Source organism: Salvelinus fontinalis, chromosome 16 (genome assembly GCF_029448725.1).
Source record: "Salvelinus fontinalis isolate EN_2023a chromosome 16, ASM2944872v1, whole genome shotgun sequence".
Classification (NCBI taxonomy): Eukaryota; Metazoa; Chordata; class Actinopteri; order Salmoniformes; family Salmonidae; genus Salvelinus; species Salvelinus fontinalis.
In genome coordinates, this window is record NC_074680.1 from 11864116 (window position 1) to 11984433 (window position 120318).

Sequence of the window (120318 nt, forward strand, 5' to 3'; positions counted from 1 at the left end):
CAAGGTTGGGATGATGTTCTTCAGCTTGCAAGCCTCCCCCTTTTTCCTCCAAACATAACAATGGTCATTATGGCCAAACAGTTCTATTTTTGTTTCATCAGACCAGAGGACATTTCTCCAAAAAGTACGATCTTTGTCCCCATGTGCAGTTGCAAACCGTAGTCTGGCTTTTTTATGGCGGTTTTGGAGCAGCGGCTTCTTCCTTGCTGAGCAGCCTTTCAGGTTATGTCGATATAGGACTCGTTTTACTATGGATATAGATACTTTTGTACCTTTTTCCTCCAGCATCTTCAAAAGGTCCTTTGCTGTTGTTCTGGGATTGATTTGCACTTTTCGCACCAAAGTACGTTCATCTCTAGGAGACAGAATGCGTCTCCTTCCTGAGCGGCATGACGGCTGCGTGGTTCCGTGGTGTTTATACTTGCGTACTATTGTTTGTACAGATGAACGTGGTACCTTCAGGTGTTTGGAAATTGTTCCCAAGGATGAACCAGACTTGTGGAGGTCTACAATCTTTTTCTGAGGTCTTGGCTGATTTCTTTTGATTTTCCCATGATGTCAAGCAAAGAGGCACTGAGGTTGAAGGTAGGCCTTGAAATACATCCACAGGTACACCTCCAATTGACTCAAATGATTTTAATTAGACTATCAGAAGCTTCTAAAGCCATGACATAATTTTCTGGAATTTTCCAAGCTGTTTAAAGGCACAGTCAACTTAGTGTATGAAAACTTCTGACCAACTGGAATTGTGATACAGTGAATAATAAGTGAAATAATCTGTCTGTGAATAATTGTTGGAAAAATTACTTGTTTCATGCACAAAGTAGATGTCCTAACCAACTTGCCAGAACTATAGTTTGTTAACAAGAAATTTGTGGTGTGGTTGAAAAACACGTTTTAATGACTCCAACCTAAGTGTATGTAAACTTCCGACTTAAACTGCAATACACAATTAAACAACAGTTGGATAGATCCTATAGCCTTCTTAGACTCAACAACTCTGAAGCAATTATCAGCAGACAGGGATCACCCAATAATAAATATTAGATACTGTTAAAGCATTCGCACGGAGAGAAGCACCAGTAATGGATGGCTTTCCCATAGAATCCTATTCAACATTATGGGACAAAGTATCACCCCTATTTACATAAATGACAACACACGTCACTCAATTCAGTACTTCCTAGTTCCATGTATCAAACAGTTATTTCAGTTATATTAAAACCAGTAAAATCTGGAGAGTCCCCTACTGATTCTAGACCCATAAGTTTAATTATTTGTGACAATAAAATAATAACAAAGCTTATAAACAATGGAAAGGCAAAAGTCTTACCAGACTTGATACATATCAATCAAATGGGGTTTATTAAAAATAGACACTTAAAAAACAAATACAAGAACATGTTTCAGTTTAATACAATACTCAAAAAACAAGTTATAAATGTATCAATAATGACTGTTGATGACGAAAAGCCCTTGACCATCTTGAATGGCCTTTTCTATTTAAAACTTTGGAAGCTTTCAACTTTCCAGCTGAAATAATACATGTAATAAAAATATCATATAAATGTCCTAAAGCAAATATATACACAAATAATACATTATCTGATGAAATGGCTTTAGAAAGGGGCACAAGACAGGGATGTCCCCTCTCCCCCTCCTGTTTGCACTGGCAATTGAACCCCTTGCAGAAAGAATTAGACAGGACCCAAATGTAACAGGTGTCAGTATTGGTAAACATGAATGTAAACTAAACATATTTGCGGATGATCTCGTGATATAACTGACCAATATTGAAAACTAAATGCCTCCTCTGCTAAAAATAATTTCAGAACACTCTAAAATCCCAGTATATAAAATTTACATGGGGGCCTCCCGGGTGGCGCAGTGGTCTAGGGCACTGCATCGCAGTGCTAACTGCGCCACCAGAGTCTCTGGGTTCGCCCCCAGGCTCTGTCGCAGCCGGCCGCGACCGGGAGGTCCGTGGGGCGACGCACAATTGGGCTAGCGTCGTCCGGGTTAGGGAGGGTTTGGCCGGTAGGGATTTCCTTGTCTCATCGCGCTCCAGCAACTCCTGTGGCGGGCTGGGCACAGTGCCCGCTAGCCAAGGGGGCCAGGTGCACGGTGTTTCCTCCGACACATTGGTGCAGCTGGCTTCCGGGTTGGAGGCGCGCTGTGTTAAAGAAGCAGTGCGGCTTGGTTGGGTTGTGCCTCGGAGGACGCATGGCTTTCGACCTTCGTCTCTCCCGAGCCCGTACGGGAGTTGTAGCGATGAGACAAGATAGTAATTACTAGCGATTGGATACCACGAAAAATTGGGGAGAAAAGGGGATTAAAAAACATTTCTAAAAGAAAGAAAAAAAAGAAAGAAAAAAAGATTTACATGGGGGAAAAATTAAATAATGGCAATAGGAAAAATACAAATAATAACTCACAATATACAGCAATCCTTTAAGTGGACCACAACCAAAATAGAGAGAAACAAAATGGTGCAGTTTGAACCCATGTTGTGGAAAGTGATGCATAAATTCGAGCACACAGCCATGCACTCTCTATAGACAAACATTAGCAGTAGAATGGCCATACTGAAGAGCTCAGTGACTTCTAACGTGGCATCGTCATAGGATGTCACCTTTCCAACAAGTCAGTTCGTCAAATTTAATCCCCTGCTAGAGGTGCCCCGGTAAACTGTAAGTGCTGTTATTGTGAAGTGGAAACATCTAGAAGCAACAATGGCTCAGCCATGAATTGGTAGGCCACACAAGCTCACAGAATGGGACCTTGTGTGGTGTGATGTTGGACTCTGGAGCAGTGGAAATGCGTTCTCTGGAGTGATGAATCACGCTTCACAATCTGGCAGTCTTGAAGGACAAATCTGGGTTTGGCGGATGCCAGGAGAATGCTACCTTCCTCAATGCATAGTGCCAACTGTAAGTTTGGTGGAGGAGGAATAATGGTCTGGGGCTGTTTTTCATGGTTCGGGCTAGGCCTCTTAGTTCCAGTGAAGGAAAATTTTAACGCTACAGAATACAATGACGTTCTAGACGATTCTGTGCTTTCCAACTTTGTGGCAACAGTTTGGGGAAGGCACTTTCCTGTTTCAGCATGACAATTCCCCCGTGCACAAAGCGAGGTACATAAAGAAATAGTTTGTCGAGATCGGTGTGGAAGAACGTGACTGGCCTACACAGAGCCCTGACCTCAACTCCACCGAACACCTTTGGGATGAATTGGGACGCTGACTGTGAGGCAAGCGAGTCGCCCAATGGAAGCAAGTCCCCGCAACAATGTTCCAACATCTAGTGGAAAGCCTTCCCAGAAGATGGGAGGCTGTTATAGCAGCAAAGGGGGTGATTAATGCAATGGCATAACACTGTTACATCTGTTACGCCACAGCCTGACGTTTTATTTGGAGATTGGGTTGCAAGATCAATACATTTTCTTTGCAGTCACAAAATCATGATGATCAAAATTGGAGTACGCAAAGGTGCAGAATTATGGGCAATTACTCCTTTTATGCATATTTCACAAAACAATTTCATACGCATCCAATCAATTATTATTCCTGATTTTTTTTTAAATAAGCACATTGTGTGCATGAATGATTTATACATTCAATAAATATACTGGTTTGTCATAGTTTTGTAGACTTTCATTGGCGCACAGAAACACAGTCCACAATTGAAATAATGAAAGGTGAATACAACTGGACGTGGATATGAACGTATTGGCCTACCAAGAAGTAACCCAACTTCATTCTCTGTATCTCTACATGTCCGCAATATTGTAAAAAAATCGTAAACATTAGACAGTCCCTATTGCTTAAATATTTCCCTATATTGTACATGGTATGACACTGATGGGGTGATTTTGACTTTTGTGCAGTGGTGTTTACTGATGGCTGGACACAGTGAAGACATTTGAGTACATTTCCCTTCTAATGAAACAATGTTAATATTCTGTGAACAAAACATTTAGCAGTGAATTTTGTATTCACTGATGACACTTGTATTTACATTTTTTGCAAAGGTGGTCTAAGATATGCAAGTCAGGTACAAAGGTAAGAAAATGATCTGAACTTCTGTACATGTATTTGAGCATTTGATCATTGCTGTTCTGTTATAGATACATTTCAACACAGATCCCAAAAATTGTTTGTACGTGATCGAGAAGAAATGTATAATACTCAAGCTAGCAGAGAGAGCACATACTGGTTAGCTGCTGTGGTGACAAACACTGTGGCAGGAAGCACCACAACCTGTGATCTCTGCAAACGCTAATGGAAAAATTCACTAAGATAGAACAACCAGTGTGTGTGTGTGTGTGTGTGTGTGTGTGTGTGTGTGTGTGTGTGTGTGTGTGTGTGTGTGTGTGTGTGCGCCTATGTGTGTGCGCCTGTGTGTGTGCCTGTGTGTGTGTGTGTGCGCTTGTGTGTGTGAGAGAGAGAGAGAGAGAAAAAGAAACAGAGCATGAGAGAGAGAGATAAAGAGCGAGGTCCTCTAGAAACATTTTTAGAGACCCCACTTTGACACATTTGCTCTCCTGCTCTCGAAGATAAGAAATCCGGTGTTTTTATAAAAAGACCAAGAGAGCACAGAGAGTTAAAAACACACAGAAAATAAGATATCAGCTATAATCTTTAGACATTTCTGAGTTCTATGTGTATCTTCTTCTCCTTTTAGGATGTCTTGAGCCATATCTGATCTAACAGTGTGATAGGACAGAACAGATCATATGAAGAGGAAGTTGCAAAACTGCTCTCTGTTCTACTTCTGCCCTACATTTCAGGTGCAATGGGACACTGTAATGTACAGTGGCAGTGTTTCTATTGGTGCTCCTCTATAGACCTTTTTTTTTATTGAACCTTATTGTAACTAGGCAAGTCAGTTAACAACCAATTCTTATTTACAATGACGGCCTACCCCGGCCAAACCCGGACGATGCTGGGCCAATCACGGCCGGATGTGATACAGCCTGGATTATCACCTGGGTTCTATTCATTAGTGCCAACCATAACAAGCGGAAAACAAAAATGTGCGTTTCTTATTGGACCAATGCAGGTAGTGCCTAATGAACACAACCCTGGCTTCTTCACCTCTGTGTTGATTATTAGTTGGAGGAATGCAATTCAGCACTTTGTAAGGAAGCGCCGCTCGCTAATCTTAAATTATGATTTGTTGAATCAGGTAATTCACTTAGTGGTCACACTGAGAGAGTAGACAATTTGGCAGACACTGAGTGTGTGTGTGTGTGTGTGTGTGTGTGTGTGTGTGTGTGTGTGTGTGTGTGTGTGTGTGTGTGTGTGTGTGTGTGTGTGTGTGCGCACGTGTGGCCTACCAGACCAGAGTTGACCGGCAAATAAATTGATTAATCATGTAAAAGTTTCATGTTTCTTTTTCCAATGCGGAGCGTTGCTTGAAATCTGATCTGAGAACAGAGTAGCATCTTCAACCTCAAAAATAAATCTTAAAAGATCATCAATCAGCTGTAAAATATTGATGATTCAAACATCCCCCCCCTGACCAGTTGATTAATTTGACCAATCAGTCATTGACAGAATCATCATGTTGAAATGTCACTTCTCCCGCCAGTCATTTAGGTTAAAGGGCGAGGTGATCCTGATCTAAGGGTAGTTTCTTAGGGTAGTTGTGGGTTGTTCTCCCTATTGGGGGAGGGTAAACTGATCCTAGATCTGTATGAAAGGAGAGGAGCAGAAAGGAAAGGAGATGTTCCTGACTGTGGTATCTCTACCAGCTGTTTCCCTGTACCCCTATCCCCCACTTCCCTCCCCTCATCCCCCCATCTCGCCCATCTCTTCACAATGAAACCAATACAAAAGAACAGGAAGTGCCTCTCGTTTACTAGGGGTCCAATCAAAGCCGTCATTATTCCCGTGTCACAATTTTTACAGGAAATAGCAGCTCAAAATATGCCAGCTGTGTGCAAGCGACAGGCGTGGGGGTATTCTTCTTTTTATTTTTTCCTTCTGTTTTCTAAAAGTAGCGCGTGACATAAAGGAGACTAGGAGGCATAGAACCAGCATCACCCACCGCCACCGTGCGCACAGTGTCGCTGTGTGGAGTGAGAAAAAAAAGACCCACATTCTCTCTGGGGTTATTATTGTGCGCGACGTGAAAAGGATGGTTCCCATCATGAACTGGGTGCATTGTGTTAACCCCTTGGAGCAGGCATCCACTGCGTAGCCCCTTCCGTTCTGCATCTGTAAGTCCTCTGCTCGGATTACAGCATAAACAGGGATCCAGGTGAAGCCTAATGTTTTCCAGATGTTGCCGTGATGTCACCGGGAGGTTAGCGCAACGTTGTGTGTTGTTGTTCGTTGAGGAAGGCGAATAATCTGCTATTTGGACAAGGGCTTACATCTGGCAACTAGAGAACAGGGAGTGTTGCACACACACACACACACAAAATAACGCACACACGCATGCACGCACCCACGTTAACACAAACAGAACCCTTATTTACCACTTACTTACTTACTTGCCAAGCCACAACATAACACAATGTCAACTGATGCATATTTGTAACTTTAGGCCTCACATAAAAAGTTGGTGGGAGGTGGAGGTTGTTAACACGTGGGTTGCCATACGCAAGGTACCTAGTTAGATTCCCACCCCTAAACTCAACCAATAACATTTCTTCCCTTAGAACAAGATGGAATAAGGAAAACTCAAATCTGCTGTGTTGATTTCTGCTAGTTATTTTCAAACTTTTGTATCTACTTTTTAAAAAGATAATTCAAAAGACGGCAGCAAAGGCAACATCGTCCTAGCCTGTTTAGCGTTTGACCTTCGACCTTTCCTTAACTAACCCACTAGCATTGAGTCACGACGATGGATGAACTCTCAGTGTAAATGAATACTGGGCCAGCTCCAGGCATAAGTTACATAAGTGGTCTCATAGGGCCCTAGCTTTTTGGGGTGTTCTCAACAGTCGTGTTCTCAATGTACTGTTGAGAGTTAGAAAAGTAGAATACACAAGGTGCAATTTCAAAATTTGGTTGGTCATGTCAGTCACTCAATTAGCCATGTCAGCTAACAATCTTAAATTGGTAAGTTAGTCTAGCTAGCTATCTAAACTTGTAGTAATAATGTCTGAAAACCGACCAGGTACGCAGGGCATGTGCCCAGGGGCCCTGACCTCCAAGGGGCCCCCATTGATTTTGTTAGTCATTCTCACTTGGCAAAATCTTTGTAATTGCAGGAAATTAGCTTTAAAACTGCAGACATTTCTCGCCACGCCATGGCAAAATGTGTAGAATTTAGGGAAATTTGCTGTAAAACTGCAAAAAATCTCTGCCCCTTGGCAAGATTTGGAGAATTGCATGAAATTTGTAATAAAATCACTAAACTTTTCTATCCCATGGCAAATTGTGAAGAATTGTAGAAGGCTTGCTTTAAACTGCAAAATGTTCTATACTCCCCATGGCAAAATGTGTAGAATTGCAGGAAATTTACTTTAAAACATACATTTTTCTCTCTACCAAAAGAGGGCCAATAAACGGTTTTCCCCGCAAGGTGGTGGGCCCCCCCCAAAACAAATCTCACTTTGGGCCCCCAAATGGCTAGGGCCGGCCCTGTTGTAGGAGGTTTGTATGAGATGTAGTTGTGAGGATGCCTATCTTGTCATGTGTGTCTCTTCTTTCTCTCATTCTCTCTCTACCTCTGTTTCTTTTTGTTTCTCTCTCTCTCTGGTCTCTCTCTCTCTCTCTGGTCTCTCTCTTGTTCTCTCTCTCCCTGATTTCCGTAATTATCTCGAAGCCTGTAGCCATGCTGCAGAAGTCTGCCATGCAGACAATCATTAACTGGAATTAATTTATTTATTTATTTATTTTATTTTTGTGTCAAATTGCCAGTTGGCAACCCATATCTTATGGGATCAATTGACACATAAACAAACATTAGAATAATTCACAGTGATAATTCAGTGATAATTCTTCCGGTGTTCTGTGCCGTGCGTACTGCGTAAAGAATGAAAACCAAATCAATAAATAATAAGGTTACCCAAGCAATAATAATAACTCTAGAGCAGTTTAAATAATTTTTCTTAATCTATAAATACAGATAAATAAAGACAGAAAAATTAAGCGGAAGGCGTTTGAACACGGTCTGGCACAAAGAGAAAATTCAAGTGTGAGACAGGCCTACACACAATCTACAGTATATATGTGCCCTTTGCTATATAGGAGCTAAAGATTTTATTTATTTAATTATAGGTCGCCCCTTTTATTTTATTTCAGGCTTTCTCTAAAAATTCTGGAAAAACAGAAATACACAATGGACAGAAAAACATTTCAGTTTTTGCTCATTACTCAGCCACATATCTGGTGGGCTTTCTGGAATAAATAAGGACAAGCGTATATTTTGGTAGAAAGGGCAATGGAGGATAACATGAATTTCATCTCTTTGAGGTCACAATAGTTACATAGTCTTTCCTCTACCATTTCACCATTATACCGACCTGTTTCAATACGCAAAGGCAATATCCATGATCTTATCTGTGCACATAGCGATCTCTTGCTTTTAGGTAGGTTGTACAGAATATATCTGTCACACACAAATTCACCCTTAATCAAATAAAAGGTTCTCAATGTGGGTTTATGATTCATCTCCTCCACACATTTATCTTCATATTGCATCGTCAGTTCTTTTTTAATAGCGTCTATGTCTTCCTTCTTTTGGTTGTCGTACAAATGTTCACAGTCAGACTGTTGGAAAAGGTCAGACATTTCGGTTTCCCTGCCTCCCCCTCTGGAGAGATCCCATTGAAAAACTTTGCTGTCTATTCCAAAGTCTCACCATACACACCTTCCACTCACAGGATTCTCAGCCCATGTTCCCAGTTATTGCCAGTATAGGCGCAAACTTGTGGACACTTCAACAAGATTGTACTGCTCCGTTATGGGCATGTTTGTGTCACGATCGTGTGGTGGATTGACGGACCAATACGCAGCACTTGGAAAATAAGCCATCTTCTTTTATTTTAAAAGATGACGAAAAATAAACACGAAACACTTAATACAAAAACAAAACAAGAAAACAATCGTGAAGCTAAAACAACGATGTGCACACACTGGCTACAAACGTATCACATAGACAATTACCCACAACCAATGAGAGCCTATGGCTACCCTAAATAAGGCTCCCAATCAGAGACAACCGAAATCAGCTGTCTCTAATTGGGAACTCATTCAGGTAACCATAGACTCTCCTAGACAACTAAACATACATAGACAACGCTAGACACCTGAACTCCACACAAACCCATATACTACACAACAACCCCTTTACCATAAAAAACACCCAAAACCAACAAAACACAAACATTCCCCATGTCACACCCTGACCTAACTAAAATAATAAAGAAAACAAAGAATACTAAGGCCAGGGCGTGACATAACCCCCCCCTTAAGGTGCGAACTCCGGGCGCACCATTACACAGTCTAGGGGAGGGTCTGGGTGGGCTTCCATCCATGGTGGCGGCTCCGGCTCTGGTCGTGGTCCCCACGTCACCACAGTCCCTAACCGCCTCCTTAGCTTCCTCCAGATGACCCCCCTCCACATTAACCACACTGCATTAAGGGGCAGTTCCGGACTAAGGGGCAGTACCAGGGTAAGGGGCAGTACCAGGGTAAGGGGCAGCACCAGGGTAAGGGGCAGTACCAGGGTAAGGGGCAGCACCAGGGTAAGGGGCAGCACCAGGGTAAGGGGCAGCACCAGGGTAAGGGGCAGCACCAGGGTAAGGGGCAGCTCCGGACTGAGGAATGGCAGCTCCGGACTGAGGAATGGCAGCTCCGGACTGAGGGACTGCAGCTCCGGACTGAGGGACGGCCCATGGCTAGCTGACGGATCTGGCTGCTCATGGCTGGCTGACGGATCTGGCTGCTCATGGCTGGATGACGGATCTGGCTGCTCATGGCTAGCTGACGGATCTGGCTGCTCATGGCTAGCTGACGGATCTGGCTGCTCATGGCTGGCTGACGGATCTGGCTGCTCATGGCTGGCTGACGGATCTGGCTGCTCATGGCTAGCTGACGGATCTGGCTGCTCATGGCTAGCTGACGGATCTGGCTGCTCATGGCTAGCTGACGGATCTGGCTGCTCATGGCTAGCTGACGGATCTGGCTGCTCATGGCTAGCTGACGGATCTGGCTGCTCATGGCTAGCTGACGGATCTGGCTGCTCATGGCTGGCTGACGGATCTGGCTGCTCATGGCTAGCTGACGGATCTGGCTGCTCATGGCTGGCTGACGGATCTGGCTGCTCATGGCTGGCTGACGGATCTGGCTGCTCATGGCTGGCTGACTGATCTGGCTGCTCCTGTCTGATTGGCGGCTCTGGCAGATCCTGTCTGGTTGGCGGCTCTGGCAGATCCTGTCTGGTTGGCGGCTCTGGCAGATCCTGTCTGGTTGGCGGCTCTGGCAGATCCTGTCTGACGGACGGCTCTAGCGGCTCCTGTCTGGCTGGCGGCTCTAGCGGCTCCTGTCTGGCGGACGGCTCAGTAGGCTCATGGCAGACGGGCGGCTTTGCAGGCTCATGGCAGACGGGCGGCTTTGCAGGCTCATTGCAGACGGATGGCTCAGATGGCGCTGGGGAGACGGATGGCTCAGATGGCGCTGGGGAGACGGATGGCTCAGATGGCGCTGGGGAGACGGATGGCTCAGATGGCGCTTGGCAGACGGGCAGTTCAGTCATCGCTGTGCAGACGGCAGACTCCTGCCGGCTGAGGCGCACTGTAGGCCTGGTGCGTGGTGCCGGGACTGGTGGCACCGGGCTGGGGACACGCATCTCAGGGCTAGTGCGGGGAGCAGCAACAGGACGCACAGGACTCTGGGGACACACAGGAGGCTTGGTGCGTGGTTTAGACACTGGTGGTAAAGGGCTGGAGACACGCACCATATAGCTAGTGCGTGGAGGAGGCACTGGTGGTACTGGGTTGGGGCGGGGAGGTGGCGCCGGAAATACCGGACCGTGCAGGCGTACTGGCTCCCTTGAACGCCGAGCCTGCCCAACCTTACCTGGTTGTATGCTCCCCGTCGCCTGACCAGTGCGGGGAGGTGGAATAACCCGCACCGGCCTATGTAGGCGAACCGGGGACACCATGCGTAAGGCTGGTGCCATGTACGCCGGCCCGAGGAGACGCACTGGTGACCAGATGCGTTGGGCCGGCTTCATGACATACGGCTCAACGCTCAGTCTAGCCCGGCCGATACGTGGAGCTGAAATGTACCGAACCGGGCTATGCACGCGTACAGGAGACACCGTGCGCTCTACTGCGTAACACTGTGTCTGCCCGTACTCTCGCTCTCCACAGTAAGTACAGGGAGTAGGCGCAGGTTTCCTACCTGACTTCGCCACACTCCCTTTAAGGCCCCCCCCAAGAAATTTTTGGGTTGTACTCACGGGTTTCCAGCCTTGTCTCCGTGCTGCCTCCTCATATCGCCTCCTCTCGGATTTAGCTGCCTCCAGCTCTTCACGAGGAAGGCGATATTCTCCCGGTTGAGCCCACGGCCCCTTACCATCCAGTATCTCCTCCCATGTCCATGAATCCTGTGTAGGTAGGTCCTGTTGCCGCTTTCCATGCCGCTTGGTCCTATGGTGGGTAATTCTGTCACGATCGTGTGGTGGATTGACGGACCAATACGCAGCACTTGGAAAATAAGCCATCTTCTTTTATTTTAAAAGATGACGAAAAATAAACACGAAACACTTAATACAAAAACAAAACAAGAAAACAATCGTGAAGCTAAAACAACGATGTGCACACACTTGCTACAAACGTATCACATAGACAATTACCCACAACCAATGAGAGCCTATGGCTACCCTAAATAAGGCTCCCAATCAGAGACAACCGAAATCAGCTGTCTCTAATTGGGAACTCATTCAGGTAACCATAGACTCTCCTAGACAACTAAACATACATAGACAACGCTAGACACCTGAACTCCACACAAACCCATATACTACACAACAACCCCTTTACCATAAAAAACACCCAAAACCAACAAAACACAAACATTCCCCATGTCACACCCTGACCTAACTAAAATAATAAAGAAAACAAAGAATACTAAGGCCAGGGCGTGACAGTTTGTTTTAATGCATTGACACGGGTGAGGTGAGCACCAATGGAGTTATTTAACCTCTAATAGTCTAAGCCATTCTACTAAGCTAACATATGGAATTGTTTTAAGATGGTCATTGATAATTTAGCTATTTGATTTAGAATTTTTGGAATAATAAAAATAAAAATTACATATTTGAATTTGGCCTTTACTACTATTGCCTATAGCGACGCATTGTGTTACACATTTGTAAATGGCAAAAAAAGACAGTCAAAAAATAAATCATTAGGAATAAGGTTTTGAAGTGTCTGTCATATATCTAGAGGATATTTGAAAGCTCAGGGAATATATTTTTTGACACATATTTTTGTTGACACAAACCTACCTCCATACTTCAATTCATTTGTATGGGTTACCTTCGTACAAGTCCAATGATACTTGTGGGGGTCGTAGATTAAAACAGAGAACACCATTGTATTCGTGAGAGTCATTTTAGTTTGTAGCCCAAACAGTTCGGACGCTACAGACAAAAGTTGGCACATCAGTATTACCAACTGTAGACGAGTCCCGTGGGGCTTGCCAAACCATTCAGACGCTACAGACGTTTTTGTGAGAAGACCGGTTTTCGTGATGTCTCATGGTCTGACGAACACCGCTGTAGCTTGTCCACCTTCCGCCACACATCCGTAAGGCCGACATAGACGGAGGTGGTGGATTGAGACGCAGCCAATGCAAAAAATCTCATATCACTAGCTTAAACTGATTTTGATGGGAATTTGTTTTACTATGTTACTTAGATTGACACATGGCTCTTAATTAACAGCCATTAGAGGGTCGTCACAAAGAGGATAAACACACACACACTAGCAGATAACCAGACACAAATATACACAAATGTGTGCATATACACACACACACACTCAATGTTAACGACTGTCTCCTATACTGTAAATAACCATTGGCACATGGCTAGGTGTCAGTGCAAATTAAAATGTGTGTACTCTGATTAGACATACAGTACCAGTCAAAAGTTTGGACACACCTACTCATTTAAGGATTTTTCTTTATTTTACAATTTTCTACATTGTAGAATAATAATGAAGACATCAAAACTATGAAATAACACATATGGAATCATGTAGTAACCAAAAAAAGTGTTAAACAAATCAACATGTATTTTATATTTGAGATTCATCATAGTAGGGGGGGTGCTTTGCTGGTGACAATCTCAGTGATTTATTTAGAATTCAAGGGACACTTAAGCAGCATGGCTACCACAGCATTCTGCAGCAATACGCCATCCCATCTGGTTTGAGCTTAGTGAGACTATCATTTGTTTTTCAACAGGACAATGACCCAAAACACACCTCCAGGCTGTGTGAGGGCTATTTGACCAAGAATGAGAGTGATGGGGTGCTGCACCTGGCTTCCACAATCACACGACCTCAACCCAATTGAGTTGGTTTGGGATGAGTTGGAGAGCAGAGTGAAGGAAAAGCAGCCAACAAGTGCTCAGCATATGTGGGAACTCCTTCAAGACTGTTGGAAAAGCATTCCAGGTGAAGCTGGTTGAGAAAATGCCAAGACTGTGCAAAGCTGTCATCGAGGCAAAGGGTGGCTACTCTGAAGAATCTCAAATATAAAATATATTTTGATTTTTTAACACTTTTTTGGTTACTACATGATTCCATATGTGTTATTTTATAGTTATGAAGTCTTCACAATTATTCTACAATGTAGAATATATATATGTATATATCTATATATATATATATATATATATGTATATATATTTATTTATTTATTTTTTACTTGAATGAGTAGGTCTGTCCAAACTTTTGACTGATGTACATAACAACACACCCAATACACACTCATACACACTAATGAATATACACAGCCTACAACAACATGTACTATGAATACTCTGCAGAGACATTAACACCTCATGATTTGGACCATCCTCTATCTCTAATAGCTGTCTTTGTGAGTCTGTGAGGGTTTAGTTCTTTAGGGCCTTTCACCGTTTTTCGCAGTTTCAAAGGAGCTACTCTCGTCCTTCACTGTGTGAATCTTATCTCTCCCTGTTTGAAGCATTTGTCTTCATCTGAGCTCTGTATGTTAAGTTCATCGACCTATTATCTGTCTGTTCTCCTTCTTACTTTATTTCCTTCTTTCTTTTTTTATCTTTCTTTCTTTCTCTCACCTTTCTTCTTTTATTTCTTCCTTTCTCTCACTTTCTTTCTCTCTCTCACTCGCTCTTGCTCCCTCTCTTAGCTCTGTGTGTCTGTAGTTTGTCCTCTCTGAAAAGGAAGTGATGTCACTGATGTCACTTAATGTGCTTTACTGTTCAATTAAACGTAGCCCTGTCTCAGCGCATTCTTCAGACTCCAAGATTGCCTAGCTTACATGAGCAACACTCTAGCAATGTCAATGCTAAAGGCCTTGGTGACTTAATACCAATTGCTTCGTTTTTATTTCAGAGATGCAAACATTGTAGTTGCTTCTGTTACAGTACATATCATGCACTCAGTAGATGAGCCCCCAATATATTTTGGATTGCCACTGTGGGATTAATAAAGTTGTATTGAATTGAATACAGTCGTCTTGCAATAGCTGGTCTATAGTGTACGTGAGTGCATAGCCACGAGACTTCTCTAAAATGCTAGCTGCTCACATTCTTCTACCAGCTGTACCAATTGAACATCACTCTCACGAATATATTTTTGTATCATTATTAATGACAATGTTATTTTAAGTATAAGAGCTATACTGGTTTGTGAGAACTTTGTTTTCAGGGCCGTGCCTCTTTTGGCCATGTGAAGAGAAGAGATGAGAACATACCATTTGAGGAATCTTGAGAGCAAATGATCCTTGGCCACACTGGAAGGTCTAACCTAGTGGTGAGGAGATATTTTGAGCCAATTACAGAGTGAAGAAAGTATGCTAGGCTAGCAGGAAATGAGCACACACAGGACAATACACAGATCGAAGACTAGGAATGCATCCCAAATGACACCCTATTCCCTATATAGTGCACTACTTTTGGTCAAAAGTAATGTACTATATGGAATAGGGTGCCATTTGGGACACGATACCTATGCATTTCCAATTAACGTCTATAGCTCTTACACTGAGTCCTGTCTGGCCTTAGCCCAGCATTCAACACAATAAACAATAGGCCTACACCGTAATGGTTGACATATTTCACACACAAGACTTTCAGTGATATCTTACATCACCATCCACAATGCATCTGTTACACTGACCCTGAGTTAAGTATACGAAACCCCCACATACCTTCAGCTATACGTAATAAAATCAATACCATTTGTGTATGAATAATAAGATGAATTTCCATGTTTAGACATATGTCCCAGACTAAGCCTGTTTCATTGATATTGTCCCACCATTCAGACTGACTCGTTAGAGCGTGTGGAAGAGAGAGGGGCAGGGGCTGGACGGACAATACGAATGGATGACGGACAGACACACAGGCGGGCAGAGAGACACATAAACAGAGATAAAGACAAGACGGACCAATCGACCGACCAACCGTTCCACTGTACGAAAGACGAGACAGACAGACAGACAGACTGACCGACCTACAGACAGACATGGTTTCTGTTCTGATTAGCTTACTTTCTCACTAATTTGTGCAAGACTCTCACCTAATCAGGTCACCCTGTGTCCCAGACCCCTCCTTGTGTGCAACCATCTGGAAGGGGTAAGGGTTGGTCGGAGGGGGGTAAGGGAGTGGCGGGGAGGGGGGTAAGGGGGTAAGGGGGAGATCAGTGACCCAGATTGGCAGAGGGTGAGTGGAGGAGGAGAGCAGGGGGAGGAGGAGGAGGGAGGGGAGGGGGATCAGCTGTGTGTCACCTCTCAATCCCATTGTTTCACTTCATTAGAGGTGTGTGGAGGAGATGGAGTGATGAGGAGAAGAGGGGGAAGGGGGGATGGGGGAGAAGATGGAAGGAGTGGAGCTGAAGATGGCTTAAGAAAGAGAGTGAGCGAAGGGAGAGGGGGATGGAGAAAGTAACTGCTGTGACCCGTCTTATTTCTCAGGGACCCTCTTGACCCAGAAACTCACACTAGCGCACACAGGTGCAGAGATACCCACCAGGGAGCTCTTGTCCTCCCACTTTGTGTCTCTCAGAGACCTGACCAGCTGAACCCACAGCAGTAGCAGGGCCCTTTTCTTCTCCCTCACTATCTACCTTTCTCTTTTTCACCTCTACCTCGATCTACCTCTCTTTCTGGCTCCCTCTTTAACTCCCTCCATCTGTCTATCTATACCCCTCTTCCCAACTGTCTGACTCCCTCTTCATCCCCCTCTCTCTCAGACACACACAAGAACTGGGTCCTCAAATGGCTTTTGCCTAAAGAGGGAATCAGATTCAGAATCCCTTTATTCGCTAAGTACATTTACACATACCTGGAATTTTACTTAGTGAGAAGGTGCTGCCAGCAATATGCAATGTAGAATCCAGACACAAGTCAACATGGTCATCATACAATTTAAATACAGTGAACATAAAACATACAACTCTGGAGAGAAGCAACACTATCACTATGACTGCCAGACTCTCCTTCAAGTTCTCTGTTCACCCAGGGCGTTAGATGTAACTTCGCAACATAGTAAATGTTGGTAACTGGCGGTTGGAGGAGGCAGCCGGAGGGCTCTTAGATTGGGGGGGTTGGAGGGATACCATGGCTACTACGGACACAGACGTTCAGCCATGTTCCTCAGGCTGTAGCAGACTGGCAGGGTGACTGACTGACCGACCGGCTGCCTGGTTGACTGACTGACTGGCTGGGTCTGTTGTGCTCATCGGTCCTACCATGGTCCTATCCAAAGAGACTGACATTGTTTTGCAATTTTAAACAGAGAGTTTTTTGTTGTTGTTGTTAGAGGCTGTTAGGTTTCCATTCATGTTAATCCAATATTCAAATTGTTCCAGATGGGGCTGGTTTAGCTTAACCTTAGTTTACCTTGGTCCAAGGAACATCCCAATTGGCAGCACCCAATTGGCCCAGCGTCGTCCGGGTTTGGCCGTCATTGTAAAAAAGAATTTGTCCTTAACTGACTTGCCTAGTTAAATAAAGGTTAAATAAAAAATAAAAATACAAAAAATCACATGGGTCTGATGGATGCCAGAAGATTCGTATGGGATCGGCATTTATTAGATTTATCAGCTGAACCAAAGTTACGTTTTCCATATGAGATGGCAGAGACATTTTCCAACTATGCAGACTAATATAAGGCATTGTGCATCGTAAACTGATTACCGGTATAAAAAAAAGTTCTGGTCTAGATGGGTCTAAATTTGTAACATGTCTAGTCTACCACAGGATCATAATGACATACCTTATGTCTGTCTGTCTGTCTGTCCGTCCGTCCATCCGTCTGTCTACCTTGTCTGTCTGTCTAAGTGTCTACAGACCCAAAACATGACTTCTCACGTGACTATGGCATCATACTGGCATTGTGTTCATCTACAAGGTCCCTCCCGCCTCCAAATGTACCTCAGGTGCGGCAGACACTAGCCTAAGCAAAGGTATGTGACATTGGACTCAGCCACCTTTTTCTGTGTTTACGCCAAAGAAAAGGGGCATGTCTGAAACAAATGGCTACTCCGGCAGGTCTCTTCTTGAAAGGCACAAACAGTTTGTTCTCCGATAAAGAGATAAAAACAGGGGGCGGCTAGGCACACTATGAGCAGGCCACGTTTGGCCTTCTGTTAGCTTGTTTCAGCTTGTCTTCCTCCCTTGTCATTCCCAGTGCCCATCCCAATATTGTATTTATGCAACAACAACAAAAAGAGAAAACCTTGTGCGCAGCACCGCGTCTAGATCAAGGTGCTGGTTTTGGTATTGGCATTGTGCAGTTCACAGGGACATTTCTAGCTGAGAACATGATAGTGGTGATTATTAATGTTCCCATGGTGTGGAGGTCATTACATGGTTACTGTAAACCTACATGGGTGGCAAAATTCTGGTAACTTTCACAAAAATTCCCAGGTTTTTCAGGATATCAGGATTTCCTGCTTATTCTCTTCTGATTCTGGGAATCTCCCAACCGGGATTTTAGGCCAGGGATCATCAAATAGATTCAGCTGCGGGATAATTTTTTCTTGAGTGGATGGTCAGGGGGCCGGAACATAATTACAAATCATTTGTAGACTGCAAACTGACCGCAACAAGCCCAAACGGATATAATTGACTGAAACATCATAATTTCAAACCTTGCTTACATTTGTATACGATCATGTCTCTTATGTGTGGGAATACTTTGGAACAGATTCCAAAATTAAAATCACTTGGAGCTGATTTGCTGGTGTTTTTATCATATTTTATGTCCAACAATAAAAATATGAAAAAGCTTTTCTTTTTATCAGAAACCTTGGGGGGACAAATAAAATTGACGCCAATTGGGGAACCCTACCTTAGGCTCTATAGAATTGGCCTGAAGAACATTGTCTCAATGAAGATATACTATAAATACTCATATAGCAAAACGAAATTAAATTAAGTTATTATGTGTTGTTATTTAGTTACTATTCAGTTACTATAGGCCTTAGTTATTGTACATATCATAGTTTATGTTCAAAAGTAAAAAGAGATTTCAGTAATGCCAGCTATGCTGCATGGTCAACTAATGCAGTTCTGCTGTATATGGCCATTTGTTCATGCTGTTGTGATAATGTGACATTCTCAAATGCTGTGAATGAATATGATATTAGCTACTATTATCAGATAGATTTTTATCAGAGTAAAATATTATCAGACTTAGCATACATTGTTTGGGAGTTGGACACAGTGGCATGAGAGAGCGCATTGGAATTTCTAAGCCCCTCAAAGCCTCAAAGAAAACTCAAGGGTCTTCTTTGATGCCAGACAGAGGGGGAGAGGAGTTGGATGACACTACAGATAACACAAATGATGTTTCATTCTGTAAATGACCCTGTGATACTTGTGGGAAAAGGTGCCCTTCCCACTGGGCACACACTAGTTGAATCAACGTTGTTTCCACGTCATTTCTTTGAAATTACATTAAACCAATGTGGAATAGATGTTGAATTGACTTCTATGCACAGTGGGTTTTGTCTTCAATTGCCTGCCTTTCCAACCGCCTGTGTGTGAGTGTGGGGCTAGCTCTCAGCGAGATGACACGGGACTTCTAGCTACTCTCTCCTCTTTTGTTACCAGGAGAAGAAATAGAGAGTCTTTGTTGACAGCGGATTAAAAAACGAACGCCTTGAAAGGTTTTCTTTGGGTAGAGGCGAGGGGGAGGCGACAGGGGTTACGAGGGGGGAGGTGGGGTGGGGAGGGCGATGCTAATTATGCATGGCGATTGTTGATAGCTTGATTGTCTGCGTCCAGCTGCACGGAGGACCGGGGGAGAGAGAGAGGGCGGGGATGCGGAGCGAGGCAGACTCACTGACGCCAGTCTCGAAATTCTCCCATCCATTGAAAGAGAGCCTCGTTTGTGTCGGGGCCTTTCCAACAGCGCAGCGCGAGGGCACCTGATCCCTGCCCAGACGCACCAGTGTCACATGGATTCAGAGCTCTGGAATCTGCAAATGGGAAATTAAAAAAATCTGGGTGCGGAGGGAATCAACTTGCAGGCCACTGCGTAGGCTATGCCATTTTTGACCATCCAGAATTATAACATTGTAGCCTACCAAAGCGAAAAAAGTGTTCAGAATGTTGCAGTATGCTGTTATAACTATAATAACAACATAACTGTATTATATAACTTTTTCTTATTCTTATAATTTCATATAGCCCAACTTTGTTCATCACCATATTCTTCCAATTTGTATTGATTTAATGTTTACACATATGCAATAATATGCAGTTGCTTGTACAGATAACACATACAGTACCAGTCAAAAGTTTGGACACACCTACACATTGAAGGGTTTTTCTTTATTTTTACTATGTTCTACATTGTAGAATAATAGTGAAGACATCAAAACTATGAAGTAACACATATGGAATCATGTAGTAACCAAAAATTATTAAACAAATGTTCATATATTTTATATTTGAGATTCTTCAGAGTAGCCACCCTTTGCCTTGACGGCTTTGCACACTCTTGGCATTCTCTCAACCAGCTTCACCTGGAATGCTTTTCCAACAGTCTTGAAGGAGTTCCCACATATGCTGAACACTTGTTGGCTGCTTTTCCTTCACTCTGCGGTCCAACTCATCCCAAACCATCTCAATTGAATTGATGTCGGGTGTAGGCTGTTATTGTAAACAAGAATTTGTTCTTAACTGACTTGCCTAGTTAAATAAAGGTTCAATTTAAAAATATATATTAAACAAATTGTGGAGGCCAGGTAATCTGATGCAGCACTCTAGTAGTTTTTTGTTGTTGCAGCAATTCGACCATGAAGGCATAATTCACGCAGTCTCCACTGAACAGTTGATGTTGAGATGTGTCTGTTACTCTGAAGCTTTTATTTGGGCTGCAATTTTTGAGGCTGGTAACACTAATGAACGTATCCTCTGCAGCAGAGGTAACTCTGGGTCTTCCTTTTCTGTGTCGGTACTCATGAGAGCCAGTTTCATCATAGCGCTTGATGTTTTTTGCGACTGCCCTTGAAGAAACTTTAAAAGTTCTTGAAATTTTCTGGATTGACTGACCTTCATGTCTTTAAGTAATGATGGACTGTCATTTCTCTTTGCTTATTTGAGCTGTTCTTGCCATAATATGGACTTGCTCTTTTACCAAATAGGGCTATCTTCTGTATACCAGACACAACACATTTGCTCAAACGCATTAAGAAGGAAAGAAATTGCACAAATTCACCTTGAACAAGACACACCGGTTAATTCAAATGCATTCCAAGTGGCTACCTTATGGAGCTGGTTGAGAGAATGTCAAGAGTTTGCAAAGCTGTCATCAAGGCAAAGGGTGGCTACTTTGAAGAATCTCAAATATATTTTGGTTTGTAATTTAACAAGGCAAGTCAGTTAAGAACAAATTCTTATTTACAATGACAGCCTAGGAACAGCAGGTTAACTGCCTTGTTCAGGGGCAGAACACTAGATTTTTACCTTGTCAGCTCAGGGATTCGATCTAACAACCTTTCAGTTACTAGTCCAACACTCTAACCACAAGGCTACCTGCCGTTCAGCACTTTTTTAATTACTACATGATTCCGTATGTGTTATTTCATAGTTTTCATGTCTTCACTATTATTCTACAATGTAGAAAATAGTAAAAAATAAAGATAAACCCTTGAATGAGTAGGTGTGTCCAAACTTTTGACTGGTACTGTATAAATAGTTATTTTCCCACCAGGCCAGAGATTTTAGGAAAATATTTGTCCACCCTCCTACCCTTGACATATTTAAGAGGTCGAAGTCTTGTTGGGACAACAAATAACGTTCACAAATTGTATTTTTAATATAGCAATGGACCGAAGACTGGTCACACCACACGTTATAACATGAGTGGTTCGCTCTTGAATGAGGTCATTCAATTACTTGTAGTCATTAGGGGTCAAGGCAGTGGATAGCAGCCTACCCGCTGACATTAACATCTGTGCAACCACTGCAAAGGGGCGGGCTATTGGGCCAACTTCACCGGTAGTGTTTATCCATCAGAAAACAATTAAGCTACCTTTTTATTTGTTCATAATATAAAAATACTGAGCGTGAAAACTCCTTCCTAAATCTATATTTTTCTATGTTTGTGTGTTTTAATTGAATCTTTAACACATCCTGGGTTTTACCAACTGATGACAAATATGCACTTCCTCTTTCTTCAGATGATGCATACACCAACATAAATGTTATCTACTACTATTATTATTGACTCTAACAAGGATTGGTTGCGCTGTCAGAGGAGAGGAACCAAATGGGTTATTTTTAGAGAGTCAGCGTATTGTCAATCTCATGCATTATAGGTCGGGAGTTGGGACAAATCTCAGTGGGCTGCGGCAACAGAAACAGAGAAAAGGGGGCAGGTCCACGACTTTGAGTGAAGGGCCCAGTAAGCGAGCTCCACGAAGAGGTTCTGGTGAGGGCGGGCGTTTGCCATGAGGGGCGCGTTGGAGCGGGTGAATGGATGACGTCGGGAGACTGGCGCCAGGCTGTCTGGGACTGGCGCGTTAGATCAACACAGCTGGGGTGGAATAGGACACACAGCTGGCGCAAGGGTGCATTCCTCCACAAAACAGGATTGTGAGAAAAGGGAAAATTAGACCAAAAAGGAACAGAGGGACACACTTTGATTTAAACAAAAAAATGCATGGGTTAAAAAGAAAGAGAACAATTTATAACTTATTTTCAGTATTCATCCCGAATTGTATTCACATCACCCAAAGCATGTTTTCGTCTGCCGTGACTAACTAGATTTCATATTTGTTTGGATTTGGTTCTTATCTTTTATCTTTATTTTAATTGAGAGGAAAATGATCAAAGAAAATCCTTGAGAATGGTGGGGAGATATAGACACTGTTCACAATTTAGCTATAAAACAGAGAGGGTTGCTGGGGCTATAATAAAACAAAGATAATAATATGATAGCTAATAATAACAAATTAAAAACTGTAATTCACAATGAAGGTAGTTTGAACTTTCAAGCACTCATGTATGATAAGGTTTATAACTGTTTGGATAAGTTATCTAATTTCTTGTGAATGGAAAGGATTGTTATTCCTATAAAGCGAGTGAAAGGTGTGAAATCCATCACCTTTCATACCGCTTATAATTATAGGATTTTCAAGCTGTCTGTCTGCTCTCTGTCTTGTCTCTTGACATCTTTTATAACCATGTGACGCCAAGAGAGGTGAAAAAAGAAGATTCCAGACACCGAGATGTCTGTAAAGTCATGACAGGAACAAACTGCAGTTAAAGATGTAAAGGTAACGTGTGGCTTCAATTTGATAAAGAAAGAAGATCCAGAGTGGGCCCTAAGCCTATATTTGTCTTGGCACAAACTATGTCAGTGAGCAGAATAGTAGCCTAGTCATATTTAGGCCTATTAATCTAGCAGAATAGCCTATCAGAATAGCCTATCATATGCCTATCATATGTTGTCATCCGTATTCAGTGCTCACCAAAATATGCTTTGTTGATTGTAGCCAAATAGGCCTACCTGAAATTATGTGTCTAATTGTTGGTCAATCCAACAACATCCAATCAGAAACCCTATGCTCCTCAGAACCACCAGGAAGTCTCTACACTGGCTAATCAGAGTTCGAGGGTTTATTTATTTGTGAGAAGGGGGCGGCGACTGGTTGACAATGGTGTATAAAGCCATCCTCACACTAACAGAATTACTGTAGCTGGTTGTTGCCTGAGTGAGAATATTGGATCCTTATCCGAATCGGAACGTCATTTCGAATTGAAATAATTAATTATAGCCTACTCACAAACATGAAAGCCATCAGTCCAATGAGATCTGTCAGAAGCTGCTACGAATCTGTCCGCTGCATTTCGGATCAGAGTCTCTCCATCACCCGGAATAAGCCATCTATGGAGGAACCCGTGGGCGCGTTGTGCGATATGAATGACTGCTACTCGAAACTCAAGGAGCTGGTACCGAGTATCCCACAGAACAAGTCTGTCAGCCAAGTGGAAATTCTGCAGCACGTTATCGACTACATCTTCGACCTGCAAATCGCGCTAGAAGACGAGTCTTCAGCGACAACCACGCCTGACTTGGTGCTGTCACTAAAGGTGAAGATGGTTGCCCCGCGCCCGCCCACGCTATGCTGAATTTTATTGCATGTGTCTTTAATTCCTATTGTATGAAATGGAGGAATGGACGTGCATGTAACGGAAGACATGTTTTTCGCTATGTTTTACCTATGAACAATGTGATGTTGTTGAAAAGAGATTCTGTAACACTGTAACATGGTGAACGGTCAAAATGTATTCATCAAGTATGCGTGTTGCACTATATATAACCAGTGTATCCACTCCATGCGTCATTGTTTATATCTTGTTGTCAAGTCTGGCTAAGAATTTCGCTTTCAGTGGCTATAATATTTCTAATTTTTCTTTTCCATGAAGACTGCAGACCTTGCACGCAATTTCTCCCAAGAAGATGGACGATTGTGCCATTAAACAGGAGGAATGTGACTTCCAGAAATGGTAGGTATCTATACATCTGTTTACATCTATTCATGTGTTATTACTGTTGCATTACATGTATATATATAATCTCCAATTTGCTGTGAATAGGCTGGCAATGGCATTGGACTGCTTCAGGAAAAAAGTGTGTGAACAAACTCCATACTTCTTCAAATTATTAACAACAATAAATATCAGGCACTGGTTTTGGAGATGAAGGGGGCATTGCTATGCAGGGAAAGAGTCTAGTCCCCTTTACCCTCTTTTTCTTACCCCCCTCTCACCATGGTTGCCAATTAGCCAAGCCAGCGAATGTGTAGGGGATTCATTGCTATCAGCCTGGGGTTAGTGAAAGTTCCACACTAGGCGCCAGTCTGTCTGCTCCCTTTCTCCAGTGGAGGGAGGGAGAGAGGGAGGGAGCGTGAGAGAGGCAGAGAGAGAGTACTGACTTAACTTTTTCTTCCCTTTCTCTCTGTGTGCAGGTGCAGAGAAACACATGTCTCCACTTCACTCTGGGTTAGAGGATAAGAGGGGCAGGAAGAAGGGGTAGTATTTGGAGTGGGGGGGGGGAAGAGGATCAACAGCTTCTCTACACTCCTCCAGTCACTTCTCACCAGACGTGGCGTAAACAAACACCAAAGCAGAAAAATATTTGAATGGATATACTCTCTACTTGTTCCTCTCAGTAGTTTTTTGTGTATGTGTGTGTACCCCCCTCCCCTTGTTATCTTATCGTTTGAAGGTTTTTCCAACTAGGTCAAATTGTGTACATATCTAATTTGTGAAAGCTATGAGGGAGATAGTTCAGAAGAATGTGGTCTGGGGGGGGGGGGGGGGGGGGGGGGTCCTTGGATAGGATCACAACTCTATACTAGAGTTGATTGTAAATGTTTGTAGGGATTGTGTATTTCTACTGACAATGTCAAATAATTGCTGAGTTTTATCAACTTTTTATAAAAGTGTGTTTTGTATGTACGTTCTTATGTAATAAAATGACTAAATGTTCCGAACGTTCTGTGAAGTACTGTAGCATTTTTTTTCTTGGATAGTAATAGGGACGCGTCCCAAAAATGGCACCTTGTTCCCTTGGCAGTGCACACTTTTAGTCAAGGCCCATAGCAGTGCCCTATCTAGGGAATATGGTGCTATTTGGGACATATTCTATATATATATATATATATATATATACACACACAGTATATATATAGTATGGTGGCTGATTAGCTTGAAGAACTCTTATGATTTCATAAAATACTTTGAGATGACAGGATGTATTCAGCAGGCGATTGAGGTCTTGTGGTTGGAAATCACATGACGGGTGTTTCCTGTATCTATCTCAGTTTTTCCATGAGCATAGGCCCTAACGCAAGCAGCATGCTCTCTAGGTGCTAATCATGATGGTATTCAGAGGAGTTGACACCTAGTTACAAATAACATTACTCTTATTATATCCAATCAACACAACTTAATAGATCAAAACTGGGTTGATCGCCTATAATTGTGTTTGTAGCCTAATGATTTTCACCTATCCTAACAGAAGTCAACAGCTTTCCCACTGGGCACAGACATTTCATTTTGATTTACATTTAATTTACATTTCGTTGAGTTGTCAACTAACGTGAATTCTTAGTAAAATCAACAACACAAATCACCATGTCATTGGATTTAGTTTAAAAGTCAGGTGGGGGAAAAAAGACAATTCCCTTACGTTGATGACTTTTGCAAATTCAATCAGTTTTTCACGTTGATTTAACGTCATCACATTGCATTTTTGGGTTGCAATTACGTGTAAACAACATTGATTCAACCAGTTTTTGCCCAGTGGGTTGTCACAATGAATCTCAACGTCAGCCCTACGCTTTTTTGGAGACTATTGCCATGTATCCATGATTTGTTTATTTTGTGATGTAGGTAAATGATTACTTCTAAGTAGTCAAGCTCGCTTTCAAGGTCTAGTTGACCAGCTGATCCAGAGACAGTACATAGATCAATATTCAAATCAAATTTTATTTGTCACATGCGCTGAATACAACAGGTATAGATAGACCTTACCGTCAAATGCTTACTTACAAGTCCATAACCAACAAGGCAGTTAAAAAAATGTAGTTAAGAAAATATTTACTAAATTAACTAAAGTAAAAATTTCAAAAAAGTAACACAATAAAATAACAATAATGAGGCTATATACAGGGAGTACCGGTACCATGTCAATGTGCGGTGGTACTGGTTAGTCGAGGTAATTTGTACATGTAGGTAGGGGTAAAGTGACAATGCATAGATAATAAACAGCGGGTAGCAGCAGTGTAAAAACAAAGGGGGGGGGGGTGTCAATGCAAGTAGTCCGGGTGGCCATTTTATTAATTGTTCAGCAGTCTTATGACATGAGGGTAGAAGGTGTTAAGGAGCCTTTTGGACCTAGACTTGGCACTCCGGTACCGCTTGCCGTGCAGAAGCAGAGAGAACATGACTTGGGTGACTGTTTTGACAATTCTTTGGGCCTTCCTCTGACACCACCTATTATATACACTACTGTTCAAAAGATTCTCGTCACTTAGAAATGTCCTTGTTTTTGAAAGAAAAGCACATTTTTCATCCATGAAAATAACATCAAATTGATCAGAAATACAGTGTAGACATTGTTAATGTTGTAAATGACTATTGTAGCTGGAAACGGCAGATTTTTAATGGAATATCTACAAGGCGTGCAGAGGCCCATTATCAGCAACCATCACTCCTGCGTTCCAATGGCACGTTGAGTTAGCTAATCCAAGTTGATCATTTTAAAAAGGGGAATTGTTCATTAGAAAACCCTTTTGCAATTATGTTAGCATAGCTGAAAACTGTTGTGCTAATTGAAGAAGCAATACAACTGGCCTTCTTAGTTGAGTATCTGGAGCATCAGCATTTGTGGGTTCGATTACAGGCTCAAAATGGCCAGAAACAAAGAGCTTTCTCCTGAAACTCGTCAGTCTAATCTTGTTCTGAGAAATGAAGGCTATTCTAAGCGAGAAATTGCCAAGAAACTGAAGTTGTAGCTGGAAACTATTGTAGCTGGAAACGGCTGGAAGTCAGCAGTGAAGAGGCGACTCCGGGATGCTGGCCTTCTAAGCAGAGTTTCTCTGTCCAGTGTCTGTGTTCTTTTGCCCATCTTAATCTTTTTTTTTTGGCCAGTCTGAGATATGGCTTTTTCTTTGTAACTCTGCCTAGAAGGCCAGCATTCCGGAGTCGCCTCTTCACTGTTGACGTTGAGACTGGTGTTTTGCGGGTACTATTTAATGAAGCTGCCATTTGAGGACTTGTGAGGCGTCTGTTTCTCAAACTAGACACTCTAATGTACTTGTCATCTTGCTCAGGTGTGCACCGGGGCCTCCCACTCCTCTTTCTATTCTGGTTAGAGCCAGTTTGCGCTGTTCTGTGAAGGGAGTAGTACACAGCGTTGCACGAGATCTTCAGTTTCTGTACGCCTATGTAGATATTCCATAAAAAATCTGCCGTTTCCAGCTACAATAGTCATTTACAACATTAACAATGTCTACACTGTATTTCTGATCAATTTGATGTTATTTTCATGGATGAAAAATGTGCTTTTCTTTCAAAAACAAGGACATTTCTAAGTGACCCCAAACTTTTGAACAGTTGTGTAGATCCTGGATGGCAGGAAGCTTGGCCCCCGTGATGTACTTGGCCGTACGCACTACCCTCTTCCGGTTGGATGCCAAGCATTTGCCATACCAGGTGGTGATGCAACCAGTCAGGATGCTCTCGATGGTACAGCTGTAGAACCTTTTGAGGATCTGAGGTCCCATGCCAAATATTTTCAGTCTCCTGAAGATGAAAAGGCATTGTTGTACACTCTTCACGACTTTCTTGGTGTGTTTGGACCATGATAGCTTGTTGGTGATGTGGACACCAAGGAACTTGAAACTCTCGACCCGCTCAACTACAGCCCCATCGATGTGAGCAAACTTAATGATGGTATTGGAGTCGTGCTTGGCCACGCAGTCATGGGTGAACAGGGAGTATAGAAGGGGACAAAGCACGCACCCCTGAGGGGCACCTGTGTTGAGGATCAGCGTGGCAGATGTGCTGTTGCCTACCTTTACCACCTGGGGGCGGCCCATTAGGAAGTCCAGGATCCAGTTGCAGAGGGAGGTGTTTAGTCCCAGGGTCCTCAGCTTAGTGATGAGCTTTGTGGGCACAATGGTGTTGAATGCTGAACTGTAATCAATGAACAGCATACTCACATAGGTGTTCCTTTTGTCCAGGTGGGAAAGGGCGGTGTGAAGTGCAATTCAGATTGCGTCATCTGTGTATCTATTGGGTCGGTTTGCGAATTGGAGTGGGTCTAGGGTTTCCAGGAGGATGGTATTTATGTGAGCCATGACCAGCCTTTCAAAGCACTTCATGGATACCGAAGTGAGTGCTATGGGCCGGTAGTCATTTAGGCAGGTTACCTTCGTTTTCTTGGGCACAGGGACTCTGCTGGTCTGCTTGAAACATGTAGGTATTACAGACTGGGTCAGGGAGAGGTTAAAAATGGCAGTGAAGACACTTGCTAGTTGGTCTGCGCATGCTCTGAGTACACGTCCTGGTAATCCGTCTGGCCCCGAGGCCTGGTGAATGTTGACCTGTCTTGTTCACATCTGCTACGCAGAGCGTCCGGAACAGCTGGTGCTCTAATGCATGCTTCAGTGTTGCTTGCCTCGAAGCGAGCATAAAAGGCATTTAGCCCGTCTGGTAGGCTCGCGTCACTGGGCAGCATGCGGCTGGATTTCCCTTTGTAGTAGTTTGCAAGCCCTGCCACATCCGACGACCGTCAAAGCCGGTGTAGTAGGATTACATTTTAGTCCTGTATTGACGCTTTGCCTATATGATGGTTAGTCTGAGGGCATAGCAGGATTTCTTATAAGCGTCTGGATTAGTGGCACACTCCTTGAAAGTGGAAGCTCTAGCTTTTAGCTTGGTGCGGATGTTGCCTGTAATCCATAGCTTCTGGTTGGGATATGTGCGTGCGGTCACTGTGGGGACGACATTGTCGATGCACTTGTTGATGAAGCCAGTGACTGAGGTGGTATACTCCTCAATGCCATTGGATTAATCCCGGGAACATATTCCAATCTGTGCTAGTGAAACAGTCTTGTAGTGTAGCATCTGCATCATCTGACCACTTCCGTATTGAGCGAGTCACTTGTACTTCCTGCTTTAGTTTTTGCTTGTAAGCAGGAATCAGGAGAATATAATTATGGTCAGATTTGCCAAATGGAGGGCAAGGGAGAGCTTTGAACGCATCTCTGTGTGTGGAGTAAAGGTGGTCGACAGTTTTTTTCCCTCCGGTTGCACATGTGACATGCTGGTAGAAATGAGGTCAAACGGATTTAAGTTTGGCTGCGTTAATGTCCCTGGCCACTAAGAGCGCCGCTTCTGGATTAGCATTTTCTTGTTTGCTTATGGCCTTATACAGCTGGCTTAGTGCGGTTTTAGTGCCAGTTTGTGGTGGTAAATAGACGGCTACGAAAAATATAGATAAACTCTCTTGATAGATAGTGTGGTCTACAGCTTATCATGAGGTAGTCTACCTCAGGTGAGCAATACCTCGAGACTACCTTAACTTTAGACATTATAGCTGTTATTGACAAACAGACACACAACCCCACGCCTCATCTTACTGGACGAAGCTGTTCTGCCGATGCATGGAAAACCCAGCCAGCTGTATATTATCCGTGTCGTCGTTCAGCAACGACTCGGTGAAGCATACAATATTACAGTTTTTAATGTCCCGTTGGCAGGATTGTCTCAAACGGAGCTCATCCAGTTTATTCTCCAGTGATTGCCCCTTGGCCAATAGAACGGATGGTAGAGGCGGGTTACCCACTTGCCAACCAATTCTCACAAGGTATCCTGATCTCCGCCCCCTGTATTTCCTTATTTTCTTCTTGCGAATGACGGGGATTTGGGCCTTATCTGGGAGCAACATTATATCCTTCGCGTCAGACTCATTAAAGAAAAATCTTCATTCAGTTCAAGGTGAATAATCACTGTTCTGATATCCAGAAGCTCTTTTCGGTCATAAGAGACGGTAGCATAAACATTATGTACAAAACAAGTTACAAACAATGCGAAAAAACACACAAAATAGCACAATTGTTTAGGAGCACGTAAAACGGCAGCCATCTCCTCCGGCGCCATTCTTTATTGCAATAGAACTTTGAAGAAAATTAAAGCCTGCTTCACCTTTTAACCTTTTTATGCCTAGAGGTTGGGGATTTAGGTAGCCCACCTTTATTTTGCAATAGGTAGTTCTCATTATTGCACAAAACATTAGGAAATAATATCATAAAATTGCTATTTCTACTATTTCAAACTCCATGTGTTGTGTGCCAAAAGTGTGCAATGGATCTTTGAACTGTATGAGAATTAACATGCTATTGATACCTGTACCTATTTGGTTTGTAAATGCTTTTAGAAGACATAAGAATGTCACAAGTATTTATATTTGTATTTATTATGGATCCTCATTAGGGGGTCCAGCAAAATTAAGGCAGTTTATACAAGTACTCAGACCTCTGAGACTACCCTTGCCAATGAAATAAAAGCACTGGCCTCTCTTGCCCTACTTGACTTAATTTGTGAATATGTGCTGACACATAGTGGTTAAACTTAAAATTGCATGCGGCAAGTCAGTATGGCAAAGACCATAGAGCCCCACAGTGGAAGTGTCATAATACCCATAAAACCTAGCGGTCAAACAGGCTAATGGTTCAAATAATTAGTGGTGTAAAAATTTTCCAATAGCGGATTTTAGAAACACTTAACATAAGGGCTGTGTTTCGTGTAGGCTTACCCTGGCATGACGTTTTGATAACCATATAAACTCTGTCGGACAAGGTGACTTTTATCAATATATTCAGCTCTATTTACTCTCAGATTCGAGGACGCCAACTAGCATCAAAGTAGAAATCATGCAAAACTACAAATCCCTGCAAGCTCCTGCATGACACCTTTGCTAAGAGGCATTGTGTCAATGTAAAACTTGCACAAGACAGTTTAAAGAATTGTCAGTTTAAAAAATGTTGCCAATTTATTCATTACTACATTTAGTTAACATGATATAGTTAATTCAAAGAATCTTATATTTGCCTCGATTCGGCAGTCTCGTCCAGATCATCATGGAATTTGTAGTTCTTTATCATAGCCACATTAGCAGCTAATTAAGATTTCATTATTTGGGGGGTAAATACAGGCGAATGTATTGATAAAAGTCACCGTGTCCTTGAGAGATTTACACGTTTATCAAAACTCCACGCCAGGGTGGGTCTACACGAAACACAGCCCTTATTTTAAGGGTTTCTAAAATCCCCTATGTGAAACATTTATGGTGGAAAAACTATTGGAACCATTTACCTGTTTAGCCGCTAGATTTTATGGGTATTATGACCTATATAGTTGTACTCTATTGACACATTGCACATATTGCAAGATGATGATCCTAGGATATATCGATTGAAGTCTATTGAAAATTCGAGATTTTACCATTTTTGATTACCATTAATTTGTTTTTCACCCTATATGACTTGAAGGTTGAATGAAATTGTGTTGGCCGCTGGCGTCAATGCCCTATGATTACCATAGATAGCATACAGTCAGGTTCTTTATACAAAAACATTTGTATAAAACATTCACCTGATGTTGAACGTTCCTATAACACATCATCTGTTTTTATTAAGGTTCCAAGCATGTTTCTTTAGGTTCTGGGTACAGTCTGGTGGGATCATTCTGGAGACATCACAAAAGATATGTTCCCAAAACACAAAAACTGTCCAGTTTTGCAAATGATTCTACAATGTTTCTTTTATGGTGTAAAAAAACATTCACCTGATGTTACAACGACATTCCCAGAACACATTTAGTCTGTTCTTTAAAAGTTCCCTGAATATTTAATTCAGTTGTGGTAACATTGTAGGGACATGACAAGAGATATGTTCCCAAAACACAAAAACTGTCCAGTGTTGCTGACATTCAGATAATGTTTGTATCAGGGTGAACAAAACATTTCTTTGATGTTGCAAGAATGTTGACAAAACAGCCTTTCTGAGTACTTTAGCCTGCTAACGTTAGCTAGCTAGCTACTCTCCCAATGTCTCTCACTCGTCCGTTCCAGGAATATGGGCCGGTGCTCACATGAAAATAAATCTCAGCGGTGCCTCCAAATTTGTTACCCTTCCAATGAGCTTATCATATAAACTACAACGCAAAATGTACGGTTTACTTCACTTTTAATCATGTCATCACAGGTAACAACCGTTTACAGTCTTTCTTTAGTGTTTCATTCTTACTCTTCCCAATTCACTTAAACTATATTTCTTTATTTCCCATGGGCTTCACCAGAGTGACTAGGGTAATAGACGTCCCCGTTTTTAGTGGCCTGTCCCAGGAGCTGTCCACGGAAATGTCCGCGTTTTTAACTGTGCGTTAAAAACAGACTTCAAAGTGAAATAATATTTCATGTGGCAAGAAAGACCGGGCATCAGAGTCTATCGGTTCACGTCTCAATCGCGTTGTGCTTGTTTTGTCCAGCAGAGGGGGCTGCTAGCTATATCAGCTTCATTCACTCTTCTTCTACTTCTAACTACTTGCTCGCGCTAGTTTTAGAGAAAACTGCTGTGGAAATCTCATCCAGAAGCTAGCAAGTGTCAAGTGAATGCCTGGATGTGTATGTTGAAACAGCATGTTCCGGTATGTTTGTGAGCAGTGAATGTGACAATGTGTAAACACCTATTGTGTTTATTGAGATGTACACTGAGATCTTCAGTTGGTCAATATTCCCCAACATCTTGTCAACATGGGCCTCAAACACGAAAGAGAGGTTGAACAGGCTAGTAATAGGGGTGGCAACAATTTCAGCAGATCATTTTAGAAAGAAAGGGTCCAGATTATCTAGCCCGGCTGATTTGTAGGTGTCCAGATTTTGCAGCTCTTTCAGAACATCAGCTGACTGGATTTGGGAGAAGGAGAAATGGGGAAGGCTTGGGCGAGTAGCTGTGGGGGGTGCAGTGCTGTTGACCGGGGTAGGGGTAGCCAGGTGGAAAGCATGGCCAGCCGTAGAAAAATGCTTATTGAAATTCTCAATTATAGTGGATTTATCGGTGGTGACAGTGTTTCCTATCTTCAGTGCAGTGGGCAGCTGGGGGGAGGTGTTCTTATTCTCCATGGACTTTACAGTGTCCCAGAACTTTTTTGAGTTATGTTGCAGGAAGCAAATTTCTGCTTGAAAAAGCTAGCCTTGGCTTTTCTAACTGCCTATGTATATTGGTTTCTAGCTTCCCTGAAGGGTTGAATATCACGGGGGCTGTTCGATGCTAATGCAGAACGCCATAGGATGTTTTTGTGTTGGTTAAGGGCAGTCAGGTCTGGAGAGAACCAAGGGCTATATATGTTCCTGGTTCTACATTTCTTGAATGGGGCATGCTTATTCAAGATGGTGAGGAAGGCATTTAAAAAAAAAAAAATAACCAGGCATCCTCTACTGACGGGATGAGATCAATATCTTTCCAGGATACCCCGGCCAGGTCGATTAGAAAGGCCTGCTCACTGAAGTGTTTCAGGGAGCGTTTGACAGTGATGGGTGGAGGCCGTTTGACCGCTGACCCATTACAGATGCAGGCAGTGAGGCAGTGATCGCTGAGATCTTGGTTGAAAACAGCAGAGGTGTATTTAGAGGGCAAGTTGGTTAGGATGATATCTATGAGGGTGCCCGTGTTTACGGCTATGGGGTGGTACCTGGTAGGTTCATTGATAATTTGTGTGAGATTGAGGGCATCAAGCTTAGATTGTAGGATGGCCGGGGTGTTAAGCATGTTCCAGTTTAGGTCGCCTAGCAGCACGAGCTCTGAAGATAGATGGGGGGCAATCAGTTCACATATGGTGTCCAGAGCACAGCTGGGGGCAGAGGGTGGTCTATAGCAGGCGGCAACGGTGAGAGACTTGTTTTTAGAGAGGTGGCTTTTTAAAAGTAGAAGTTCAAATTGTTTGGGTACAGACCTGGATAGTAGGACAGAACTCTGCAGGCTATCTTTGCAGTAGATTGCAACACCGCCCCCTTTGGCCGTTCTATCTTGTCTGAAAATGTTGTAGTTAGGGATGAAAATGTGGTGGTCTTCCTAAGCCAGGATTCAGACACGGCTAAAACATCCGGGTTGGCAGAATGTGCTAAAGCAGTGAATATAACAAAATTAGGGAGGAGGCTTCTAATGTTAACATGCATGAAACCAAGGCTATTATGGTTACAGAAGTCATCAAAAGAGAGCGCCTGGGGAATAGGCGTGGAGCTAGGCACTGCAGGGCCTGGATTCACCTCTACATCACCAGAGGAACAGAGGAGGAGTAGGATAAGGGTACGGCTAAAAGCTATGAGAATTGGTAATCTAGAACAGAGAGTAAAATGAGGTTTCTGGGGCCGATAAAATAGATTCAAGGAATAATGTACAGACAAAGGTATGGCAGGATGTGAATACAGTGGAGGTAAACCTAGGTATTGAGTGATGATGAGAGAGATATTGTCTCTAGAAACATCATTGAAACCAGGTGATGTCATCGCATGTGTGGGTGGTGGAACTGAAAGGTTGGATAAGGTATAGTGAGCAGGGCTGGAGGCTCTACAGTGAAATAAGCCAATAAACACTAACCAGAACAGCAATGGACAAGGCATATTGACATTAACGAGAGGCATGCTCAGTCGAGTGATCATAAGGGTCCAGTGAGTAGAGGTTGGTTGGGGTCACGGCGATTCAGACAGCTAGCCGGGCCATCGGTAGCAAGCTAGCATAGGATGGGAGGTCTGTTTTTAGCCACCTCGTGCTTTTCCGTCTGTAGATTAGTGGGGTTCCGTGTGGTAGAGGGGATCAATCCAATTGGCAAAATAGATCTAGTTATAGTGACCCAAGAAAATTTGTCCGATAGACTTATTCAGATAGCAGCCGATAAGACAGCTAACGATTAGCGGGCCGCAGATGGGTGTTCAGGTAATGTCGCGACGGAGGGGCCAGTTGGATAACTCCCTCGGGCAGATAACGTCGGTAGTCCAGTCGTGAAGGCCCGGTGGGGCTCCGCATTGGCAGTAAAACGGGTCCGGATAGGGGATTGTAGCCCAGGAGTGGCTGATGGAACTCTTCAGCTGACTAGCTCCGGAATAATTGATGATTGCTCCGGGATCAACATAAGCCAATAGTCACACAGATAGCAGCTAGCTAGCTGCGAAATCCAGGTGTAAATGTCCAGAGCTGAAATCCGGGGATATTTATATCCGGGGATATGGAGAGAAAAATAGATCCTGTATGTTCTGGTCTGAGTCGCGTTGTACAAAACTGGCAATAGATTTTCGAGCTAAAGGACTAGCTGATGACCACAAACCGTGGTTAGCTGAATACTAACGTTAGCCAGTAAACTGGCTAGGCTTCTGAATAGCTTCTGGTTAGCTTCTGGTTAGCTTCTGCTTAGCTTCTGGCTAGCTTCTGGCCCGGCTGATACGGGACACGACAAGACGAGGACAAAGGACCTCTGACTGCTATGCCATCTTGGGACAAGATGCATACAGTAAAGATGCTTAGAAATGCACTTAAGCAAGGACAGGGAAAGGCAAAGACTCTACTCCATCTGCTTCAGCACTCAGAATACACGGAGAAATGCTTGCTTACAGCAGGCAGACGTGACGTTGTCATTCCAGGTGGACAAACAAAAATGGATTTATCCCTGTATCCCAAGAGGGGCTCCCTTCAATGATGAAATGGTGTTATTTGAACCGGACGTGAGAGTGATCTGGGGCCTGGACCTACAAAGTCAGGTCGTGAAAACATCAAAACGGCCATCTCGAAAAGTTGACATTGCAGTAGTGAATACTACCAAACATGACATTACCTTACCAAGACAAACAGTGATAGGGACATTACAGAGATTAGTAGCGTGTCACCCGGTTCCTGTGCCCAGTGGAGAAAAGGTTACTGTAGCACAGGTTCAGGACAGATCCCCACCGGAGCCTGGCCCTGACAACGGTCAAATAGAGTGGTGGGACCCACCTGTAGAGGTTCAGCACTTGAGCCAAGAACAACATGAATTAGTCAAACGGATGCTCAGAGAGGAATCAGCTGTTTTCGCCAAAGATGACATGGACATAGGGTGTATTGAAAATCTCAGAATGGAGATAACATTGACTGATAACATACCAGTGTCAAAGAGATAGAACGGTGTGCAACGCCCTTTTGTATGCTGTGGTGAAAAGCCACCTTCAGGGGCTCCTGAACAAAAACCGCACCCTGACTCAAGCAGAGAGAAACTATGACCTTCGCTCAGGGAAACTGGAATTCTTGGTCCTCAAATGGGCAGTGACTGAGCGGTTCCGAGATTACCTATTTTATGCTCCCTCTGTGACAGTGTACAGTGATAATAATCCCTTGACAGATGTACCAACTACAGAAAGACTGAATGCCACCGGTTATCGCTGGGTGGCAGAGCTGTCTGACTTTAATCTCACACTGAAGTATCGTCCTGGAAAGGTAAACACTGACGCAGACTTTCTGTCACGCTCTCCTTTGCATGCTGAACATTACATGGAAGAATGCACAGAGAAACACTCACTTGAAATGGTAAAAGCAACACTCAATAATGTTCAGACAACAGAATGACTGTGTAATGTGGATATCCAAGGTCACACTAAGGCCATCAGTGCAAGATGAGCTGTCATGGTGGGGTGGAACAGTTCCAGACCGACTGTCTCCACATGATATCATGCAGGCTCAGTCAAAGGAAGCGGCTGTATCGAGAATCTTGGAACTGAAAGGTCAAAGGACTAAGCCTAAACTAACAGAATGTCAACAAGAGTCATACAAAGTCAAACAGTTACTGCAAGAGTGGATCAGGCTCCATGTCTCACCAGATGGATTATTACAAAGGAAAACAGCAAAAAGGACACAAGTTGTGGTACCAAGTCAGTATAGAACACTGATTTACAAGTACTTACACACTGAAAGGGCCCATCTAGGAACAGTGTTGAACTTATGACAACATGACATTGAACACTTTATCACCAAAGTGTGTAAGTGTATCAAACAAAAGAAACTCAGTGTAATAACTAGGGCCCCAATGCAACATGTACGAGCTACAGCTCCCTTCCAGATGATTTCAATTGACTATGTGCATTTGGAGAAAAGCAGAGGGGGCTACGAGGACATTTGAGTTATTTTAGATAACTTTACAAAACTTGCACAAGCCTACCCCACCAGAAATAAGTCAGGGAAAACTGCAGTAAAAAAGCTTTGATGATTTTTTCCCAAAGTTTGGCTTTGTGTCAAAAATCCATCATGATCAGGGAAGAGAGTTTGAATATCAGTTATTCAGAGCCTGGCAGAACTGTACGGGAATAGCCAATTCCAGAACCTCTCCATATCATCCACAGGGGAATCCGGTGGAGAGATTTAACCGTTCACTGTTGTCAATGTCGCGCACACTAGATGAAGAGAAAAAGGCCAACTGGGGGGATTATCTGAACAAGGTCATTCATGCATATAATTGTACCACCAGTGATGCTACTGGGTTCTCACTGTATTTCCTGCTATTTGGAAGGACTCCACTGCTACCTGTTGACCTTGTCTTTGGGTTACAGATAAAGGAACAGGAGAAATCATACCAGGATTATGCTAAGAAGTGGCAGCAACAGATGGCTGAAGCCTACTACGATCGGAAGAAAATGAGTTTGGTTCTGGTCTCAGGGGATCGTGAACTGGTGAGGAACATGTCAGAACGTGGGGGGCCGGGAAAGCTAAGATCACACTGGGGGGACCAAATACATGTGGTGGTAACCAGGAAAGGTGATGACAGCCCTGTCTATGAGGTCAAACCCGAGAGCGGTACAGGCAGGGCCCGGGTTCTGCACCGCAATATGCTCATGTCATGTAATTCCCTACCATTTGAGGAACCTATTGAAACTCCCAGTAGAGGTCTGTGGAGAAGGGATCCACCCCAGCAAAATCAGCAAAATGGGGAGAGCGCTGAGTCTGAGATCTCAGATGAGGATTCTTATCCAGTATTCATCAATAGGCCACGTAGGGATGAAGAGAGCAGACAGAGTAGCACACAACTAGTATCAGATAATAGTGAGGAACGGGGTCAGACTGATACAAACTTCACTGTGAAGGAGTGCCAGCCAGTCCTCAGAGAGAGCCCGGAAGGACAGGGGTAAATATGGAAACAGCTGAGGGCTCAGAGACTCAATCATCTCATGATGAAGTGGACACTGATTCATTGGGGTCACCCATGACCTTGCCCCGCCGTTCAGCCCGGCAGAGGAGGCCCAGAGACATTCTAACAGATAACACTTTAGGGCTGCCAATCTCTTATCAGGATACCAACTAGAGATGTTCTGATGTGTATATATTTTCTCATTTACCTTTACAAATTTCAGTGTGATAATGTTTAGTGGGGGTTGCGTCTTTGCCCATGAAGGCAGACTGGACATGTCTATAGTTATATGGCTGTTGGGCCAGTTTTCTCCATTGTTCTCATGACCAGTACTTAGATCTTCTGTTTTGAGGCCAGTGAAATGTTTGGGACAACATTTCATTTTTGTAGGGAGGTGTTGTAAGGGGCTTAATACAGTTGTATTCCAGCCACTAGGGGGTACTCTGGTGAAGCCCATGGGAAATAAAGAAATATAGTTGAAGTGAATTGGGAAGAGTAAGCTTGAAAAACTAAAGAAATAATTTAAACGGCTGTTACCTGTGCTGACATGATTAAAAGTGAAGTAAACCGTACTTTTCGCATTGTAGTTTATATGATAAGCTCATTGGAAGGGTAACATACAGGATGTACATCAATGGGCGTAAACACGTGACACAGAAAATAAAAATATTGACATTTAGGAATTCAAAATGCATTTAAATATTTTTTGTTCTGTCTATGGAATACATAAAACAATATTTTTTTTAAACATATGTGTATAAATTATACTTGTCTGTACAATAAGTAAATGTAGGAAATCCAAAATGCACAAAAATGTTGTTGTAATGTCTAAAATAAAATATATTTGTATAATATATACTGTATAATGAACATGAGGACACAAAGAAGTGATTTAATTAAAAGATAATCTTTTAATACATTTTTTTTTTGATTTATTTTTGATTTATTTTTTATTTTTTTCTTCCCATTTTCTCCCCAATTTCCGTGGTATCCAATCGCTAGTAATTACTACCTTGTCTCATCGCTACAACTCCCGTACGGGCTCGGGAGAGACGAAGGTTGAAAGCCATGCGTCCTCCGAAGCACAACCCAACCAGCCGTACTGCTTCTTTAACACAGCGCGCCTCCAACCCGGAAGCCAGCCGCACCAATGTGTCGGAGGAAACACCGTGTACCTGGCCCCCCTTGGCTGGCGCGCACTGCGCCCGGCCCGCCACAGGAGTCGCTGGAGCGCGATGAGACAAGGATATCCCTACCGGCCAAACCCTCCCTACCCCGGACGACGCTATGCCAATTGTGCGTCGCCCCACGGACCTCCCGGTCGCGGCCGGCTGCGACAGAGCCTGGGCGCGAACCCAGAGACTCTGGTGGTGCAGTTAGCACTGCGATGCATTAATACATTTTTAATGCTGAAAAAATCTTTGTATGGCAAATCCACTCTGAGAAAATGGCCTGTTGGACAAAAATAGTTAACATTCTTGCTACTTCAGCCATTTGCTATGTTAAAGTAAAATCTTAGTTAATGATGAATGGATACAATTTGAAAGGATTTTCCAGAGTCATACCTCAGTAAGTTAGAGTGTCAGGTGGCACAACCATTGGTGCCTTGAGGTCAAAGTGTGAAGGAGGGAGCAAGCCAGAGAGCTGTCTAGGAAGCAGTCCAGGCCCATAGCTTGGAGGCTTTGAGTTGGTCCCATCATTGTAGGGTATCTGTTGCCCCATAGACCTGCTGGTAGTGGGAAAGGCGTTAGCAGGAGACCACCAGGGACATATATGATTGGCTGACAGTCTTGGTTAAACCACATGTATTCCAAAGCAATATTCACCTGCTTTCATAGAGTAAGGATTCACTCCTTTGGGGACACTGCCAGTGTTCCCCTGATATCCATATGTCCCCATCGGTGGAGGTGGTTGTACACACTTGTTCTGTAAAACACATCAACACATTTTCCAAATTGTTAGTAATATTATCACAGTTCAAATACAATGGTTGTTTACTGTTTTTAATTTAATTGAATTTAAGTGTCTACCTCAGCCTTTGGCTCAGTTTTGTTAACCCATCTGTGCAGAGTTGGATCCCAGACAATCTGAGGAAGAAGATTATTAGCAATGTGAAGCAAGCCACACTTTTTTTTTTTTTTAAATCCACTCAATTGTCTCTACATAGAATATAGTGTTAAGAAGCAGTTCCTTACAGATCTGTCTTTGTCCTCAGGTAGATGAACCTCCTTAGCTCTTCCACTCCCAAAGACCCAGCTGAGCCAGCCTCCACTGTTATTGTGAACAGCAGGGGTCTCGGGCTCAGCCACCGGCCGGCTGCCAGTCTGGCACTGAGGGTTGGCCTCGGAGTGTTCCGGCTTGGTGATGGACATCATATCAGGATGCTCAACATATCCAAGTCGGACATCTGTAATAAGTGGGAGAAGTCAGGCCACTCTGCTCATGTCACCATACAGAACAATTACTAGCTGACAGGTAGGAACGTCTCGCTCTGATACTCTGTTACAACCCAATCTTAACCTACACGCAGTCACAGGGATTACTGGGAGGTTACTCCAGGACTCTGCAATCGCATTGTTTTGGTTGCAAAATCAACAATTCCCTGCATATTATGCGAGGGCTTACAAATTTGACCAATCACCAAACTATTTCTGCATAAAATAGTCACATCACAATATTATCGCATAGAACTGACCCATTACCACGGTACAAAAAGAGGGCTCGCAATTTCAACCAATCACCGCACATTTACTGCATAACATGGTTCAATCAAGCCACAAGTCACAGTTTTCCCCCTTGTCAGTACATTCTTGCAACAAATTGGACAAAACTATTTCATATTGCTATGCAAAATGTCATAATTGTCGCTGCAAAATCTAGCATATTTATCCGCAAATATCAAAAAAATGCATGCGAAATCCTGGAGAGATTCACCGGAGTATGAAAATGTATACACTCACTACTGTAAGTCGCTCTGGATAAGAGCGTATGCTAAATGACTAAAATATAAAAGTCAAATGGAGCTAAACCTGTTTTATGTAGAAAATGTATGAAAGTATTACAGCTATACACTCACATGAGCCAAACATTTAATCTGTCACTGTCACGATTGTCGTAAAGATGAGACCAAGGCGCAGCGTGAGTAGAGTTCCACATCATTTTAAATCAACTGAACTAAACTAAACTAAACTAAACTAAACTAAACTAAACTAAACTAAACTAAACTAAACTAAACTAAACTAAACTAAACTAAACTAAACTAAACTAAACTAAACTAAACTAAACGTGACGCTACATGTGTGCACTCAGGCAACTCAATGTAGACAAGATCCCACAACACAAACGAGAAAAATGGCTACCTAAATATGATCCCCAATCAGAGACAACAATAAACAGCTGTCTCTGATTGGGAACCATATCAGGCCAACATAGACATACAACACCCCTAGACATACAACACCCCTAGACATACAACACCCCTAGACATACAAAAACCCTAGACATACAAAAACCCTAGACATAGAAAACTAGCGTACCCACCCTAGTCACACCCTGACCTAACCAAAATATATAGAAAAACAGAGATATCTAAGGTCAGGGCGTGACAATCACAAATTATTCTCACGCTATCACAATGGTCATTTCTTTACTAATTAGGTAAGGTTAAGTGACCTCTTCTCTTGGAATAGAAATCCACAGGTGGAGTACATGCTCCACCATCCTATTTCCACATTGGTGCCACCATGGGGATGATAGGAGGTGGTTGTGGATGATTGTTTCCATTCTTCACAGGGACACTGGCTGTGAGGAGGATCTCCTCCCTCTCTGCAGGGACACTAGCCTTTGGGACGATCCACTCACTGTGCGCAGGGACGCTGGCCTTTGGGAAGATTACCTCCCTCTCAGCAGGGACACTAGCCTTTGGGACAATCCCCTCCCTGTGTGCAGGGACGCTGGCCATCAGGAGGATCAACTCTTTTTGTGCAGGGATGAGGCCTGATGCTCTGAGGATCTTCTTCTTCTGCACAGTGATAGAAGCTGCTGGAAGAATCCCCTCCCTCTGTGCAGTGATGATGGCTGCTGGGAGAATCCCATCCCTCTGTGACGGCTGTGAGGAGGATGTCCTCCCTCTCTTCAGGGATGAGGCCTGATGCTCGGAGGATCTCCTCCCTCTGCACAGCAACTTTGGCTGCTATGATGATCTGCAGGTATAATATAGAGCATATAGTCATTCCCTAAAAAATTAACCACTTGGAATCTGTAACATCATTGACACATACACTGCGTGTATTAAACATTAAGAACACCTTCTCTTTCTGTGACATAGACTAATCAGGTAAAAGCTATAATCCCTTATTGATGTCAATTGTTAAATCTTCTTCTCAGTGTAGATGAATGGGAGGAGACAGGTTAAATAATGCTTTTTAGACAATTGAGACATGAATTGTGTATGAGTGTCATTCAGAGGGTGAATAAGCAAGACAAAAGATTTAAGTCCCTTTTAACAGAGTATGGTAGTAGGTGCCCGGTGCACCGGTTTGTGTCAAGAACTGCAATGCTGTTGTGTTTTTCACGATCAACAGTTTTCCCTGAGTATCAAGAATGGTACACCACCAAGGGGGGTAACTCAATAGGACGGTGTTCTTAATGTTTTGTTCACTCAGTGTACATCAATCCATAGCATATACTTTCATTTGTATGTGTGCTGATACTGTAAATACACAAATTATATTAATGTTATCTACAATATATTATAATACCGTAAGCCTCCCTGCTGCAGGGGCATTTCCTCCTACAATTTTGAGTTGATTTTCTTCACTTTAGCAATATTTTGATTCTTTGTTAATTTTCACATTTATTGTGTTTGGAATGACACTGTTACTACAGCATTTGATGTAAGTATGTAGGACAATTACCCATAATGCTCACTGACTGAACATTCAAAATTACCATGGCAATTATTGACGCATTCACATGCCATCGGAAACATGGAATCTCAGAGTTAAATGAATGTAAGTTATTAGCGTAGATCTTCCTACTGGTTGATTCTGATACTTCACAAGTGGGAAACTTGAAATCATCATTCCATAACGAGTTAGCGAGTCAGAAATGTCTGAATTTCCTAGTTCCGACTTGAAGGGCCTTCTATGATGTAGGGCAGGTCAGTAACCAAATGATTTAACTGTGCCCAGTCGCACACAGACTTTTATGGTCACACAAGTTGCCACCGGTGGATTCAAAATGAGTAGCCTAACAATTATTTACATGGTACCAGGTACATTTGCAACCAAATAATTTTTCTGTGATAAATCAATAATAGTTGCACACATAGGGTAACAGTGAGCAATGAGCAAGATAACCATAGACGGGAAGTTGACAATAGCTTATTATTAGTGTAAATAAATTGTATTTCTATGGTTGCAGTCCTCAAAGATTGAATTGCATTGAATTGAATTAATCAGATCCAATGATTTACTGCCAGTAGGGTGGGGTACCGCTAGTCATCATTATTATAATCACCATCTCAATCCATATCACCATACCATCATAGACCTATTCTTCTGTATCTGAGACTCATCTGACACTACCTTAGATATGGCAGTCTGCAACTCAATACACTGCCCCTGCATGGTGTTCAGCGTCCCCTGCATGTGGTTAATCGACTGCTTAACATCGTTCAGCAGGATCTGAATGTCAAGCCTGCAAGAAATCAGGCGGTTCAACATACTGAGATGACGAGAGGCTTCAGACCATGCCCATTGGACCATCTCTAGGATTCTTTCTCACTTAACACCAATCTTATTAGTAACTTTGTGCAGAAGATGTTACTATAGGGTTATTTAGAAGGAAAAAAGTGTACTTTGTCAGGCGCCAAAAGGATGACGGGATGTCTCCCTACTCCAGTGAGCTCTGCTGGCAGGTCTTGCTCACTGTTGGAGGAACGGGAGCCAAATTAGAGGAAACATATCTATGGTTGTTCAGCAATGAACCATTCATGGCATAATGGGGATTGTCCTTCCCTGTGAAAAGAATAACAACAGCTGGGGTTTACTTTCTCAAATGTAGATAATGTAATACAGTCTTTAAACCCATCAGAAACGTAGTGCTTACCTCCATGAAAATATTGGCCCCTGTTATTTTGGGCAGCACTGTCCCAATGTTGACAACTAGTTCCAACTCGTGATGAGAAGGTCTTGATGAAACGATCAAGTCAACATTTTGTTAGACATTTCAGAGATAGCATTAACAATTGTACATAAAACAGTGCTTCCAGATATTGAGGTATCTTTCCTTCTGAGGTATGTCAAAAAAATCTGGTGTGTGAGTACTCACATGAAAGGTATCCATGATTCTTGATTAAGCCAATCATGTATGTGATTACCATCCTATGGGTCAGGAGCTGGAATTATTGCTACACAGCTTTCAGGTGACTATGTCTTGGGCCTGGATGAATCATTGAAATACAAGTAATATTGTGAATTTGTGATGCATAATTGCCATTGTAATTTGGAATATTCCATCGAAGTTATTTGTTCTGACAGTCAAAACAACAAACTTTTACGATTAATCACTTGACTGGAGTAACTTGAGTTCGGAACTAAAAGATTAAAAGTAGGCTATAGCTTGACGCATATCCTTACCTTGGACAAGCGTATCCAAAAGGCCTATCCAGTCCTGCGTGAAGATACCTTTAGGCAGATAAAAGCGCGGGACGGTTTGAGACACGCTCGGTATTGTGAATCTGTCACACTGATATAAAAGCACGTTTTCATGTATCATTTACACTGTAGTTTTAAACAATACCGTGGTTTCCATTGAACTCACAAACATATTCGGCCACTTGCGTCACAGATTACAGTCACTGAACATGGGTTTAATAGCTATATTAGCTACATGTACCGTATATGCACATCGTATTGAATTGAGTTTACATTTACTGCACCACTGAAACTATTTAGCCTAATCCTATGAGGATCATATGTCAAATGTCAGGATCATGGCACATGAAAACATAATGAAATTGACCGCAGATTATAAAATTCACTGTGACACAATATCCATGCAATTTCAATTAAATTACGTTGAACCAACGTGGAATAAACATTGAATTGATTTATGTGCCAATTGGGAAGTGATCAATTCGAAATGATTGAATACATACAGTATTACAAAGAAAGAGATACAAAAATTGCTTCGAAAAGCTCTAAAAAGTCTCATTTCCCTGGGCCACACAAAAGTAAAATGTATGTACGCATTACAGTAATTCGCTTTGGATGAAAGCGTCTGCCTTCAAATCTCTAACTCTCACACATATTTACAATCTCGCGATGTTTATTTCTGGCGCTTTCACGTTTGCGGGATTTTGTGAAGTAAATGATGCGCAGGAGAGCTCCTTGAAATCAGCGACATTAATGGGTCCAAATCGAGCAAAAAGCTTCAAATTAAAAGTCCATCGTTTACTTGAACACATCACAAATTGTGGTATATTTCCCTGTTTCAAGATGCGTTCTGTTTCGTTTCTCTGATCTCTGAAAAGTAATTTAGGTTTTCAATATTCTTTATTAAATAATATCTGGAATAATAGTTTAATTTCCATTCCACTAGATGGCACTATCCCCTATGCTACTCCCTGTCAGGGGTCTGAGGATTCTGAAACAAAATAGTCTAGGCTCTTGAAACGCATCGGTGCGTTGGTAGATGTGCTGTACATTGTTATAAACACCTATTACACTGCTATAGACGTATCAACGTCATGCACTGTTATAAACACATATTACATTATAAATGATGACCCTGTGTAGAGCATGCCGATCCCACCATTTTACATTCGTAAAATGTATGTGCAAATGACTGTAAGTCGCTTTGGATGAAAGCATCTGCTAAATGGCATATATTATGATTACATTGTTTAAACAACAGGCCTACAATGTGAAAGTCTATTGCTTTTTCAAATGAATATTTGTGTTGGAACTTTACATCCGTTGGAAAGGCAGCACATGTATCTGTTTAATTACTACCTGATTAAAAAGTTGTGGACAGAAATGTGGGTATACTATAATACAAGTTAAAATAATGACAAGCACATCTTGTTCTTTTTGAATTCAGGTTTAATTAAGTCAGGGTAGCTTGGTTATCATGGCTACGTGTAACAATATTGAGATCCCCCCTGGGACCAGAACTGGAATGAGTATTACTAAACCAATATACCCTCAACTATACAGACACACAAGAATGTAGTGCTGCTGACCTGGGTTCCAGAACCACTAGGCGAGTCACCCTGCAGACCCACTAAGGGGCGGCACGTAGCCTCAAGGTTAGATCATTGGGCCAGTTACCGAAAGGTTGCTGGCTCAAATACCGGAGCCGACAAAGTGGGAAAATAAGGCACTTGTGGGTGTCTCAGAGGGAGTTGGGATATGAAAAAAAAGTCCATTGCACAATTGTGTGTAAGTTAAAATGCTCCATCATTCTTGCCAATGCAGGTTTGTAGTGTTGTAATACTGCTGTAATACTGTAGCTAATCTTTGACTAGAGTTGGGTCTTGATAGGAGAGACTGAGTAAGGAGTAGTAAAGCCCCTGCCAACCAGGACCTCTCAACCCTCCTGTTCTAAGTCCTCTGTGAACTTCCTGACCTTGAACAAGACCTCCATGTTGACTGTGGGTTGCGTGGTATATAGTGAGGGCAGCATGTCGGACTGGAGGGCAGAGGGACACACACAGAAGAGAAACAAAATCATGAGCATGGTTCAGTAATTACACAAATGTGAGAGTCAGTTTGCAATGCCTGGATGTGCATGTTGAAACAGCATGTTCCAGTATGTTTGTGAGCAGTGAATGTGAGTACGTCTGTGCTGTGAATGTGTGTTTCTCACCATGCAGATGATGGGCTACAGCAGCTTGTCGCTAGGCACATCCATCCAGGTCAATTCTATGGCAGCCGGGTCACCTGGCGAGCACGGGGTCAGAAGGTCATCCACCATCAATTGACTGGTGGCACAGGATGGCCCTCGCACCTAGAGTACCATCACAAACAACAAAATATCTTAAAATCTCCTAAATTGTAGAGAAAGAGATACACCTTTAGTGTTCTGTACAAGAGTCGACTTCAATAGAGTTACCATACAGTATTAGCAGAAACTTTTTTAATAAATCACAAATGACTGAAATTACAGTATAGACAGAGAGATAATCCTATATGTTCATCTTACTATATTTCTACAATGCCAAAACAGTGTGTATTATTTGCAATGAAACTGTCCCTGTTTGTAAATAATTAAATCTGAGACGTCAATAGGGATCTGAGCACGGTACTTTCAAGTTAGGCCTACCTTTCCACCCCAGACCGAGTAGGCCTACTGACGCAGAATAATGTAAGCTTCAACTGATGGCTAATCTTCTTCCTTGGCTTAACCCAACGAGAGGTCACAAGTGTTTCCCTAAAAGCTGTCTGGGTTTAAATGTATTTTATTGTACAGAAAGTGAATAGCTTAATCAATTGATAGTGACAGAATTAGATTATTTCCAAATTAAACAACGATATCCCCATATGCATCAGAGTCACGTCTTTCCCGGGTATTCCTATTTTACAGCTTGTTTCTAGCATTAAGTATCGCGGACCAAAGTGCTGTTATAGATAACTGTATATAATCACATCCGTTTAATTTTCTTCAAAATCTTAAACTAACAGTGTACTTTTTGCCCTTTTCTTTAACAAGAGGTAACAAGAGCTATGGCATACTTTAACAAGAGCTATGGCATACCCTCTCATACAAACTAACTTCAAGTTTTAACAGCCCTTCCTTGACACAGAGGTGGGCTATTTAAAGAGTGCATGGTGGTTGGAGGAATTGACTAACAAATCTATGGATATAGCAGCCTATAGCCTAATTTCATCTGTCAAACAGGCAGGCCTACCTCTTATTTCTTAAATAGGAAGAAATAGGCTCCAACACATAACCCTAATTAAAATTGAGACGTTTAAAATGAATAATGTTTACTCAAATGTGCATACTTTCAGCACCATGAGCTGTCCATTTCCGGTTGATTGTGCCGTGGCTGCTGCTTCAAGTTTCAGCACCACAATGTAAGTTACTCGAATCTGACTTCTTGTGAGGTCAATAACTCTGATAAACATTTTTTTGATATACTCAGAGCACCGTTATTAGCATGTCTTAACCACTCCTTCATTATTACTGAAACAGGATTCAAAGTGGTAAATATAAAGATCCAGTCCATAAAAAATTGGAGTGTAACTTCAGTGTTGTGATGCAAAAATGCTAGCAAAATGTATAGCGCATAGAATTAAAAAGGTATTGTCAGACATTATTAATTCTAATCAGACAGGTTTTTTACATGGACAATATATTGGAGATAATATAAAGCAGGTACGGCAAACAATAGAACACTATGAGCAATCTGGGAAACCAGGCCTGCTATTCATAGCTGACTTTGAAAAGGCTTTTGATAAAGTACGACTGGAGTTTATATATTAATGCCTGGAAAATTTCGATTTTGGACAATCTCTTATAAAATGGATTATAATCATGTATAGTAACCCTAGGTGTAAAATAGTTGTAAGGATGTACGCTGAGAGTCGGGAAGCAAGTTCAGGGAATGAATACATTTAATTAATTAATAAATGAACAAAACAAGAAACACAAACAGCAACAATGACTAATGGGGTAGAAACCAAAGGGAGTGACATATAAAGGGCAGATAATCAAGGAGGTGATGGAGTCCAGGTGAGTGTCATTATGCGTGTAACGCTGGTGACAGGTGTGCGCCATAACGAACAGCCTGGTGACCTAGAGGCCAGAGAGGGACACATGTGACAATAGTAAATAATGGCTACTTCTCAGAAAGCTTTAAACTGTCAAGAGGAGTAAAACAAGGTTGTCCACTATCGGCATATCTATTTATTATGGCCATCGAAATGTTAGCTATTAAAATCAGATCCTACAATAATATCAAGGGATTAGAAATCCATGGCTTTAAAACAAAGATGTCATTGTACGCTGATGATTCATGTTTTCTTTTAAATTCACAACTTGGATCCCTCCACAGCCTCATAGAGGATCTAGATATTTTTTTCTTAACTGTGGATTACAACCAAATTATGATAATTGTACCATATTACTTATTGGATCACAGAAAATACAACTTTTACATTACCTTGTAATTTACCAATAAAATGGTCTGATCCGGGATGTGGACATACTCTGTATACATATCCCAAAAGAAAGAAATTATCTCACTCCAATACATTTTAATAGAAAGTTAACAAAAATAGATAAGATCTTGCGACCATGGAAAGGTAAATACAGCACCTGTCTATTTGTGTAAAAATCACCTTGATTAACTCTTTAGTCATATCCCAGTTTACCTATTCGCTTATGGTCTTGCCTACACCTAGCAAACAGTTTTTTAAAATTAATGTCAATCAATGTCATATAATGATCGCTATGTTGCACATCGCCATGATATAATTCGTCCACGAAGACGTAAGACGTGCAAACTGTTTAGCCTACCGGCCGTTGTGTCACTATTATTAGCTAGGCTACTTAACTAGCCAAGCTGGGTGTTGTGTGTGTGTCAGTATGTGTTTTAGCTAGTGGTTTTGACTGACCTAGTCCCTTACTGGCGAACATGTCGCTTATTTTGCAGCATTTAGCTGTGTTTGTGGCAAGGGCCTTAATCTTTTTTATTCTCTCCCTCTCTGCTCCACCTTTCCTTTTCTGACCGTCCATTTCGCCGTGCAACTTGTCTAAAATGTTATCGGTAGAGAAGCAGGTAGACGGTTGCTATGTGTGTCGCAGAGAGACTTGATGTCATTTTTGGTGCGGGGACACTACAGCGAGAACGTGAGAGTCGCACCTGAAGAGTAGATTCTCCGTCAACTCAATCCTGCATGCTATATTATCGCTGGTCAAGTTGACTATTCACGGCAGGACAAAACGACCCTCAGGTCACCGGGAAATGTCCCGGTGCTCCCGACGGCCAGTCCGCCACTGCCAGTGTCTGTGTTCTTTTGCCCATCTTAATCTTTTATTTTTATTGGCCAGTCTGAGATATGGCTTTTTCTTTCCAACTCTGCCTAAAAGGCCAGCATCCCGGAGTCGCCTCTTCACTATTGACTTTGAGACTGGTGTTTTGCGGGTACTATTTAATGAAGCTGTCAGTTGAGGACTTGTGAGGCATCTGTTTCTCAAACTAGACACTCTAATGTACTTGTCCTCTTGCTCAGTTGTGCACCGGGGCCTCACACTCCACTTTCTATTCTGGTGAGAGCCAGTTTGCGCATTTCTGTGAAGGGAGTAGTACCCAGCGTTGTATGAGATCTTCAGTTTCTTGGCAATTTCCTCACATGGAATAGCCTTCATTTCTCAGAACAAGACTAGACTTACGAGTTTCAGAAGAAAGTTCGTTGTTTCTGGCCATTTTGAGCCTGTAATCGAACCCACAAATGCTGATGCGCCAGATACTCAACTAGTCTAAAGAAGGCCAGTTGTATTGCTTCTTTAAATCAGGACAACAGTTTTCAGCTGTGCTAATATAATTGCAAAAGTGTTTCCTAATGATCAATTAGCCTTTTAAATGAGCCAGCTGAAAACCTAGAACACACTGGAAGGGTGTCAGCCCATTGGAGGAGTGGCATAATGAATTCTGGGTGTACTTTGCCCATGAAAGGAATTGGGCCCACTCACCATGCCAGTTCTGGCAGTGACTCCTCAGGAACCTCCCCAGCTGTCACGCCCTGGCCTTAGTATTCTTTGTTTTCTTTATTATTTTAGTTAGGTCAGGGTGTGACATGGGGAATGTTTGTGTTTTGTTGGTTTTGGGTGATTCTATGGTAAAGGGGTTGTTGGTGTAGAATATGGGTTTGTGTTGAGTACATGTGTCTAGCGTTGTCTATGTATGTTTAGTTGTCTAGTAGAGTCTATGGTTACCTGAATGAGTTCCCAATTAGAGACAGCTGATTTCGGTTGTCTCTGATTGTGAGCCTTATTTAGGGTAGCCATAGGCTTTCATTTGTGGTGAGTAGTTGTCTATGTGATACGTTTGTAGCCTGTGTGTGCACATCGTTGTTTAGCTTCACGATCGTTTTCTTGTTTTGTTTAGTTCATAAGTGTGTTTGTTTCGTTTGCCTTCTTCAAATAAAAAGGAGATGGCTTATTTTCCTAAAGCTGCGTTTTGGTCCGTCAATCCACCACACGATCGTGACAGAACTACTCACCATTACAGGACCAAGCGGCATGGAAAGCGGCAACAGGACCCACCTACACAGGATTCGTGGACATGGGAGGAGATACTGGATGGTAAGGGGCCGTGGGCACAACCGGGAGAATATCGCCTTCCTCGTGAAGAGCTGGAGGCAGCTAAAGCCGAGAGGAGGCGATATGAGGAGGCAGCACGGAGACAAGGCTGGAAGCCCGTGAGTACAACCCAAAAATTTCTTGGGGGGGGCCTTAAAGGGAGTGTGGCGAAGTCAGGTAGGAAACCTGCGCCTACTCCCTGTACTTACCGTGGAGAGCGAGAGTACGGGCAGACACCGTGTTACGCAGTAGAGCGCACGGTGTCTCCTGTACGCGTGCATAGCCCGGTTCGGTACATTTCAGCTCCACGTATCGGCCGGGCTAGACTGAGCGTTGAGCCGTATGTCATGAAGCCGGCCCAACGCATCTGGTCACCAGTGCGTCTCCTCGGGCCGGCGTACATGGCACCAGCCTTACGCATGGTGTCCCCGGTTCGCCTACATAGGCCGGTGCGGGTTATTCCACCTCCCCGCACTGGTCAGGCGACGGGGAGCATACAACCAGGTAAGGTTGGGCAGGCTCGGCGTTCAAGGGAGCCAGTACGCCTGCACGGTCCGGTATTTCCGGCGCCACCTCCCCGCCCCAACCCAGTACCACCAGTGCCTCCTCCACGCACTAGCTATATGGTGCGTGTCTCCAGCCCTTTACCACCAGTGCCTAAACCACGCACCAAGCCTCCTGTGTGTCCCCAGAGTCCTGTGCGTCCTGTTGCTGCTCCCCGCACTAGCCCTGAGATGCGTGTCCCCAGCCCGGTACCACCAGTCCTGGCACCACGCACCAGGCCTACAGTGCGCCTCAGCCGGCAGGAGTCTGCCGTCTGCACAGCGATGCCTGAACTGCCCGTCTGCCAAGCGCCATCTGAGCCATCCGTCTCCCCAGCGCCATCTGAGCCATCCGTCTCCCCAGCGCCATCTGAGCCATCCGTCTCCCCAGCGCCATCTGAGCCATCCGTCTGCCATGAGCCTGCAAAGCCGCCCGTCTGCCATGAGCCTACTGAGCCGTCCGCCAGACAGGAGCCGCTAGAGCCGCCAGCCAGACAGGAGCCGCTAGAGCCGTCCGTCAGACAGGATCTGCCAGAGCCGCCAACCAGACAGGATCTGCCAGAGCCGCCAACCAGACAGGATCTGCCAGAGCCGCCAACCAGACAGGATCTGCCAGAGCCGCCAACCAGACAGGATCTGCCAGAGCCGCCAATCAGACAGGATCTGCCAGATCAGTCAGCCAGCCATGAGCAGCCAGATCCGTCAGCTAGCCATGAGCAGCCAGATCCGTCAGCTAGCCTTGAGCAGCCAGATCCGTCAGCTAGCCATGAGCAGCCAGATCCGTCAGCTAGCCATGAGCAGCCAGATCCGTCAGCTAGCCATGAGCAGCCAGATCCGTCAGCTAGCCATGAGCAGCCAGATCCGTCAGCTAGCCATGAGCAGCCAGATCCGTCAGCTAGCCATGAGCAGCCAGATCCGTCAGCCAGCCATGAGCAGCCAGATCCGTCAGCCAGCCATGAGCAGCCAGATCCGTCAGCCAGCCATGAGCAGCCAGATCTGTCAGCCAGCCATGAGCAGCCAGATCCGTCAGCCAGCCATGAGCAGCCAGATCTGTCAGCCAGCCATGGGCCGTCCCTCAGTCTGGAGTTGCAGTCCCTCAGTCCGGAGCTGCCATTCCTCAGTCCGGAGCTGCCATTCCTCAGTCCGGAGCTGCCATTCCTCAGTCCGGAGCTGCCCCTTATCCTGGTGCTGCCCCTTATCCTGGTGCTGCCCCTTACCCTGGTGCTGCCCCTTACCCTGGTGCTGCCCCTTACCCTGGTGCTGCCCCTTACCCTGGTACTGCCCCTGACCCTGGTACTGCCCCTTACCCTGGTACTGCCCCTTACCCTGGTACTGCCCCTTAGTCCGGAGCTGCCCCTTAGTCCGGAACTGCCCCTTAATGCAATGGGGTTAATGTGGAGGGGGGTCATTTGGAGGAAGCTAAGGAGGCGGTTAGGGACTGTGGTGACGTGGGGACCACAACCAGAGCCGGAGCCGCCACCGTGGATGGAAGCCCACCCAGACCCTCCCCTAGACTGTGTAATGGTGCGCCCGGAGTTCGCACCTTAAGGGGGGGGTTATGTCACGCCCTGGCCTTAGTATTCTTTGTTTTCTTTATTATTTTAGTTAGGTCAGGGTGTGACATGGGGAATGTTTGTGTTTTGTTGGTTTTGGGTGATTCTATGGTAACGGGGTTGTTGGTGTAGAATATGGGTTTGTGTTGAGTACATGTGTCTAGCGTTGTCTATGTATGTTTAGTTGTCTAGTAGAGTCTATGGTTACCTGAATGAGTTCCCAATTAGAGACAGCTGATTTCGGTTGTCTCTGATTGTGAGCCTTATTTAGGGTAGCCATAGGCTTTCATTTGTGGTGAGTAGTTGTCTATGTGATACGTTTGTAGCCTGTGTGTGCACATCGTTGTTTAGCTTCACGATCGTTTTCTTGTTTTGTTTAGTTCATAAGTGTGTTTGTTTCGTTTGCCTTCTTCAAATAAAAAGGAGATGGCTTATTTTCCTAAAGCTGCGTTTTGGTCCGTCAATCCACCACACGATCGTGACACCAGCTCCTGGTTCATCCTCTCCACCTGCCCGTTAGACTGAGGCCTATACCCGGAAGTGAGACTGACTGCAACCATGAGCTTCTCCATAAAGGCTCTCCATACCTATGATGTGAATTGGGGGCTACGGTCGGAGACGATGTCTTCCATAGGGCCATAATGCCTGGAAGACCTGCTGGAATAGTGCCTCAGCGACCTGGAGAGCAGTAGGGAGACCAGAGAGAGGGATGAAACGACAGGATTTAGAAAATCTATCCACAACCACCAAAATGGTGGTGAAACCGTCAGAGGAGGGGAGATCAGTGAAAAAATAAATGGATAGATGAGACCAGGGACGCTGAGGCACCGGAAGGAGTTTCCCTGCTGGAGCATGCCGGGGAGATTTGGTCTGAGCACACACAGGACAGGAGTTGACGTAGCGACTAACGTCATGCGCCAAAGTAGGCCACCAATACTTCTCGGAGATGGATTGGGTAGTGCGAGAAATACCTTGATGTCAATCGACGACAGCTGTGTGCTCTCAGGTCAGCAGCCAATCCCTTATCCCTGTGGGAATGTAGATGCGCTCAGGAGGACAGGTAGTGGGTGTGGGCTCACTCTCCAGAGCCTGGCGGATGTCCACATCTACGTCCCAGACCACAGGAGCTACAACTCGAGAGGAAGGGATTGTGGGTGCATTCTGGACAGGATCCTCTCCCAAATTGTAGAGATGGGACAGGGCACCGGCTATGGTATTCTTTGAACCTGGGCAAGTCAAATCTTGTAAAGAACATGGCCCACCTTGCTTGAAGTGGATTCAGCCTCCTCGCTGTCCGTATGTTCTCCAGGTTCCAATGGTCGGTGAGGATGACGAATGGGTCCTTGGCGCCCTCCTGCCAGTGTCTCCACTCCTCTAATGCCAACTTCACCGCCGGGATCTCTCGATCACAACGCCGTAATTTCTCTCTGCAGGGGATAGTTTCTTAGGGTAATCCACACACCGATACAATTTCTGTGGATTACCTTTTCGTTGAGACAGAACTGCCCCCACGCTCACCTCTGACGAGTCCCCCTCCACCACAAAGGTTATCATGGGATCTGGGTGTTTGAGCAATGCGGCGGAGGGGAAACGTCCCTTTAGTAGGTGGAAGCCCTCGTCAGCTGCTGGACTCCACTCCAACCTTCGGGTACCCCCCTTGACGAGAGAGGTGAGAGGAGTGGCGATGGAGAGGAAGTTCTTGATGAAACGGCGGTAGAAGTTGGTAATCCTCAAAAACCGTTGTAACCCCTTTATGGTGGTTGGGACTGGCCATGACTTGACTGCATCTACCTTCTTGAGGTTGATCTTCTCTCCTTGCGGGCTGATTTGCTAAGGAAGGAGACAGACTCCTGATAAAACTGACACTTCTCAGCCTTGACAAACAGGTGGTTTGCCAGGAGGCGTTCCAGGACTACTCGGACGTAAGCGATGTGATCCTCCAAGGCGGCCGAGTAGACCAGGATGTCGTCGATATACATGACCAAATACATTTTCATCCGCGACCATGAGATGGTGGGGTTGTGGCGTTAAAGCCAAGGGTGGCGTCGGATGAATGGCACGACAATAGCCCTCAGGATCTCGTCACAGAATCGCTGTTCATTCAAATTGCCATCGATTAAATGCAATTGTGTTTGTTGTCTAAAGCTTATGCCTGCCAATACCATAACCACACCGCTACCATGGGGCACTCTATTCACAACATTGACATCAGGAAACTGCTTACCCACACGATGCCATACACGTGGTCTGCGGTTGTGAGGCCGTTTGGACATATTGCCAAATTCTCTAAAACTATGTTGGAGGCAGCTTATGGTTGAGAAATTAACCTTTAATTATCGGGCAACAGCTCTGGTTAACATAACTGCAGTCAGCATACCAATTGCACGCTCACTCAAAATACATCTGTGGCATTGTGTTGTGTGACAAAACTGCACATTTTAGAGTGGCCTTTTATTGTCCCCAGCACAAGGTGCACCTGCGTAATGATCCTGCTGTTTCAAATAAAATTTTATTTGTCAAATGCGGCAAATACAACCTTACAGTGAAATGCTTACTTACAAGCCCTTAACCAACAATGCTTTAAGAAGTATTAAGAAAAAATACATGTTAAGTAATAAATTGATAAGTGAAAAATGTAAAATAAAGGAACAAATAATTAAAGAGTAGCAGTAAAATAACAATAGCGAGGCTCTATACTGGGGTTACCGGTACAGAGTCAATGTGCGGGGGCACTGGTTTGTCGAGGTAATATGTACATATAGGTAGAGTCAGAGAGTAGCAGCAGCGTAAAAGAGGGGTTTGGGTAGCCCTTTCATTAGCTGTTCAGGAGTCTTATGGCTTGGGGGTAGAAGCTGTTAAGAAGCCTTTTGGACCTAGACTTGGTGCTCCGGTACCACTTGTCATGAGTCTATGACTAGGGTGACTGGAGTCTTTGACAATTTTTAGGGCCTTGCTCTGACACCGCCTGCTTTAGAGGTCCTAGATGGCAGGAAGCTTGGCCCCAGTGATGTTCTGGGCCGTACGCACTACCTTCTGTCGTGCCTTGCGGTCGAAGGCTGGGTAGTTGCCATACCAGACAGTGATGCAACCAGTTAGGATGCTCTCGATGGTGCAGCTGTAGAACCTTTTGAGGATCTGAGGACCCATGACACATTTTCAGTCTCCTGAGAGGGAATAGGCTTTGTCATGCCCTCTTCACGACTGTTTAATCAGCTTCTTGACATGCCACACCTGTCAGGTGTTGGATTATCTTGGCAAAGGAGAAATGCTCACTAACAGGTATATAAACAAATTTGTGCGCACATTGAGAGAAATAAGCTTTTTGTGTGTATGGAAAATTTCTGAGGTCTTTTATTTCAGCTCATGAAACATTGGACCAGCACTTTACATGTTGTATTTATTATTTAAATACTGTTCTGTTACCAGTTAAAAAACACTAATACCTCCAGCAACAGTGTTAGTATTGTGTTGTTGCTGTTTTGTACAGGGGACTATAACAAAAAACCTCATTATCATTATAGTATGCAAAATCAAACAGTAAATCGATCTTTTTTAATTGATTTCTATAATATCTTGTTTATATTTTCAATAAATGTATGTTTAGTAATTTAAAACACTTTTTTTGGTGGTTTTAAATCATAAAAACGTCCTGTTAACATCCAAGTAAGATTTTTTCAGGGACTTTAATTTTGAAAAAAATATCAAGCGTGATCACGTGACCTTAATGTCGCTAGTTTCACAATGCTGCGCAGTAGCTAGCTTTTCATGGAAATGGCGCCCGCGTTGAACTCTAGCAAGAAGACAGTTCTGTAGATAGCTAATCTAGTTCAGAAGATTTGTTAAAGACACGGTCCTTCGTACTAGAATATCTGTGGGTTATCGACATTTGTCTTCAAAAACAAAAGGGATTCGGAAGAAAATCGTATTATTATGACAGGGCCGAAGAAGAGTCGCAACCGAAAAGACATTACCGCATTTTAGTACGTCGACAACATCAGACAGGTAACGTTAACGTCTTGCTAGTTACGGTTGTTGTACAGTTACCGGTAGGTAGAATACAAAACCTGTTCTAGTTGGCTAACTACGCTGCCAGTTGGTAGAATGTGGGGATTAGCTGTCAAGCACAAGTGAGTAGTACATTTAGCTAAATCGGCATGTACCTATCGTTAGCTAGCTATTTTAGTTAGATTGCAAACGTTAGATGGTTAGTTAGGCAGCTAATGTTAGCATAATGCTACCTCATGCGAGGTTTTGATTCACCCGCCTCACAATCATAACGTCAACGTAAGACATATAGAAGTGTCATCAGTGACCTAGTTAGTGTGGTGTGCAAGTTAGTTAGATAATCCCCCCCACATTTTCCACCAAACAATTTACCTGAACAACATTATTTTACTTTAAGATGTGCTGCAACTAACGTGATGTCTGTGCTTTGGTAGTCTCGCGTTGCCATACCTCCAAAATATGTCGTTGTCACGCCTCCGTTTTAGGGAACGCCTCGATCGTACCGATTATTCAATTTCAGTACACCAGAAGGACATTCATTTCCAACGTAACGCTGCGTTTGCTTTGAAGTATTGTGTTTCGACCACACCGATAGTGTTTTCTTGCGCAAAATGTGACGCAGCATCATCTGGATAAATTTACCCAAATCGGAAACCGTGGATAGATGGCAGCATTTGCGCAAAACTGAAAGAGCGAACCACCGCATTTAACTATGGCAAGGTGACTGGGAATATGGTTGAATACAAACAGTGTAGTTCAACGACTCAAACACAAGACCTATCAAATCAAATGTTATTGATCACATACACATGGTTAGCAGATGTTAATGCGAGTGTAGCGAAATGCTTGTGCTTCTAGTTCCGACCATTCAGTAATATCTTAACAAGTAATCTAACAATTTCACAACAACTACCTTTTACACACAAGTGTAAAGGAATGAATAAGAATATGTACATAAAAATATATGGATGAGCGATGGCTGAACTTCGTAGGCAAGATGCAGTAGATGGTATAGAGTACAGTATATACATATGAGATTATTAATGTAGGTTATGTAAGCATTATATAAAGTGGCATTGTTTAAAGTGACTAGTGATACATTTATGACATCCAATTTTTTATTATTAAAGTGGCTGGAGATTTGAGTCAGTATGTTGGCAGCAGCCACTCAATGTTAGTGATGGCTGTTTAACAGTCTGATGGCCTTGAGATAGAAGCTGTTTTTCAGTCTCTCGGTCCCAGCTTTGATGCACCTCTACTGACCTCGCCTTCTGGATGATAGCGGGGTGAACAGGCAGTGGTTCGGGTGGTTGTTGTCCTTTGATCTTTTTGGCCTTCCTCTGACATCGGGTGGTTTAGGTGTCCTGGAGGGCAGGTAGTTTGCCCTCGGTGATGCAGGTAGTTTGCCCCCGGTGATGCGTTGTGCAGACCTCACTACCCTCTGGAGAGCCTTACGGTTGTGGGCGGAGCAGGTGCCGTACCAGGCGGTGATACAGTCCGATGGGATGCTCTCGTGTGTGCATCTGTAAAGTTTTTGGTGACAAGCCAAATTTCTTCAGCCACCTGAGGTTGAAGAGGCTCTTTTGCGCCTTCTTCACCACGCTGTCTGTGTGGGTGGACCATTTCAGTTTGTCCGTGATGTGTACGCCGAGGAACTTAGAACTTTCCCCCTTTTCCACTACTGTCCCATCGATGTGGATAGGGGGGTGCTCCCTCTGCTGTTTCCTGATGTCCACGATCCTCTCCTTTGTTTTGTTGATGTTCAGTGTGAGGTTATTTTCCTGACACCACACTCCGAGGGCCCTCACCTCCTCCCTGTATGCCGTCTCGTCGTTGTTGGTAATAAAGCCTACCACTGTAGTGTCGTCTGCAAACCTGATGATTGAGTTGGAGGCGTGCATGGCCATGCAGTCGTGGGTGAACAGGGAGTACAGGAGAGGACTGAGAACGCACCCTTGTGGGGCCCCAGTGTTGAGGATCAGCGGGGTGGAGATGTTGTCTCCTACTCTCACCACCTGGGGGCGTCCCGTCAAAGTCCAGGATCCAGTTGCACAGGGCGGGGTCGAGACCCAGGGACCAATAGGTATTCCTCTTGTCCAGATGGGTTAGGGCAGTGGGATTGCGTCGTCTGTGGACCCATTGGGGCGGTAAGCAAATTGGAGTGGGTCTAGGGTGTCAGGTAGGGTGGAGGTTATATGATCCTTGACTAGTCTCTCAAAGCACTTCACGATGACGGAAGTGAATGCTACCGGGCGATAGTCGTTTAGCTCAGTTACCTTAGCTTTCTTGTGAACAGGAACAATGGTGGCCCTCTTGAAGCATTTGGGAACTGCAGACTGGGATAGGGATTGATTGAATATGTCCATAAACACACCAGCCAGCTGGTCTGCGCATGCTCGGAGGTCGCGGCTAGGGATGCCGTCTGTGCCGGCAGCCTTGCGAGGGTTAACACGTTTACTTTAACGTGCTAGGTATCTAAGTAAGTGGATGAATTAATAAGGTCACGGGGGATCATATTGTGTTAGATTTAGGGCTGACCACAACTAGTCGACTGGTTAATTGTTAGGAGTAACAAATACAATACTTACACAGTGCATTTAGAAAGTATTCAGACCTCTTGACTTGTGTAGACTTTGTGGATCTGAGGCTCTTTCCCCTGTTGCCTCCATCCTCCAAATCCCACCAACATCAGCCGCATCAGAGCGTAACTGGTCCTTGTTTGGGAACACACACACTAAAGCACGCAACAGGCTGACCAATACGAGGGTTGAAAAATTGGTGGCCATCCGGGCAAATTTGAGACTTTTTGAGCCTATGAGCCATCCTCAGCAAGGTTGGAAAGGGACCGTGAAGATGAGGCCTCAGTCTGATGTTCAAGAGGTGGACATTGAGGAGGTCCAGGGAGAGGACATGGAAGCCCGAGAGGAAGACAACCAAAGCTTTAGTCTAGAAACTATCATTTTACACATGTATGGTCAAAACGTTTTTGGGAGATGCGAAGGACCACGCAGTATTCCCTTTCCACTGAATATTCCCCAAAATGTGCAACCCTACTCAGCATCAAACGCATTTTGTGCTTTAGTTGCTCTTCTCCACTCAGGATGCCCGTTCGTGAATTGTCATCTAGCAAAAGACAGTACTCTGACTGATGTGTAGCTACTTTTCTTCAGTACCTTGTGCAGCCAGCCTACTTTCTTCCGGTAAAATACAAAATGAACTTGAAGCTAAACATTAGGAAATACCGCTGGTTACATTCGTTCTATAATAAACATTAGAAATATGATGGCCGTGCATTGTTTTCTGCAGAAAGACTGCTTTTTCATTTTAAGCTCATTTATGTGGCTGCCAGCTAAACAGTGTTGCCATCTGATGAAAATGTAAGCTGTTTTCTGCCAAATGTTTTGCACTAATGTATTTTCTGTCAAGGATAGCTGTAGTTGCATGTCCCTGATCACTCTAGTAAAGCAAAAAAATACACTTGACTTTCAATGTAAAACGCTACCCCTCTCAATACACAGCTGGACTCACCTGCTCCCGCTTTCTCCTGTTGTGGTATTGACAAACAAACACGTGACTGGCTCGACTGTTCTGGAAACTACGTAAGCTTCATAATGTTAAATGATGTGACCGGTGAAATGAAGAACGCAATCTGCTTCATCTCCTAACATTGCACAGGTTGACTAAAGGCATTTACTTAAAAAGCAGCTACAAATATTAAAATGTAGGTATTGTAAAACCACCCTGTGGCTATTTCCAAATACCCCTGTATACGGTATATCGCCGATGCCTAGTGGTATTCGCAATGGTGCCTTGACCTTTGCATGACACATGACCCATGTTATGAAATTCCAAGGCTAGTCTTGTAATTCTTTGGTGAAAGATGCTGTTTTGCTCTAGGCCAGACTCATACTTGAATAGAGTTTGGTCAAACTTTGCACTACCGTGGCACAGAAAGCTGTGCTTGCTCTGACAATTGTTGAATAGTTACCCTTGAATGTACATCTATACAAGGCTCTCTACGATAGGTCCCCAAGAGAAAATTTTCTGTCATGGGGAATGAAGTGGGTAAACAGTTAACCATGGTGAAAAGTTAACACAGAGCAACATGCCATGTAGGAGCGTTTGAATCCTCCTCGAAGCTCAAACTTGTATATGATACTGGATGGCAATGGGCTACTAGATTCACATCTGTCAACATGTTACTCAGCACCAAGACAAGGACATGTGCACAGACACTCGTGCTGGCTGCAGCTGTTACTCCAGCAGGCCCAGAGCCCAAACCGTTGACAACTGGGAACCATAACTCCGCTGAAAGACCTCTCTTGTCCCCCCTCCCCGAGTCCCCTCCAATAGCCCCAAAGATAAAAAAAAAAAAAAAACCTAGTGTAGGCTTACAGAGAAACAGTTTTCACTCTCTTATTGTCTGATTTGAGTTTAGTTGCTCAACCTTGGAGCGTGGTGCTACTGTAGAAGCAACGAGAACCCTGTAGGTTTCGACACCCGTATGTATCACATCCACAAAGTTTGGACGATACGAAGCACCGTACTTTCTAAAGATTTGCGAAAGTAAAGTTTCATGTTTTGTTTGTTTGTGTACGTAACACTGTCATGTTTTGTTTTTGTGTACGTAACACTGTCATGTTTTGTGTGCAGTGAGTGAACATGCGTGACCTGGCTGCCCAGGTCACCAGCAGCCTGCTGCGTTTCCCGAGGGTGACTGTAGATGCTCTGGGGGAGGATGAGATCACCCTGGACTCTGTGCTGCGCGGGAAGTTCACCATCGGTAAGTCGGCGTGTGTCTGCACGGCGGCCATCGCTCACCATCTGACCCTGCTGGAGAGGATGGAAGTATGGCATAGTCACGAATTAGGCCTGTACCGTTGGCACCCTCAATTCCCAAACTTCACAACAACCCAAAAAAGTTTGGGTTTCCTGTCTACGCTTTAGCCATCTCCTTTTGCATTCCTGCATTCTTCAGTCTTCATATCATACAAATGAAACCAAGCATGCAGTATCATGTTTATAAATGGAGGGGTTCTATAATAAACTGTCAACCAGCCTGTCTGCTTCCTCACTGACGTGCCCCCCTCTCCCTGGGAGCAGGTCGCAGCGGGCTGGCCTGGCTGGCATGTGGGCCCCAGCTGGAGGTGGTCCATGCGGTGACGGGTGAGCGTCTGTCCGCCTACTGCTTTAGCGGCGAGGGGGAGCACCCCCCAGGCGTGCTGGCGGCCAGGGACTTCTCCTGGCTGAAGAGGACGGGGCTGCTGGTGTGCCTGGAGGAGGCCCAGGGTAGCATGCTGTGTCTCTACGACCTGGGCATCTCCCGAGTGGTCAAGGCCGTGGTCGTACCGGGCAGGGTGAGTGCTCTCATCTTCCTGTCTCTTTCATTTTCTCTCTCACCCTCCACTCCTTTCGCTTTCATCAACCGGTTGATTTGATTGATTGTGACGTCGACTGACTAACTGCTAATGTGTTGATTGGCAGATCACGGCCATCGAGCCCCTGGTGAGTTATGGCGGGGCCAGTGCCAGCACACAGCACCTCCACCAAAGCCTGCGCTGGTTCTTTGGTGTGGCAGCTGTGGTCACGGACCTGGGACACGTCCTCCTGGTGGACCTGTGTCTGGATGACCTGTCCTGCAGCCAGAGCGAGCTGGAGGCCTCAGGTCAGCCTTTGCGTGTGTGTGTGTGTGTGTGTGTGCTTAACTTTACATAACCTAAACTGTACTGGACAGCAGTCCCTCTGAAGATTGTGTGAGAGTGTTCAATGTGTCTTAGTTTTTTTTTTCTCCATCTCTAACATCCATCCTCTCCAGACCTGGAGGTAGTGACTAAGTCCCCGGCTGAAATCCCCCGGCTGCGTGAGCAGGAGACGCGCCAGGGGAGACACCTCTGTCTGCAGCTGAGCAGCCCCACGGGCACGGGGGCCACGGCCCTGCAGTACATCCCTCGCACCAACCAGCTGGCCGTGGGCTTCTCCGACGGATACCTGCAACTCTGGAACATGAAGACGCTCAAGAAGGAGTGAGTTGACGACCCAGTGATGACGTGATGGGAAAGCCACAGATGTAGCTGTGTGGGTTGGTCTGATGGCCTCTGTGTTCTCCCCCAGGTATCACTCTCAGCTGGAGGGCGGAAGGGTGCCAGTGTACGCCTTCACCTTCCAGGAGCCAGAGAACGACCCCCGTAACTGCTGCTACCTGTGGGCTGTCCAGTCTGCCCAGGACCAGTAAGTTCTCCTTCCCTCTCCACCTGCCGGTGTGCCTGCCTGCCTGGGCCGCAAAGCTCGAGGCCTCTAGGAAGGGGTCGTAGTGTGTACTGCACACACCAGATCTGCGTGCAATGTGTATTTCAAAAAAGGTGTGCTTGTTTTCACTTGCCCGGCACAATGGAGCTGATGGAACAGTTTCAACTCCAATCAGCTGGGCTTGACAATCTGGACCCTCTCTTTCTAAAATTATCAGCCGCAATTGTTGCAACCCCTATTACTTACCTGTTTAACCTCTCTTTCATATCATCTGAGATCCCCAAAGATTGGAAAGCTGCCCCGGTCATCCCCCTCTTCAATGGGGGAGACACTCTAGATCCAAACTGTTATAGACCTATATCTATCCTACCCTGCCTTTCTAAAGTCTTCGAAAGCAAAGTTAACAAACAGATCACCGACCATTTCAAATCCCACCGTACCTTCTCCGCTATGCAATCTGGTTTCAGAGCTGGTCATGGGTGCACCTCAGCCACGCTCAAGGTCCTAAACGATATCATAACCGCCATCGACAAAAGACAATACTGTGCATCGGCCTGGCTAAGGCTTTCGACTCTGTCAATTACCACACTCTTATCAGCAGACTCAACAGCCTTGGTTTCTCAAATGACTGCCTCGCCTGGTTCACCAACTTCTTCTCTGATAGAGTTCAGTGTGTCAAATCGGAAGGCCTGTTGTCCGGACCTCTGGTAGTCTCTATGGGGGTGCCAATGGGTTCAATTCTCGGGCCAACTCTTTTCTTTGTATATGTCAATGATGTTGCTCTTGCTGCTGGTGATTCTCTGATCCACCTTTACGCAGACGACACCATTCTGTATACTTCTGGCACTTCCTTGGACACCTTGTTAACTAACCTCCAGACGAGCTTCAATGCCATACAACTCTCCTTCGGTGGCCTCCAACTGCTCTTAAATGCAAGTAAAACTAAATGCATGCTCTTCAACTGATCGCTGCCCGCACCTGCCCGCCCGTCCAGCATCACTACTCTGGACATTTCTGACTTAGAATATGTGGACAACTACAAATAACTAGGTGTCTGGTTAGACTGTAAACTCCTTCCAGACTCACATTTAGCATCTCCAATCCAAAAATGTAATCTAGAATCGGCTTCCTATTTCGCAACAAAGCATCCTTCACTTATGCTGCCAAACATACCCTCGTAAAACTGACTATCCTACCGAACCTTCACTTCGGCGATGTCGTTTACAAAATAGCCTCCAACATTCTACTCAACAAATTGGATGTAGTCTATCACAGTGCCATCCGTTTTGTCACCAAAGCCCCATATACGACCTGTTGGCCGGCCCTCGCTTCATATTCGTCGCCAAACCCACTGGCTCCAGGTCATCTATAAGTCTTTTCTAGGTAAAGCCCCGCCTTATCTCAGCTCACTGGTCACCATAGCAGCACCCACCCGTAGCACGTGCTCCAGCAGGTATATTTTACTGGTCACCCCCAAAGCCTCATTTGGCCACCTTTCTTTCCAGTTCTCTGCTGCCAATGACTGGAACGAATTGCAAAAATCACTGAAGCTGGAGACTCATCTCCCTCACTAACTTAAAGCATCAGCTGTCAGAGCAGCTCACAGATCATTGCACCTGTACGTAGCTCATCTGTAAATAGCCCATCCAACTACCTCATCCCCATATTATTATTATTATTATTATTATTATTATTATTATTTATTTGTTTTTGCTCCTTTGCACCCCAGCATCTCGACTTGCACATTCATCTTCTGCACACCTATCACTCCGGTGTAAATTGCTAAATTGTAATTACTTCGCCACTCCGGCCTATTTATTGCCTTACCTCCCTAATCTTACCTCATTTGCACACACTGTATATAGATTTTTTCCTATTGTATTATTGACTGTACGTTTGTTTATCCCATGTGTAACTCTGTTGTTGTTTTTGTCGCACTGCTTTGCTTTATCTTGGCCAGGTCACAGTTGTAAATGAGAACTTGTTCTCAACTGGCCTACCTGGTTAAATAAAGGTGAACTAAAAATGTGGGTTCCCAGCCCCTTTGGTGTTCACATGTCTGAGAGTACTAGATCAGTTGAAGCAGTATAGTGGAAGCTCCGCATTTCACAGCTTGTATGCAAACTTAGCCTCAGTCCGGTAAATGCAGCCGTGGTACACTGCGGTCACATCACACTGTTCAACTCAGGATTTGCCTTTATTTTTGCGTTAATACCCATGCAGTATTAACCACCTCTTGCAAATACATGACTTGGTGTATTTGCTGCCTTTTAATACACCCTCTCTCTCAATTAGCTTTATTGGCATTACATAAAATGTACACTACCAATCAAAAGGTTGGGGTCACTTAGAAATGTCCTTGTTGGGCCTCCCGGGTGGTGCAGTGGTCTAGGGCACTGCATCGCAGCGCCAGCTGCGCCACCAGAGTCTCTGGGTTCGCGCCCAGGCTCTGTCGCAGCCGGCCGCGACCGTGAGGTCTGTGGGGCGACGCACAATTGGCCTAGCGTCGTCCGGGTTAGGGAGGGTTTGGCCGGTAGGGATATCCTTGTCTCATCGCGCTCCAGCGACTCCTGTGGCGGGCCGGGCGCAGTGCGCGCTAACCGAGGGTGCCAGGTGCACAGTGTTTCCTCCGACACATTGGTGCGGCTGGCTTCCGGGTTGGAGGTGCGCTGTGTTAAGAAGCAGTGTGGTTGGGTTGTGTTTCGGAGAACGCATGGCTCTCGACCTTAGCCTCTCCCAAGTCTGTACGGGAGTTGCAGCGACGACACAAGACTGTAACTACTACCAATTGGATACCACGAAATTACGCTAATTCTTTTATTTTCAATTTTTGTACATTTTGTTTCTCTCTAGTGAGGGGGACGGGGTCAGCCTCCACCTGCTCCAGCTGGCCTTCAGTGAGAGGAAGTGTCTGGCCTCAGGGAAGATATTCTATGAGGTAACCGTAATATCAACCGTCTTCTAGGTTTTTACTTAGCTACCTTCTTAGGCTGAGTTTATTCAAGCAACCCAAGTTTGTTATTTTGCCCAATTACAGGGAAACGATCAGAATTGGGCTGCCTGTGTAAACACAGCCTTATTGTCTAGATCTATTCTGTGTAATTGGTAAATGGCCCATCTGTTCTGGTCTCTTTCGAGCCCCCAATGGATACAGAATTGTTCACCTCAAGGATCTTATTCTTTCTAAATGAAATAAGGAGCTATTCCTGCGTCCACTTCTGTTCAATGCCCCCTTTGTTTGGGAAAGACTGTGTGGGCTGTCAACCGAATGCTTTGGGTCAAGTATTTGGACTGGTAACATGCTTTTAAAGCCCAAAAGCGTGACTGTTTCAAAGTCTCTCTGGAGCTTTCTCAGTCCTAAAGATTTAATTTAGTCACCTGTTATTCCTAATCACAACCATACTCCTTTTTTACTTGGACATATTAAAATGCACTACTTTGAGACCTTTTAAACGTTCCATCGTTACCTCTCCCTCCCTCCTCCTAGGGTCTGGAGTACTGTGAGGAGCGGTACAGTCAGGAGCTGAGCAGCACCGCCTTCCCCCTGAGGGCTCAGGCCACCAACACCCGCCTGCTCAGCTGCCAGACCATTGAGAAGTTCCGACACCACCCAGATCGAGACGAAAGTATGAATGAAGGTACCCCTGCCTTCATTTTATCTCAACTCATCCCATCTCTTTCTGTTTAGGATTAGATTGGTGTCTTATTTACCAGAAAATACTCTCAGTAACCTACCTGGGTGGTATTGACTTACTAGACACCAAACGGACCGAAACGGGGACCTGAACTTGTCCGTTGCGTAACAATTTTCTACGGTGTGCACTAATTCATCTGACCGTAAGGGGGAAAGAATGAATGTGGTTTTTGCTTTTTCATTGTGGTCTTTGCTAGTCCTAAGGCTTCCTTCTCTCCTCGTTAGTTGCATCTCCAGACACTAGCGTGTCCATCTTCAGCTGGCAGGTGAAGGCCTATGGACAGGGAAACCCCTCCACCTACATCGGCGTCTTTGACATAAACCGATGGTACCACGCACAGATGCCCGACTCTCTAAGGTAGCATTCTGCCATCGAAATATCCCATCAACAGTCCACATGTAAATGTGACCACGGTTTCCGCCTCAAATTTCGTGTTGTGCCCAACTGCCCATAATGCCAGGCGTTTATGAATCAGATTATTTGTTATTAGTTCTCACTTGTGTTTTCTGCATGTATTTTCACATATATTGTAGATGAGATTTTTACAAACAAGTCTACGTTGTTTGATGTCAATGTGAAATTATTTGCAAATCAGCAATGGTTGATTTTGTGTGTGTGTGTGTCAGAACGGGGGAGTCTCTGCGCAGCTGTCCCTACCTTGCCGTGTGGTCTTTGGACACGGTGGTGGAGATGACGTCGCCCTGCCCCGTGCTGGACATCCTGGTTCACGAGCGCAGCCTGAGCCGTGGCCTGCCCTACACCTGCCCCCCGCCAGAACAGTTCTTCAAACCCACCACATACAACTTTGGCAAGTTACACACACACACGCATAAATACCCACACGCTGCAAGAGCCTTTAGACCAGGGGTAGGCAACTAGATTCAGGGCTGATTTTGTTGGAGCGGATCATAATTATAATAATGTGAACACTGCAAATTGACTAAAACTAAACCCCCCAAAATATTTTTTAAATATATTTTTTAAGCAATTTCATACCTTGATTACATTTTTATATTGTGGGAATTCTTGCGAACAGATTTCTTAAACAATTTTTTTGCTGGATTCCTGGTGGTTTTAGTCTTATTTATTTATTATTATTTAAATTGCCGGAAAATGAAAATCCTACACTAAAGAGCTTTTGCGGGGGGCCAAAATAAATCACTCGTTGGAAGGTTTTGGGCCGCTTGTTGCCGACCCCTGCTTTAAACACCCTCACAGTAAAAGGTTTTATAAAAGATGAGGCTTCAGTTGAGAAGAGGACTATGTTCAGATACATTTGTTGCACTAATTGTAATTGGAGTAATTGGAAATACTTGTAGCTCTTTGGAGCCATTGATCAGTTTTGTAAATGTCTTAAACGTGCTAATTTGTTTTTTTCCTTTGGAACAGACGCAACCTGTTTGCTCAACACTGGCCTCGTGCACCTAACTTGTTCTGGCTATCAGAAAGAAGTGAGTTAACCCTAGTTGTCAGGTACAATGGATGTTATAATCGTGTGTCATAACAAATTGGCTAAACATCCTATTGTCATCCGTAGTCCGTACAGTATCATTTTATCTTAGCAAAAACAGTTAATGTGATTCCTGTCTCAGACTCTGAGCTTCCTGAAGAAGGCTGCTCCCTGCTCCAGTGAAGTCATCTCAAACGGCTACTCCCGCTGCCTGATGTCCGGCCTGCTCTCCTCTCGCCTGGTCGACGTGCAGCCCTCCAGCCTCTCTCAGGTACACACACCGCCTCTTTTCACAGGTCGCTCCTGTTTGTCCGACCAACTTTCTAGAGTCTAAAAGTTTAGGAACGATGTAATTCCACGTGGATGCATTACGAGGTCATGGATAAAGCTCTGCGGTGAAGTGTGTTTTGTAAATGGGCCAAACTCTCTAACCTCCTCTCTCTGCTCAGGAGGAGCAGTTAAACGCCATCTTGTCCACGGCGGTAGAGACCAGCTCCCTGGGTCTGATCACTGGCTGTATCAAACAGTGGACCGCCGAAGGTGAGACAACACACACCGACACACTGTTAGTTAGATCAACCCTGGCTGTGTCTCATTACTGCACGGTGGCCTCCTTTCCTCATCTCCTCTACTAAATATACACTGATCGTTAGACACAGGACTGGTGAAATCAATAATGGTGGAAGCCGGCCCAGAATTTGCTTGCCAAGCCCAGTTCACTCACATCCGTGCAGATGGAGATGAGGAGAGGGAGTCCGTTTAGGTTATTGATGTACCACTAGATTGGATTTCTCTGAAGTAACATTGTTGGCCTTCACAGAGCAACCAGGCTCTGCGGTGAACCTGCGCTACATTCTGGAGTGGGCCTGGGACAAGGTGGTTCACACCAAGGAAGAGCTGGACGGCATATGTGAGTTTTTCTTTCCCTGCTACATTGATCCGTATGACACTGGCTGTCAACACAGCTCTTGTGGAATTGGTTTACATTAGATTATTTAATACTCGCAGCTGCGTATTTGCTTGGTAACTGTAGCAACTTGTGGCTGTGTTTTAGATACTTAAAAAAAATATGAATTCTAGAAGCATTTATGGATTTCCAATCTTTTCTTGGCGCAACAGATTTGGGATGTGTTTTCTGACTTCCATCTTTCCTAACTGCGTGTCTCTGCCCAGGTGCTCCCCTGTTTGACAGCTCGTCTAACTTCACGGACCCCCAGACCCTCCAGCTGCTGCAGCACAGCCAGAGACTACTGGGGAACCTGAGCACCATCTTCCACTGTCTGCTCAGCGAGGCACAGGAACTCACTCAGAGAGGTAAAGCTTGAGGGGCATTGTTGTAGGGGGCAAATTAATTTCAATGGGAAGCTGGGTGGGTGCGTCGACGCGCTGGCCATTGACCAAGCGAAGCAGCAACATTTCGAGAGGGAGAGACTGGGGCACACAAGTGCATGTGTCGGTGGCCTCCACTCAACACATTCACACGTCATGAGGTGTCAGAGTTGGGCATCATAGGGCTTTTCTGTGTACAGGTTTGCTGGGACTCCTCAATAAGAACCTGGTGTCCAGCCTCATCTCCCAGTACGCACGGGTGGTCCTATGGTTCTGTCGGACCTGTCTCCTGCCTGAGGGCTCCGGTAAGACCGTGTGCTGTAGCAATTCAAACATCTGTCGTGTTGAGGTCAGACCATATTCCAGGGAACCCTTTTTGGAGACTAGTCTTCAGACCACTTTCATCATGTACACCAAAAGTAGTGGCCTCCATAGGTTATAGGGCACCGTTTCGGATGCAGCCCTAGAGATGTCCACTGGTTACAGATGTATAATAGTGGTAATTGCCCCCCCCCCTCCCAACCAGATGAGGACGCTGTGCAGATCTCCAGGCCGTTCTACAGCTACTCAGTTATCCAGAACTACTACACCGTCCGCAGAGAGGAGCTGCAGCAACTGTCCAAGTGAGTGCTGTTCACATCAGGCCGTTTACCTGCAAAGAGCTGGTTCAGAACTAACAATAAAGCACCTCGACCCAAGACTGGAAAAGTTTAACTTCAGTTATTTTGTTATGTACAGTAATATTGCATATGAAGATCATTTTGTCTGTGATATTAGTGTCAATGGTCTTTTGTGTTCTAAGCATACTGCGAATTACACTGTTCTGGAAAGCTCTTCCGAATTAACCACCTGCGTCTGCTCAGGGGGAAGTGGTGTGCAGATTGCCTGATGATTGACGGCTTGGTCGCCCAATGCGGGGCTCGTTTGGTTGACCTGTGGAAACGGGACGAGGGTGGGACGGGACAGTATCCGCCCCCTACGCTACACGTAAGCGTTTGGTACCTAGGCATACTCACTCACAGCCCAAAAATGCTCACAATCCCACCTTGAGCCGACTCTTTGACTGATGCCATGGAATTTACATTCCGATGTGGAAATGTGACGACGAAAGCTAAAACAAACGCAGGTTTTGTTGATCATCTTCTCTCTGCTGTCCACAGGGCCTGCTTGATATTTACCTCCTGGAAAACATTGATGAAACTGCTAAGCACGCCATCGTATCCTGATCTACTGATTTCCCACCGTCCATCTTATTTGACCACATATTCATATCCGGGAGTTGGTTTCATTTGATTTGTCCAGTCCTTACACTCCTAACCCACATTCTAGCACCTGGACTAGAATGTCCCGGTGCCAGAATCACCACACACCATGCGCACACACCGAATAGTGATACACAACATCCCCCTTCTGTGTGTTTGAGCCTTAACCCCTCCCCCAGGTGATCTACCTGCTGCTGGATGTGATGTACTTCTCTAACAAGAGCGGGGCGTCTGTGGAGTCCTTCCCCAATGCCTTCGCAATCCCCATCGGCCTGGTCAAGCTGGTGCAGGGCCTCTGGCTGCTGGACCACCTCGACCACCAGGTACACACACACACAACAATTGATGAGCATTGTCATACACTCCCATGTGGAGTTTGTCATGTACACAGAGTAAACCAAACATTAGGAACACCTTCAGTGTTCGAATATTGAGTTGGACCCTCCTCCCTCCCCTTTTTGCCCTCAGAACAGCCTCAATTTGTCGGGGCTAGATGTCGAAAGCGTTTCACAGGGATGCTGGCTTATGTTGACTCCAATACCTCCCACAGTTGTGTCAAGTTGGCTGGATGTCCTTTGGGTGGTGGACCATTATTGATACACACAGGGAAACTGTTGAGCGTGGAAAACCCAGCAGCGTTGCAGGACTTAAAACAAACCGGTGTGCCTGGCACCTACTACCCGTCTTCTGTCTTGCCCATTCATCCTCTGAATGGCACACATACACAATCCATCTCAAGGCTTAAAAATCCTTCTTTAACCTGTCTCCTCCCCTTCATCTAGTCTGATTTGAAGCGGATTTAATCAGGGAGATAAATAAGGCATCATGTCTTTCACCTGGTCAGGATATGTCATGGAAAGGGCAGGTAGTCTTAATGTTTTGTTCCCTCAGCGTATACTGTTATATTTTCTAGAATGATTAGTTGGTAGATAGTTGGTAGTGCTAAAACAGTCGTCCATTTGTCCCCTTTGACCCTTCCAGAACTCCCTGGAGCTTCTGCTGCACCCGGCCACCTCCCCGTCCCTGTGGGTTTGGCAGCACGGCCGCGTCCTGCAGGCTCTAATGTGCCAGGGGCAACACGGAGTCGCCCTACGCTACCTCCACGTCATGAAGCCCCCTCTCTCCTCCACTGCTCAGGCCCAACTCTGCCTCTCCGTGTTGCTACACAACAGGTGGGGGTGTGTTTCCTGGCATCCTTGCCAACAGTGACTGCGTTGTGAGTTTTGATAACATAATCGTGTGTGTGATCTCTCCTCCTCCCCTCCATGTGTGTAGGTGTCTGGTGGAGGCGTTGGCCTTGCTGAGGCAGCACTCCAACCGTCTGAACGCGGAGGAGTTGTTACGGTTCCTCTACGAGACCTGTCAGGAGCTGGGTCTCATGAAGGAGCTGCTCAAACTGCCCCTGGGCCTCGCTGAACAGGTACGATGCCATGTTCCCCTGGGTTTCCTTTCTGACAGGGTGACTGAAACCAGGAAGCTAAATTATACTGAACAAAAAATGTAAATACAACCATTTCAAAGATTTTACTGAGTTACAGTTCATGTAAAGAAATCAGTGAATTTAAATAAATTCATTAGGCCTTAATCTATGGATTTCACATGACTGGGAATACAGATATGAATTGTCGGTCACAGATACCTTTAAAAAAAAAGGTAGGTGCGTGAATCAGAAAACCAGTCAGTATCTGGTGTGACCACCATTTGCCTCATGCAGTGTGACACATCTCCTTCACGTTAAGTTGTTCAGGCTGTTGATTGTGGCCTGTAGAATGTTGTCCCACTCCTCTTCAATGGCTGTGCGAAATTGCTGGATATTGGCGGGAACTGGAACATGCTGTCGATCCAGAGCATCCCACACATGCTCAATGGGTGACATGTCTGTTGAGTATGCAGGCCATGGAAGAACTGGGACATTTTCAGCTTCCAGGAATTACGTACAGATCCTTGCGACATGGGGCTGTGCATTATCACGCTGAAACATGAGGTGATGGCGGCGAATGAGTGGCATGACAATGGGCCTCAAGATCAATTGTGTTCATTGTCTGTAGCTTATGACTGCCCATACCATAACCCCACCTCCACCATGGGGCACTCTGTTTACAACGTTGACATCAGCAAAACGCTCGCCCACACAACGCCATACACATGGTCTGCTGTTGTAAGGCCGGCTTGGACGTGCTGCCAAATTTTCTGAAACGACGTTGGAGGCAGCTTATGGTACAGAAATTAACATTGCATTTTCTGGCAACAGCTCTGGTGGACATGCCTCGAGTCAGCATGCCAATTGCATGCTCCCTAAAAACTTCAGACATCTTTGGCATTGTGTTGTTTGACAAAACCACGCATTTTAGAGTGGGCTTTTATTGTCCCCAGCACAAGGTGCACCTGTGTAATAATCATGCTGTTTAATCAGCTTCTTGATATGCCACACCTGTCAGGTGGATGGATTATATTTCATTTCAGCTCATGAAACAGGGAACCGACACTTTTACATGTTGCATTTTATATTTTTGTTCAGTGTACATTTCCTAAATATATAATGCAATATATTATGCCATTTAGTGGACGCTTGTATCCAAAGTGACTTACAACAGTGAGTGCATACATTTTGGTATTGGTGGCCTCGGTGCGAATCAAACCCAGAACCCTGGCGTTGCTCGCGGAATGCTCATCATTAAAAAAAAAAGAAGACAGTTATTGTGTTTAGATGTTGTGCCTATCCCGTCCTTGAAGGTGTGTGTGTGTGTGTGTGTGTAGGAGTGCTTGGAGAGGTTCCTACAGGTTACAGGGGGTCTCCAGAACAGGGAGCTTCTGATGGTGCACTACCTGCAGCAGGCCAACTACGTCCCCGCCCTGCAGCTCAACCACACCCTCAAGATGAACATGGTGGTACGTACACATTTACATTTGAATAAACTTCAAGTAAGTCTAACTCATTAATACACTTCATGCTCAAATATACAACTAGAAATGCTGTAAAAAGTTGGAATGAGAAGAATACAAGTGTTAGAAATAAGTAAATCAAGTAACACCAACATGGGTTACGGTCGTGTTGAGACGACAGTTGCGTTATTGTGCGGTGTTTCTGTATGTTTCCATTCCGTTCATATATCGGTTCTCCAGAATGAGAGGGATCCCAAGTTGAAGGAGAGAACCCACACGAGGAACTCTATCCTGGACCAGTACGGGAAAGTTCTCCCTCGGATCCAGAGGAAGCTGGCCACTGAGAGGTCTAAGCCGTACCACCACCCCGCCACCATACTCAGAGAGGGTACGGGATCTCACCCAACTTCTAGCTTCTCATTAACTACTCTGTACACACACTTTCAGTGTTCAACAGACTAGAATACGCTTGACTTGGATGTTGGTGGTACTTCTCTTCGGATTCCACCATCAAGTGAATTGGATTGGAGCAAGTGTGTTTGTGTCACAGCCTTCTATTCTGTGGAACGAACTATGACCTTCAGCCTCTGTTTTGGATGCATTGATTCCTTTTGTATAAAACGGATGTGTTGTGTATGTTTTTCCGTGACCCTTGACTTCCTCCTGTGTTCTTCCTACAGTGTCGCGACCACAGCCGCTGTCGACCATCGCCAAGCGGTCGGCCAATGAGAGCGTGCTGACCAGAGCTGCGTTCATCAACAAAGTCCTGTCGAAGATCGAGGAGGTGTGGGTGGGAGGGAACCCCACGCCCCAGTCCTCCCCATTCAAGAGGTGAGACCGCTCGTTCATGTCCCAAACCCACCCGTATCCTTTAGTTTGGCTCTAAGATGTGAATGGGAAGTGGTAGAGATGGGGTTTTGCATCACTAGTTTTGTATCTCTGTTCATTGAATGGTTGTCCACTCTCCACACCACCCAGCCCCAGTGCAGCAGAGGTACTGTGCCCCAGCCCCCTGTTCCCCTCCCGGGATCTGCCCGAGGCCTTCGTGGGCATGCCCATCACCATGACCTCCAAGAGGAAGTCCAGGTACGACACGGGGCCAAACCCCAAACTTGACATTTTTGCGTGTAATAAATAATACATTGATGTTCATGGGAGATGTGGGTGGAAGTTCTCGTTGTGTATATGTTTCTCAAGTGTGTGTGCTTGTATGGAAGATGCTCTATTGTATAGAGGGCTTTGACGTGATGGTTTTGATACATCTGACATGCTTTCTTATAACTTCCTCTTCCTGCCCCCAGGCTGCTAGAACTGGTGGTGCACCCCTCCTCTCAGACCACTTCCCCGGAGGGCTCATGGCCACTGCTGACGCCCCCCAGGTCGGCCACCTCCTGGAACCCCCCAAAAAGCATCAGCAAGGCCCCCGAGCTTAGTCTGCTGCATACCCCACAGGTGGTCAAGGTGAGACACGGACCAAGGGGAAGGGCGTCGACCGTCCCCGTTGTCACACGGGCTCTCACATCCATTCCAAGGCACTGTTGAGGCTCACTGGCACGGTGGTGACCCGACATACGGGGGTGTCCCCTAGTTTTATAGGATTTTCAAGCTAGGTTGGAAATGAACTCCAACTAGAAGTCACATGGTCTGGGATACCACTGTGCCTGAGACATGAGCCTGCCTGCTGCAGCCGGATACCATTGTAACGTTTCCTCCATTTTGAACGAATTTGTTTGTTTGAACGCCACTGTCTGCATGGTTATTCTCTTTCCGTAGCGAGCACGAGCGCTGGCGGCATCCGGCCCCGTGTTCTCGGCCTTCACCCCCCAATCCATCCTGAGGAGCAGCTTGCGCCCCATGGCCACCCCCACTGCCTCTCCTGGGCGCTCTGTCACCCCCCCGCCACGCCCCAAGGAGAGCCGCATCACCTTCATCAAGGAGACGGCCATGCCAGAGAAAGGCCCCCTCCGCTGGAGCAATGGGGTAAGACACCCGGACCACTGGGCCTCATTTAGCAACATTATTTTAAAAAATGTTATGATTTAACCTTTATTTAATCAGGCAAGTCGGTTAAGAACAAATTCTAGTAACAGAGGGTTAACTGCCTTGTTCAGGGGCGGGACGACAGATTTTTACCTTGTCAGCTCGGGGATTCGATCTAGCAACCTTTCGGTTACCGGCCCAACACTCTAACCACTAGGCTACCTGCCGGCCCCTAGAATTCTGAGATTTCTTCTTGTAAACAAACATGGACCGTTCAGATACTTATCCCTTGTGTGTGTTAATGATTTCTGTTATTTTGTACAGATCGCAACAGAGAATGAAATGAGTTTGCTGACCAGAGGCTCCCCACTGCCCAAGGCTGGACTGATGGCCTGGACATCACACACTGCAGTTGCTGCTGATGAGGATGATGATGAAGAGTTAGAGGAGGATGAGGTGAAGGTGACACATGTGAAGTTCCAGCCACCACCGGTCTGCGAGCCCTCACCAGAGAAAGGAGAGTCTGAGAGCGGCTCCTCTGGTCAAGAGGTCGTTGTGATAACCACGTTGCCAGGACGACTCAGCCTGGGCCTGGAAACGAGCCAGGCCTCTGTCCTATCAATAGACACCACCCTTGAGTTCCATGATGCACCTCTCCCTGAAGACCTGGAGAGGGAGGAGGCGCTTAAACAGCCAGCCAATGAAGTCGTAGACGAAGAGGAAGTGGTGGTTAACCTCAAAACTCCAGCAGTACCAGAAGTCCAGCCCGCAACAGCCAATGAGCCAACTCTCCAGTCTGTGGAGGAAGGGCAGGAAGTAAAGGAAGAGCCAGTCAACAGCCAAGAGGAAGTGGCTGTAGATCAGGAGTCAGACCAGGAAGTAGAGGAGATGGAGGTCAACCCCAAACAAGAAGAGCCTGAGGCTAAACAGGATGAGGAAATTGTAGTGGAACCAAGGCTCACACAGGAAGTAGTACTGACTCCTGACACGGAAGTGTTTGAGGAACTGAACCTTGACCAGAAGCCAGAGGTGGCGATGGTGGTAGAGGAGACTCAAGAGGATGAATCACAACCCACTGCACCAATTGAACCAGTGGAAGCCATGGAACATACAGGTGAGGGTTCCCCTTGTGAGGACTCCGCTAGGAAGAATTTACAGCTGCTCCAGCGGCCAAATTTAAAAACATTGCATTCATGTCCTGCTTGGTTTCAGCTCTGTGAATATATAGTGTGTTACATTTTTCTCTTGGGAGTAGTCTTGAGTCAAAGGGAACACCCAAATTGAGCGTGCATCCCAGCACAAGGTTGAGGTTTTCAATTGAAGGGATGGGTTCAAATGACCCAAGACGATCAAAAACGTTAAATGGTTTTAGGGAGTCTTGCACAGTTTAGAGCTTCCACACAGTACAAGCAGAGGGCGCAACCATTTCAAGTGATTTTTACTTTGATAATGTGCAAAGGGCCTGTGAGTGGAGCTCAGTGCAGGGAACTCTGATATAACCACAGTGGGAAAAGCTGACGGAGCTAAACCTAACAGCATACGATATGACGCTTAGACGAGTTTTACACAGAGAAGACTGATCTCGATGCAGTTGATTTTTAACCTATGCATAATGATGATGACCTTGTTGAACCCCTCTCTTGTGCCTTTTCCCTCCCTCTCGCGCTACCTCTTGTAGAACTGGACGAGTTTGTAGAGGGCCATCTATTTGGCAGTGACCTGTCTCCACCCCTGACCCACTCGTGCATCCATGAGACTTCTGATAACTGGACCTCCTTCAACAGGTGAAAGCGCATCCCAACAACAGCATTGGGTGTGTATGTGTTTACAACTATTCATTGATATTAAACCTCTCCCCCCTGTGCAGTGAACTGGTGTGTGGCGGGGTAGAGGAGGAGGAGCCTGCCCTTATAGCCGCCCCCCCGACCCTCAACACCCAGAAGTCTGTAGCCTCGTCAGACCCCACCGGCACCGACTCCCACTGTGAGTGACCTCTTGCTTGTGACCTTTACCCCTTGACCCTAGGTCATGCGATCAGAGATCTAACGCAGGCCAACTGAACAAGCTACAATCACAAAGGATTATGTGTTCTGATTGGCCGGCAGCGGAGGTGGCACCTATAATGATGTGAAATGTTCAGAATAGCTTGTTACTTTTTGTTGTCCTGTATCAGTGACTCTGTAATTGATGGATCTCTTCCCTCCTCCCTGTAGCTGTGGTGAGCCTGAACGACAGTGAGGAACTCTCTAGTGCTGCGTCGGAGGATGAAGAGTCGTCGTCGTCAGACGCCCCTGCTGAGGACTCTGGCAGTGAGGTGGAGATCATCGAGGAGGTGCAGGGGAACGGGAGGCAGCGAGCCCCCCTGCCCCTACAGCCCCAGTTCCTGTCTGACCTATCGGAGCAGGACGCAGCCGTGCTCTCATTGGTCACCCCAGAGGCAGACCTAAAAGTAAAGCGGTCTTATGAAATTCTAACTCATAAGCGGTGTGTAGACCTAAATACTGTGGGTGACTGTTCTCTCTTGTTTTGTGATTGTTAACCTAGATTGTGCTCTATAAAAGTTCTCATGCGTCTCTCTGTGTGTTTCCCCTACAGATGGTGGAGGATGACATGGACGGGGAGGTGGTGATGATCAGGCTGGGGGCAGCAGGAGACGAGGGGGTCTGCTACACGGAGCTGAAGCCCTCCACCACCCTGCTGGTTCCTCTGGAGCTGCTGGAGGCAGACGGAGTCCACCTGGCGCTAACCGAGGTGGGGGAAGGTAGTGAGCCAGAGGTACCCCTCTCTGAAGCCCACAGCAGCTTCTCTCTTATGCTGGAGGCTGAGGATGGGAATGCAGGCCCTGTACCACTGGATGTACCACTAGAACCCACTGAGCATCTGACTGCTGCTGACCCGGAGGTCATCTGCCTGGGCACAGACGACCAGGACATCCCCCTTGCTGAGGCTGATCCCCAGGAGGAACAGGGGGCTGAGATAGACATCCTGGAGGGGATGGACACCTTGGAGGCAAACTTTAATAGCTGGACGGAGGCAGAGACTGATGGACCTGAGGCTTTGTCAGAGGAGAATGTTCCTCAAGTCACAGACGTCCTGCCTGAATCCTTTGAGGCGGTGGCTGAAGATGAACTGACCGGGACTGAACCGACCAGATCAGCTGAAGATGATGTTGACGTAGACAATGTAGAAGAGCCAGATGAGATCCCTGCTGAACCAACCGAAGCAGAAGAGCCTTCACCAGTCCTGGTTGAGAACGAGCAGCCCAGCAGAGCGAGGAAGGAAACAGATGAAGTGACCATGGAAGAGGAGACTGTCCTGTGTGCTCAGAGTCAAGAGGAGGAGATGAAGGCTGATGTCGTTGATCTGGATGCTGAGAAAGAGATGGAGGAGCCTGTCGGTGTCCCTGCAGACCAGCCTCTGCCTCAGGTAGAAAGCAAAGGACCCATCCAGTCAGACAACCATGAACCTGCCCAGGGAGAAGCCATAAGCGATGTGGCTACCCCTCAAACCGCAAAGCTCTCTACAGCAAGTGAGGAGGAGAGGGAGCCCATCAAGCCTCGCAACATCCAGTCTGTGTCTGAAACCTTGGAGGTCAGGAAAGCCCCGCCCACCCCGACGCGCAGGGCCACCATGCAGAGGAAGACGGTGAAGTTCACCTCAGTGGAGCCAGAGAGACCTGGGTCAGAGGGTGACGAGAGGCTGGCAGGACAGACTGAGATGGAGACGGACTCTCAGGTCCCGGCCACACCCAGACGGATCACCAGGAGTTGCCGTCACGGCCAGGACTCCAGAGTTCCCGTCACCCCTCGACGGAGCGCTCGGAAAACCGAACGCCAGCCAGAACCCGAGCCTCGGAGAGAGGAGGAGAGGAAAGGAGAGGAAGAGGTCTCGGTCCTCATCACAGAGGCTGCTGTGGTCAACTCCAAGCCCACCCGGGCCAAACGGCGCACCCAACAGAAGGCCACTCCGAGGACGGGAACCCGGCGGACCAGGAACACCCAGGTGGAGGGCGAAGAGGAACCAACAGCCATGGATGAAACAGCCAGCAAGGGGTCAGCGCTGTCGGTTACACGCAGTGCTAGGAAGAGCCGAACTGGAACCAAGACCCCAGCCACCCAGACTCAACCAGCGGTCCCTGAGGAAGAGAAGCAAAACGATGAAGAGGACAAAAAGCAGACCAGCAGTCCAGGCAGGGTGACACGCAAGTCGACCCGAAGGGGTATGACCCTCGCCCTCTTCACCAAGGAAAAGGAAGTGTTCACCGTGGACCCTCCCCGCAGCCTTAGGAAGACGAGGGGCGAAGGCACCGCTGAGAAGACAAAAGATGCCCCTGTGTCGTTCTGTCGACCAACCAGGAGCCGCCTGTGGAACCACCAGGAGGAGGACCTGCCCCTGTTGGAGACGCCCCTGGAGGTGGACTCCGGAACACCTGTGGCCGACGCCCTCATCAAGAGACTCCACGACGAGGAGGCCAAACGGGAAGTGGGTGAGACCTTGGTCGTCACGGAGATGGTGCGAGCCAGTAGAAGAGGTATCAAGTCGCAGGGTCAGCGGGCGCCCTCTCCACCCCCGATTGTGGAGATGATGGTGTCCGAGGCCGACCAGGGAAGCCCTGTCAGGGACTCATTCATCTACTCACCACCTCGGAGGAGAACTAGAGGTTAGGAGCTCCACGTCTTCACCACAATCAAATCACACTAATGTATTTTATAAAGCGCTTTTTACATCAGCAGTTGTCAAGTTGTTACAGTTGTTACAGTAACTGGGCCTGGACCACAACGTCAAACTTTGTAGAGGAATATTTATGTTTTGGCTGTCTCTTACGTTTGGCATGACCTTCTGTCTGTGACAGGTAGGATAGCAGAGTCGCCCGGTCAGAATGACGTGTCTGCGCCACCCATTACTCGTACCAGGCGACCGGACGCCAGCGCAGCACGCCCTGCTAACGAGGTCAGTTGGTCACATCCTTTAGACTGAAACTAACCGTTAGACAAGACACAGGACTGGCCGTGTTTCATTTTCCTCCACAGCCTCCATGGTGGTGATGATGGTGGCTCCGCATATCCCTCCAATACGATTAGTGGTGCCTTTGCCATATTTTGCTCAACTATCCCGTCCTCTCAGAGCTGTGAACACAGAAGGAGCTAGGATTGAAATGGACCTGGGACGTGGTCTTTAGGTACATGTCAGGTTGCTGTTGGTCAAAGTCATATTCAAGCTTGGTCTCTGCTGTGTGTATCTTCCTGTTGCTCAGGACAAGAACTCGTCAGGAGAGGATGTGGAGATCGAGATGGCGGCTGCTAAAACCAGAACAACCAAGAGACGAACAACCAAGTAAGTCCTCTTGACATACAGCCCTCTGTGTTTTCTCTCGATTTCTTCCCCTATCTGTCCTCAGAATAGCACACCATCTGCAATGTGAATGCTCCTACCCCACTCACTCGGCTGTGTTTATTCCAGAAGTCACAACAAGATGACTGTTTCTCCCTAACACTCCCTCAGGCCCAAAGCAGCCCCGGCGTCCCCTACCCCAGCCAAGGTGGATCTGATCTCTCCCATGCCCAGCCCGGCCGAGCGTGCCACGAGGAGGAGGAAGAGGGTGGTGGTGGCGGAGAACGAAGCCCCCCGGATGAACCTCCGACGTAAACGAGTGCTGGAGGCCATCTTCCTCAAACCAGTCACCCGCCGGAAGAAGCTATGATCGGATGCCATTTTCACCCTGAACAAAACTACAGCATCAACTTGGGAGTCTTCCAGACTCGGTCAGAACTCATGGGGGGTGCGTCTTCATCTCCTTTCCTTCATCTGAACTGCTCTGAAAAATAGGATGGGGGGGGGGGGGAGTATGGTGCCTACTGGGTATTTCCAATACATGTCAATGCAGATGAAGGAAAGGAGACGGAGAGGAATCCACTTTAGACTATAGAGATGCACCAGTGGACTGGACTCGTATCTTTCCTTGAAGCTTTTACCTCTACTCCTAGGAAGCGATTTTATTCTCCTCCTTTCTTTTAAGAACTTTTGCAGCCTGCTGTTTTATATTTAAGAAGACAAACAAACCAGTGGAGAACATTTTTTTAAATGAAGAATCAGATTTAATTTGGGAGATTGATATAATAATTTTATATAAATTATTGTAATGTTTACAGGGAGGAAGACTGGTATTTGAACAACAAAAAAAGTCTTTTTTTTCTGGAGAATTCGTACATTTATATTAATTGATGGCTATGGTAATGGTCTCTTTTGCTATGTTATGAATAAAGTTTAATACTTGTGAATGATCTGTTGATTTTATTTGTAGTGCAGAGCCGGCCCTAGCCACTAAGAGATCAATTTTATTGATAGGGGTCTCAACTTAGTGTTAAGAGTTACAATAGAACAATACACAAGGTGTAATTTCAAAATGTGGTTGTCCAACATTTTTTCTCTGTCACTCAATTAGCCCATGTCACCTACATTTGTTTAGATTGTTAAATTAGTCCAGCAATCTAAACTTGTAGTAATCATGGTTGAATTACTGATCGGACACACAGGGAACGTGCCCAGGGGGCCCCCCATGGATTTCGTTAGTCACTTTCACTCAGAAGTCATTATAATGGCATAAGAGCGTTTGTTAAATGACTGACTAAAATGTTAATGTAAATCATACAGGGCAAAATGTGTACAATTGCAGGAAGTTAACCAGCTTGGGCCGGTTCTGTTGTAGCTTTTCAATTTTTCAATAATGTTTGTCTCATAATCATATTGCCGATGTCAGCCTTAAAAGACAATTTTGTAAAGCTAATTTGCTGTTTGTTTTTTAGATCATTTCACACTAATTTGGTTTGTTTGGGGTTATTTTCCTATAATGTACTGTATCACTAACATGTACATAACCTGCACAGTGAATCAATCCACTGGGGGTGATGAGGCTTGTTTGCTTTTAAGGTCATTTGACCAGCCGAACGCTATTTTCAGATGAATGTAGAATGTCTTCAGTGACTGACAATATGGTAAAAGCGGAAGTATTTCATTAAAGGTGGGCTGAACTGAACTGATTTTTCGCCTCTGTTTCAATCGTCCTCATTAGGAAATGCAACTGAACGAGGTTTGGGTCTTTGAGGCATGCTTTGATGTGCGTGTCTCTTGATTGTGGTCACATGTGGGAAGCGTTTGTGCATGCACTCTGAAAAAACAGTACACATTGAACTTGAAACCGTGTAACCTGTTTTTTTTTTTAAAGTAGTTTAGAATTGATTTCGCCAATTAGCTTCAGCGGGCCGGTGTACAACCATGGTTTGACTTTGGATAACCTATCTGTGGGGCTAGTTGGGGACGTCAATATATTACACAATGTAAATGGAACTATTTTCATGTTGCACACTTAGTTTTCTCAAATGCTTTCATTTTTTATATGCATTACTACAATTTATAGTTGATTTAGGTTATTTCATTGAAATTTGGATCTATGGAAATGTTTAATTAGTGTCCCATGTACACTAATTTAGTGCGGGTCCCTAACTAGCGCCATCGGGTCAGTGTGCTGAACATTACAATCGTGTTGGATGCAGCTGCGTTCTGAATTGATGATTACCTTGGTGCTGTGGCTATGTGGGCAGGATTTAAATAAACCATCCCAAAGAATGTATGTACCCTTCATTCCGTGACTTTTTCTCCTAATCTCGCAAATCTCTGTTTAGGATTTACTTTGACCAACATTTATCGTATTTACACTTTAGTACATTTTGACTAGAATAAATATTTCTGACTCATCGATGCCACATAGGCAGTTTTCAACTAGAGAATTTGTTTTTTTTTCTTTTTCAGTTGCTCTTTAAGACGAGTTCATGTCTGTCCAATGTTCTGCTAGTACTGCTTTTAGTAGCAAGTACTAAAACTGGATCCTGGATGGCTAGAAACCATGTGTACATCTAGTAGTCGGACACAAGTATTTGAATTGTCACACCAGCCAGGTTTCCATCCAACCTTTTTATGCGAGTAAAGTACATGTTGGATAAAAATGTCATGACAGGCCTTGATGTAAACAGAACATTTGTCGGTAAACTTTCCAAATATGGAGAAAACAATACGCTAGACCAAGGTGGGATCTTTTTGTGTCATTAAAATGTATTATGCGAGAAATGCCGGAAGTGCTTTAATGCGCAAATATTGATTATAATAAACATACCAAATTAAACGGAGTCACGCACGCGATGACGTGTGGTCCAACTACAACTCGTCGGGAAAGCATGCTGTTTATTAGGATACTAATGAAACAAACGCTAAACTTAATAGGATGGTAAAAGGGCAAGGTGATGAGCTTGATGCTCCTTTCCAAAAAAATATCGAGGTTCTTATTCTGGTGACGTGAAGATTGATGCTTGGCTGTCGTTTGAAAAATATACTTGCTCTTTTGTCCATAATCTCATGAAGGGTATATATACTTGTATTTATTTTTCGGTACATGGGAATTTAACAGCAAAGGGTATTTTTATGTGCACTGCGTCATCACGCACATCGACCACAAATCAATTTGATATAAACTTCTCTGGTGAGCAAATGCGCATGTTGATTTTATGCAGATTTTTGAATATTCGCCTGAAAATCTGTCACCAATTGGATGGAGACCTAGCTACTGACTCATGAACAATTAAGATCAAGGTCAGGTCGAGCTAAAGGTTTTACTTGAGCGTAAAGGGGCCAATCATGAGTAGGAAATTGGTCGTAAATGCTGAGAATAGATACATTTTACTCCTACTTTTATGGGTAAAAACAAAAGCTATTCATAAAGCCTCTTTAGTCATAAGATTCCCACCTAGTTTACAGATATTTAGGAGACCTCATGAGCAGGTGCAGACTTAGTGATTTGGAAGTCCCGACCTCCTATTTTTTTATGGGTTTTATAGTTACGACTAATTTAACTGTAACAATGTATTACCGTGTAATGTGCCATGAACACAACCAGTCATCATGTTTTTTATCTGATTGTCACTTCAAAAAGTAGGTTACCTTCGCACATTTATCCAAAATAATTCCAGCATCCGAACAGAGCACCTGCCAACTTTCCTTCAATTCGCAAGTGGCTGAAAGCATCCGAGCGGATGAAACATGATGCTGTCAGCCCCTCTGTCTTACTGTATGTAGCCTGAGTATGACATGCCATACTCTTTTTGTCCAGACAGCATCAGGTACATGGTCTACGCATACATGTCCTCTGCCTTGATGACAATGGCAGTATTATCAGCAGTACTTGTATTTTTACTAATAGTCTAGACTTACTGTACATGTAACAGTATCTCTTGCGCTTTTGACAACGATTTCACATGAGGTCTATTTTACAATTATATGTCTAAATACTTATAACCACGAGGCTAATCAATAAACATGTTTTTCCTTTGATTATTTAATTACCTTCATCGTGTTATTTCATGTTATCCATTTGGAGTATAACATCACGTTGTTAAAAAATGTCTAAACTGGAAATGCCTATAAATTGGGCAATTGAAGGAATCTAGGGCACGGTTTCCCAAACTTTGGTAAAAAATAATAATTCAATATTAGGCAATAATTAAGAGTAGGCAAATTAATTGGTCGTGCCAGGTAAAAATTACATAAAACTTTTTACCATTACAACATTTGATTTATGTACAGTCACATTCACTGTGTTTGTCTGAAGCGTGTTACCCATAGAGTTCACAGCTGGCGATGCCTCATCGCGATTGGTTATTCCCCATCATTTGCAACAACGTCAATGAGCATCAAACGGTCATGATTACCAGCCAAGATAAACTTTTATGAATTGTTTATTCTCCTCGCTCAGATCTTGTCTGGGCAATGTCTTAACATCATCCTTTAACCTACTCTGAGCTGGGAGTATCAAAACCGGTTTGAACAGGATTCCTATGACCTTTTCTGAGATGATTTGTGTGATAGAATTATGCCATGGTGGTATAAGATTGATGGCTACTATATGTGGGCAGGGGGGTGTTAGTACTGGCTCATACAGCGACAAAAGTTAACTGTGAGTGTTTGTAATCTTCCTTTCTAAAGGTTTCTGTGTGTGTGTCTGTAGTCTCCCTTTCAAAAAAGGCTGTGTGTCTGTAGCCTTTATAAAAGGTGCGTAGCTTTCCTTTATAAAAGGCGCTGGGTCTGTGTATAATTCATACAGAGAGATGGAGAGTGAAAGTGATCACCTGGCTGCTCATGTTACTTAGCTACTCGCCTGTGCTGCATCTCAATAGCCTGGAGTGGTCTCCTCTCCCCGTCTCCTCTCCTTCACCTGAAAACACAGACTTGATGAAAGCAACATGGATGATGGATTTCAGGACATCTATTTCACCTGTCTGGTTCTGAGCCAAAACATCAGTGCAGACGGAGGAGAGAAGACAATGACGAGGAAGCTGCTCTAGACTATTGAGCTGCAGCCCTGGTGCTGCTGTCAGTGGGTGCAGGGTGTCACCCAGCCTTTCCCTTACAGAAGCAGGGACGATCATGAGGGCTAAAGGAGCAGAGATGCCGGGGAAGGACTGTGTCAAAGTGGCCGTACGCGTCAGACCCTTCAACAAGGTCAGTTGTGGACAGATCTGGGATGTTTCTAGTTGTTTGTTAGGTTTAGTATTTCTCTCCTACTACTTTTTCTAGGACATGATCCATCATCAGACTGTGTCATGCTATCATGACAATCTGCACTGTGTTTTGTGTACTATGTGGTCCTGCACCAATACTATACCTGCTGCACTGGTCCCCCACCCCCACGTCTCTCCCCTCCCGTGCCCAGAGAGAGAGGGACGCAGGCGGCCGCTGCATTATCTCTATGGCCTCCAGCACCATCACCATCCAGGACCCTCGGAACAGCCAGAGCCCACGCTCCTTCTGCTTTGACTATGCCTACTGGTCCCACAGCGGCTTCACCAGAGACTGCTCTGGCCTGTACGTACCTGAGGAGCCTGGAGGACGATATGCTGACCAGGTGAGGAGTTGGAGAGGGGGAGAAGAGGAGAGGAGGAGAAGATACTTAGTAACACTCTCTGTCCCCTCAGGGTAGTAATGCTGTATATTCTCCCTCAGGGCAGTAACACTCTCTGTATCCTCAGGGTAGGAACTCTGTATAATCTCCCTCAGGTTAATAACTCTGTATATTCTCCCTCGGGGCAGTAACACTCTCTGTCCCCTCAGGGTAGTAACTCTGTATATTCTCCCTCAGGGCAGTAACACTCTCTGTCCCCTCAGCGTAGTAACGCTTTATATTCTCCCTCAGGGCAGTAACACTCTCTGTATCCTCAGGGTAGTAACGCTGTATATTCTCCCTCAGGGCAGTAACACTCTCTGTATCCTCAGGGTAGTAACTCTGTATATTCTCCCTCAGGGCAGTAACACTCTCTGTCCCCTCAGGGTAGTAACTCTGTATATTCTCCCTCAGGTCAGTAACACTCTCTGTCCCCTCAGGGTAGTGTGTTCCAGGACCTGGGGGAGGGGATCCTGGAGAATGCCCTTCAAGGTTATAACGCCACCCTGCTAGCCTACGGGCAGACTGGCTCAGGGAAGAGCTACTCCATGGTCGGGTACGGACCCAACAAGGGCCTGGTGCCCACGCTCTGTGACAAACTGTTTCAGGCCATCAGGGCCAACCAGGACAGCCGACAGTGCCAGGTGTGTAGGTCTGAAATATGACTTTTTTTAAATCTATAAAACAAATAAGAAATAAACTTAAAAATAAGCATTGTTTTTGTTACGTTGACAGCTCACAGATAGACAAACTGTACCAAAAGGCAACCACAACACAGGACAATTACACAAACAAAACAAGAAGACAATAACTAATATCACAGCCAGAAATCATTTTTGATTTTTATCATTTTCAATGGGCTCCTCTGTTCCCCAAGGTCTTTTTCAGCATGTTGGAAATCTACAATGAACAGGTAAGTCTGGGCTTGTCTCTGTCATGCCTGTTGAAAACTCTTGAGTATTTGACATGTACAGTTCCCAGCTGATCTGTCCAGGTTTTGACCCCAAGCCCTTGCCCCCCTCCTCCTCCAGGTGGTTGACCTCTTGTCACGGGGGTCTCGGTCTCCGGGGGGACTGCGTGTCCGAGAGGAGCAGCAGAGAGGCTTCTATGTGGAGGGGCTTCGCAGGGTCCCCTGTGACAGCGCCCCACAGGTGCAACATTTCATTATTATCTCTACATACAGTGAAACAATACAATGACTATGAGGTTGACGTGCAGACTGTCAGCTTTACTTTTGAGGTGATTTCGTCCATATTGGGTGAACCGTTTAGAAATTAGAGCACTTTTTGTACATAGTCCCCCCATTTTAGGGGACCAAAAGTATTGGGAGAAATTCACATATATTATGGGTTTTAAAATAGTAAAAAGTTAAGTATTTGGTCTCATATTCGTAGCACGCATTCATAGACTACATCATGCTTGTGTAGCTACAAAAATGAGTGAGAAAGTTAGATGCACAAATATCATATCCTCGCAATAATGCTAACCTCCCCTGTCCCTGTAATGGTGAGAGGTTAGCATGCCTTGGGGGTACTATATTTGTGCGTCTGTAACTTTCTCCCTCATCATTATTCACAATTATTTCAGGATTATCCGTTATCGTAGTGGCATCCACATTAATGTGGAAGTGTTTAGGGACATATTCTATTCTTATTTACAATAAAAGTGACTCCAAAATGACACACTAAATTATTTACCATTAATTTCTATAGGGCACAAAATGATCTGAAACTCACCAAAGCAAACAGCAAATGCATCCAACAAATTTGTGGAGTCAAAAGCTTGATGTAGTCATTGTGTGTTAGGAATATGGGACCAAATACTTCCCTTTTTACTACTCTCTAACATAGCAGTCTAACAAATGTGAATTTCTCCCAAAACCTTTGGTCCTGTAAAATGGGGGACTATGTACAAAAAGTGCTGTAATTTCTAAACAGTTCACCCGATACGGACGAAAATACCCTCAAATTAAAGCTTTAAACTCATAGTCATTGTATAAGTTCAATGTCACAGTCCCAATACTTTTGGAGCTCACTGTATATGTATCAATATTATTATTATTATTTTTAATCTAATTGATATATATATATATATATATTGTAGGTGGAGCAACTGATGGAGCAGGGGACGAGGATGCGTACCACGGCCACCACACACATGAACGCCAACAGCAGCCGCTCACACATGCTCATCATCCTCCAGCTCAAACAGGTAAGTCACATTGCCCAGTCAACCCCTAGCCCCTAATCCCTAAACACTTCTGCTCTGAGAGGATTAGATAAGTATGGAAAAAGCTTGACCTTGCCATTGGATAAGCCAGAATGTACTTTTTTCTTGTTGGATACATCTGTCCAATCCTTTCAGATCAGTGGAGGCTGCTGAGGGGAGGACGGCTCATAATAATGTCCGGAACAGAGCAAATGAAAAAGCATCCGTCCACTCATTCCGCTCCAGCCATTACCACGAGCTCGTCCTCCCCAATTAAGGTGCCACCAACCTCCTGTACTTCAGATGTACACAGGTGCCAAGGGGGGTAGGGGCGAGAGGGGTTGATTTGGGTGTTAGATATGGCCCTTGGTGTTGTTATTGTATCTCTGACCCTCTCCTGTCCCTCTGCAGATCTTCTCTGAGGAGAGCATCACCAAGCAGTCTAACATCAACCTGGTGGACCTGGCGGGCAGCGAGAGACAGCGGGTGTCAGGCTCCGAGGCCGACCGGCTCAAAGAGGGCACAGCCATCAACCTCAGCCTCACCACCCTGGGCAACGTCATCAGGTCAGGGAGAGATCTGCCCTCCACGCCAACACGTCACCAAAAACTCTTTCTATATTCATATATTTTATCCAGCACTGCTTTTTGTATTCCTACTTCTCTCATCTCTCCTTCCCCCTCCTCCTCCTCTCCCTGCAGTGCCCTTGCTGATGTAGCGGTAGGGAAGAAAGTAGTCCATATCCCATATAGAGACTCTGTCCTCACCAAGCTGCTGCAGTCTGCCCTGGGGGGGAACAGCCGTACTGTCATGGTAACCATTTGTCTACACCCTTAGGAAAAAAAGATGCTATCTAGAACCTAAACAGGTTCTTTAGCTGTCCCCATAGGAGAACCCGTTGGAGAAGCCTTATTGGTTCCAGGTAGAACCGTTTTGGTTACAGGTAAAAACCCTTTCCACAGAGGGTTCTTAATGGAACCCGAACCAAAATGGTTCTCCTATGGGGACAACCGTAACCCTTTTGGAACCCTTTTTTGTAAGAGTGTAGCATGCACCTCTTAACATCTAAAGATATGATTAATATCCTATGATTAGCTTTTTTTGGGGGGGGGGGGGCAAAAATGTGTTAATATTATGGTCGGGTAAACTCACAAAAAGTGAGTCGGTCTTGAGCTCTCTTACCATATGCCCTGCCTGTCATAACTAAATACCAGAATGCTCAGATTGCAGCTCTGAGTCCAGCTGATATCTGTTATGAAGAGTCTATCTCAACCCTGCGATATGCTGAAAGGTACAGTAGGCCCAGCATTCCTTCTTTGTTAGAAAACTTAGTATTTGACATATACAGTACAGTTCACAGATGCCCCCCCCCCCCCCCCCCCCCTCCCTTAGGGCAAAGCGTATTCAGAACCGTGCGGTGGTGAATGAGAGTCCCACGGAGCGCCTGGTGAAGGAGCTGAAGGCTGAGAACGCCAGGCTCCTGCAGAGACTCAGCCGTCTGGGACAGGAGGGACGCAGGGCAGAGGACGAAACCAGTAGGAGATGGAGGGAGGGAGGGAGGGAAGGAGGGAGGGACGCAGGGCAGAGGACGAAACCAGTAGGAGATGGAGGGAGGGAGGGAGGGAGGGCAGAGGACGAAACCAGTAGGAGATGGAGGGGAGGAGGGAGGGACGCAGGGCAGAGGACGAAACCAGTAGGAGATGGAGGGAGGGAGGGCAGATGAGGAAACCAGTAGGAGATGGAGGGAGGGAGGGCAGATGAGGAAACCAGTAGGAGATGGAGGGAGGGAGGGCAGATGAGGAAACCAGTAGGCTGGAGATGGAGATAGGGGGGAGGGATGTCGAGGGCAGCATAGTTGGGACTTGGAGCGATAGCAGGAGGAGTAAGAGCAGGGAGAAGAGATAATATGTAGCTGTATTTATGTTGTTGTTGTGTCCAGAGGAGCTGCGTCGGCTGTTGACCCATAACGAGCTGCAGATCAGAGCCATCCAGACGCTCTGGGAACAACATCTACAGGAGGCCTTGAAGGACTGGGAGCAGCAGTATGCGACTATCACACAGGTACGCATGCACACGGACACACGCACGCCCCTCATACCTCCCACTTCCTCACGCCACCCTCTCTCTCCATGTCTCTCTCTCTTTCTCAGGAGCGGAGGATGATGCAGATGCATCCGTACATCCTGAACATCAACGAGGATACTCAGCTGTCCGGGGTGGTCAAGCTCTTCATCCAGGAGGGTGAGTCTCTCCTCTGCCCCAGACTACAGCTTTACGGTCGAATGAACATACACACACTCAATCAAGACTTTGGGAATTGTGTGTGTGTGTTTTATAGGTGAGTGGGATATAGGGCTCTCTGACTCTTCACCCAGGTCCATCTCAATCAGGGGCCTAGGGTGAGTATGACACACACACAAAAATATTTTGAAAACTTGCAAATTGGCTTTGAATTCATCACACTTTTTTATCAAGCACAAAACCTGAATAAATTCGGACTGCGTTTCAGACAGGTGCTGCTTTGTTTGGTTCATTTATGACATCAATAAAAGGGACAGTCTGGGAATGGTACATACATGTTATAAATAGTTACGAAAAAAGAAAATAAAGGTCACCAATAAACCCTTTTTACCTCCTCAGGATCCAGGAGCGTCACGCTGTGTTCAGTAACGTCCAGCGTAGGGTGTACCTGACCCCACTGGCGGGGTCAAATGTCATTGTCAACGGAACACCCATCTCCCAGAAGACCGAGCTGCAGCACCTGGTTCGTCTCCATGGAATCAAACTATTTCTGCCATTTTGAAACAGGTGGAACTATAGGACACATACTCAGCGTAGTTCAGACATTAGTCGCATCATGGTCAAAACTGATGAGCACGAACATGAGCACGAGTTTTTCATATGGGCTTAATAAGAGGTAAGGGTAAAGGTTAAGGGTTAAAATAACATTTACGGTGCAATCGGAAAGTATTCAGACCACTTGACCTTTTCCACAATTTGTGGATTAAATTGTTTTTTCCCCCCTGATCAATCTGCACACAATACCCCATAATAACAAAGCAACAATTTAAATATCACATTTACAAATGTTTTGGTATCCTTCCCCAGATCTGTGCCTCGACACAATCCTGTCTCGGAGCTATACGGACAATTCCTTCGACCTCATGGCTTGGTTTTTGCTCTGACATTAACTGTCAACGGTGTCACCTTATATAGACAGGTGTGTGCCTTTCCAAATCATGTCCAATCAATTGAATTTACCACAGGTGGACTCCAATCAAGTTGTAGAAACATCTCACGGATGGTCAATGCAAACAGGATGCACCTGAGCTCAATTTCGAGTCTCATAGCAAAGGGTCTGAATACTTATGTAAAAATATATTTTTTAAATGTATTTTTAATGAATTAGCAAAAACAATTGCAAACCTGTTTTCGCTCTGTCATTATGGGGTGTTGTGTGTAAAAAAGTATTTAATACATTTTAGAATAAGGCGGTAACTTAACAAAATGTGGAAAAAGTCAAGGGGTCTGAATACTTTTCGAATGCACTGTATGGCTAGTAATAATCCCTATAGTTAGTCTCCCATCTTCTCTAGCATGACCAGATTGTGATGACCACCACTGCCCCTATCATATGCACTATGCCCTCGGAAGTGGACAATGGTTTAAGTCCTTGAGTCCTACCCTCATATCAACCCGTCCTCTGCCCCCTCGCCTCTAGGACCGACTCATCCTGGGTTCTAACAGCACCTACCTGTTCATCGGCTACCCATCTGAGAGGGGCGGGGATGACTGGAGTCGCTATGACTACGACTATTTCCAGTCTGAACTGGCAGCCGCTGAGGGCATCAACCTCCACTCACTGTGTGAGGAGCAGACACAGGGTAGGAGAGAGAGAGAGATGGAGGGAGGGAGAGAGAGAGAGTGAATGAGAGAGACAGAGTGAGAGAAAGAGAGAGAGGAAGGGAGTGTGGGTGGGTGTGGGTGTGCATGCATGTGACAGAGGTAAAAAGAGAGAGAAAGGGTAGAATAATCCTTTTTAGAGAGCAAACGCGTGTGTAAGAGAGTGGCAGAGAGAAACGGGGAGAAGTATCAGTCTCCTAGAGAGAGAGAGCTACTGTGTGCGAGACAGAAAGAGAGAGATTACCTAGATATTAGTGTCTCACACAGAAATTGATGATGTGTGTATCTCCGCTCTCTCTGTCTCCCCCTGTAGGTGACTCCAGTGCAGTCCCCAGTCAGACTGACCCTAGTCTCCTGGCTGTTTTCTATGACTACATCAAACTGATGCCCATGGTGGCTGAGGCCAACCAGATGAGCCAGGAGCTACACAAGGTGACAGATAAACACAATATTATACCTTTAAAGGAATACTTCCTGATTTTGTCAATGTAGCCCTTTACCTACTTCCCCATGGTCAGATGAGCTCATAGATACCATTTGTATGTCTCTGCGTGCAGTATGAAGGAAGTCGCTAATTGCTTACTAGCGTTACTTAGTATTTGCTCGTGAAACTACCTCTAACTTCCTTCATACTGGACGCAGAGACTTCAAAATGGTATCCATGAGTTAATCTGACTCTGGGGAAGTAGATTGACCAAATCCTGAAGTATCACTTTAATACTGATGGGTTTGACATTCTGTTTTATAATTACCCATCATGCATGGTTTACATGTTAATGCGGCAACATTTTCATCCTGAGATTTGCATCATTAAATCATAAGGTAGAGATTTGCATCATTAGATCATAAGGTAGAGATTTAGATCATAAGGTAGAGATTTAGATCATAAGGTAGAGATTTACATCATTAGATCATAAGGTAGAGATTTACATCATTAGATCATAAGGTAGAGATTTACATCATTAGATCATAAGGTAGAGATTTAGATCATTAAATCATAAGGTAGAGATTTGCATCATTAGATCATAAGGTAGAGATTTAGATCATAAGGTAGAGATTTAGATCATAAGGTAGAGATTTACATCATTAGATCATAAGGTAGAGATTTACATCATTAGATCATAAGGTAGAGATTTACATCATTAGATCATAAGGTAGAGATTTACATCATTAGATCATAAGGTAGAGATTTACATCATTAGATCATAAGGTAGAGATTTACATCATTAGATCATAAGGTAGAGATTTGCATCATTAGATCATAAGGTAGAGATTTGCATCATTAGATCATAAGGTAGAGATTTGCATCATTAGATCACAACGTCCCCCATCATTCTCAACATCCCTAAAACCAAGGTCCTTTTACTTGTGTTTGTGAGAAAAATATGTAATTTTTAGATAACAATGAATTATATAGTGTTATTTCCCTGGAATTCAGTTTGTATTGACTACTGGACGTAATCTGAGTAACGCTAAACCATTACATGAATCATCTACTTATGTGTCCAGGGGGTGGAATTTAAACTGGAGATTAAGAACCTGGCGTTATCAGACTCTAAAGGTCATGACTTGGAGAAGGAGATCGCTGTCAGAGTGACATCACTGGAAAACAAACAGGTGGGGAGACCATGCTGTCAATCACACCTCCTGAATATTGTCATACTAGATGACTTTAATATCTCTACATGGAACATAACTTGACCCATTTAGATATGAACACTATCAACCCCTAAATTACTGCAAGGTCCCCTTGTGGTTTTCTTCCAAAGCCATATTTGATTATAATCTCTATATACAGTCGTGGCCAAAAGTTGAGAATGACACAAATACATATTTTCACAAAGTCTGCTGCCTCTGTTTGTATGATGGTAATTTTCATATACTCCAGAATGTTATGAAGAGTGATCAGATGAACTGCAATTAGTTGCAAAGTCCCTCTTTGCCATGCAAACGAACTGAATCCCCCCAAAACATTTCCACTGCATTTCAGCCCTGCCACAAAAGGACCAGCTGACATCCTGTCAGTGATTCTCTCATTAACACAGGTGTGAGTGTTGACGAGGACAAGGCTGGAGATCACTCTGTCATGCTGATTGAGTTTGAATAACAGACTGGAAGCTTCAAAAGGAGGGTGGTGCTTGGAATCATTCTTCCTCTGTCAACCACGGTTACCTGCAAGAAACACGTGCCGTCATCATTGTTTTGCACAAAAGGGCTTCACAAGCAAGGATATTGCTGCCAGTAAGATTGCACCTAAATCAACCATTTATCGGATCATCAAGAACTTCAAGGAGAGTGGTTCAATTGTTGTGTGTGAAGAAGGCTTCAGGCCGCCCAAGAAAGTCCAGCAAGCTCCAAGACCATCTCCTAAAGTTGATTCAGCTGCGGGATCGGGGCACCACCAGTACAGAGCTTGCTCAGGAATGGCAGCAGGCAGTTGTGAGTGCATCTGCACGCACAGTGAGGAGAAGACTTTTGGAGGATGGCCTGGTGTCAAGAAGGGCAGCAAAGAAGCCACTTCTCTCCAGGAAAAACATCAGGGACAGACTGATATTCTGCAAAAGGTACAGGGATAGGACTGCTGAGGACTCGGGTAAAGTCATTTTCTCTGGTGAATCCCCTTTCCGATTGTTTGGGGCATCCGGAAAAAAGCTTGTCCGGAGAAGACAAGGTGAGCGCTACCATCAGTCCTGTGTCATGCCAACAGTAAAGCTTCCTGAGACCATTCATGTGTGGGGTTGCTTCTCAGCCAAGGGAGTGGGCTCACTCACAATTTTGAGAACACAGCCATGAATAAAGAATGGTTCCAACACTTCCTCCGAGAGCAATTTCTCCCAACCATCCAGGAACAGCTTGGTTACGAACAATGCCTTTTCCAGCATGATGGAGCACCTTGCCATAAGGCAAAAGTGATAACTAAGTGGCTCGGGGAACAAAACATCGATACTTTGGGTCCATGGCCAGGAAACTCCCCAGAACTTAATCCCATTGAGAACTTGTGGTCAATCCTCAAGAGGCGGGAGGACAAACAAAAACCCACAAATTCTGACAAACTCCAAGCATTGATTATGCAAGAATGGGCTGCCATCAGTCAGGAAGTGGCCCAGAAGTTGACAGCATGCCAGGGCGGATTGCAGAGGTCTTGAAAAAGAAGGGTCAACACTGCAAATATTGACTCTTTGCATCAACTTCATGTAATTGTCAATAAAAGCCTTTGACACTTATGAAATGCTTGTAGTTATACTTCAGTATTCCATAGTAACATCTGACAAAAATATCTAAAGACACGAAAGCAGCAAACTTTGTGAAAATTAATATTTGTGTCATTCTCAAAACTTTTGGCCACGACTGTTCAGTGGCTTGCGAAAGTATTCACCCCCTTTGGGATTTTTCCTATTTTGTTGCCTTACAACCTGAAATTAAAATAGATTTTTTGGGGGTTTGTATCATTTGATTTACACAACATGCCTACCACTTTGAAGATGCAAAATATTTTTTGTGAAACAAACAAGAAATAAGACAATAAGCCACCTTTTGCAGCAATTACAGGTGCAAGTCTCTTGGGGTATGTATCTATAAGCTTGGCACATCTAGCCACTGGGATTTTTGCCCATTCTTCAAGGCAAACTGCTCAAGTTCAGCAGTATGCTTAGGGTCATTATCCTGCTGGAAGGTGAACCTCCGTCCCAGTCTCAATCTCTGGAAGACTGAAACAGGTTTCCCTCAAGAATTTCCCTGTATGTAGCGCCATCCACAATTTCTTCAATTCTGACCAGTTTCCCAGTCCCTGCCGATGAAAAACATCCCCACAGCATGATGCTGCCACCACCATGCTACACTGTGGGGATGGTGTTCTCAGGTGATGAGAGGTGTTGGGTTTGCGCCAGATATAGCGTTTTCCTTGATGGCCAAAAGGCTCAATTTTAGTCTCATCTGAGCAGAGTACCTTCTTCCATATGTTTGGGGAGTCTCCCACATTCCTTTTGGTGAACACCAAACGTGTTTGCTTATTTTTGTCTTTTATTAAGCAATTACTTTTTTTCTGGCCACTCTTCCGTAAAGCCCAGCTCTGAGTGTACGGCTTAAAGTGGTCCTATGGACAGATACTCCAATCTCCGCTGTGGAGCTTTGCAGCTCTTTGCTCCCTTTGTTGCCTCTCTGATTAATGCCCTCCTTGCCTGGTGCATGAGTTTTGGTGGGTGGCCCTCTCTTGGCAGGTTTGCTGTGGTGCCATATTCTTTCAATTTTTTTATAACGTATTTAATGGTGCTCCGTGGGATGTTCATGTTCAAGTTTCAGATATTTTTTTATAACCCAATCCTGATCTGTACTTCTCCACAACTTTGTCCCTGACCTGTTTGGAGAGCTCCTTGGTCTTCATGGTGCCGCTTGCTTGGTGGTGCCCCTTGCTTAGTGGTGTTGCAGACTGTGGAGCCTTTCAGAACAGGTGTGTATATACACTGCTCAAAAAAATAAAGGGAACACTTAAACAACACAATGTAACTCCAAGTCAATCACACTTCTGTGAAATCAAACTGTCCACTTAGGAAGCAACACTGATTGACAATAAATTTCACATGCTGTTGTGCAAATGGAATAGACAAAAGGTGGAAATTATAGGCAATTAGCAAGACACCCCCCAAAACAGGAGTGATTCTGCAGGTGGTGACCACAGACCACTTCTCAGTTCCTATGCTTCCTGGCTGATGTTTTGGTCACTTTTGAATGCTGGCAGTGCTCTCACTCTAGTGGTAGCATGAGACGGAGTCTACAACCCACACAAGTGGCTCAGGTAGTGCAGTTCATCCAGGATGGCACATCAATGCGAACTGTGGCAAAAAGGTTTGCTGTGTCTGTCAGCGTAGTGTCCAGAGCATGGAGGCGCTACCAGGAGACAGGCCAGTACATCAGGAGACGTGGAGGAGGCCGTAGGAGGGCAACAACCCAGCAGCAGGACCGCTACCTCCGCCTTTGTGCAAGGAGGTGCACTGCCAGCGCCCTGCAAAATGACCTCCAGCAGGCCACAAATGTGCATGTGTCTGCTCAAACGGTCAGAAACAGCAGCAAGGCCAGGCGGACTGGGGACAGCAAGGAGTCATCATGCCCGGTAGTCCTGACGTATGGTCCTAGGGCTCAGGTTCTCCGAGAGAGAGAAAGAAAGAGAGAACGAGAGAATTAGAGAAAGCATACTTAAATTCACACAGGACACTGGATAAGACAGGAGAAGTACTCCAGGTATAACCAACTGACCCTAGCCCCCCGACACAAACTACTGCAGCATAAATAATGGAGGCTGAGACAGGAGCGGTCAGTAGACACTCAATAGTAACTCAACCCACTCAAGTGACGCACCCCTCCCAGGGACGGCATGAAAGAGCACCAGTAAGCCAGTGACTCAGCCCCTGTAATAGGGTTAGAGGCAGAGAATCCCAGTGGAGAGAGGGGAACCGGCCAAGCAGAAACAGCAAGGGCGGTTCGTTGCTCCAGAGCCTTTCCGTTCACCTTCACACTCCTGGGCCAGACTACACTCAATCATATGACCTACTGAAGAGATAAGTCTTCAGTAAAGACTTAAAGGTTGAGATTGAGTCTGCGTCCCTCACATGGGTAGGCAGACCGTTCCATAAAAATGGAGATCTATAGGAGAAAGCCCTGCCTCCCGCTGTTTGCTTAGGAATTCTAGGGACAATTAGGAGGCCTGCGTCTTGTGACCGTAGCGTACGTATTGGTATGTACGGCAGCACCAACTCGGAAAGATAGGTAGGAGCAAGCCCATGTAACGCTTTATAGGTTAACAGTAAAACCTTGAAATCAGCCCTTGCCTTAACAGGAAGCCAGTGTAGGGAAGCTATCACTGGAGTAATATGATCAAATTTCTTGGTTCTAGTCAGGATTCTAGCAGCCATATTTAGCACTAACTGAAGTTTATTTAGTGCTTTGTCCGGTTAGCCGGAAAGTAGAGCATTGCAGTAGTCTAACCTAGAAGTAACAAATGCATGGATTAATTTTTCTGCATCATTTTTGGACAGAAAATTTCTGATTTTTGCAATGTTACGTAGATGGAAAAAAGCTGTCCTTGAAACAGTCTTGATATGTTCGTCAAAAGAGAGTTTAGGGTCAAGAGTAACGCTGAGGTCCTTCAGTTTTATTTGAGACGACTTTACAACCATCAAGATGAATTGTCAGATTTAACAGAAGATCTCTTTGTTTCTTGGGACCTAGAACAAGCATCTCTGTTTTGTCCGAGTTTAAAAGTAGAACGTTTTCAGCCATCCACTTCCTTATGTCTGAAACACAGGCTTCTAGCGAGGGCAATTTTGGGGCTTCACCATGTTTCATTGAAATGTACAGCTGTGTGTCATCCGCATAGCAGTGAAAGTTAATAGCAAAGGGGGTGAATACATATGCATGTCCCACTTTTCTGTTACTTTTTTTAAACAAGTTATTTTTTTTTCATTTCACCTTACCACTTTGGACTATTTTGTGTATGTCCATTACATGAAATCCAAATAAAAATCCATTTAAATTACAGGTTGTAATGCAACAAAATAGGAAAAACGCCAAGGGCGATGAATACTTTTGCAAGGCACTGTATAGTGTATGTAGGATCCGTGTTGCTGCATAGAGCTGAGTTAAGTGTCAGGTGTGTGTGTAACTCAGGTGAGGGTGTTGTCCTCTCCCCACAGGTGTGGCTCTGGTCCAAGGCCAAGTTTGTGAACCGCAAATTCCTGATGGAGGAGTTGTATCAGCAGCACCATACGGAGCGGAAGGGAGAGGGGGCGGCCAGGGCGCCCATGCCCAGAGACAGTGACCCTTTTTGGGATCCGCTGGAGCCCCTGCTCTTGGGCAGCGCCCACCTCTGGCTGCAGTCTCTGGCTTTCCGTATCGCACTGGAGGAACAGCTGGAGGTTGTGTGTGTGTGTGTGTGTGTGTGTGTGTGTGTGCGTGTCGTTCAATCTCATCCCTCTCTGTGATTACAGGTATTGGGGTCAGAGGGCACTGAGGAGGCCATACTGCAGGCTCAGCTTCTACCATGCAGCCCCACAGGACTGTGGGTAACATTACATTGCAGAAGAATGGGAGGCAGACACTTTACCGGGTTGTGTTCAGTACGGACAGAGAAAACGTTTTGAACCTGAACTTGTCCAATTAGAACTCAGATCTTAATTTTTCTTTTGCTATGTTGTGCCCTAATGAACACAACACAGATTTCAATAATTGCAGTCTAGAATAACGTGAAGAAGAACATGAATGGTTGGCTAGTTGAATCAGGGGTGTTAGATACTTTATGTAGCCAGTGGCCATATGTATCAAGCATTTCAGAGTGCTGATCCAGGATCAGGTCCCTGTCCATGTAATGTTATTCATTGTGATATAAAAGGCAAAACTGATCCTAAAACTCTGAGAGGTTTGATACATATGGCCCCTGGCCCTCCTGTGTCCAGGACTCTGGGGGAGGATGACATCCTGATCGACCCCTCTGAGCTACTGGGGAAACGGCTGGACTTCCAGCTGGTCCTGGATCAGTGCTGTGGCCTGCGTTGGGTCCAACAGGCCAGGAACAGAGGCGTTCAGATAGGGTGAGTGGGCTAGAGGTTTGGGGGTGGTATTTGTTATTTAGTATTAATAAGTATTTGTTCTTAATTGACTTGCCTAGAGAAAATAACTGACGTCACCTTTCCCCTGCCAGTTTCAGGATGTTCGACAGTGCCCAGCCCCTCTACACTCCGGCCGTGTGGCACAATGTCAACCCCCTGCTGGACCAGCGGGTCCACTTCACCTCTCTGCACACCTCCCAAGGCCTGCTAGAACACCTTCAGACCAGTGCCCTGGTGCTGGAGCTCTGGGGCCTACAGGGTAAGTAAGCCTGGGACTTGCCTACAAACCTGAGCCCAGTAAGGGTAAGCCTGGGGCTCGCCTACAAACCTGGGCCCAGGATAGTAAGGGTAAGCCTGGGACTTGCCGACTTGGAACTCGTACTGTATTCATACTGTGTGCATGTGTAAAGGACGTCATGCTGCTTGCTTGGTGAGTACCCCTTTCTCCTGATTCGGCTCATACCGATGATTGAACGCAGGACCTCTGCCTCGCAATCACACTTGACTGCCATCCTGAAACATCGTACCCAGCCACGCCCATGAACAGCTAGCTATGCCGCAGCGCAAGTGGAGACACTTCAGGCTGAGGAGTGAGTTTCACAGATCCCATCTGCCACACATACATGTATACCTGGGTAACGCTTGATACTTTCCTGTCCAGAGGGATGTAGAGACTTGGTGTCGTCTCTGGAGGGAGTGAGGATGACTCCAGAGGGATGCTTCCTCATCGACCACGCTGGCGCAACTGAGACAGCTACTGTGAGTCTACATCAGACATCTGTACACCACTCAGAGATTTAGAATTTGTCATATTTGTAGGACAGGCTTATAGATTTACATGAGACCTCAAAGGGTTAAATAGTATGTGTATCCACTATAGTGTGTGTGTGTGTGTGTTGCAGACAGTGGACCCTGGCTCAGAGCTGAGCTGCTCTCTGAGGGCTCTACAGCAGGATGTAGAGGAGCTGAGGAACACTAACGCTGCACTGAAGACAGAGAACAACACACTGAGGGATCAGCTCAATACAACTAGGACCGGTCAGACATGCACTAAACAACTGAACTGTTCTCTCACTCACTCTCTCACTCACTCTCTCCCCTCCTCTGTGTAGGAGCAGAGTGGGTTCGTGGTCGGTCAGAGAGGCGGGGCAGCAGTCTGCGGCCCAGCTGTGATGCAGAGTTCGCCCGCGCCCTGAAGGTCTTCTACCACAGCATGACCTCTGTCAGGGTTCAACTGCAGCGCCTGCGCAGGCACAGGCCCAGTGTATGTATCAATCAGTCAATGAATCAATCTACTTACCTACTGACTGATCTAAGATCAGTGTGTTTGTGTGTGTTTCTGCATATACTGTACATTGTGTGTGTGTGTGTGTGTGTGTGTGTGTGTGTGTGTGTGTGTGTGTGTGTGTGTGTGTGTGTGTGTGTGTGTGTGTGTGTGTGTGTGTGTGTGTGTTCCAGGAGGAGTCAGATCTCTTGGGTCTCAGGCTGTTTGTGGATGAGCAGGGTGGTCTGCTGCGTGATTTCTCAGAGCTGCTGGAGCAGAGCGTCTCCTCTCTCAAACAGGATGTGGCCGCCATTGTACGACGCAAACGGGAACGCTCAGGAATCTGGTCCTGACCCCCATCCTCGTCTAGTCCTGAACGGAACAACTGGAACTCCCCCATCAAACTAATGTAATGCCCAATTGACCCCTGGACACAACCTCTATGGCCAGGGCACTTCATGTAGATATGAAAGGATCTGATAGGTAAAAACGTGCTGTACTTCTACCTTGCTGAATGATTGGCTGGGTGGGAGTTTCAACATATTGCTTTCATATTTTCAATCCCTTCAGATTTACACAAGTGCCAAGAGGAAAAGGGTCAGTTAGGTTTTTGATCCTGTGTTTTATCGTCAACAAGTTGGGATTATATATTGGACTCCCGTAAACGCTAATGCTAACAATACTAATGTAGTGCAACTAGTGTTTGTGTGTTTACACTCCATTACATCTTGACTTTGCTGTATTACCAGAAATACAGTTGTTTCACTGCAGAGGTCAACTCTGACAATTCTGGGCCCGTATTCATGAAGTGTCTCAGAGTGCTGATCTAGAATCAGGTCCCCTGTCTATATAATTATGATTTTTTATTTTATTTCACCTTTATTTAACCAGGTAGGCCAGTTGAGAACAAGTTCTCATTTGCAACTGCGACCTGGCCAAGATAAAGCATAGCAATTCGACACATACAACAACACAGAGTTACACATGGAATAAACAAACATACAGTCAATAATACAGTAGAAAAATCTATATACAGCATGTGCAAATGAGGTAGGATAAGAGAGGTAAGGCAATAAATAGTCCATGGTGGCGAAATAATTACAATATAGCAATTAAACACTGGAATGGTAGAATGTGCAGAAGATGAATGTGCAAGTAGAGATACTGGGGTGCAAAGGAGCAAGATAAATACAGTATGGGGATGAGGTAGTTGGATGGGCTATTTACAGATGAGCTATGTACATGTGCAGTGATCTGTGAGCTGCTCTGACAGCTGGTGCTTAAAGCTAGTGAGGGAGGTAAGAGTCTCCAGTTTTAGTGATTTTTGCAGTTCCTTCCAGTCATTGGCAGCAGAGAACTGGAAGGAGAGGCGGCCAAAGGAAGAATTGGCTTTGGGGATGATCAGTGAGATATACCTGCTGGAGCGCGTGCTACGGGTGGTTGCTGCTATGGTGACCAGTGAGCTGAGATAAGGCGGGGCTTTACCTAGCAGAGACTTGTAGATGACCTGGAGCCAGTGGGTTTTGCGACGAGTATGAAGCGAGGGCCAGCCATCGAGAGCGTACAGGTCGCAGTGGTGGGTAGTGTATATGGGGCTTTGGTGACAAAACGGATGGCACTGTGATAGACTGCATCCAATTTGTTGAGTAGTGTTGGAGCCTATTTTGTAAATGACAACGCCGAAGTCGAGGATCGGTAGGATGGTCAGTTTTACGAGGGTATGTTTGGCAGCATGAGTGAAGGATGCTTTGTTTGCGAAATAGGAAGCCAATTCTAGATTTAATTTTGGACTGGAGATGTTTAATGTGAGTCTGGAAGGAGAGTTTACAGTCTAGGTATTTGTAGTTGTCCACATATTCTAAGTCAGACCCGTCCAGAGTAGTGATGCTGGATATGGGCGGGCAGGTGCGGGGAGCGATCAGTTGAAGAGCATGCATTTGGTTTTACTTGCATTTAAGAGCAGTTGCAGGCCACGGAAGGAGAGTTGTATGGCATTGAAGCTCATCTAGAGGTTAGTTAACACAGTGTCCAAAGAAGGGCCAGAGGTATACAGAATGGTGTCGTCTGCATAGAGGTGGATCAAAGAATCACTAGCAGCAAGAACAACATCATTGATGTATACAGAGAAGAGAGTCGGCCCGAGGATTGAACCCTGTGGCACCCCCATAGAGACTGCCAGAGTTCTGGACAACAGGCCCTCCGATTTGGCACACTGAACTCTATCTGAGAAGTAGTTGGTGAACCAGGCGAGGCAATCTTTTGAGAAACCAAGGCTGTTGAGTTTGCCAATAAGAATGTTGTGATTGACAGAGTCGAAAGCCTTAGCCAGGTCGATGAATACGGCTGCACAGTAATGTCTCTTATCGATGGCTGTTATGATATGTTTCGGACCTTGAGCGTGGCTGAGGTGCACACATGACCAGCTCTGAAACCAGATTGCATAGCGGAGAAGGTTGAGTGGGATTGGAAATGGTCGGTAATCTGTTTGTTAACTTGGCTTTCGAAGACCTTAGAAAGGCAGGGTAGAATAGATATAGGTCTGTAGCAGTTTGGGTCTAGAGTGTCTCCTCCTTTGAAGAGGGGGATGACCGCGGCAGCTTTCCAATCTTTGGGGATCTTAGATGATACGAAAGAGAGGTTGAACAGGCTAGTAATAGGGGTTGCAACAATTTCGGCAGATCATTTTAGAAAGAGAGGGAGAGGTTGTCTAGCCCAGCTGATTTGTAGGGGTCCAGATTTTGCAGCTCTTTCAGAACATCAGCTATCTGGATTTGGGTGAAGGAGAAATGGGGGAGGTTCGGGTGAGTTGCTTTCGGGAGCGCAGGGCTGTTGACCGGGTTAGGGGTAGCCAGGTGGAAAGCATGGCCAGCCGTAGGAAAATGCTTATTGAAATTCTCAATTATAGTGGATTTATCGGTGGTAACAGTGTTTCCTAGCCTCAGTGCAGTGGGCAGCTGGGAGGAGGTGCTCTTATTCTCCATGGACTTTACAGTGTCCCAGAACTTTTTTGAGTTTGTGCTACAGGATGCAAATTTCTGCTTGAAAAAGCTAGCCTTAGCTTTCCTAACTGCCTGTGTATATTTGTTCCTAACTTCCCTGAAAAGTTGCATATCATGGGGGCTATTCGATGCTAATGCAGAATGCCACAGGATGTTTTTGTGCTGGTCAAGGGCAGTCATGTCTCGAGAGAACCAAGGGCTGTATATGTTCTGGTTCAACATTTTTTGAATGGGGCATGCTTATTTAAGATGGTGAGGAAGGCACTTTTAAAGAATAACCATGCATCCTCTGACGGGAAGAGGTCTATATCCTTCCAGGATACCCGAGCCAGGTCGATTAGAAAGGCCTGCTCGCAGAAGTGTTTTAGGGGGCGTTTGACCGCAGACCCATTACGGATGCAGGCAATGAGGCAGTGATCGCTGAGATCTTGGTTGAAAACAGCAGAGGTGTATTTGGAGGGCAAGTTGGTTAGGATGATATCTATGAGGGTGCCCGTGTTTACGGATTTGGGGTTGTACCTGGTGGGTTCATTGATCATTTGTGTGAGATTGAGGGCATCAATCTTAGATTGTAGGATGGCCCGGGTGTTAAGCATGTCACAGTTTAGGTCTAGCAGCACGAGCTCTGAAGATAGATGGGGGGGCAATCAATTCACATATGGTGTCCAGGGCACAGCTGGGGGCAGAAGGTGGTCTATAGCAAGCGGCAACAGTGAGAGACTTGTTTCTGGAAAGACGGATTTTTAAAAGTAGAAGTTTGAATTGTTTGGGTACAGACCTGGATAGTAAGACAGAACTCTGCAGGCTATCTCTGTAGTAGATTGCAACTCCGCCCCCTTTGGCAGTTCTATCTTGTCGGAAAATGTTATAGTTAGGGATGGAAATTTCAGGGTTTTTGGTGGACTTCCTAAGCCAGGATTCAGACACGGCTAGGACATCCGGTTTGGCAGAGTGTGCTAAAGCAGTGAATAAAACAGAGTGAGGAGGCTTCTAATGTTAACATGCATGAAACATGCATCTAAAGGGGGAAGCTGGTCCTTGGTCAATACTCCTATTCTGAGATGCTTTTAGGATATGGGTCCTGATCAACATCAGAGGTTTAATAACTTCTTTATTTCAGTTTTGAAAAAAATTGAAATGAATACCGAGACAATAAATCAATTTCAATGTAATCATTGGAAATATCTTTATTGATACAGATTAAAGTTGAGAAAATCATGATAATAATTTAACAAAAATAAAGTAATTCATATTTTACTCAATTGCTATATGCAGTCAACATCAATCACATTATCATAGAGGTGATTATCATGTCATGTAGAATATGTTGTGACTCTATTGGCACATGTCTATGTTGCATTTGAATAAATGCAGTGTGGGAAAAGTGCTAAGTTAGCACATTGATACCTTACTGCACAGTATTTGAACTTATCCAAGTGTGCTCAAGACATCTTTTGGGGTTATTTTGAATGATGACTCTACACATTTTTGTGGGTTGGCTTTGGTTGTGTTTCAGATTATTTTGTGACCAATAGAGGTGAATGGTAAATAATGTATTGTGTCATTTTGGAGTGTTTTTACAATAAAGGTGACTCCAAAATGACACAATACATTATTTACCATTAATTCCTATAGGGCACAACATGATCTGAAACAGATCCATTCGGTCAAGTAAAGGGGCAACAGTGAACATAGCTGGAGCAACCTTGCCATTTTTGGAGGCATGATGCAGCGTAACAAGGGTGATAGCTAATTGTGAATATGTCTATTATAAAACTTAACGAGCCTGCTCCTGTGGAATGAAGCACCCTTACTGGGTTGCATGGAACATGCATGTCTATACACCTTAAAGCTTGGGTGACACCTCAACAAAGTGAACTAAACATGAGGTAAGTATTATCATGAAATATACAGCATGTAGTATCAGCCTACATCTGATACTATGGCTGCGTTCACACAGCCATCCTAAGAATCCAATTGAGATTTGTATTTAATATCCAATGTTTTTTTCCCCTGACTGCATATTCAGTTTGATATGTGACCCATATGAGTCTTGCGTATTGTGAACGCTGCGTGCAACACATCCGGTGTCAGGATAAATAAAAAGCAAGTTCAGCTAACTTTCTTTAATTATGTTTAATTACCGCAAACAATGAATGGCAAATGCAATTTTCGTATAAACGGGTTCGCTGTATCACCACGCAGGGTACACAGGGAACTGCAGGAAGTACGTAAACAGCTGTTCTTATATCGTGATGACATAGTTCCAACGCGTCTGTTGGCCTATCACAGTAGAGGCTGGGGGCGGTTTAGACTTTGCCCCGCCTTTGCTGGCCCTCGGATTTGTCCAAGCCCCTTGGCGCGTTCCTTTTGTCCATATCTGGTTGCTGGGTAGATTAGATCCGTCTTGTGTCTGTCGATTCTACACTGAAACAGTTCCTAATATGGTATTGTCCAGTATTTTAACCTCCTAGTGTCGTGGACAATCGTTTCAAATATAACGCTGACAAGAACTTGTAAAATCAAAACATGCTTTTTTAATACAATTGTATAGCAATCTGGAATGTCCCGCGGAACACACACCTTCCCAGAGCACTGGTTCGCTCTTTTATACACACATAGTATTATGTCCATCCCTTATGAAGTCATTCACCACCATCTGCTTTCAATTAGTTTATAATGGTGGCCGGACCCTCCATACCAGTGTGTCAACAGACCCCATGCCCCTTCCCTTCACCACTAAATCAATGCACTCTTTGTTCTGTTCTCCCCTATCCTTAGTGTGTCCAATTGCCTTAGGCGCCTATGTGTCTGACATGTATGTACTTAATGGAATGGTCAGACTATATGTCTAGTGTCCAATTGCTTTAGGCGCCTATGTGTCTGACATGTATGTTATTTTACTGTTCAGCTATCTTATGCCTTTATATGTTATCCATATGTCTAATTTTTCTCCTACACTAGTTGCCCTAGAGAGATGCACCCCTCCCCTCTCCAGACTGACCACAGCTTTTATGGCCTGTGTTGGTCAGTCCTTACACCTACACACACCCCCCCCCCTCTGTATTGTTTGTGTGTGTGTAACAAAACAATATTCATCTTCAAACAATATGCTAACAGGCTATAGTGCATAAACATAAATCCTAACAGCATTCACACTGACATAGCTTCTAAAATAGCACGCAGATGCAAGGCTCATTTGCTGCCACTGTTGCTTTAAATGGCGTTACCTTATCTTGAAATACTTTGGTAACACGGTGTTTATTGTAAAGGACCACAGGAAGAGACAGGTAGCTGGGTACAGGGGCAGGCAGGAGATCATACACAGGGGGTCCAACAAGGCAACAGTACAGGCAGGGAAAAGGCTAGTTACGTCGTCCGGGAGAACAGGCAATAGGTTGATAACAGGAAATCCAACAGGCTAAAGTACAGGCAGGGAATAGGCAAAAGGCGTCGTTAGTGAGGCAGGCAAAACTATCATACATGGGGGGGATTAAATTACGGGAAACCTAGCGCTCCAACTAGAAATGTATCACAAAACAAACAATACCTCACAATGATGGGGTGCAAAGAACTGAACTAAATAGTGTGTGATAAGGACATACAGGTGTGAACAGGTGATCAGAATTCAGGTGATTGGGATTTAGAGTGTGAGCTGCGTTCAGGGGATCTACGTGTTTGAGAGTGTGAGCTAGAAGCAGACGTTACAAAATGGGTGCATGTGCATTAGGTGTGTGGCTTGAATGTATCACACCAGATATCTCCCTGGAGTTATATGGCAGCAGGGAGATTTCGGAGGTCCGAATTGGATACATGTAGAAACAGTCCCGTTACGGAGCATATCTAGCTCTGTATAATAAAATGTCAGATATCCAGAAATATATAGATAAAGATATCCCCTGATATTGAGCCTTCTCTCACAGGAAGCCTATTTCAGTTTCTCAAAATCCCAAGAATTAATCTAAAAATAACTCAAGAAATCTGTAATTAATTTTGACGTTTTTGCTGAAGATGTTTTAGTTGCGCAATTTTACATTTAACTAGGTGTTTGGTGCAGTATTTCTCAAGTCCCAAAATTCCTGAGGAGTTGTATGCTGGTCAGGTCTGTCTCACTGTCTATGCTACTGGATAGAGGGCAATCACTGCAGCTGTTCACCCCATGTTAGTGGGCAAACGGACATCAAATCAAAACCCAACCTTCATTTATCCGTTGTGACGCAATGATGTTCCAAACTCCGTTTTAGACGAGACTGACATCTTGACCAACATTTTCCTATTTACACTTTGTAGTCAATTTTGACACTAGAATAATTGTTTCGGACTCATATCGATGAGAGATAGGCCGTTTTTAAACGTATTTGTTGCTTTTTAAAGGCAGTCGCTCTTTAAATGCTAGCAGGGGCGGAATAATAATAATCTGAGTATGTAAGAATTCTAAAGAGGTCCTGCTTTCAGAAAGCACATTAATCATACAGTGTTCATTACTATCGGAAACAGTTCAGTCTCACTGCAGCAAGTGCATTATACATATTAATTGTTTGCGGCAAATATTTCAATATAACAGGCAAGAGTGAGTTCACAATTGTAAAAAAAAAAGTTTTTGTATTGGGTGTATCTCCCGACAGGCCTGTATAGGACCGGAAAGATACATCCGTTGTTTTGTTTTACTCTGCTTGCAAACACGCTGGATGATTCAGAATCATTTGAAGAGCTTGAACAATTAATTGACGAGAGATACTCAGAAGCTCAAAGAAACATGTCGCTCGTTTCGGAGGATTCAAGCACTGTTAAGGAAAACAAATCCAATCCAATCAACAAAACAAACCAAAGCCAAGTTGGCCGAGTGGTATCAACGATGGCATCAAACCATCCCCAAGCAAGAGGGAGTGTAGGGAGAGGTTTACGGATATGGATGTTGAAATCCATCAATGAAAGGCTTGCCAAACTTGATATCTTGGATATACTACGAGAGGACATCAATGTCAGATTGATGATCTAAGGAAAGAGAACACAGAGCTGAAAGGTACTGTAGACTATATTCATGGGAAGGTGGAGGTGGTGCAAAGGGAGAACAAACAACTTAAAGAAACCTTGCTTGATGTAGTGTCAATCAATGCGGGACAATCTCATATTTTCAGGGATACCGGAGAATGACAACAGCAGCTGCTGCGAGGACACTGTCCGAGACTTTATGTCAACTCAACTGAAACTGCCCACAGACGTTGTGCGTAATGTCACTTTCTCCAGAGTCCATAGAATGGGTAAGGACTCTGGGAAAAGGCCACAGGCTATTATTACATATTTTGAACATTTTAAGCAAAAGGAAATGGCGGAGAGCAGAGGCAGAGAATTCAAAAACACTGTTTTTGGAATGAACGATCACTTCCCCACGGAGATCAATGAAAGGAGGAAAGCACTGTATCCCATGATGAAAGAAAAGTATTGCCTGAACCAACGAGTCTCCTTGGTGATGGATAAACTTTACATCAACTGTATCGGGACTCTAGAGTAACTCCCTGGCTATTTTAATCCAATGTTCAAATGTGAGTTTGTGTGTTGTAGTGTATCATGGCAACTTCAACTATAAGGAATACATGCTCTATTGATCTCCACTTGATAGGGAAAGGGTTGCATATGGCTCAGGTGAATGTATGTAGCCTTCCTAACAAAATACATGAGGTTTTAAACTTGGTCAACATAAATAAAATTCATATTTGAACTTTGACCGAAACACATTTGGATGCATCTGTAAATGATGGGCAAATGAACATTCATGGATCTAGGTGAGGCATTTTCTCAAATAAAGTCTTAGCAGCCAAATCTAACCTAGAAATTGATTAACAGAATTATAGAACACTACGTAATTATGCAATTAAATTAAATCATGAGAAATAAACTTTATTTTACAAAAATACTTTTATTGATTGTAAAAATGATGAAAAAATCTATTGAATAAAGTTAAGGGCTTACTTGGTACATCTATCTCATGATATCCATCTAGTATGGAGGTTGACAGGAGAACAATAACAAAACCAGCTGATGTTGCCATTCAAAAAATCATTTCCTGAGCGATAATGTAAACACCCATTCTTCCAAAAAAGCTATTGTCCAATGGAATGATGATCATATTATGAGCAAAAAATCCTGCGCCTTTAGTCTACATATGGTGTCAGTAGAGGAGGTATTAAACCTATTGAAGTCATTACCCAATGGTACTATCTACAGGTTATGATCTTATGGACAATGTTTGCTTCGCTATACTGCTTCCCAGAATGCAGCCTCACTGAAATACATATTTAATTGGTCACTGGAAAAGGGTATGTTTGCAAGTGTATGGAAGCCTGCTAAACTGTGTCCAATCCCGAAAGATAGTAAAGAACCCATTACTCCTGCCAATAGTCGACCAATTAGTCTACTCCCTTCACTCAGTAAGATATTGAAGGGTATTGTGAGTAGACAAATATGGGAGTACATGGGGAAAAAATGATCTGATCACAGCCAATCAGCATGCTTATCACAAAAAACATTCCACTACCACTGCATTGGTTGACATGACTGACCAGCGTCTCAATGCTATGGATAATGGCAGGTTTGTAGGTGTACAATTTTTAGATTTTAGTGCAGCATTTGATTTAGTGGATCATGAAATCATTTTGACAAAATTATTGCATTATGGGTTTTAGGAAGCTCCATTGAATTGGGTACAGTCATATCTAACTGACAGGAAGCACTCCACCTATATCAATGGGTTGTTTTCTTCCCCTCATGCTTTAGACTGTGGAATACCGCAGGGCAGCTGCCTTGGGCCACTTCTTTACTTAATATATACCAACAACCTTCCTTAATCCGTATCTAAAACTCAAGCTACTATATTTGCAGATGATCCTACAATTTATACAGCAAGACAATCGGTTCAACGGGTACAGCAAGCTCTACAAATAGATCTGGGAAATATCAGGGAGTGAGTTTGCCGGTACAAACTTGTTTTGAACACCAAGGAAACCAAGGTTATGTTGGTCTGTTCCACCAGGAAAAGGCAAACACAGCATGGGATACAATTAAGTATGGGGGGAGTACAAATTGAGGAAGTGGCAGAAACCAAACTACTAGGAGTGCAGCTAGACACCTGCTTATCATGGCCGTCTCAAATAACTCATCTATGTAAAAAAAAAAAAAAAAACTGCTTGCATGATTAGAAGGATAGCTAAATATTTACCGGGAAAGATTCTTATACAAACAACTCAAGCATTAATTGAGAGTCAGGTGAACTACTGTTCTGTGGTCTGGGGAAATGCATCAGCAAGTCAAGTTAGGAGGCTGCAGATTGAACAGACATAAGCAGCAATAATTGTTTTAAGGTGGTTCTTCTGTTGTAGTCATGCGCAATGCCTTTGGTTGGTCATCAATCAACAAGATATATATTTTTTAAACTGCTTATTTTATTTCACAATGTACACCATTTAAAATGGCCAAACTCCATTCACAACAGTATTCGTGTATGTGGCAAATAAAAATGTATTTTATTCAGCTGGTACGAGACCTTCAGTAAATACTAGGAATAGATTGTCCACCATTTACAGTTGAGGTCAGAAGTTTACATACACCTTAGCCAAATACATTTAAACTCAGTTTTCACAATTCCTGACATTTAATCATAGTAATAATTCCCTGTCTTAGGTCAGTTAGGATCACCACTTTATTTTAAGAATGTGAAATGTCAGAATTACAGTAGAGAGAATGATTTATTTTCATATTTTATTTCTTTCATCACATTCCCAGTGGGTCAGAAGTTTACATACCCTCAATTAGTATTTGGTGGCATTGTCTTTAAATTGTTTAACTTGGGTCAAATGTTTCGGGTAGCCTTCCACAAGCTTTGAAACAATAAGTTGGGTGAATTTGGACCATTCCTCCTGACAGAGCTGGTGTAACTGAGTCAGGTTTGTAGGCCTCCTTGCTCGCACACGCTTTTTCAGTTCTGCCCACAAATTTTCTATAGGATTTAGGTCAGGGCTTTGTGATGGCCACTCCAATACCTTGACTTTGTTGTCCACAATTTTGGAAGTATGCTTGGGGTCATTGTTCATTTGGAAGACCCATTTGCAACCAAGCTTTAACTTCCTGACTGATGTCTTGAGATGTTGCTTCAAAATATCCACATAATTTTACTTCCTCATGATGCCATTTATTTTGTTAAGTGCACCAGTCCCTCCTGCAGCAAAGCACCCTGCCTCCCTGTGCTTCACGGTTGGGATGGTATTCTTCGGCTTGCAAGCTTCCCCCTTTTTCCTCCAAACATAACGATGGTCATTATGGCCAAACAGTTCTATTTTTGTTTCATCAGACCAGAGGACATTTCTCCAAAAAGTACAATGTTTGTCCCCATGTGCAGTTGCAAACTGTAGTCCGGCTTTTTTATGGCGGTTTTGGAGCAGTGGCTTCTTCCTTGCTGAGCGGCATTTCAGGTTATGTTGATGTAGGACTCGTTTTACTGTGGATAGAGATACTTTTGTACCCGTTTCCTCCAGCATCTTCACAAGGTCCTTTGCTGTTGTTCTGGGATTGATTTGCACTTTTCACAGCAAAGTACGTTCATCTCTAGGAGAAAGAACGCGTTTCCTTCCTGAGCGGTTTGACGGCTGCGTGGTCCCATGGTGTTTATACTTGCGTACTATTGTTTGTACAGATGAACGTGGTACCTTCAGGCTTTTGGAAATTTCTCCCAAGGATGAACCAGACTTGTGGACGTCTACAATTTTTTTCCCTGAGGTCTTGGCTGATTTCTTTTGTATTTCTCATGTCAAGCAAAGAGGCACTGAGTTTGAAGGTAGGCCTTGAAATACATCCACAGATACACCTCCAATTGACTCAAATCAAATTAAATCAGGTTTATTTTATATAGCCCTTCGTACATCAGCTAATATCTTGAAGTGCTGTACAGAAACCCAGCCTAAAACCCCAAACAGCAAGCAATGCAGGTGTAGAAGCACGGTGGCTAGGAAAAACTCCCTAGAAAGGCCAAAACCTAGGAAGAAACCTAGAGAGGAACCAGGCTACGAGGGGTGGCCAGTCCTCTTCTGGCTGTGCTGGGTGGAGATTATAACAGAACATGGCCAAGATGTTCAAAATGTTCATAAGTGACAAGCATGGTCAAATAATAATCAGGAATAAATGTCAGTTGGCTTTTCATAGCCGATCATTAAGAGTTGAAAACAGCAGGTCTGGGACAGGTAGGGGTTCCATAACCGCAGGCAGAACAGTTGAAACTGGAATAGCAACAAGGCCAGGTGGACTGGGGACAGCAAGGAGTCATCATGCCCGGTAGTCCTGACGTATGGTCCTAGGGCTCAGGTCCTCCGAGAGAGAGAAAGAAAGAGAGAAGGAGAGAATTAGAGAGAGCATACTTAAATTCACACAGGACACTGGATAAGACAGGAGAAGTACTCCAGATATAACCAACTGACCCTAGCCCCCCGACACATAAACTACTGCAGCATAAATACTGGAGGCTGAGACAGGAGGGGTCAGGAGACACTGTGGCCCCATCCGATGATACCCCCGGACAGGGCCAAACAGGAAGGATATAACCCCACCCACTTTGCCAAAGCACAGCCCCCGCACCACTAGAGGGATATCTTCAAACACCAACTTACAATCCTGAGACAAGGCCAAGTATAGCCCACAAAGATCTCCACCACAGCATAAACCAAGGGGGGGCGCCGACCCAGACAGGAAGATCACGTCAGTAACTCAACCCACTCAAGTGACGCACCCCTCCTAGGGACGGCACGAAAGAGCACCAGTAAGCCAGTGACTCAGCCCCTGTAATAGGGTTAGAGGCAGAGAATCCCAGTGGAGAGAGGGGAACCGGCCAGGCAGAGATAGCAAGGGCGGTTCGTTGCTCCAGAGCCTTTCCGTTCACCTTCACACTCCTGGGCCAGACTACACTCAATCATATGACCTACTGAAGAGATAAGTCTTCAGTAAAGACTTAAAGGTTGAGACCGAGTCTGCGTCTCTCACATGGGTAGGCAGACCGTTCCATAAAAATGGAGATCTATAGGAGAAAGCTCTGCCTCCCGCTGTTTGCTTAGAAATTCTAGGGACAATTAGGAGGCCTGTGTCTTGTGACCGTAGCGTACGTGTAGGTATGTACGGCAGGACCAACTCGGAAAGATAGGTAGGAGCAAGCCCATGTAAGGCTTTATAGGTTAACAGTAAAACCTTGAAATCAGCCCTTGCCTTAACAGGAAGCCAGTGTAGGGAAGCTAGCACTGGAGTAATATGATCAAATTTCTTGGTTCTGGTCAGGATTCTAGCAGCCGTATTTAGCATTAACTGAAGTTTATTTAGTGCTTTATCCGGGTAGCTGGAAAGTAGAGCATTGCAGTAGTCTAAACTAGGAGCAACAAATGCATGGATAAATTTTTCTGCATAATTTTTGGACAGAACATTTCTGATCAATGTTACGTAGATGGAAAAAAGCTGTCCTTGAAACAGTCTTGATATGTTCGTCAAAAGAGAGATCAGGGTCAAGAGTAACGCCGAGGTCCTTCACAGTTTTATTTGAGACGACTTTACAACCATTAAGATTAATTGTCAGATTTGTTTTTTTAAATTTTTTTTGTAAATTTTTATCCCCTTTTCTCCCCAATTTTCGTGGTATCCAATCGCTAGTAATTACTATCTTGTCTCATCGCTACAACTCCCGTACGGGCTCGGGAGAGACGAAGGTCGAAAGTCATGCGTCCTCCGAAGCACAACCCAACCAAGCCGCACTGCTTCTTTAACACAGCGCGCCTCCAACCCGGAAGCCAGCCGCACCAATGTGTCGGAGGAAACACCGTGCACCTGGCCCCCTTGGTTAGCACGCACTGCGCCCAGCCCGCCACAGGAGTCGCTGGAGCGCGATGAGACAAGGAAATCCCTACCGGCCAAACCCTCCCTTACCCGGACGACGCTAGCCCAATTGTGCGTCGCCCCACGGACCTCCCGGTCGCGGCCGGCTGCGACAGAGCCTGGGGGCGAACCCAGAGACTCTGGTGGCGCAGTTAGCACTGCGATGCAGTGCTCTAGACCACTGCGCCACCCGGGAGGCCTAATTGTCAGATTTAACAGAAGATCTCTTTGTTTCTTGGGACCTAGAACAAGCATCTCTGTTTTGTCCGAGTTTAAAAGTAGAAAGCTTTCAGCCATCCACTTCCTTATGTCTGAAACACAGGCTTCTAGCGAGGGCAATTTTGGGGCTTCACCATGTTTCATTGAAAGGTACAGCTATGTGTCATCCGCATAGCAGTGAAAGTTAACATTATGTTTTCGAATAACATCCCCAAGAGGTAAAATATATAGTGAAAACAATAGTGGTCCTAAAACGGAACCTTGAGGAACACCGAAATGTACAGTTGATTTGTCAGAGGACAAACCATTCACAGAGACAAACTGATATCTTTCCGACAGATAAGATCTAAACCAGGCCAGAACTTGTCCGTGTAGACCAATTTGGGTTTCCAGTCTCTCCAAAAGAATGTGGTGATCGATGGTGTCAAAGGCAGCACTAAGGTCTAGTAGCACGAGAACAGATGCAGAGCCTCGGTCTGACGCCATTAAAAGGTAATTTACCACCTTCACAAGTGCAGTCTCAGTGCTATGATGGGGTCTAAAACCAGACTGAAGCATTTCGTATACATTGTTTGTCTTCAGGAAGGCAGTGAGTTGCTGCGCAACAGCTTTTTCTAACATTTTTGAGAGGAATGGAAGATTCGATATAGGCCAATAGTTTTTTATATTTTCCGGGTCAAGGTTTGGCTTTTTCAAGAGAGGCTTTATTGCTGCCACTTTTAGTGAGTTTGGTACACATCTGGTGGATAGAGAGCCGTTTATTATGTTCAACATAGGAGGGCCAAGCACATGAAGCAGCTCTTTCAGTAGTTTAGTTGAAATAGGATCCAGTATGCAGCTTGAAGGTTTAGAGGCCATGATTATTTTCATCATTGTGTCAAGAGATAAAGTACTAAAACACTTAAGTGTCTCTCCTGATCCCAGGCCCTGGCAGAGCTGTGCAGATCCAGGACAGCTAAGCCCTGGAGGAATACGCAGATTTAAAGAGGAGTCCGTAATTTGCTTTTTAATGATCATGATCTTTTCCTCAAAGAAGTTCATGAATTTATTACTGCTGAAGTGAAAGCCATCCTCTCTTGGGGAATGCTGCTTTTTAGTTAGCTTTGCAACAGTATCAAAAATAAATGTTGGATTGTTCTTATTTTCCTCAATTAAGTTGGAAAAGTAGGATGATCGAGCAGCAGTGAGGGCTCTTCGATACTGCACGGTACTGTCTTTCCAAGCTAGTCGGAAGACTTCCAGTTTGGTGTGGCGCCATTTCCGTTCCAATTTTCTGGAAGCTTGCTTCAGAGCTCGGGTATTTTCTGTATACCAGGGAGCTAGTTTCTTATGACAAATGTTTTTCGTTTTTAGGGGTGCAACTGCATCTAGGGTATTGCGCAAGGTTAAATTGAGTTCCTCAGTTAGGTGGTTAACTGATTTTTGTCCTCTGACGTCCTTGGGTAGGCAGAAGGAGTCTGGAAGGGCATCAAGGAATTTTTGTGTTGTCTGAGAATTTATAGCACGACTTTTGATGCTCCTTGGTTGGGGTCTGAGCAGATTATTTGTTGCGTTTGCAAACGTAATAAAATGGTGGTCTGATAGTCCAGAATTATGAGTAAAAACATTAAGATCTACAACATTTATTCCATGGGGCAAAACTAGGTCCAGAGTATGACTGTGGCAGTGAGTAGGTCCAGAGACATGTTGGACAAAACCCACTGAGTCGATGATGGCTCCGAAAGCCTTTTGGAGTGGGTCTGTGGACTTCTCCATATGAATATTAAAATCACCAAAAATTAGAATATGATCTCCTATGACTACAAGGTCCGATAGGAATTCAGGGAACTCAGAGAGAAACGCTGTTTATGGCCCAGGAGGCCTGTAAACAGTAGCTATAAAAAGTGATTGAGTAGGCTGCATAGATTTCATGACTAGAAGCTCAAAAGACGAAAACGTCATTTTTTTTTGTGTAAATTGAAATTTGCTATCGTAAATGTTAGCAACACCTCCGCCTTTGCGGGATGCACGGGGGATATGGTCACTAGTGTAACCAGGAGGAGAGGCCTCATTTAACAAAGTAAATTCATCAGGCTTAAGCCATGTTTCTGTCAGGCCAATCACATCAAGATTATGATCAGTGATTAGTTCATTGACTATAACTGCCTTTGAAGTGAGGGATCTAACATTAAGTAACCCTATTTTGAGATGTGAGGTATCACAATCTTTTTCAATAATGGCAGGAATGGAGGAGGTCTTCATCCTAGTGAGATTGCTAAGGCGAACACCGCCATGTTTAGTTTTGCCCAACCTAGGTCGAGGCACAGACACAGTCTCAATGGGGATGGCTGAGCTGACTACACTTATGCTAGTGGCAGAATCCACTAAGCTGGCAGGTTGGCTAACAGCCTGCTGCCTGGCCTGCACCCTATTTCATTGTGGAGCTAGAGGAGTTAGAGCCCTGTCTATGTTGGTAGATAAGATGAGAGCACCCCTCCAGCTAGGATGGAGTCTGTCACTCCTCAGCAGGTCAGGCTTGGTCCTGTTTGTGGGTGAGTCCCAGAAAGAGGGCCAATTATCTACAAATTCTATCTTTTGGGAGGGGCAGAAAACAGTTTTCAACCAGCGATTGAGTTGTGAGACTCTGCTGTAGAGCTCGTCACTCCCCCTAACTGGGAGGGGGCCAGAGACAATTACTCGATGCCGACACATCTTTCTAGCTGATTTACACGCTGAAGCTATGTTGCGCTTGGTGACCTCTGACTGTTTCATCCTAACATCGTTGGTGCCGACGTGGATAACAATATCTCTATACTCTCTACACTCGCCAGTTTTAGCTTAGGCTAGCACCATCTTCAGATTAGCCTTAACGTCGGTAGCCCTGCCCCCTGGTAAACAGTGTATGATCGCTGGGTGATTCGTTTTAAGTCTAATACTGCGGGTAATGGAGTCGCCAATGGCTAGGGTTTTCAATTTGTCAGAGCTAATGGTGGGAGCCTTCGGCGTCTCAGACCCCGTAATGGGAGGAGTAGAGACAAGAGAAGACTCGGCCTCAGACTCGTTACTTAATGGGGAAAACCGGTTGAAAGTTTCTGTCGGCTGAATGAGCGACACCAGTTGAGCATTCCTACAGCATTTCCCTCCAGAAGCCATGAGAAAGTTGTCCGGCTGCGGGGACTGTGCGGGAGGGTTTATACTAACGTTATTATCTGTACTTACTGGTGGCACAGACGCTGTTTCATCCTTTCCTACACTGAAATTACCCTTGCCTAACGATTGCGTCTGAAGCTGGGCTTGCAGCACAGCTATCCTCGCCATAAGGCGATCGTTCTCCTGTATATTATGAGTACAGCGACTGCAATTAGAAGACATCATGTTAATGTTACTACTTAGCTTCGGCTGTTGAAGGTGCTGACGAACCATGTCCAGATAAAGCGTCCGGAGTGAAAAAGTTGAATGAGGGAAAAAAGTTGTGATGGAAAAACAAACAATATAAACGGTAATTAAAAAGAAAAAAAAACGTAAAATTGTCAGCTAGCAAAGTAAGGTTGGCAACAAAACGCACAGCAACACGTCTGCAAATTCAAGAGGGAGTGACG

At 44.7% G+C, this 120318-nt stretch overlaps 4 protein-coding genes across 6 annotated transcripts; 3 read left to right on the forward strand and 1 right to left on the reverse strand.

Annotated features, from left to right (window-relative positions):
- The first annotated feature begins 23354 nt into the window (after positions 1-23354).
- id3 (inhibitor of DNA binding 3) lies at positions 23355-25195 on the forward strand. The gene is made up of 3 exons (XM_055864393.1): positions 23355-23785; positions 24122-24202; positions 24664-25195. The coding sequence occupies exons 1-2, from the start codon at positions 23483-23485 to the stop codon at positions 24173-24175; spliced, it is 357 nt and encodes a 118-aa protein (XP_055720368.1). The 5' UTR covers positions 23355-23482; the 3' UTR covers positions 24176-24202; positions 24664-25195.
- Positions 25196-36665: 11470 nt separating this feature from the next.
- LOC129812488 (protein transport protein Sec16A-like) lies at positions 36666-41068 on the reverse strand. Its single transcript, XM_055864106.1, has 4 exons — positions 40603-41068; positions 40438-40494; positions 40234-40333; positions 36666-36769 (listed from the first exon to the last, which is right to left on the reverse strand). Exons 1-4 carry the CDS (start codon positions 40780-40782, stop codon positions 36666-36668), a joined length of 441 nt encoding a protein of 146 aa, XP_055720081.1. The 5' UTR covers positions 40783-41068.
- A 16474-nt stretch (positions 41069-57542) lies between these two features.
- LOC129812651 (protein ELYS-like) lies at positions 57543-83699 on the forward strand. 3 transcript variants are annotated; one of them, XM_055864395.1, is made up of 36 exons: positions 57543-57818; positions 62475-62604; positions 62925-63178; positions 63306-63486; positions 63637-63844; positions 63933-64049; positions 66921-67005; positions 67555-67705; positions 67987-68119; positions 68389-68570; positions 69152-69213; positions 69355-69483; positions 69662-69752; positions 70033-70122; positions 70386-70526; positions 70742-70846; positions 71068-71164; positions 71405-71528; positions 71702-71758; positions 71983-72126; positions 72785-72975; positions 73079-73223; positions 74561-74692; positions 74927-75074; positions 75367-75517; positions 75665-75772; positions 75988-76147; positions 76460-76666; positions 76991-77780; positions 78345-78450; positions 78534-78649; positions 78880-79115; positions 79262-81326; positions 81519-81616; positions 81921-82000; positions 82169-83699. In XM_055864395.1, exons 2-36 carry the CDS (start codon positions 62484-62486, stop codon positions 82365-82367), a joined length of 7404 nt encoding a protein of 2467 aa, XP_055720370.1. In that variant the 5' UTR covers positions 57543-57818; positions 62475-62483; the 3' UTR covers positions 82368-83699. The 3 variants fall into 3 exon arrangements, with proteins under 3 accessions (XP_055720370.1, XP_055720372.1, XP_055720371.1); XM_055864397.1 differs by lacking the exon at positions 57543-57818 and adding an exon at positions 57846-57943; XM_055864396.1 differs by lacking the exon at positions 57543-57818 and adding an exon at positions 58456-58541.
- A 3404-nt stretch (positions 83700-87103) lies between these two features.
- Positions 87104-107145, forward strand: kif28 (kinesin family member 28). Its single transcript, XM_055864398.1, has 25 exons — positions 87104-87211; positions 87423-87614; positions 88091-88294; positions 88528-88563; positions 88682-88801; positions 89754-89861; positions 90270-90424; positions 90560-90671; positions 91082-91149; positions 91251-91393; positions 91798-91919; positions 92009-92099; positions 92197-92257; positions 92499-92622; positions 93580-93742; positions 94075-94193; positions 95271-95378; positions 100448-100669; positions 100742-100812; positions 101207-101341; positions 101452-101618; positions 102021-102118; positions 102262-102397; positions 102472-102623; positions 102818-107145. The coding sequence occupies exons 1-25, from the start codon at positions 87137-87139 to the stop codon at positions 102974-102976; spliced, it is 3141 nt and encodes a 1046-aa protein (XP_055720373.1). The 5' UTR covers positions 87104-87136; the 3' UTR covers positions 102977-107145.
- The last annotated feature ends 13173 nt before the right edge of the window (positions 107146-120318 follow it).

Coding starts and splice junctions, on each gene's coding strand:
- id3 (XM_055864393.1), top strand. CDS start 23,483: ATGAAAGCCATCAGTCCAATGAGATCTGTCAGAAGCTGCTACGAATCT. Junction 23,786..24,121: donor ACTTGGTGCTGTCACTAAAG/GTGAAGATGGTT, acceptor TTTTCCATGAAG/ACTGCAGACCTTGCACGCAA.
- LOC129812488 (XM_055864106.1), bottom strand. CDS start 40,782: ATGATGTCCATCACCAAGCCGGAACACTCCGAGGCCAACCCTCAGTGC. Junction 40,495..40,602: donor CTGAGGACAAAGACAGATCT/GTAAGGAACTGC, acceptor CTTCTTCCTCAG/ATTGTCTGGGATCCAACTCT. Junction 36,770..40,233: donor TCCTTACTCTATGAAAGCAG/GTGAATATTGCT, acceptor TGTAATGTTCAG/CATGCAAAGGAGAGCGTGAC.
- LOC129812651 (XM_055864395.1), top strand. CDS start 62,484: ATGCGTGACCTGGCTGCCCAGGTCACCAGCAGCCTGCTGCGTTTCCCG. Junction 69,753..70,032: donor CAAACAGTGGACCGCCGAAG/GTGAGACAACAC, acceptor TGGCCTTCACAG/AGCAACCAGGCTCTGCGGTG. Junction 72,976..73,078: donor TCCGTGTTGCTACACAACAG/GTGGGGGTGTGT, acceptor CCATGTGTGTAG/GTGTCTGGTGGAGGCGTTGG.
- kif28 (XM_055864398.1), top strand. CDS start 87,137: ATGAGGGCTAAAGGAGCAGAGATGCCGGGGAAGGACTGTGTCAAAGTG. Junction 90,672..91,081: donor GGAACAGCCGTACTGTCATG/GTAACCATTTGT, acceptor CAGAATGCTCAG/ATTGCAGCTCTGAGTCCAGC. Junction 92,100..92,196: donor CAAGCTCTTCATCCAGGAGG/GTGAGTCTCTCC, acceptor TGTGTTTTATAG/GTGAGTGGGATATAGGGCTC.